At 50.1% G+C, this 131,342-nt stretch overlaps 8 protein-coding genes across 15 annotated transcripts; 4 read left to right on the forward strand and 4 right to left on the reverse strand.

The window, feature by feature from the left end:
* The first annotated feature begins 10,898 nt into the window (after positions 1–10,898).
* MYMX (myomixer, myoblast fusion factor) lies at positions 10,899–11,245 on the forward strand. Its single transcript, XM_023547066.2, has one exon. It carries the CDS (start codon positions 10,899–10,901, stop codon positions 11,151–11,153), a length of 255 nt encoding a protein of 84 aa, XP_023402834.1. The 3' UTR covers positions 11,154–11,245.
* Positions 11,246–17,878: 6,633 nt separating this feature from the next.
* SLC29A1 (solute carrier family 29 member 1 (Augustine blood group)) lies at positions 17,879–31,433 on the forward strand. Of its 4 annotated transcripts, none has more exons than XM_064286789.1 (14): positions 17,879–18,067; positions 20,751–20,851; positions 22,013–22,091; positions 24,170–24,251; positions 24,367–24,569; positions 24,685–24,824; positions 25,415–25,549; positions 25,647–25,744; positions 25,889–25,967; positions 26,371–26,495; positions 26,703–26,811; positions 27,035–27,120; positions 27,537–27,736; positions 28,098–31,433. In XM_064286789.1, exons 3-14 carry the CDS (start codon positions 22,063–22,065, stop codon positions 28,207–28,209), a joined length of 1,398 nt encoding a protein of 465 aa, XP_064142859.1. In that variant the 5' UTR covers positions 17,879–18,067; positions 20,751–20,851; positions 22,013–22,062; the 3' UTR covers positions 28,210–31,433. The 4 variants fall into 4 exon arrangements, with proteins under 4 accessions (XP_064142859.1, XP_064142853.1, XP_064142861.1 ...); XM_064286783.1 differs by having other exon boundaries at positions 22,009–22,091; positions 28,098–31,432; XM_064286791.1 differs by lacking the exon at positions 17,879–18,067 and adding an exon at positions 18,501–18,564 and having other exon boundaries at positions 22,009–22,091; positions 28,098–31,432.
* Positions 31,434–48,462: 17,029 nt separating this feature from the next.
* On the forward strand, positions 48,463–54,792 carry HSP90AB1 (heat shock protein 90 alpha family class B member 1). 2 transcript variants are annotated; one of them, XM_003403892.4, is made up of 12 exons: positions 48,463–48,595; positions 50,021–50,167; positions 50,791–50,997; positions 51,106–51,265; positions 51,424–51,557; positions 51,744–52,049; positions 52,477–52,642; positions 52,861–53,051; positions 53,170–53,317; positions 53,451–53,719; positions 53,975–54,308; positions 54,426–54,792. In XM_003403892.4, exons 2-12 carry the CDS (start codon positions 50,021–50,023, stop codon positions 54,533–54,535), a joined length of 2,172 nt encoding a protein of 723 aa, XP_003403940.1. In that variant the 5' UTR covers positions 48,463–48,595; the 3' UTR covers positions 54,536–54,792. The 2 variants fall into 2 exon arrangements, with proteins under 2 accessions (XP_003403940.1, XP_064142835.1); XM_064286765.1 differs by having other exon boundaries at positions 48,472–49,646.
* Positions 54,793–55,124: 332 nt separating this feature from the next.
* SLC35B2 (solute carrier family 35 member B2) lies at positions 55,125–59,775 on the reverse strand. 3 transcript variants are annotated; one of them, XM_003403891.4, is made up of 4 exons: positions 58,581–59,775; positions 57,840–58,033; positions 57,504–57,658; positions 55,125–56,634 (listed from the first exon to the last, which is right to left on the reverse strand). In XM_003403891.4, exons 1-4 carry the CDS (start codon positions 58,931–58,933, stop codon positions 55,696–55,698), a joined length of 1,641 nt encoding a protein of 546 aa, XP_003403939.2. In that variant the 5' UTR covers positions 58,934–59,775; the 3' UTR covers positions 55,125–55,695. The 3 variants fall into 3 exon arrangements, with proteins under 3 accessions (XP_003403939.2, XP_064142842.1, XP_010585701.1); XM_064286772.1 differs by lacking the exons at positions 57,504–57,658; positions 57,840–58,033 and having other exon boundaries at positions 58,581–58,651; XM_010587399.2 differs by lacking the exons at positions 57,504–57,658; positions 58,581–59,775 and having other exon boundaries at positions 57,840–58,305.
* A 115-nt stretch (positions 59,776–59,890) lies between these two features.
* On the reverse strand, positions 59,891–66,880 carry NFKBIE (NFKB inhibitor epsilon). Its single transcript, XM_064286801.1, has 6 exons — positions 66,309–66,880; positions 63,873–63,975; positions 62,951–63,173; positions 61,674–61,762; positions 61,243–61,482; positions 59,891–60,492 (listed from the first exon to the last, which is right to left on the reverse strand). The coding sequence occupies exons 1-6, from the start codon at positions 66,668–66,670 to the stop codon at positions 60,427–60,429; spliced, it is 1,083 nt and encodes a 360-aa protein (XP_064142871.1). The 5' UTR covers positions 66,671–66,880; the 3' UTR covers positions 59,891–60,426.
* A 5,857-nt stretch (positions 66,881–72,737) lies between these two features.
* TMEM151B (transmembrane protein 151B) lies at positions 72,738–80,137 on the forward strand. Its single transcript, XM_064286725.1, has 3 exons — positions 72,738–72,860; positions 74,943–75,383; positions 76,562–80,137. Exons 1-3 carry the CDS (start codon positions 72,738–72,740, stop codon positions 77,687–77,689), a joined length of 1,692 nt encoding a protein of 563 aa, XP_064142795.1. The 3' UTR covers positions 77,690–80,137.
* Positions 80,138–80,549: 412 nt separating this feature from the next.
* TCTE1 (t-complex-associated-testis-expressed 1) lies at positions 80,550–88,226 on the reverse strand. The gene is made up of 4 exons (XM_010588989.3): positions 87,956–88,226; positions 86,127–86,695; positions 83,043–83,492; positions 80,550–81,307 (listed from the first exon to the last, which is right to left on the reverse strand). Exons 1-4 carry the CDS (start codon positions 88,224–88,226, stop codon positions 81,101–81,103), a joined length of 1,497 nt encoding a protein of 498 aa, XP_010587291.2. The 3' UTR covers positions 80,550–81,100.
* A 20,884-nt stretch (positions 88,227–109,110) lies between these two features.
* On the reverse strand, positions 109,111–120,054 carry AARS2 (alanyl-tRNA synthetase 2, mitochondrial). Of its 2 annotated transcripts, XM_003403890.4 has the most exons (22): positions 119,797–120,054; positions 118,798–118,989; positions 118,127–118,272; positions 117,740–117,907; positions 117,048–117,192; positions 116,187–116,332; positions 115,863–115,971; positions 115,425–115,463; positions 115,209–115,320; positions 114,443–114,576; positions 113,836–113,980; positions 113,453–113,625; positions 113,221–113,334; positions 112,979–113,119; positions 112,141–112,278; positions 111,951–112,060; positions 111,689–111,797; positions 111,278–111,400; positions 110,944–111,054; positions 110,221–110,304; positions 109,987–110,097; positions 109,111–109,546 (listed from the first exon to the last, which is right to left on the reverse strand). In XM_003403890.4, exons 1-22 carry the CDS (start codon positions 120,037–120,039, stop codon positions 109,382–109,384), a joined length of 2,958 nt encoding a protein of 985 aa, XP_003403938.1. In that variant the 5' UTR covers positions 120,040–120,054; the 3' UTR covers positions 109,111–109,381. The 2 variants fall into 2 exon arrangements, with proteins under 2 accessions (XP_003403938.1, XP_023401109.1); XM_023545341.2 differs by lacking the exon at positions 116,187–116,332 and having other exon boundaries at positions 115,209–115,316.
* Positions 120,055–131,342: the final 11,288 nt, after the last annotated feature.

Consider the following 131,342-nt stretch of genomic DNA (forward strand, 5'->3'; position numbering starts at 1 on the left):
GGGGTTGACTGCTCTTTTAAACCTTAGCAGGATGGTAAAACTGACCAGTCCCCTTGTAAGGGTTTCATATACCATATTTGCATGGGCCCACCCCCACGAGGGCACCATGCACTTTATTTACATTATTAACAAGCTATCCAAGCCCCTTGGTGGACCACAAGCACCTCATTTGCAAAGTCCCACCCAGTCATTTGGTGGGAGTTACAAAGACTGTGGCTAGAAGGGCCATATTAAATAATTCACTCTACCACAGCAACCACCATCACTATCCATTTCCAAATTTTTCTATAATCCTTAACAGAAACTCAGTGGCCCCTGAGCAATGGCCCCTTATTCCACCTCCCGTCCCTGGTGAAGTTCAAGAATGAACTTTAGTCTCTATACCTTTTTCTACTCTAGGTTTTTCATATAAGTGGGATCATATAATATTTGGACTTTTGTGACTAACTTATTTCATTCAGCACAATGTTTTCAAGGTTTGTCCATGTCGTAACATGTATCAGGACTTTCTCTTTTTTGCTGAGTAACATTCCATTGTATGAATGTACCACATTTTTATTCATTCATCTCTTGATGAACATTTAGGTCATTTCCACCTTTTGGCTATTATAAATAGTGCTGCAATGAACACTGGTGTACAAGTGTCTGTCTGAGTTCCTGCTTTCATGTCTTTTGGTTATATACCTAGGAGTTGAATTGCGGCATCATATGGTAATTCTAGGAGCCCTGGTGGCACAGTGGTTAAGAGCTCAGGCTGCTACCCAAAAGGTGAACAGTTCGAATCCACCAGCAGCTCTTCGGAAACTCTAGGGGGCAGTTCTACTCTGTCCTATAGGGTCGCTATGAATCAGAATCGACTTGGCAGCAATGGGTTTGCTTTTTTTGGTTTATGGTAATTCTATGTTTAAATTTTTGAGAAACTGCCAAACTGGTTCTCATAGTAGCTACATTTCTACCAGCAAAAGATGAGGATTCCAATTTCTTCACATCCTTGCCAACAACTGTTGTTTTCCATTTTTCCTTTGGTTGTTTTATCATAGTGTTACCTGATTAGGGTCCCCGTGCCCTGGAGCAGTTGAGCCAATGAAACATACTCCAAGTTAGAAAGAGTGAGAAAGTTTATTAAGGAGATGCATATGTCACCGGGGACCCCAGCAGCAACACAGGCCCAAAGAGTCCCAAAGAGCAGTTTTACATTCGTGCTTATATAGAATCTTACAAGGGTTACAAGTGTCTTTGTAGTTCCCTGCCAGACATTAGGCTAAAGATATACATATCAGCTACCTGGGCTCTGGTTTTCCTGTGGGGGTTGTAGGCCACAAGTAGTCTGGACAGAACAAAAGGTTATTTGCATCAGTTTAAAACAAAGAACAAAGTCGTTAACATTTGGTCAAAACAAAGTCATTAACAGAGGTATGTGAAGGAGGCAGGCAGAGGAAGAGCAACTTATAGATTTATCATGGCCTAAGAAGAAATTTTTTTTTTTTTTTAAGAAGAAAATAGAAAAAAATTAGTTATGTTAGGCTCTCAGTTGGCCATTTTGAAAAAGGAGAAAACATGCTGTGGGGTATTGGGGTCACAATAGCCATCCTAGTGGGGTGAAGAGGTGTCTCATTGTGGTTTTGATTTGCATTTCCCTAATGACTTTGGGCATCTTTTCTGTTCCTTAAATCCACCCACATGGGATATATGTGTTATAGCAGCACTAACTAAGACATATATTCATACGGGGTATTTGTCTACAGCTTTGTTTTCTTATGATGTCTTTGGCCGGCTTTGGGATCAGGGTAATACCAGCCTCATTGACTGAGTTTGGAAGCATTCCCTCCTCTTCTACTTTATGGAAAAGTTTAAGGATTGGAATTCCTTCTTCTATAAATGTTTTGTAAAATTCCCCAGTGAAGCCATCTGGTCTAGGACTTTTCTTTGTTGGGAGGTCAGCGTCATGGTTTTTTTTTGTTGTTGTTGTTTTATTTTAATTGTGCTTTAGGTGAAAGTTTACAGAGCAAATTAGTTTCTCATTAAACAATTAATACACAAATTATTTTGTGACATTGGTAGCCAATCCCGCAATGTATCAACACTCTCCCCTTCTCGACCTAGGGTTCCTCATTTCCATTTCTTGTTTCCTGTCCCTTCTTACCCTCTTGTCTTTATTTGGGGGCTAGTATGCCCATCTAGTCTCTTATACATAGTTGAACTATGTGTGTTATTTTCGGTTTTATAGGCCTGTCTAATCTTTAGCTGAAGTGTAAACCTCAGGAGTGACTTAGGTACTGAGTTAAAAGGGTGTCCGGGGGCCACACTCTCAGGGTTTCTCCAGTCTCTGTTAGACCAGTAAGTCTGGTCTTTTTTTTGTGAATTTGTTCTACATTTTTCTCCAGCTCTGACTGAGACCCTCTATTGTGATACCTGTCAGAGCAGTCGGTGGTGGTAGCAGGACACCATCTAGTTGTGCTAGACTCAGTCTGGTGGAGGCTGTGGTAGTTGTGGTCCATTAATCCTTTGGACTAATATTTCCTTTATGTCTTTGGTTTTTTTCATTCTCCCTTGCTGCAGCCAGTATGGGACCAGTAGACATATCTTAGACGGCTGCTCACAAGCTTTTAAGACTCTGGACATTACTCACCAATGTAACACATAAAAAAAATATATAGAACATTTTATTTATAAACTGTGTTATGCCAATTGAGCTAGATGTCCCCTGAGACCATGGCCCCAACCCTCAGCCCAGTAAACAGGTCCCTCAGTAGACCATTCATGTTTTTGACATTTGTCCCTGTTGATACATGAGAGTTGGTGCATTCAATTTATATAGCATCCCATTTCATAAACAAACTAAGTTTCATTTTCAATTTGTCAATGGACATTTAGGTTGTTTCCAGTTTTTCTGTTATCACATAAAACATAAATGGACAACATGCACATGTCTCCTTGTGCACACCTGTGAGTTTGTCTACAGTCACACTTTGAAGTAGAATTGCTGGGCTCCAGGGAAATATTGCCAAATTACCCTCCAAAATGATCATGCCAATTAACTGTCCTTCCAGTAATAAGGAACCCTGGTGGTGCAAACTGTTAATAACTTGGCTGCTAACCAAGAGATTGGCTGTTCAAACCCACCCAGTGGGCTCAGCAGGAGAAAGACCTGGAGATCTGTTTCCATAAAGATTACAGACTAGAAAACCATATGGGACTATGAGTCAAAAATGACTCAATGGCATCTAACAACAACAACAACCAATACCCCCCACTCGTCAGAGGTGTGAAATGGTAGATTTTTGCATTTCCCCCATTTACTGGTATGGTTGAGTACCTTTTCACATTTGTGGGCCACTCATGTTTCCTCTTCTGAAGTGACCTCCTCATATCCCTTTTCACATTTCCTCTCCCAGTCTGTAGGGGGTTGTTTTATCACTTTGTTTATGGTATCTTTTGTTAACCAAAGGTTTTCAAACTGTTATTAAAGCTAGGTGATGGGCACATAGGAGTTCACTATACTATTACATTTTTGTGTAATTTTTAAATTATCATAACAAAAAGTTTGTAAAAAAAATCAAGTAATTTTCTACTATTCCAAATTCCTGAAGATCAGTTCCTTTATTTTACAATTTTACTTCTCACATATCTCCAGTGCCCCTGAAATTTATTTTATAGTTGGTGTGTGGGGGATCAAATGTTTCCTTTTCCCTTGTGGGTGGATGGATGACTGTCCCAGCCCCATATCTCATCCTGTATGTCCCTTCTCCACAAGCAATGTCCCCCTCTGTCTCATATATTCTTGGGTCTGTTTCTAAGCTCTCTATTCTGTTCTCCGGTCACTGTGTTTATTCTTGCATCTTGCCACACTGTTTTAATTCCCGTATTACCGGATTAGTATCTATAGGGGCAGCCCTTTCTTCTTTTTCTACTTCAGTATTGACTTGGTAATTCTCGGTCATTTTTTCTTCCATAGAAATTTTATGGTCAGCTCGTCACATTCCAGAAAACAAAACAAAACGCTGTCGAGTTCTTAGTTGTAATTGCATTAAAATTCTAGATTAATTTGGACAGAATGAACATTTATGACATGGTAATAACCACAAAAATGGACTCAAGCATATCAAAAAGCTTTCTTTTTGTTATGCATAAGGTCTCCATGAGCCAGAGCCAACTCAGTGGCGACTACCAACAACACCTACAACATGGTACTTTTCTGACCATTACTTTGGCACATCTGTCCATATATTAAAGGTCTTCTTTTTTGTAAAAAATGTGTTTGCTCCATTGGGATCTTCCCCAGTCTTTGTTACATTTATTCCTTAGGCGTGATGGGTTTTGCTGCTTTTCCTGCCTACGTGGAATATGCTCAGCATATCCTTCCTTCTCCCCTACTCCAGGGCCTTCCTTAGCTTACCACCACCACCACCAAACCCCCCACCCCCCACCACTGTCCTGGGAAGCAGCTGTCCTTCCCCGACAGCTGACTGCTGTGCTGAGGCATTGCCAGAGTGGGTAGGGTTCCTACCTTCCCCCAGGGTCCTGTCAGCGGAGTCTGGGGAGAGTGACAGCTGTTTTAGTGGGGACAATGGGCTGCATTTTATACAGGCCAGACTGCCCCTCTCCTGGCCCTCCTCCTCCCTAGCCAGAGCAACTGTTCCTGGGTAGGGTGGGGTCCCACCTGTCAGATCCAGGTACTCTTTCAGTCAACATTTGACACCCTGACTGATTCTATTCATGTGTTACAAGCAAGTCCAGTGTGGGTCCTGTTGTCCAACTGCCTGTTCACAGGACTATCATTCATTGGAACTGGTGGGCAGAAGAATAGTGGGCATGGGTAAGGGTAGCATTCCTCCAAAGTGCATGATCCATTACCCTGGAGGGGCTATAGATCATATAGTGTTTTCTCAGTTGTCACCATATTCAGGTCTCAAGGCCTCGCAACAGCCCCCCTTAGGTAGACAGTTCCAGGGCTGTGGCTCTATACCTGACCTACTCATGCTCTTGACACAGCCTCCCCACTTGCTCCTGGGCTACCGTGCCCCTAGGTGCTCCCTGCCCCTGATGGGGTCTCCCTCTCAGAACTCCTTGTTTGGAGGTCAGCCTGGTTCTCAACCTTCCACAACTGGGAAAGGCTTCAGGCCACCGCTAATGTCCAGGGGAACAGCAGTAGAGTGACACATAACAGAGCCAGGGCCAGGGCCTCTCCAGCACCCAGATCTCCACCAATTCAACAAGCACTGACTGAGCCCCCGTGTCCCTCTAAGTGACTGCTCATGGTCTACAGGTGCCTCACATCAGGCCTTCCAGGAGCCACCTCACACATAGGGCATTGTTGTTAACTGCCATCAAGTCAGTTCTGACTCACAGCGAGCCCAGTGTTTCATAGGGTTTTCATTGACTGATTTCCGGAAGTATATTGCCAGACCTTTCTTAGCCCATCTTACTCTAGAAGCTCCACTGACTCGTATTCAGCATCATAGCAACACGCAAGCCTCCACTGACAGATGGATGGTGGTTGTACACGAGTGGTGTACATGGGTGGTGGTTCCCATTCCGTTGGCTGGGAATTGAACCTGAGTGTCCTGAATGGAAGGTGAGAATTCCACCAGTGAACCACCAATGCCCTCTACATACAGCATTATTGTTGTCGTGTGCCGGTGAGTCGATTTCCACTCAGAGCAACCCTGTAGGACAGAGTAGAACTGCCCCACAGGGTTTCCTAGGCTGTAATCTTCACAGGAACAGATTGCCAGGTCTTTTCTCCTGGAGGGCCGCTGGAGAATTCAAACTGCTGAGCTTTTTATTTCCCTGGTGGTGCAAGCGTTAAGGAAATAAAACCCAAAAAAAGATGAAAGGAAGGAAACTAATGCTTATTGTTCTAAGAGCCAAGCTCTGGGCCTGGTCTTCTCCCTCATCTCTTAATCCTGCCAGAAGTAGGTATTCCTGTAATTCACATTTTAGAGAGGAAGGCCAACACACAGCACAAATCCAGAAAATGCCACGCAAATTGTGCTCTGCGTGGATATCACCGTCAGCTGTGCAGTGTACAGCCGGCTTGGCCTTCCAGCATGGCCCTGAGAGAGGGTCATAGAGCCAGCATGTGAGTCCACTTCTGAGTGACTCATGCGGAAGTCCTTGGAACCACCTATACAGGTAGCAGCAGAGGCAGAGGTCACCTTGTAGAGTGCCTTGGGGCGCTTGGGAGGAGACAGGCTTCCCTGTCTGGCAAGAACCCAGTAGCGCCTTTACAGCTCTTAACCACCGCACCCTTGGTTTACCTCTCTGCATGTTTGTCACCCCTGCTCTACAAAAGCAGGCCATGAGTCCACTCTTGGTGTGTCTGTTCATCACTGTGTCTGCAACGCCTTGAACAGGCCTGGCATATGGAAGGTATTCAATGTTTATTATTAACGTTTCTGGCCTAAGTAACTGATGCCTGTGTATGGGGGTGGTGGGAGTCCTCAGAATGCATATGGATGGGCCTGAGGGCCTGGGGAGTGGGCAGGGAGGAGGGCACCAAGGGCCACTTTCTGTCCAATCCACAGTCCTTAACTTCACAAGTTGAAACCCAGATGGCTTTTTTTTTTTTTAAATAGACACTGAGGAAACTGGAGGTTTGTCCAGTTTCCTCAAAATGGCCTGGCCCCTCCCTTGGCCAGTCAGGAGGTGGAAGGCAGAGGTCTGCATGGTGCAAGAAAAACCCATTACCCAAGGCTAAACCAGAATCTAGAAGGAACTGCTCAGTGGCAGCTCTGGTAATCTTTCCTGGAAAAGCCCAGGACATCACTAGCAAAGCCCTAGGTTTTCCTCAGAGAAGAATGTCTGGGGCAGGCCGAGGGGTGGGGCAGGCCGAGGGGTGGGGCAGGTTACTCTGAGGTGGGGGTGGAGAGGAGAGTTAATCTCAGGAGACGGTAGGGGAGGAAGAGAGGAGGCTGAGACTGGACAGGTTCCTCAGACCCAGCTTCTGCCCCTCCCCCACGTCCCTGCTCCAGGGTCCCCATTGTTACCAGAGCCAACATCCTGTTTCCTTTACTTCCATAGCTGTGGAACTGAGGTTCTAAGGAGCGGGGTGTGACTTACCCAAGGTCTCAGCAACAGCAAGCACAGATTGGACCAGAGCTTGTTTGGGGCCCTCTGCGGTTCCCTCTGGACCTGACCCTTCTCCATTTTGGCTGGGTTTCTTTGCCAGTGCAGTGTGGTCAGTTCTCCCCTCCAAGCTTCTTTCTCAGGGCTGTCTGCGGCCCGAGCAGCAGGGTTCTCACACACTTCCTGAGTTTTTTTGGATCAATGGCAATCTGGGGCTCAGTGAGCAGCAGAGTCCAGCACAGGCTCTGGGGACAAACAGGCCCAGGTTTGGATCGCGCCACAGACGCTCCATTTATGCCTTCTTACAGCAAATGTTTATTGCCAAGCAAGCACTGGGGACACTAAAAACCAAACCAGTGGCAGTTGAGTTGATTCTGACTCGTAGTGACCCTACAGGACAAGGTAGAGCTGTCCCAGGGGGGTTCCGAGGCTGTAATCTTTACAGAAGCAGATTGCCACATCTTTGTCCCGTGGAGCAGTTGATGGCTTCAAACCACGCAGCTTTCGGTTAGCAGCTGAAAGCTTAACTGCTGCACCACCAGAGCTCCTTTATTGGAGACACAGCGGCAGACAAACAGACTCAAGTCCCCACTCTGATGTAGCTTACATTCTAGTGGGGGAGGCAGGTAGTAAACAAGGAGGTAAAACAAATAACATATCAGATGATGATTTGCAGTGGAGACAACTAAAACAGAGAAGGGGGATGGAGAGTGGGCAAAAGGAGAGGGTGAAGGGGATATACTTTTAAATAGGATGATTGGGTAACATTTGTTCAAAGACGACTTGAGTAGGTGAGAAATGGAGCCTTATGGGTACCTCAGGGAGGGAGGAGTGTTGCAGGCAGAACCCATAGCAGGTGCGAAGGCCCTGAGGCAGAAATTTGTCTGGTACAATCAAGGAATAGCAAACAGGCCAGTGTGGCCGAAGCAGAGTGAAAGAGGAAAGGACTAGAGGTTGAGTCAGAAAATCAAGGGGCCAGGTTACCCAGGGCCCTGTACATTACAGCAAGGTCTTTGGCTTTAACTCTGAATGAAACAAGAACCTTTAGACGGTTTGAGCAGAAAATAGACAGAATCTGATCCATGTTTTGCAAGGATCACTCTGGCTACTGTGTGGAAAAGAGAAAAAGGGATGCTATAACACTTCAGGGGCCCTGGTGGCAGAGTAGTTAAGAGCTATGACTGCTAACCAAAAGGTCGGCAGTTCAAATTCACCACCTGCTCCTTGGGAACCCTACACAGCAGTTCTACTCTGTCCAATAGAGTTGCTGTGAGTCAGAATCGACTGAATGGCAATTTTTTTTCTTTTTTAAATAATACTTCAGGCAAGAGATGATGAATGCTCATGTGAGGGTAGTAACGGTAGCGTTGGTGTGAAGTGGTGAGATTCTGAATGTTTTTAAAAGCTGAGTCATCAGGATTTACTTATGTAGGCGGTAGACTGTGGCAGAAGAGGGAACTGAGGATAACTCCCAAAATTTTGGCTTGAGTAACTAGACAGAAAAGGTGTGCTTCAGGGTTCTATCCTTTCACCATATTTATCCAATCTGTAATGCTGAGCAAATACTCGGAGAAACCGGACTATATGAAGAAGAACACAGTGTCAGGATTGAAGGAAGACTCATTAATAACCTGCAATATGCAAATGACACAACCTTGCTTGCTGAAAGTGAAGAGGACTTGAAGCACTTACTAATGAAGATCAAAGACTACAGCCTTCAGTATGGATTACACCTCAATATAAAGAAAACAAAAATCTCTTCTTCTTGGTGGTAGTGAGGTTTCCCCCACCCCCTGCTCTGGGATTGGTTCTCTTTTAAGCCTAGCAGATTGCAAAACTAACCAATCCCCTCGCTTGGGTTCCAGACACCTTATTTGCGTGGTCCCCTCCCCAATATGGGTTCCACGCATCTTATTTGCATTAGCAGCAAGCTGTCCAATCTCGTTGGTGGGCCACAAGCACCTTATTTGCATAGTCCCACCCAATCATTGTATGGGAGTCACAAAGGCTATGGCTAAAAAAAAAAAAAGGTGCAGTGAATTACTTAATATGGCTAGAAGAGCCATATTAAGTAATTCACTGCACCACACGTCTCCTAAGGAAGCAACTAGAAAGAGGAAAAATGTGCCTATAAATCTACTTTCCAGCTCCTCTACTTTGTTTCCCCCAAGTAGAACTGGGACAGGCCTGCCTTTTTGGCCTTGTAAGTTTTCTTTCTTCAAGATCTTTGATGGTAATGGAGACGATGATGATGCTTTTGGTGGCTGGTACGGGGATGTTGATAAATTATCATATTTCCAAGGCTTTGGAGTTTACAAAACACTTTCATGACCATTATCTCATCTGAGCCCAGCAAGGCAAGAATTATACCCATTTTATGAAAAAGAGAATGAGGTCTTTTGATTAAAAAACTCAGACTGACTTTATACCTCATTTAATCTGGAAAAAAAAAAAAATGGGTGGAGATGAGAGTCCCGAAGTGGGCATTCCTCGTACTGTCCCTGAGTGGGAGTGCTGCCCAGCTATGCCTACCTGTGCCCAGCTATAACAGGGGCTGTGCTTCCACTCTCTTAACCCCAGGAGAGGACCCACATGTGGCTGCCCGGGTCCTCTGGGCATTCTCCACTCTGGACATGCCTAATGTTGAGATGTGTATATGGGTTGCAGGCTTACTGTTTCTGAGGTTCCTGTGTGTCTCGTACATTGTCTCATTCCACTTACTCTACCTCAGACGAGGTCTTGAAGTAATAGAGGAGGGGGTCAGGGCCCAAGGTTACACAATTAGGAACTACTGTCAGTTCCTACCCTGCAATAGAAATTCCTGCGTATATTCCCTCCTCTCCCCTCCTCGCTATGAGTAGGAATTGACTCCGTGGCACTGGGTTTGGTTTTTTGGTTTGCTCCCCTCCTCCCAGAATAGAAGAGGGGCCCAGGGCAGCTGCCCTCTCCCCTCAAGATACCAGGTGCCAGAACACAGCTGCCTCTTCTCCATGGCTCCTCCAACCCAGGCAAGCTGTCATGGGTGGGGCTGAGCCGGGAAGAGCAGCCCTGTGTTGCATGTAGTGAGGCTGTCCCCTCTGCAGGCAAATCCAGCCAGAGATTGATTTTGAGCTGCAGTTCTGACCGGTGAGAGCTCCCCTGATCAGAGGGTAGGGAAGGGGAGGGAGGCTGTCAGGTTTGGGTGGATCAAACCAAAAACAAACCCGTAGCCTTGGAGTCGGATTCCAACTCATAGGGTGGATCAAACCCAAAACCCACTGCTGCGGAGTCGATTCTGACTCATAGCGACCCTACAGGACAGAGTAGAACTGCTTCATAGAGTTTCTAAGAAGCGCCTGGCAGATTTGAACTGTCAACCTTTTGGTTAGCAGCCATAGCACTGGGTGGATCAAGGGCCCTCAAAAAAATTAGAATTGGCTGGGGAAGGAAGAGCTCCTACTGGATTGTGGGGAAAAGGTTAGGGAACCCCAGGGGGACAAAGAGTGTGCTTGAGGGAATGACTAGAGGAGGGGAGAGTTTAGGGAATGGTAGGGGCCCCTGAAGGCTGGGAATGGCAAACTGCAGGTCCTAGCTCCAGCGTAACTGTTCCCTTGGTTTGGTCTCCCCATCTGGGCAATGTTGAGAACCCTCCTGACAGCTACCTTGCCAAGAGAAAGGGCTTCCAGAAAGTAAAAGTGACTCGCTCATGAACTGTGGTCTGGGGATCCTGCCTACCTCCTGTCTATGGGAGAAAGTAGATCCTGCCTACCTCCTGTCTTTGCCAGGTGAGGAGGGAGAAGAAAAGGTGCAAGCTTACAGCCTGGGTTGCCTTCGCAGCCGCTGACCTGGCCATGCCCGTCCCGCTGCTCTCGCTGCTGCTGCGCGCGCTGCTGTCCCGCCTGCTGCTGCCTGCTGCCCGCCTGGCCCGCCAGCACCTCCTGCCCCTCCTGCGCCGACTTGCTCGCCGCCTGGGCTCCCAGGACATGCGACAGGCTCTCTTGGGATGTCTGCTCTTTGTCCTCAGCCAGCAACACCCGCCGGACGCTGGTGAGGCCTCCAGAGAGGCCCTCTCAGAGAGGAGAGGGAGGCTAGCCCCCCAAAAGTGAGGCCACAAGTCCTGGAGGCAGATGTATCCATCGAAATGCTTTGTTTTGGAGTAGGACAGTCCTGGCACTGTCACTGACCCTCAAGAGACACAATGGGATGCTGAGCATGAGAGGGCCCCCCCCACCAGGATGCTGGCCCCTCCCCCTTCTCCCTACTGCCCCAGCAGAAATGCTTCTAGAAGGATGCCTCTTGTCTAGCAGAAAACTGATCATTGGCTTCAGCTCTGCAGTTCCTCCAAAGAATCTTCTGACCACCTCTGGCCTCAGCAGGGAGAGGAACTGACTTTCCCCCCGCAGATGGGGACATTAAAGTCCAGTGTGGGACAATGCTTACTCCAGGGACAACTGGCAATTTAGCTGAGAGGCAAGATTAGACTCCAGCCTGTCTGCCTTCCAAACTCAAGCCTACTTTAAGATATTAAGACCTTGGGTCCCTTAGGGAGGCAGGCCTGCCCAAAAGCCTTGCATGCAACAAGCGCTCAATAAATATTTGTTGATTTGAATTCTTGGTATGGCTTCGAAGTCTTATCACCCATACTTCTGCACTGCAAGACAGCCTACCCGAGCCAGGCAGCCGGGGGTGCGGAGGAGATGCAAGGCTTCCCTTTGCTATCTACCCCACTGTCTTCTCAGTCCTCACTGCTTGGAAGTTTTTTGTGTCTAACTTCAGTCAGAATGTCACCTTGGGACCCAGTCATGGCTTAGGTCTCTCTTAGAGGAAGGTTGGGTGGCCAGTTCAGGGTAGGGAGGAAGGCGTCCCTGAGAGAGCCTGGGGATTCTTCTCAGGGGGCGTTGGTGATGGGAAGAGGAAGATTTATTTGCCAAGGAATCCTGTGGCCAGCCACGGGGGGGGGGGGGGGGGCATTCGGAAATGCACGCCCCTGAGGGGCATTCTGGCACAGAGATCTGAGGGAAGTTATGTTACCTGACAAATTCACCGCATCATTTCTGCCTCCACAACCGGAGGCCCCTGGGGGTTAAATAAGAGTTGTCAGACATTTGCATCCCAGCCTCCGGATAATTTGCTTATTGTTCCCAGGTAAAAATCCTGCCTCCCAGAGAGTCTTGGACTCTAGATTCCAGGGGGATAGTAAGGAAAGCTGGCCCCCTTGGGGATTCTCATGCCGTCCCTACACCCGTCAAAAGTGAAGTCGGGGGAAGAAATGAGACCAGAGCCCTGCGAGGATTTCGGCCAGGCCCCTGCGGTCGCCCCTTCCAGGGTTCCCCAGGAGCCAGTGCACGTGCTCCCTTCTCTCCAGAGGGCGGCCTTGGGGGCGGGAGCAGGGGAAAAGGAGGTCCGAACTTCTGAGTCCCTAAACTCTGTGTCCTTCGGGTCACCGGCCCTCAAAGTTGCCTCCCCCGGCGCCGCGTGGCCCGGCCCGACGGGCCCCTCCCACTGTTACCCGCCTCCCTTCCTGCCGGCTCCAGAAGCGCCTGCGGCTCCCGGTCGGCGCGGGGCCCCGCATAGCCGGCAGCAGGGCGCGGGCCGGGCTCCAGGACCGCCCGTTGCAGCCCGCTCTCCCACCCACCGGAGCTCGGGCCAGCCCCGCCGGCGGCGGCGACCAGTCAGGCCCGCCGCGGGCAGCGTCCTCCCGCCACGGCTACGACCCCAAGCCGGAGGTGAGAGGCCAGGAGGGGGCCAGGGGCCCGCCAGCCCGGGAATTTCCGCCCCCCAACTCCGGACGCCCACGGCGGGGTCTCAGCAGGTGCGCGGAGGGCTGGGGTGGGCGGGGTGGGGGAGGGGCGGGTGGGGCGGGGTCTGCGCGGTTCTCACGCGGCCCGGGCCCGGCGGGACCCCGGAGAGAGGTGCGGGTGGGGAAACAGGCTGGGGTAGGGGTATCCTCAGTTGAGTTGGAACCTGCAGTTTCTGGAGGAGATCCATTTCTGGGACTTTGAAGGCTGTAGTTAAATGACGGCTTTTCCTCCGTCCAACTACACACAGACGCCCACAAGGTTAGAGACCTTACCAATGCACAGGTTGGGGGCAGAGGTTTGAGAAATGAGCCTATCAGACCTAGTGAACAAAGGGTTAAGTCTTCCTGAACCTTGACCTTGTACCCACCCTCCTGTACACACCCACGGGAAGGGCCAGGACCGTGCTGTTAGTTGCCAGGGAGAGTATATCCCACCTCATGGCGATCCGTTCTGTGCAGAGTACAGCTGCTTCGTAGGGTTTTCAAGGCCTTGACCTTTCTGGAGCAGATTATCAGTCCTGTCTTCTGAGGCACCTCTGGGTGGGTTCAAACTGTCATGTTTGTGCCACCCAGGGACTCCAGGCTAGGATTGTTGTGTGCTGCTGAGTCAGTTTTGACTGGTAGTGACCCCGTAGGACAGAGTAGAGCTGACCAATAGGGTTTCCTAGGCTGTAAATCTTTTTTTTTTTTTTTTGGTGTGTTTTAAGCAAAAGTTTACAATCAATCAGTCTCTCATACAAAAATTTATATACACCTTGCTATATACTCTTAGTTGCTCTCCCCCTAATGAGACAGCACACTCCTTTCCACCTGTATTCCCGTATCCATATCCATTCAGCCAGCTTCTGTCCCCCTCTGCCTTCTCATCTCCCCTCCAGACAGGAGCTGCCCACATAGTCTCATGTGTCTACTTGATCCAAGAAGCTCACTCCTCACCAGTATCATTTTCCGTCTTATAGCCCAATCCAATCCCTGTCTGAAGAGTTGGTTTTGGGAATGGTTCCAGTCTTCGGCTAACAGAAGGTCTGGGGACCATGACCTCCAGGGTCCTTCTAGTCTCAGTTAGACCGTTAAGTCTGGTCTTTTTATGAGAATTTGAGGTCTGCATCCCACTGCTTTCCTGCTCCATCTGGAATTCCCCATCATGTTCCTTGTCAGGCCAGCCATCAGCTGTAGCCGGGTACCATCTTGTTCTGGTCTCAGGCTGATGTAGTCTCTGATTTACGTGGCCCTTTCTGTCTCTTGGGCTCATAATTACCTTGTGTCTTTGGTGTTCTTCATTTTCTTTTGCTCCAGGTGGGTTGAGACCAATTGCTGCATCTTAGACAGCCACTTGCTAGTGTTTAAGACCCCAGGCGCCACTCTCCAAAGTGGGATGCAGAATGTTTTCTCAATAGACTTTATTATGCCAATTGACCTAGATGTCCCCAAAACCATGGTCCCCAAACCCCTGGCCCTGCTACACTAGCCTTTGAAGCCTTCGGTTTGTTCAGGAAACTCTTTGTTTTTGGTTTAGTACTGTTGTGCTGACCACTCCTGTATTGTGTGTTGTCTTTCCTTTCACCTAAAATAGTTCTTGTCTACTGTCTAATTAGTGAGTACCCCCTCCTTCCCACCCTCCCCACTCTCCACTCTTGTAACCGTCAAAGAATATTTTCTTCTCTGTTTAAACTATTTCTTAAGTTTTTATAATAATGGTCTTATACAATTTTTGTCCTTTTGCAGCTGACTAATTTCACTCACCATAATGCCTTCCAGATTCCGCCATGTTATGAAATGTTTCACAGAGGATTTATCATTGTTCTTTATCTATGCGTAGTATTCCATTGTGTGAATATACCATAATTTATTTATCCATTCATTTGTTGATGGGCACCTTGGTTGCTTCCATCTTTTTGCTATTGTCAGCAGTGCTGCAATGAACATGGGTGTGCATATATCTGTTCATGTAAAGGCTCTTATTTCTCTAGGATACATTCCAAGGAGTGGGATTGCTGGATCCTATGGTAGTGCTATTTCTAGCTTTTTAAGGAAGCGCCAAATTGATTTCCAAAGTGGCTGTACTATTTTACATTCCCACCAGCAGTATAAAATTGTCCCAGTCTCTCCGCAACCTCTGCAAAATTTATTATTTTGTGTTTTTTGGATTAATGCCATAGGCTGTAAATCTTAATGGGAGCAGATTGCCGGGTCTTTTCTCCAGTGAATCAACTGATGGGTTACAATTGCACCACGAGGGCCCCCAGGCCAGGACTAGGGTGAGGGAAATGAGGTAAGTCTGACGCAGAGAGGATTGACACCTGTCTTTATTTAAAACATAAATATTTTGTTCATCATGGATTTTTTGCAGTAACTTTTTTTTTAATTGTGCTTTAAGTGAAAGTTTCCAATTCCAGTCAGCTTCTCATACAAAAACTTATACACATATTGTTATATGACCCTACTTGCTGTCCCTACAATGTGACAGCATACTCCTCTCCACCCTGTATTTCCCATGTCTTTTCAACCAGCTCCTGTCCCCCTCTGCCTTCTCATCTCTCCTCCAGACAGAAACTGCCCACATAGTCTCATGTGTCTACTTGAGCTAAGAAGCTCACTCCCCACCAGTATCATTTTATGTCTTATATTCCAGTCTAATCTTTGTCTGAAGTGTGGGCTTCAAGAATGGTTTTAGTTTTGGGCTAACAGAGAGTCCAGGGGCCATGACCCCTGGGGTCCCTCCAGTTACAGTCAGACTATTAAGTCTGGTCTTTTTACTAGAATTTGAGGTCTGCATCCCACTTTTCTCCTGCTCCTAGGGATTCTCTGTTGTGTTCCCTGTCAGGGCAGTCATTGGTGGTAGCCGGATACCTTCTAGTTCTTTCGGTCTCAGGCTGATGGAGTCTCTGGTTTATGTGGCCCTTTCTTTCTCTTGGGCTCATATTTTCCTTGTGTCTTTGGTTGCAGTAACTTTTTAAAAAATACATTGCATTAAAATATTATTTATCTTGATTACTGAGATTTTTGGCACCTCAAATTTTGCACTCAGACAATTCCTAGTCCCAGCTCTGCCACAAAGCCATGGAGATATAGTGACAAACATAACTGAGAATCAAGGTCGTGAAGCCCAGGTGAAATTGTGCACTACGGATTAGTAAGCACAATTAAGCCCGTGCATACTTTGCTTACTGTAAACCCGTGCATACCCTGCTTACTGGTTAATCCCACAATAGACAGTCGTGAGACATTTGCTGGCGACAGACATCGGGCTGAGCAAACACACTTCCAGCAAACACAGATGGTTAGTTAGTGACAGTTGAGAGGACACAGGCCTGGGGAGGAATGGAACTGTGTATAAGGTGGTGAGGCATGCTTGGGGCCTGAAGGGAGGGGAGGAGAATCTGGGGCAAACCACAGTCCCAAACAGGGTGGGTGCATGGGGTGGGGGAGTGCAGCTGGGCCAGCCCTTCCCACCCTACCCCACTCCTGTGCCAGGGACCTGAGGGAGCCCAGGAAGAGCAAGAGCCGCAGACTGGGCAGAAGATGAAGTGGTTGGGCCTGGCTAGAAAAATTCCTGCCGAGCCTGTCCAGCAGAGGGCTCTGGCACCAGGCAACCAACTCTGCCTTGGGGGCGGCTCCGGAGGGGTGTGGGTGCTGGCTGGGGCCTAGGCAGGGTAGGTGCCAGATGGGCTTCTCTCCAGCAATAACAGCCCTGGCTGCTGCCATTCACTAAGCGTGCCAGGCCCCAGCGGGGGTGGGGAGAGGAACCAGCCTTCCGCAGTCTGGCCCAAGACCCTTGCCACTTCCGTCCAGTTACCTTCCCCTTCCAGCCTCCTTTGCACACAACTGCAGCCACTGGCCATAGGTCTGGCCATGCCTGGTGGATCTGTCTGACCACTAGGCCTGTCACCCCCACAGGCCCAGAGACAGGAAAGGAAGGTGGGAAGAAAGGCAAGGGGGCAAGGAAGACAGGAGAGGAGGACGAGGAGAGGAAGAGAGAGAGACTGGACAAACAAGAGGGCGGGAATGAGGGGAGGGAGGTTGTGGACACAGACATGGAGCCTCCCACAAGCTATGAGGCAGTGCCTAAGAAAATACTACCCATACCCGTCTTCCTGCCTTCGGTTTGGTTAAGGCCGAGGGATCCTGGTATGTCATGTCTCTGCGGGTTTAAGAAACGCCATGGAGCTGGAAGGCTGGGTAAATGTCCCTTCTGGAGTACCCTGGGGAGAGGCTACTGATCCTAAGTAGAAAAGCTACTCTTCTCCCAGGGATCAGTCTGTTTCTGTCTGGGGATAGGGTGTGACTCTGCTTGTCCCTATAATGTTAGTACCGCTAATTGTTAATTAGTGTCTGAGGCCTCTCCAGAGGACACAGTCCTTGGGCAGCTTTGGGGAGGGGGGAATGCATTCAATTTTCACTCTTGAGGACTTCTCCAGCCTTTGGATCCTCCTTTAGCACCAAGGGCTGCTGTGGTGCCAGCAAGTGCCCCACCTGCACTCCAATTTAATGCACAAGAAAAAAGGAAAGGAATCCTTTTTCCTCCCCTGGAGGTACTTGATGGACTGAAAACTCAGCCCTGGGCATGCCCACCCCTTTCCACCTCAGCCAGTGGAGGATGTGGGACTCAGCAAGGCTCCCGCCTTCTCAAGAACAAGAGGATTCACTTCAGGATGTAGGGCTGTTCCTGGCTTTTTCTCTTCGCATGCCCAGCTGTGCCTCGCTTTTCCCAAGTTCTGGATTTAGAAAGGGTGAACAGGGACAGATCACCCAATAATCAAGGTATGCAAGGGCTTTCTTGTGCTTACTTACTAACCTTTAGCGCACAATTTCACCACAATAGAAATGTGGTGAAACCCATGTGAAATTGTGCACTACAGATTAGTAAGTAAACACAAGTAAGCTCATGCCTACCTTGCTTCTTGTAAGCTTCAGTGTACCTTGCTTACTGGTTAATCTGCCCCTGAGAGTGAATCATGAGGGGGCTCAGAGCTGCTTCTCTATCTCCTTCCATACACATATAGCACCATACATACCCCTCCAAGTCAAAGTTGTGGGTGACGAGCATTGTGGTGTTTGTGTCTCTCTGTGTGTTAGAGGCGAAACAACCTACCAGGAAGGTCACTGAAATTGGAAGAGTCCTACCGGGGAGAAGGGGGCAGAAGCAAGCCTGTAGGAAGAGGAAGAGGAGTCTGAAAGGAAGAAGGTGGCACTGAAAAGGGGAGCCTGGAAAGAGAAAAGGTGCAGTGTGGAGGAAAAGTGGCATGGGCAGGGTTTGGAGTGGATAACGGAACATCTGGGATAGAATGGGGCGTCCGGGCTTGTCTGAGCAGAGGGTTTGTCACAGAAGACTACCGCGACTGGTTCTGTAAGAGTTTGCATAGACCCGGCGGAGGAGACTGGGGTACCCAGCGTGGGGCTGTACCCTCCAGAGGCCTCCCCTTGATGGAGGAGGGTTGGCGTGGCAGGGCCCCAAAAGGTCATACTGAGGGTGATAACGTGAGGTGTGGACCGGACAGCCCTGGGGGCGCAGGGTCTCGGGGGTGGGCGCTCCCCGAGCTTTAGGAGCCGCTGTGGGGGAGGCAGGGGCGGTTTCGCGCGGCTCGGGCGGGCGGGCTGGCGCAGGCCGGGGCGGGCTGGGGGCGGGCCCAGCCGAGGGCGGGTGAATGCTCCGGCGGGCGCGGGAAGTGGCCAAATAGCGCGCGGACCTCAGCGCGGGAGGAGCCCACCTCGAGCAGGTGCTGCCAGGGTCGGGGGGTGCCGGGGACGGCCGGGCCGGAGGGCGCCGCTTCCCTCTTGCCATGAGGCAGGGAGCCGGGCCTGACAGCTACGCGGCTGGGACACCCCGGGTGGGGGCGCCACTCCCCGGCGCTGAGCGTGCGGAGCTGCGCAGCACGTGGCGCGGACGGGCCGGGCCTCGGCGGGGGGAACCTTGAGGATGGGGACCTGAGCGGCGCGTGGATGGCTTGGCCCACGAGCGTAAACGCGGCTGTCGCCACGTCGACCTCCACCAGGGTCAGGCGAGTGGATGCTTAATTGCGCTCGATTTGTTGTGGTATAGGGGAGGGGCCGCGCCGCTGGCTGCGCTGGGAAGAGAGGAAGGAGAACGGGGAATGGAGGTCAGGGAGCTGTCTCTTTAGCCCTCTCCTTTTTCTGGCTTAACTCATGTCCCTGAGCCTCCTCTTCCTGGGCGCGTCCTCATTTACTCCCCGAGAGAGGACCCTCCCATTCACTCAGAGGACAAGGACACACATCCCGGGTTTTCGTTCCGGGGGAGAGCAGTGGTGCCCCAGGCTGGTCCCATCCCTGCCTCTCAGACCTCTCGGAGCCTCTCCCCAACCCCATGGTAGCCCCTTTGCCCACTCCTCTTGGTAACCTCCAGATCCTCCTGTTTGTTCTCTCCATCGTCCTGCCTGCCCCGGCCCTGAGACAGAGGGAGAGTGAGTGTGTGTGTGTGTGTGTGTGTGTGTGTAATGAGGGGGGGTGCCTTAGAACTGACACGTCAGTCTGGTGATGACCCACCTTATTTTTCTCTCTTAGTTGGAGCAGAGTTCCACCACCTCCCGTCTACAGGGATAGTCAGGAAGCAGGCTTTATACCTCCCTCCCCACTCTAGAAGCAGCCTAGAATAAGCTGCACTCATTAGCTGTGTGCCCTTAGGCAACTGACTCAAACTTTCTGAACCTCAGCAGCCTCTGTTCAATGGAGACAATCTAGCACTAGCTTATGCGGGGTTGTGAGGGAAAAGAGGGAGGATTTTGCTGTTAGTGACTGGCCTCATAAATGATAAACCCCTATGGGATCCTGGTGAGTGGAGAGTTTGATGCTATATTGCAAGGGTGTTCCTAGAAGCAGAGGTGCATGAGGGCTGTTGAGGAAGTGGGGAGGTGTTCCATTTAGTGGCTGCTTTCAGAGCCACATTTCAGCAGGCCAAGGCATGGCTGGAGGAAACACCAGATACTCTGAGCTGGTATCATATCCCTGGTTGCTGCTGGGCGAAGGGAGACAAGAACAAAACACCAGGGCTGGCCTGCTGAATGTCAGGGGTGGGGGCAGGGGCTGTCCGTGGAGTTGAATTGTGCCCAGGACTAGACCGGGAGTGCTGAGAGCAGCAATAGCAGGGAAAGAGGTCAGAAGTAAATACTTCTCTGAGCCTAAGCTGGATTTTACTGAGGGGAAGGGGAGATACTCTCTTCTCCGCACCCTAGTCTCCCATCTGGTTTGAAACTACACCTGCTCTTAATTCAGGAACCCTGCGGGCAGGGGGGCGGGGCAGTTTTGGAGACCAAACCTGGTATGCCAAGGAGAGAAGCTGGGGGTTCCCCACCTTGTTACCTAATAGCAAATCTGACACCTGAGCCCTTTCTGCCCATCCCCCGCCACAGCAGAGCCCTCTTGCCCCTACCTCTCTGGAACATGTAAATACTTCTGTTCACCACTCTGTCCTCAGTGCCTGGCTGACATGCAGAGGTCCTCAGTAATAGTTGTTTTGTTGAAAGGATGAATGAAAGAAGCCCCCTGCCTCCCTCCAGAGGAGTGTGGGTCTGCTGCCCACTCCTTGCCCCTGCAACCCTGGCGTCGGTTGGGGGGCTGAGGAAAGCCTTTGGAGAGTCTGGAGTTTGCCCACGGAGGGGCTAAGGGAGATTATCAGGAGGGGTGGGAAAGCCTCTTGATGGTCTGAGGGACTCCAGCAGAGTCTTGTCTCAGGTTGGGGCCTGGAGCGCTGGCTGCACCTGAGAGTTCAGTCAACCCTTCAGCTCCCCTGCTGAGCGTCCTTAACTCTTATCTGCCAAGCCACAGGGTGGTTTTATCACTGGCTGTGTGAGTCTTCTCAGAATGGCCCTGCTCCCTTCCTCAGGGGGGCCTGAGGAGTTCTCTCCTAAAGTGCCTTATGCTACCTTCTTAATTCCGGACCCTCACCCAGGAGCCCAAGGACAAGACCTGCAGCCTGAGCTTGAGCTCAAACCATCTCCTGGGGCCTGCTTGGAGCCCCTCTGCTCGGAACCCTCTGGTGACAAGCAGCAGGTGAATGCTTGGCTGGGCTGAGGAGGGTGGGAATGACTGTCCTCATGCCCCAAACAGCATGATTTGGCCCCAGAGCTAGGCCAGCTTGTGGGGAATGCGCCAGCACAGTCTGGCCTCCATGCCATCCAACAGGAAAGCTGTTTAATCTGCTGATGCCAGGGCTCCTCCCTCCACAAGCAGAGACAGGAGAGATACCGAAGGGGGACGCTGGGAGCTTTGGGACTCTGCAGTTAGGCAGGCCTGTGCCTTCCACCCCTCTAGTCTTCCCTTTAAGGCCCCTTTCAGAACCCTCTCAGAAAGGGGAAGAGGACAGGGACCTGGGATTGAGTCAGAGAGGAACTGAGGGGGGATGGGGTGACCCTGGGGGCAGGGCTGGGGAGTCCAATGAGCCAGGCTACGTTGTGGGAAGGGCTGGGTCCCCACATCCATTGAGAAATATTTTCCGGGAAAACCATCTGGAACTAGGCAGCCCTTGAGCAGTAGCTGGAAAGGAAGGTTCAGGTGCCACCAGCACAGAGGCCTGAAACTGGGGCTCCTCTAGGAGGGGACAGGCTCTTCAAAGCCCACCGTAGTTATGGACCCAGGGCTCCCCAGGGAGGGACTGTGCAGGGGGCTGGGGAGACGTCTCTAGCAGGGCCTCATCTTTGACCCCTTGCTGCCGATGCCAGTCTGTAGCTCTATTTGCTTGGTTCCCTCCCTCCTCTCCTCCCCCTTGTCCTCTTTGCTTTATCTGCTTCACTCCATTTACCTCCCCCTGTCCCTCTTTCCATTGTTGTCACCGTCCCTGACCCTTCTCATCCTCTTCCCTGCCTTCTCTGACTGTGTTTCCCTCCCTCTCAATCATTCTTCCTCTTCGCCCTCCACCCTCTTGTTTCCCAGCTTACAAACTGCTTCAGCTGCTGGATAAAAATAGCAGTGGCAGCCGCCAGGCCGGGAGCCAGGTAGAGCCTGAGCAGGCAGGGGTCCTACCAGGACTGGCCTGCTGGGGGTCAGTGAGCAGAGTGCCCACACACCCAGGAGGAGCAGCCTGCGGGGCAGGGCCGGAGGAGTCCTACTGCACTCTGCTTCTTGCCTGCCCTGCCTCCCCCAACCAGGGTCAGAACAGACCTATGGGAAGGCAGGGCCAAGACAAGGCCTCTCACTGCTTCTGTCCCCAGCAAGCCTCAGAAGAAGGGAGCTCTCAGCCAGAGGACACCACGAACACTGTCACCATGACAACCAGTCACCAGCCTCAGGACAGGTACTTGGGGGCAGGGGTAGGGGAGTGGAAATGGGTCTTCAGGACACTGATTACAGTGTCCTTTGGAATTTGGAGTTGCTACTGCTGGCTGCCCTTCTGGTCAGGTCTGGGTCAGGGGTGGAGACCGTGTGTGCCTCGGCTGGGTGGGTGGGTGGCAGTCCCTCCCTGCTTGTCAATATTTCCACTGTTGCTCTGTAGCCAGCCAGCAGCGTCTGGCTCCTCTCACCACCGTGAGGAGACATTTGGCAGTGCCTTTCATTCCCAAGCACATCTGGCAGAACTGCCCTCTCCCTCAGGGTTGCCCAGCACCTCCACCTCAGATGACCCCGCCCCACCCCAGCCCTTGATCTGACCTTCCTCTCACTTCCCCACCTCCTGAGCCTCTGAGACCCACAATTGTGTTCTATGCAAATGTTTTTTGGGGGAGAGGCTGGAGCTTGATTTCTGTTCTCCAAGGGGCCAAGGAAGTTGAGAAGTGATGCCTGGAATCGGAAACGCTTTCCAGGTGCAAGGCTCTGTCCCTCCCTCCACTGCAGACTCCAGATCCCATCACAGGTCCCCTGCCCACCCTGTTTCCTCCTGTGCCAGAGGCCACAGAACTAGGTCACTTCTGGCTGTGGGACCATGGGCACTTAGCTTCATCTCTCTGGGACTCTTTCCCCACCTGCAAAAGAGAAGTGAGAATAGCTACTTCACAGTGGCTTATTTGGAGGGGAGAGGATTTAAGGGGACACAGTAAGTATACAGCCCTTGTTAGGTTCCTCCTCTCCATTCCTGGGCTATCTGCCTGCCCGCACCCCAGCCTCAACGTTCCTACAGCGAACAATCTCCTGAACCCCAATTTTCTTTCTTCCCATCTCCATCCACCTTGTTGCACTTCTTTCCCAGCACCATTCTGGACGTCTGTCCTATTTGACCTTTGTTGGGAGTTCCTCCCTCTATTCCAGGCCTATGAACCAACCCCTGAGCTCTCTTACTCAAAGTAGGGACTATCTGAGGGAATTCAGGAGAGCTGTGGTTGCAATGGCTTAGACCTGCCCACTTGAGGGCTCACCCAGGGCCTGCATCTGTGTCCGCGGGCTCAGGGACAGAAGCCCCAACACTCCTCTCCACAAGTCCCGCCGAGCCCGACACCTCCTGCTCTAGCCAGACCTGTCCCTTCACAGCCCTGGGTTGAGTCCCTGTCCTCTCTGTGGATAAAGCAGGGGTAGGCTGTGTGGGGGGGCGGGGTAGGCAGGCATGTCTGAGGCTCACAGTGGGAGGGGCCCAAGCTTACAAACAAGGCCTGTCCCAGACATGGCCCTGACGTGTAGGGTTTGGGGCAGTGCCCTGACCAAAAGCTGCGACAGCCCTTATTTACACTGTGGGGCCCAGATGACATCTAGCTGCCTGGCACCTCCTGGCCTGCCACAGGTGGTGTGACCTATAGAGCCACTTTTGTCTTGGCCAGGAAAAAACCGCTCGCTCATTTCCCAGCAGCCCTGAGGCACCCCGCCTGCCTGCCCCACTAGGTCCAGAATGGGCTGGGAGCTTCTTGACCTCAGAATCCTCTTTGGAAAGCCACAGAGTCCCAGCCCAGATACCATAATCACTTCCAGCCTCCCTAGTGGAGGTGGAAGAGACACTTACTGTTTGCTTTCTCACTCATCCACCCACCCCTAGTCCTTCAGCAGAATTTCCAAAACCAATCCCGGATGTGAGGATCACACTGGTTCCCAGCCTGCAGCGTCCCCTGAGTCTTTCAGGGCTGAGAACCAAGGTCCTGTTGGTCATGCCATTCAGCCATGTGTCCCTGGCCTCCCTCCCACCCTGGACGCTCTGGATTCGTCTTATGCCATTTTCCCTTTCCCAGGGCGCCCTCTCCCCCCACGCCACCCCTCCTCATTCCGAGCAAACACACCTGTAGGAGAACCTGTGCACAGGTACACAAACACAGCTCTCTAGCCCCAGCCTCTTACCCTGCTCAGAGGGACAGCTGGAGAGACTGAAGGTCAGAGAGGCAGGGGCTTCCCCAGGTTTGCTCTGGGGAAGGGTGGGATGGGGAGTCACTCTGGGCCCTTTTCTTCTCCCGTGCCCAGGTACAAAGCTGTCTGGCTTATTTTCTTCATGCTGGGTCTGGGGACGCTTCTTCCCTGGAACTTTTTCATGACGGCCACCATGGTGAGGCTGGGGGCACTGGGCCTGAAGAGGGCATGGGTCATTGGGTGTGCAGGGCCTGCATCTGTGCCTGTGGCCCCACTGACAGAGGCTCCAACATTCCTCTCAACTTTCACAGTATTTCACAAACCGCCTGGACAAGTCCTATAATATGTCTTTGGTCACTGCTGAAATGAACAAGGACGTCGAGGCCTCAGCTGCCCCTGCAGCACCCTCTCCTGAGCGGAGTTTTCTCAGTGCCATCTTCAACAATGTCATGACACTGTGTGCCATGCTGCCCCTGCTGCTGTTCACGTGCCTCAACTCCTTCCTGCATCAGAGGTGAGGGCCCCTCCTTTGCAGCTGCCCACTTGACCCCTCCCTGTCTCCTCCATTTCCCAGACTAAGAACCTGGTTTGACTACCCCTTCCCTGTCCCCCTCGGCCCCTCCCGGCAGGATCCCCCAGTCCCTACGAATCCTGGGCAGCCTGGTGGCCATCCTGCTGGTGTTCATGATCACTGCCATCCTGGTGAAGGTACAAATGGATGCTCTGCCCTTCTTCATCATCACCATGATCAAGATCATGTTCATTAATTGTAAGTTGGGGCTGGGAGGGGGCCTGCAGGGCAGTCTTCCCCACATACCACCACCATTCTTTTAGACCCAGGGTCAGCCTGAGAGGAGCCACATTCCTCTCCCAGGAGGGAACCGGTGCTGTGGGCAGTTGGGATTCAGAGGCCTGAACAGGCATGGAGCAGGGTTGGGAATGGGAGCAGAGAGAAGGGCACCTCAGTGTCAGTACTCACTGGGAGTAAAGCAGGAATTACAGGGACCTGTTTTCCTGTAACCAGCCAGTTGTTGTCAAGTCGACTCTGACTCATGGCAACCCCATATGTGTCCTTGGGTGGTACAAATGGTTAATGTGCTTGGCTGCTGAGAGGTTTGAGTCCAACCAGAGGTGCCTTGGAAGAAAGGTCTGGCCATCTACTTCCAAAAAATCAGAACTGGAAAACTCTACAGAGCAGAGTTCTACTCTTACATGGGTCACCATGAATTGGAGTTGACTTGATGGCAACTGGTTTAGTTTTCCCACAGACCCCCAACCTCAGCCCTGGTGGAAGTGAGTCCCGCCCTGCTCCCTCCCCTCCACTCCCCCCCGCCACTGATGCCCACCCTGTTCCCCCAGCATTTGGTGCCATCCTGCAGGGCAGCCTGTTCGGTCTGGCTGGCCTCTTGCCCATCAGCTACACGGCCCCCATCATGAGCGGCCAGGGCCTGGCGGGCTTCTTCTCCTCAGTGGCCATGATCTGTGCCATTGCCAGTAAGTCCTGCAGCCTACTTGCCTATTGCCCTGGTTTTTGTGGGGAGAAGGGGGTGGGACTTGTCTCTGATCACTGACAACACTATCTCTACCTCAGGTGGCTCGGAGCTGTCAGAAAGTGCCTTTGGCTACTTTATCACAGCCTGTGGGGTCATCATTCTGACCATCATCTGCTACCTTGGCCTGCCCCAGCTGGTGAGCAATGCAGAAGGCTGGGGTTTGGGGCCCGTGGAGTCCAGGGCTCCAAACCAAGGGTATTCTGAGGTCAAAACCTGGAGGAAGCAAGAATTCAGGAGATCCCACCCCTGAATCTACCTCCCTGTCTCTCCTACTTGATAGGAATTCTACCGCTACTACCAGCAGCACAAGCTCGAAGGGCCTGGGGAGCAGGAGACCAAGTTGGACCTCATTAGTAAAGGTCTGAATCGCCTGGGGAGCTGGGGCGGAGGATGGCATGCCAGGCAGGGGACAGCATAAGCAAAATGATAAGAATGAGTACACTGTATTTGCCGGCAGCAATGAGCCAGCAGAGGACAGAGGAACTGACATGGGGGAGGGGAGCGATGGTAAATAAGGCCTGGAAAAGGCAAAATGAGGAGATATTTGGACTGAAGGTAGTCAAAGCATTTTTAGGTTCTTAGGAAAGTAACCTGACCTGAGGCTCCAGGGAGAGGTCAGAACCCAGGCAACTCAGGCTATAGGAGCTACAGGGAAGTTCTGGGCTGGACGTGAGGGTGGGACTGTTGACTTGTTAAGGGGCTGTGTGCTCCCAACCAACCTTAGCCCTTTTGTCTCATCTCTTCTCTCCCCATGACTTGAAGATCCCTCTACAGCCTCTCACCCCCCAGGAGAGGAGCCAGGAACAGGCAAAGAGGAGCCCAGAATCTCAGCCCCCAACTCTCAGCCCACCTCCAATAGCCCCTCTATCAGAGCAATCCTCAAAAATGTACGTGGGCGTCCTGCGCTCTTCTTCTTCTTTGCCCCCACGCTCTGCCCCAACTCAACTCTTCCCTTTCTGACCTGAGATTTGGATTCACGTGCGTGTGTGTGCGTGTGTGTGTCTTGTGTCTGTGTATGTTGTGGGTAGGGGTTCTTTTCTGCATGGCCACCTTGAAAACTGAGGCCTGGGTGAATTTCCCGCCCTTTTCTCCAGATCTCAGTCCTGGCTTTCTCCGTCTGCTTCGTCTTCACTGTCACCATTGGATTATTTCCTGCCGTGACCGCTGAGGTCAAGTCCAGCATCGCCGGCATCAGTGCCTGGAGTGAGGACACCATGGGTTCCCAGGATGGGGGCAGGGGCTACAGCGGGACTGGGATTGGAGGAGAGAGGGAGCCTGGGCTGCCTTCTCCCCAGCCAGACCCTCCTCTTTGTCCTTCCCTGGGCTGGAAGCATCTTCCCCATTTTATTGCTGGGGAAGCTTAGGTCCAGTGAGGGTCAGGGATTGCTAACTACCTTCTAATCTAAATCTACTCTGACTTTTCCAGGACACTACTTCATTCCTGTGTCCTGTTTCTTGACTTTCAATATCTTTGACTGGCTGGGCCGGAGCCTCACAGCCATATTCATGTGGGTAAGTGGAGGAAACGGGTACAAGGCCCTTGTGGGAGGCAGGAGTCCAGCCTTGAGACCCAGAAATGGAACCCAAAAAGGCATAGTAAAGGAACTATGCTTTTTTTTGGTTTTTTTTTTTTTTTTTCATTGAGGTGTAGTTTACATATAATAAAGTACACAAATTGTAAGTATACAGCTATACATACGACACACACACACTCCTCTATAATCACCACCCAGATCAAGATCTAGAACATTGCCCACACCCTCAGAAGGCTCCACTGTGCCCCCTTTCAATCAGTACACCTAAGGATAACCAAGCTTTGAGGTTTCCATTTAGATCCTGAGGGTCCCCAGACAGAGCCCTGAGGGCCTAGGTGTCTGGGTGTGTCCTTGGGGCAGACCCAGGTTAAGGCATTGCCCTGCTTCCCACAGCCTGGGAAGGACAGTCACTGGCTGCCAAGCCTGGTGGTGGCCCGGCTTGTGTTTGTGCCCCTGCTGATGCTGTGCAATGTGCATCCACGCAAATACCTGCCTGTGGTCTTTGAGCACGATGCCTGGTTCATCTTCTTCGTGGCTGCCTTCGCCTTCTCCAACGGCTACCTCGCCAGCCTCTGCATGTGCTTTGGACCCAAGTGAGTGGGGCTGGGTGGGCACCTTGGTGGCATCAGGTAGGGTCCAGAGCTCCAGTGGGGGACACTCAACAGAGTTAAAGAGGCCAAGAGGAGGATCTCTGATCCTGGAACTTAGGGTTCCCAGGCTGAGATGGGAGACCCCTTGGGAGAGGCCTGGAGACTAAGGGAGAGGTGGTAGGGATAGGGTGCCCAGCCTTAGCTGGAGGTGTGGGAGGGGGCTGTCAGGATGAGTTGGAAGATAGCCTCAGTACACATCCTCCCCAAGGGTAAAAAGCTAGGTCAGAGTTAGGATATAGGATGGGTTAGTTAGCTGAGTTAGGTACTCAGGTAAGTCCTATACCCCTTGCCCTCTTTCCCTCAGGAAAGTGAAACCGGCTGAGGCGGAGACTGCAGGAGCCATCATGGCCTTCTTTCTGTGTCTGGGTCTGGCACTGGGGGCTGTCTTCTCCTTCCTGTTCCGGGCCATTGTGTGACCATGGATAGACAGAACTGCACTGCCCGCCTGCGTCTGGCCACCTTCCTTCTCCTTTCAGGGATGGGCAGGTGTGGTCTGGAGGCTTTCTCTTCCAGCTGACCTCTGATATCTCACTGCCTGTGCTGGGCACAGGTGGCCAGGCCTAGGGGAGGGAGCCTCTGTAGGTGGACAGTGGTTCCCACGGCGGGCCTGAGGGTCAAAGTCAAGGGAGGGGGTGCAGTCTCTGCATCTGCCTAAGCCTGCCCATGCACTTGGCTCTGACTGGTTTCTGCTTGAGCAGGACCACAGAGGCTCCTGGTCTCAGAGCTGAGTGAGTGAGTGCACTGTATCTATATGTATGTTTGTTGGCCTGCCCTGGTACCGGTGGCTAGGAACCAGGACTGACCGTTATATGGTCTGATCGGATTATTTCCCCTCCTTCTCTTCTCCCCATGTACTTCCCCCTCCCCGTACCCCCTCCCCTGCTCTCCACACTTAGTTTCTACCCATCAAGCACCCTGTACAGATTGCCATTATACTGCCTTTTTTTATACCCAACAGAAACCAGGTGCCCTCAGAGGCTCTGTGATTAAATAAACTTTTGTTTTTATTATTTTTTTTTCCCCCTTCGTGGCTCCGTGTTTCCTCCAGCCATGGCTTCATGCCCTAAAGAAGGTAGAGGGCTGGCGGCCTGAGTCTGGGGGGAATGAGCAATGACCCAGCTGGGCCTCTGCCAGGGCTGGGCCCAGGTCCCAGGTCCAAGGGGAGGTAGCCCTCTTGGCTTCATAGGGAGTGTAGTGCCCCCTTCTGGGGCCATAGGGAAGGACAGGCCGGGAGCCAGGATACTGACCATTGGCCCAAAGGCCAAGTTTTTCTTTTGCCACTTCATTCCTTCTTCCATAGGACTGGGGATGGAGATGGCTCTCTGTCTTTCCTTTATCTTCACTACTACCCCCTGTGCTCTGTCCTCAGCCCCAGGCATGAGCTCTCCAGCACTGGATAGCATGGCCCCCTCCCCACTTCAGCTCCTGGTGGCACTCCTGCACCATCGGGCAGTAAAAGGCTGAGGCCTGAGGGTTCTCCCTTACCTGGCACTCTTCCATGACACCAAAGCTCAGCCTGCCAGTCTGCCTGGGGAACAAGGGGCCTATGTGTCCTGCATTGAAGCTAGGTCCTCCCCTTCTCATCCCAAACTCTGGCCGAGGGAGGGGTGGGTTGGCATGGGGGCCCATAAGAGTGCCTTGGAGATGGAGGCCGCACCGCTGGGGTGCCCCTTCTCAAAAATGATTTCTTGAATGGTAGTGCAGCTCTGGCCACAGAGGCCCCCGCCTCACTAACCTGGGCCTCGGGTGCAGCCTCATATTCCCCCAGAAGGGCAAGAGGTATTTCCTCAGAGCTCAGCCAGCCAGCAGATTGCTACAGAGTTGGCACCTCTGACAGGGCTTCATGTCTCACATGAATTTAATTTAATTGAAGGCTTCAGACCTCATTAAGGGTTGTTAGCCCATTTTTAAGGCTCTTTGATGAGCTCTGAAACCCTAATGGGGTAGTTAAGTATACCATTATATTGGGAATTAAAGTCTATGTACTAATTTGTCAGACTAGGGTACATAGCTGAGGTTGGTGGAAAATAAGATATTCCTTTCCTCTCAAGTTCAAAAAGTCTGTGGAAGGCCCTTTGGCAATAAGAGTCAAGCTGTAAGAGACAAACCTGAACCCTTTCTCTTCCCTTGCCCTCAATCTCCTTGATTTCCCCCATTTTACCCTATACCTGGGATCCCTGTTGAGTTTCTTCCTTTCAGGGCCAACAGGAATCCAGTGTTTCTTCCCTGGGTGCATTCTTGGGTCGGGCCACGTCCTGCCTGGCCTCTTATGACTTCTTCCCTCCCTGGTCTCCAGTGCATCCCACCCGTGGCCACAGGAATAATTGGAAACCAAAATGAGGTTTAGGCCAGACCTCTCCCTGGGGTATGTTCCTACCTTCCAGAGCATTTCCTGATCATTTACCACCACCACCAGCAGCAACAACTAGTTCATGCCGTTTCTTTCCCCTCTGTACCTCAGAGTTTTTGTAACTTTGTGATTCTTCTTCTATCACATTCTTTTCTTACTCCAGCTACCAGACTGTCATGTTTTTGAGGGTAGGGTTTACATTTAACTCATAGTTTTGAATCTTCAAGTTACAAGCACTGTACCTGGCTACCAGAGGTACTCAAATGTTTGCTTCATTGCGCAAGCTTGTTCCAAGATGGGGCTTTTTTTTTTTTTTCCATCCAGAAGCAATCTTCACATGCCTGACTCCAGTTGTGTGGCAGCATTTATTGGTATAGAGAGATACGGGATGTTAACTAGGTTCCCTGCAATCCAGCGATGATTTGGAGGGAAAAATGTATTTAAAATACAGTCACTTTTCTTTCTGTACTTTACTATTGACTCTAAAGAAAATTTTTCCCCAAAATGTTTTCTAATGCAAATATAGAAACTGTCTCCTCACTTCCTTTCCATTCTCATGATCTCAGTGTCCTAGGCACTAGGGATTAACAGAAAAGCAGCTACCAGGTCTCCTGCCTGGCTAGCTGCAATGATGGCTCCTGACCACAAGTGGGTGCTCTTCAGGCAAACCACCTTTTCGGGGGCAGGACTGGATAGGGGCTTCCTCCAGGAGTCTGCACCACTTTCCTCCTAGCATTTTGTTTCCTGTAAAGTGAAGAGGGCTGAGCATGAGAATCTAGTAGGTATCCTTGACCCTGCTGTGACATTGCCTTCTGTATAATGTTCCTGCTCAAAGAATCAGTCTACATTCAGCAGCCATCCTCACTAGAGTGGCTGTCTTTGCAACATAGAAATTTTCCTCTTATTTTATGGTAAATTGTTGGGGTTTCAAACACTTTCGAAAGCTAAGTGCCCCAGTCAAATCAACAGCCCTTATTGAAAATAGAAGTGAAGCCTCAGATATGACTAAATGACTAACTGGAATTTATCTGCGTATCTCTTCTTTGAGGTCAATGTGGGGAAAGCATGGTGAAGGCAGTGTAAGGGGGATGACAGAAGAACCCCAATTCTTGGAAACGCTACTTCTCAGAGTTTGACAGTCACTCAAAATGGACATGAGCAGAGAAACGCAGAGTCACTTTAAAGAGAGAGCTCTCCTCTCAGGGCTGAAAGTTCGCTGAGTCTTATACACAGCTAGAGTGGCAGCCCCAGGGAGGTCAGCTAGCCAGCAGAGCTGACACAGAGGCCAGGCTGGCAGTGTCCACCCAGGCCCTTGCAGCCTATCTGGTTCCTGGGGCAAGTTGGCACTGGGTATAGAGATGGGCATCCCCTGGACTCCTCTAGGCTGTCTCAGCATGATCCGTCTTCCTGTGTGGGTGCTTGCTCAGAGCCCTCTGCAGCCTTGGCAATCTTGGTGCTCCTTGTAAATGAGCAATTTGATATCCTGGCTCTAGGCTGCAGGGTCTCAACTATGAGCTGGATCCCACGAAGTTGCCTTTCTCGGCTGCACTGTGGGGCCTCTACCCTGAGACAGCTTCCCTCTTCGGCCTCTCCTTTGGAGGCCAGAGGGGATTGGTGTTGGGGGAGTGGATTAAGAGCTTCTGTCCTGGGCCTGCCCTGTACCAGCTGTGTGACCTTGGATAAGTCACTCATTCTCTGGCCCTAGCTGTTCGTCCTTAAAATAGGTGATTATGTATGAACCTGCTGAGGAAATTAAGAGTCAGTGCCCTAGAGCTAAATGCAGGAGGTGAGGACCCCGCAGAGCCACATAGTTCCATGGGTCCTTAGGATGAGGCTCAGCACGGCAGGCCCCCCCACCCGATCTAGGTGCCTAGCTGCTCCCCCGCACGTCCAGCCTCCGGAAGCTTCAAGAGCCAAGCATCACTCCCCCTACGCTCGCCATCTCAAGCGCGAACCACCTGGGTCCCGTCCCCCTCGCCGCAGATGGCTGGGAACCGCGGGGGCAACCAGGGCCCGCTGCTCTGTTCGGCCCCGCGGCGAGGGGAGGGCGGCACGTGACGTCACTCGGCTCGGCGTCTCCTGGCCGGAGCTCGGCCCCAGTTCTGGCGCTTCTCAGCCCTGGCGGGTGAGGGACCAGACTGACTCTAGTGCTCCCTTGAACCAGGAACTTTCCGTGCCGGAGCCGCTCATCTAAAGCAGGGATAGTAACACGTTCCCTGCCTGCCTCACCGCGTTGTGGAACTCCACTGAGATCATAAATTTCACGAGCCGCTCATCGCTGCGCTTGCCTTGTCTCTCACAAGGCCCCAAAGCCGCAATGAAGTGCTGACTCTTGCTATCCCTGTTTACTCTAGAAAACAGGGTGAAAAGAAAAAAAGGATGGGAAAACATTTTGTATACTACAAAGCACCAGGTGAATCAGAACGTCATCGCTTTTCACATCCCCAGGGATCCCAAGCCTTCTAGGATACTGAACTCCTTTATCACCCTGCCCAGGTGAAACCAGAAAATTCTTAATGTTTAACGTCGGCGCCTCTTGTGATTTCCTCACCATCCAGTAGCGCTATCAGCCCTACTAATCCCTTGTCTGGATGGAAGTGGACCAGGCAGGCACTGGGCCCAGTGAATAGCCCAGAAACTCAGTCAGTTGAGACTAGCACACTGAGAGGGAGTGACTAGCACACTGAGAGGGAGTGACTAGCACACTGAGAGGGAGTGACTGGAGTGTGGAGCAGGACAGGTGGCAGGAAAAGCAGTTAAGTAGGTCAGGATTGTTTGTGGTGCCACCTGCCCCCTGCACCTTCCCCTGACTATAATCTGCTCTAGACTAAAAAATTTGAGACGGCACTGGGTTGGGTTTTTGGATTTTTACCTCCTTAGTCAAGAGGGGGACACTCGACAATGCCAAAAGAAAAAGGGATGCCTGGTGGGTGTGATGGCAGGACAGAGATTTTTGGGTGGGAAGACAATGGCAAGCAGGATCAGTCACACCTCTTAGGTCATTGACACCACACCCTTAGAAAAAGGAGACATAGTCACATGTTTATTAATAGAGCTGGTTACCAAAGATGCCCAGTTTACAATTCAGGAATGGCTTAGATTGCAATTTCTGGCCCTCTTCTCACCACAGTCTCCTGAGTGATTTTGTCCCTGCCCATGAGTTAAGCCATCAGCTTGATGATGTCTACATTGACAGCTCCAGCCCAGGCCTCTCCCACATACCCAGCTGCCTCCCAGACAAGTCTCCTTAGTTCCCCACCACATACCTAAAGTACACTTTGTCACTCCTACCCAGAGCAGTCATCCCCCACCCCTCAACCAGCCCCTACATTCTATCATTTTACTTTAGAAAAGACTGATGCTGCGTCTCTTCCCCACTACTGACCGGTCTCCCTGCCTTCAACTTCTCCCTTCTCTTAAGCCATGTCCAGTAGAGCCTCCAAGAGTTTTTGTTTTGTTTTGAACAACACAACTAATAGGTTTGATTTAATAGATTTAACATATTCTTACCTTTACCCAACAACTACCTGTTGCCAACAAGTTGATTTCAACTCATGAGGAAGCCATATGTTACAGAGTAGAACTGTCCACAGGGTTTTCTTGGCTGTAATCTTTATATGAAAGCAAATCATCAGGCCTTTTTTTCAAGGCACTTCTGGGTGGGTTCAAAACTGCCAAACTTTAGGTTAGTAGTACAGGGCAAACAGTTTGTACCACCTAGGCACCTTACCCAACAACTAGATAATATATATTTTCTTAGTACATATGGAGTATTTATAAACATAAACCACAATCTAGGTTACAAAACAAGTCTTAAATGGAAAAGAACCAGTATCATACCACATTGTATGTCAATGGCACAATTAAAGGATACTAAATAATTGAAAATTTAAAGCCAGGGTTTTGAACCAGGTCTGCTCAGTTCAGTAATGGCCAACGAAGTGAAACCAGAAGAGACCTGAATTTTTAAAATGTGGGTGAACTGGAGCGTGAAAAATTACTGGTTGAAGCCTTGCTAGAAACTTAATCTCCCCCTTGGAAAACAAGGGCAGCACGCATGTTGCACAGCAACCAAATCTCAGCAGTACCCCTGCTCAAAGATGAGAGCAGACCACCCACATTTGAATGTGTGTAGCTCTCCACAGTTCTGGCAATAATTCAATCTCCCGCATTAGGCTCCTGAAAGGGCTCGCTATGCCTCTTCTAAGTCTCCCATTCCAGGGCTTCCGCCTGTAATTTTTCCCATTCCAGGTATTAAAGAAAAATTGGGGTCAGTTTTAATTTTGCTTTGTCAGCCATGACTGAACCAGTTTGAACAGGATCAAAGCCCTCTTTAAAACTCTTCTAAATTGATCGAAGAAGCTACCATAAAGGGAAACGGAAAAGCTTTAAAACTGTATTATAATAAAAACACTATATATCAAAATTTGTTGAATGCAGTACTTGAGGGGAATCTTGTAGCCTTAAGTCTTTATGTTGGAAAAAGGAGAAAGGCTGAAATTTAGTGAGTTAAGCATTAAAGTTAAGAATATAGAAAAAGAATAACAGAACTGATCCAAAGAAAATAGAAGTAATGAGATAATAAAAATGAAGCAGAAAGTAATGAAAAATTAAAGAGGCAGAAAACAAATATATAGGGATCAATATAAATAGAAAAATCTCTGGTGAAACTGATCAAGAAAAAAAGGGTATAACGAACAATTTTAGGAATGAAAAAGGAGACATACTTTAGATAGTACAGAGATTTAAAAGATAGTAAAAGAATAATATGGATGACTCTATGCTCATAATATTTAAAACTTCCAAGAATCCTCTAGAGAAATTATTAACAAAATTGATTAAAGGATGGTGCAAATAATTTAACATGCTAAGCTGCTAAACTCTCGGTTGGAGGTTTGAGTCCACCCACAGGCACTTCAGAAGAAAGGCCTGGTGACCTACCTCTGAAATATCCACCATTGAAAACCCTGTGGAGCCATAAACCAAAACCAAACCCATTGCCATCGAGTCGGTTCTGATTCGTAGCGACCCTATAGGACAGAGTAGAACTGCCCCATAGGGTTTCCAAGGAGCAGCTGGTAGATTGGAAATGCCGACCTTTTGGTTAGCAGCCGAGCTCTTAACCACTGCACAACCAGAGTCCCTATGGGGACTAATTTCTATATTCTAAACAAATTTGATCTCACAAGAAAATTGATTAAAGGGGAAGAAAATTTGAATGGTCCTGTAACATTAAAAATATTGAATCCTACATCTAGCTATTGGTCCTATCTGATCCAGAGCAAAGGAGAATGAAGAAAACCAAAGACACAAGGAAAATATTAGCCCAAAGGGCTAAAGAACCACATGAACTAGAGACTCCACCAGCCTGAGCCCAGAAGAACTAGATGGTGCCTGTCTATCACCACTAACTGCCCTAACAGGGATCACAACAGAGAGCCCTGGACAGAACGGTAGAAAAATATAAAACAGAATTCAGATTCAAGCAAAGAGGACAGACTTACTGGTCTGACAGAGACTGGAGCAACCCCTGAAACTATGGCCCCAGGACACTCGGCTAACTCAGAACTGAAACCATTTGCGAAGCCCACTTTTCTGACCCTATAAGACAGCAGAACTGCCCCATAGGGTTTCCAAGGAGCAGCTGGTGGATTTGAACAGCCAACCTTTTGGTTAGCAACCGAATGCTTAACCACTGGCCCCGCCAGGGCTCCTGACAAAGATGTGACAGGCCAACGAAACAAACAATAACACATGTGAGGAATGTGCTTCTTAGTTTAATCAAATATACGAGACCAAATGGGCAGCTCCTGTCCTAAAGCAGGACAAGAAGGCAGAAAGGGACAGGAACTGGACGAATGGACACAGGGAAGCCGGGGTAGAAAGGGGGAGTGTTCTGTCACATCGTGGGGATTGCAACCAAAGTCATGAGACAATATGTGTATAAATTTTTCGATAAGAAATTAACTTCAGCTCTAAACTTTCTCCTAAAGCACAACTGAAGAAAAAAAAAAAAGGAAAAAAAAATTGAACCCTTAATGAAAATCCTTCCACACAGAAAACAGCAGACCCAGATGGCTTCAAGGTGAGTTCTGAAAAACTTCAAAGGAACAGATGATTTCAGTCTTATATACAGTCTTCTAGAACAGAAAAAGGTAACGCTCCACAACTCATTTTATACTAAAATAACATTTACCAAAGTTAAACAAGGGCAGCAAAAGAGTAAATTACAAGTCAATCTACTTGTGAACACAAGTACAAAAAAAAAAAAATCCTAAGCAAAATATTTTTTGTTTGTTTTTTGTTTGTTTTTTTTTTTTTTGCCAGTCCACCACCATTTTATTAGAAACAGATTTTTTTTTTTTTTTAAATTTTTATTAAGCTTCAAGTGAACATTTACCATTCCAATCAGTCTGTCACATGTAGGTTTACATACATCTTACTCCCTTCTCCCACTTGCTCTCCCCCTATTGAGTCAGCCCTTACAGTCTCTCGTTTCGTGCCAATTTTACCTTCTTCCCTCTCTCTCTATCTTCCCATCCCCCCTCCAGTCAAGAGTTGCCAACACACTCTCCCGTGTCCACCTGATTTAATTAGCTCACTCTTCATCAGTATTTCTCTCCCCCCCACTGACCAGTCCTTTTCATGCCTGATGATTTGTCTTCGGGGATGGTTCCTGTCCTGTGCCATCAGAAGTTCTGGGGAGCATTGTCTCTGGGATTCCTCTAGTCGCAATCATACCGTTAGGTGTGGTCTTTTAATGAGAATTTGGGGTCTGCATCCCATTGGTCTCCCGCTCCCTCAGGAGTTGTCTGTTGTGTTCCCTGACAGGGCAGACATCGATTGTGGCCGGGCACCAACTTGTTCTTCTGGTCTCAGGATATTGTAGGTCTCTGGTTCAAGTGGCCCTTTCTGTCTCTTGGGTTCTTAGTTGTCGTGTGACCTTGGTGTTCTTCCTTTGCCTTTGCTCCCGGTGGGTTGAGACCAATTAATGTATTTTAGATGGCTGCTTGTTGGCATTTAGGACCCCAGGTGCCACAATTCAAAGTGGGATGCAGAGTGTTTTCATAATAGAATTGTTTTGCCCATTGATTTAGAAGTCCTCTCAAACCAAGTTCCCCAGACCCCAGCCCCTGCTTCGCTATCCTTTGAAGCTTTCATTTTATCTCGGAAACCTCTTTACTTTTAATCCTGTCCAATTAGGCTGACCTTCCTTGTTTTGAGTGTTGTCTTTCCCTTCACCCAAAGCAGTTCCCATCTACAGATTGATCAATAAAAAGCCCTCTCCCTCTTTGTTTGTTTTTAAGCAAAATATTAGCTAACTGAATCCAGACAACATACATAAAAATGTAATAAATCATGTCCACATTGTTATATTCCAGGAGTTCCAAGTTGATTTAATATTAGCCTATTAATGAATTATAGGTCTCTGGGTGGCACAAACAGCTTTTGCTCAACTACTAACTCAAAAGGCTGGCACTTTGAATGCACCAGGGATGTCACAGAAGAAAAGCCTGGCCATCTGCTTCTGTAAAGATTACAGCCAAGAAAACTCCATGGAGTTCAGTTCTACTTTGCAACACATGAGGTTGCCATGAGTTAGGATTGACAGCAACAGATTTGGTTTTTTGGTTGTTAATAAATGAACCACATATACAGACAAAGGAAGTTAAAAGAAAAATAATACAGGTAATATTCTCAATAGATATAGAAAAATAAATTGATACTCATTCAGATTAAAATTTATAGCAAGTTTTTTTTTTTTTTTTTTTTTTAAGGAAACAAAGAACCCAGAGCAGAAATGGGGAGAGTGCTGATACATTGTGGGGAAGGAAACCAAAACCATGAAATTATGTACAAGCTATCCAATGGGAATCTAATTTGCTCTGTAAACTTTCACTTAGATAAAGCACAATTGAAAAAAAATAAGAAAGAAAATCTTATGAAGCACAGTTCTACTCTGATACTTATGGGGTCTTCATGAGTTAGCCTCAACTTGATGGCAACTGGTTAACCCAATAAGACCTCATCTTAACAAGATTACATCTGCAAAGTTTCTATCTAACAGGTATTTAATACAAATATTTGTACATAGAAAGCCTGTGAAATAAATATTACCAAGTAAAAAAAAAATAGCAAGTTAGGAATAGATGAGAAAATATTGTACTCAATGGTGAAGTATTAGAAGCATTCCTATTTTGATCAGAAATGACACAGAAATATTTCTGCTCATCGATATCCTGCAGGTCCTAGCTGGTGCAGTAAAACAAGAAATAAGAGATACAAAGATTAGAAACAAAACTGTCATTATTCTCAGACTACAGGGTTGTACCTAGAAAACATCAAAAAGTCAACAGAGAAACTTAAGAATTAATAAGGTAATTTACAAGTTGCTGGATATGTGATCAGGAAGCAAAAATCAATTGCTTTTCTACTCTGCAAAGAAAAATCAAAACCAAACCCTTTGCTGCCCACTCCGACTCATGGCGACTCCATATGTGCAGAGTAGAACTGCTCCATGAGTTTTTCAAGGCTGCGATTTTTGGAAAGCAGGTTGTCAGTCCTTTCTTCTGAGACACCTCTGGGTGGGTTCAAACTGCATTGCCCAGGGACTCCTTCTACTCTCCAGAACACAGAAAACAAACAAAAATTTCCATTTGACATAGCACCAAACTAACAATAAAGTGAGCAAAAATTGTACAAGAGACTTTGCCTGTCTCAGTGGAATGTAGAAACAGAGGCAAAAGACAGCCTCAGACCTGGGTTGGCCATGCAGATCTGCCCAATTGTCCAGTGATTGTGAACATCAAGTCCATTGGCAGGTGTTCTCTGTGGAGTTCAGGAATCAAAGCTTCATGGGGTTGGAGGGGCCCGTATTGTGTCTGACAGTGACAGGACAGGGCTGGCCCGAGCTGAGCTTGGGAGGCTGCTTGCTGAGATTAAGAGTCCAGAACTACTCCCCAAACTCATACAAACCCTGATGTCCTGATGCCCCTGATTGTTTTATGTATCCATCTGTGGAAGCTCCCTTTCGGTGGCCTCCCTGAGCCCCTCAAAAGAGCAGAAACACTACCTAACTTCAAAATTCCCAGTTGGCACCACCACAGTAGTCAAAACAGCTTGATACTGGTACAAAAACAGATACATAGGCCAACGGAACAGAATTGAGAATCCAGACATAAATCCATCCACATATGAGCAGCTGATATCTGACAAAGGCCCCCAAACAGTTAAATGGGGAAAAGACAGTATTTTTAACAAACGGTGCTGGCATAACTGGATATCCATCTGCAAAAAAATAAAACAAGACCCATATCTCACTCCACGTACAAAAACTAACTCAAAATGGATCAAAGACGTAAATATAAAATCTAAAAGATATAGATCATGGAAGAAGAAATAGGGACAACGTTAGGAGCCCTAATACATGGCATAAACAGTATACAAAACATTATAAAGAACGTAGAAGAAAAACTAGATAACTGGGAGCTCCTAAAAATCAAACACCTATGCTCATCCAAAGACTTCACCAAAAGAGTAAAAAGATTACCTACAGACTGGGAAAAAGTTTTTAGCTGTGACATTTCCAACTGGGGCCTGATCTCTAAAATCTACATGATACTGCAAAAACTCAACTACAAAAAGACAAAGAACCCAATTAAAAAGTGGGCAAAAGATATAAACAGACACTTCACTAAAGAAGATATTCAGGTAGCTAACAGATGCACGAGGAAATGTTCACGATCATTAGCCATTAGAGAAATGCAAATCAAAACTACAGTGAGATTTCATCTCACTCCAACAAGACTGGCATTAATCCAAAAAACACAAAACAAGAAATGTTGGAGAGGCTGTGGAGAGATTGGAACACTTATACACTGCTGGTAGGAATATAAAATGGTACAACCACTTTGGAAATCGATTTGGCGGCACTGGTTTTTTTTAAAAAGCTAGAAATAGAACTACGATAGGATCCAGCAATCCCACTCCTTGGAATATATCCTAGAGAAATAAGAGCCTTTACACGAACAGATATACGCACACCCATGTTCACTGCAGCACTGTTTACAATAGCAAAAAGATTTTAGAAACCAAGGTGCCCATCAATGGATGAATGGATAAATTATGGTATATTGACACAATGAAATACTATGCATCGATAAAGAACAGTGAGGAATCTGTGAAACATTTCATAACATGGAGGAATCTGGAAGGCATTATGCTAAGTGAAATTAGTTCCAAAAGGACAAATACTGTATAAGACCACTATTATAAGAACTCAAGAAATGGTTTAAACAGAGAAGAAAATATTCTTTGATGGTAACGAGAGGGAGGAAGGGTGGAAGGGTGGAAGAGAGGTATTCACTGATTACATAGTAGACAAGAACTACTTTAGGTGACAGGAAAGACAACACACAATACAGCTGAGGTCCGCACAACTGGACTAAACCACAAGTGAAGAAGTTTCCTGAAGAAGCTGAATGCTTCGAAGGCCAGTGTAGCAGGGGTGGGGTTTTGGGAACCATGGTTTCAGGAAACATCTAAGTCAATTGGCATAATAAAATCTATTAAAGACCCCAAATTCTTATAAAAAGACCAGACTTAATGGTCTGACTGAGACTAGAAGAACCCCCGTGGTCATGGCCCCCAGACCTTCCGTTGGCCCAGGACAGGAACCATTCCCAAAGCGAACTCTTCAGACAGGGATTGGACTGGACAATGGGATGGAGAGGGATGCTGGTGAGGAGTGAGTGTCTTGGATCAGGTGGACACTTGAGACTATGTTGGCATCTCCTCCCTGGAGGGGAGATGAGAGGGTAGAGGGGGGTTAGAAGCTGGTGAAATGGACATGAAAAGAGACAGCAGCGGGAGGGAGCGGGTTGTCTCATTAGGGCAAGAGCAACTGGGAGTATATAGCAAAGTGTATATAAGTTTTTGTGTGAGAAACTGACTTGATTTGTAAACTTTCACTTAAAGCACAATAAAAATTAAAAAAAAGAAATTCCCAGTTGGCTCAGCTGTAGGAGTCCTCGATCCAGGAAGAGCCTCTCTGTACCTTGTGGAACTTCACTTGGCTTCATCTAGACCAAGGGTTTGCATACTTTTTCTGAAAAAGTAAGACAGTAAGTAATTTAGGTTTTGCAGGCCATTTGGTCTCTCATGACTATCAATTCTGCCATTACAGCACAAAAGCAGCCATAGACAATATGTCAACAGATGAACGTGACAGAATGTCTTAGTTTCCTAGTGCTGCTATAACACAAATACCACAAGTGGGTAGCTTTAAAAAAAACAGAGATGTATATTCTCACAGTTTAGGATGATAGAAGTCCAAATTCAGGGCACCAGCTATAGGAGAAGGCTCTCTGTCCGTCAATTCTAGTGGAAGATCCTCGTCTCTTTTGGTTTCTTCTCCTCAGTTCCTTCACAATCTTCATGTGTCATTTGTTTTCCTCCTTTGTGCTTGCTTGTTTCTATGCCTAATCTGCTTTTTTTATATCTCAAAAATTATTGGGTTTAGGTCACACCCTACACTGATATGACTCACCAGCATAACAAAGAAAATCCTGTTTCCAAATAGAATTATACCCACAGGTATAGGGGTTAGGAGTCCAAGACATTTTTGGAGGACACAACTCAATCCATACATTGTATTTCAATAAAATTTTATTTATGGACACTGAAGTTTAAATTTCATATAATTTCCACATATCAAAAATATCCTTTTTCGAGCAGACTTAACAGTCTGAGACTAGAAGGACCCTAGAGGTCATGGTCCCCAGACCTTCTGGTAGCCCAAGACTGGAACCATTCCAAAGCCAACTCTTCAGACAGGGATTGGATTGGACTATAAGATAGAAAATGATACTGGTGAGGAGTGAGATTCTTGGTCAAGTAGACACATGAGACTATGTGGGCAGCTCCTGTCTGGAGGGGAGATGAGAAGGCAGAGGGGGACAGAAGCTGGCTGAATGGATATGGATATGGATATGGGAACACGGGGGGAGAGGAGTGTGCTGTCTCCTTAGGCGGAGAGCAACCAGGAGTACACAGCAAGGTGTATATAAATTTTCGTATGAGAGTCTGACTTGATTTGTAAACTTTTGCTTAAAGCACTATAAAAAATAAAATAAAATAATTTAAAAAAATTAAATACTATTGTGTATTAATGGACCACAACTACCACAGCTTCCATCAGACTGAATCCAGCAAAACTAAATGATGCCTGGCTACCACCACCTACTGCTCTGAGAGGGATCACAATAGAAGGTCCCAGATAGAACAGGAGAAAAACGTAGAACAAAATTCTAACTCACAATAAAAGACCAGACTTACTGGTCTGACAGAGAATGGAGAAACCCCAAGAGTATGGCCACTGGACACCCTTTGAACTCTGTACTGAAGTCACTCCTGAAGATAAGATAGGCCCATAAAACAAACAATAATACAAGTAGCTCAACCCTGTATAGAAGACTAAATAGGCACACCAGCCCAGGGGCAAGGATGAGAGGGCAGGAGGGGACAGGAAAGTTGTACAAATGGAAATGGAGGACCCAAGGTCAAGAAGGGGACATGTCACACGGTTGGCAACCAATGTCACAAAACAGTATGTGTATTTTTAATTGTTTAACAAGAAACTAATTCGCTCTGTAAACCTTCATCTAAAGCACAATAAGATAAATAAATACAGCAAAAAAAAAATACCTTTTTTGAGAATGAAGAACATCTAAGACATAAGGTAAATATGAGCGCAAGAGGCAGAAAGGGCCACATAAGCCAGAGACTGCATCAGCCTGAGACCAGAAGAACTTGATGGTGCCGGCTACAACCGATGACTGCCCAACACAGAACACAACAGAGAATCCCTGATGGAGCAGGAGAACAGTGGGATGCATATCTCAAATTCTGGTAAAAAGACCAGACCTAATGGTCTGACTAAGACTAGACAGATCCCGGAGGTCATGGTCCCCGAACCCTCTGTTAGCCCAAGACTGAAGCCACTCCCAAAACCAACACTTCAGACATGGATTGGAGTGGACTATAAAACAGAAAATGATACTGGTGAGAAGTGAGCTTCTTGGCTCAAGAAGACACACGAGACTATGTGGGCAGCTCTTGCCTGGAGGCAAGATGAGAAGGCAGAGGGGGACATGAGCTGGTTGAATGGACATGGGGAATACAGGGTGGAGAGGAGTGTGTTGACTCATTAGGGGGAGAGCAGTGAGGAGTACATAGCAAGATGTGTAAGATGTGTATAAGTTTTTGTATAAGAGGCTGACTTGATTTGTAAACTTTCACTTAAAGCACAATAAAATTATATATATATATATATCCTTTGTCTTTTGATTTTGTCAATTATTTAAAAATGTAAAAACCATTTTAGCTCAAATGGTGTACAAAAACAGGTGGTGGGCCCGCCAGCTACAGGCCTTAGTTTGCCAACTCCTGTTTTAGCTGGCCACCCTCCAATAGTGGAAGGCTGGGCTGGGCCTTTGCTATTTTAGGAACATTGAGGGTTGCACATAGTGCTGGGATTAAGGATTCAGGAGACTCCAGGTAGTCTGAAGCCCATCTTTACAGCCTCGCATAACTTCCCTCACTCTTTAACATCAGAACTCCTTAGCATGGCATTTGCAGCCCTCTGTGACCTAACCCCTGTCGTCTGGGGTCCTCCTGCCTCCTTCATGGGTTTCTGTTGGCTTTGTATAAATGCCCTTTATTATGTTGAAGAATCTCTCTTCTATTACTATTTATTTTTATTTATTTATTTTTTTAATAACTTTTATTAAGCTTCAAGTGAACGTTTACAAATCCAATCAGTCTGTCACATATAAGTTTACATACATCTCACTCCCTACTCCCACTTGCTCTCCCCCTCTTGAGTCAGCCCTTTCAGTCTCTCCTTTCTTGACAATTTTGCCGGCTTCCCTCTCTCTCTCTATCCTCCCATCCCCCCTCCAGACAAGAGTTGCCAACACAATCTCAAGTGTCCACCTGATATAATTAGCTCACTCTTCATCAGCGTCTCTCTCCCACCCGCTGATCAGTCCCTTTCATGTCTGATGAGTTGTCTTCGGGGATGGTTCCTGTCCTGTGCCAACAGAAGGTCTGGGGAGCATGGCCGCCGGGATTCCTCTAGTCTCAGTCAGACCATTAAGTTTGGTCTTTTTATGAGAATTTGGGGTCTGTATCCCACTGATCTCCTGCTCCCTCAGGGGTCCTCTGCTGTGGTCCGTCAGGGCAGTCATCGATTGTGGCCGGGCACCAACTAGTTCTTCTGGTCTCAGGATGATGTAGGTCTCTGGTTCATGTGGCCCTTTCTGTCTCTTGGGCTCTTAGTTGTCGTGTGGTTCTATTACTATTTAGCTGAGAGTTTTTATCATGAACGGGTGTTGGTCTTTCTCAAATACCTTTTCTGCACCAATTAATAAGATCATGTGGATTACATTGATTGTTTTTCTAATGTTGAACCATCCCTACACACCTAGTATGGATCCCACTTGGTCATGGTCAATTATTTTTTTGATATGTTGTTGGATTCTATTGGCTATAATTTTGTTTAGGATTTTTGTGTCTAAGTTCATGAGGGATGTTGGTCTGTAATTTTCTTTTTCTGTGGTGTCTTTACCTGGTTTTGATATCAGGATTATGCTGGTTTCATAGGATGAGCTTGGGAGTATTCTATCCTTTTCTATGCTCTGAAATACCTTTAGTAGTAGTGGTGTTAACTCTTCTCTGGAAGTTTGGTAGAATTCTCCAGTGAAGCTGTCAGGGCCAGGGCTTTTTTTTGATGGGAGTTTTTTAAATTACCTTTTCACTCTCTTCTTTTGTTATAGGTTTACTTAGTTGTTCTACCTATGTTTTTGTTAGTTTAGGTAAGTGGTGTGTTTCTAGGAATTTATCCATTTCCTCTAGGTTTTCAAATTTGTTAGAGTATAATTTTTCATAGTATTCTGTTATGATTCTTTTAATTTCAGTTCGGTCTGTTGTGACACCACCCATCTCATTTCTTATTTGGGTTATTTGCTTCATCTCCTGTTTTTCTTTTGTGAGTTTGGCCGACGGTTTATCGATTTTGTGGATCTTTTCGAAGAACTAGCTTTTGGTCTCGTTAACTCTTTCAACTGTTTTTCTGTTCTCTATTTAATTCTGCTCTAATTTTTATTATTTGCTTTCTTCTGGTGCCTGAGGTCTTCTTCTGCTGCTATTTGTTTGAGTTGTAGGGATAATTCTTTGATTTTGGCCCTTTCTTCCTTTTGTATGTCTGCATTTATTACTATAAATTGACTTCTGAGCACCGCTTTTGCTGTGTCCCAAAAGTTCTGATAGGAAGTGTTTTAATTCTCATTTGATTCTATGAGTTTCTATATTTCGTCCTTAATTTCTTCTATAACCCAGTTGTTTTTGAGCAAGGTGTTGTTCAGTTTCCATTTATGATTTTTTTTCTTGCTTGTTCTGTTTTTTCTACTTTTATTGCTTTATCATCAGAAAAGATGCTTTGTAATATTTCGATGTTTTAGGTTCTATTAAGGCTTGCTCTGTGGCCTAATATATGGTCTACGGTAGAGAATGTTCCATGTGTGTTGGGAACGAAATATATTTGGCTGCCACTGGTTGGAGCGTTCTGTATATACCTGTGAGATCATAACCATTGGTTTTGGCATTCAGATCTTCTGTCTTTATTGAGCATCTTTCTGGATGTTCTGTCCTTCTCCGAAAGTGGTGTGTTGAACTCTCCTACTGTTATTTTGGAGCTATCTTTTTTCAAAGCCATTAAAGTTTATGTACTTTGGAGCCCTGTCCTTGGATGCATAAATATTTACAATGGTTATATCCTCCTGGTATATTGACCTCATGGGTTTTTGAGTTTTGGTCCCTCTCTTGGATCTCTGTGCCTTTCCATACTTCTCCCTCTCCTGGGAGTAGACCTGTGCCATACCCCTAAGCATGCCCCCTTCCCCAGCCTAAGTTGGGGCCTCTGCTGCTCCTCCCATACCCCTCTGTCTCACACTTGGCCTGCTACAGCTCCACTCAATTGGGGGCTCCTTGTTCTGTGTGGACATCTCTGCATCCCCAGGGTAGAGCTCTTGGACACAGGTAGAGGTCATCCTTACAGACTTCCTGGACAAAAAGGTGGAATTTTTGCACTGAAAAAGGTGGAATTTCTGCACTGGCTCAAGGTTTGAGATTTTCTCATTTGGGGAAGTGCTGGAAGAGGGCCCTATTGTGACAGAGCAGGAGTCCAGTTCAGGGGAAGCCCATCCACAGGAGTAATTCCTGGTCCATTTTGGACTTGGGTCTCAGAGGGGAGACAGCACCCCCCAACCCATTTCTGGAGCAGGGACAGAGCTGGAGGAACAAGGGCTCTCAGCTGAGTGATTCTGGTGTCACTGAAACCTGCTTTTCCCTGTCCATGGAAGGCGGAGTTGCTTTTACCTCCCTCAAGGCTGTGAGATGTTGTGAATATGTTCTTTGTGACTAGGGAGCAGATTTCTGAGAAAGGGTATGCTGAGATATGAGGTTCTGGTTAGAGATCTGATCAGAAACAGAGTATGCTGGAGAATTCCTGACAGCATGGCCTATGAGACCCCCACACTCATCGGACTTCTCGTGGCCCTAGGCTTCTCATAGATCCTATAAAGGCACGTAGAACGGCAAGGTAAGATAAAAAGTGTGTGGTGGCAGCAGAGGTTATGGGATGGAAGAGTGCCGCGGCAAGAAGAGAAAAGCAGGAGTCTTTCGTTCTTTGGAATTCAACAAAGAACAAAGAATTTGAAGGAAGACCGGGTGCCAGGGCTGGTGAGGGAGCACCGAAAAGTGGTGGTGGGGGAACCCCTCCCCAATATTCCAGGTGCAGAGAAGACAGGGAAAGGAGATGATGAACATGTATACAACAGGGAGTCACCATTCTCCCCTGGAGGAGCTGTGAGTCCTGCAGGCTTCCCGCAGGAAGCCTTGAAAAGGCAGAACAGCTTGCCAGCCGGAGAGGAAAGCAAGAGCGGCAGAGAGGCAGGAGAAGCTTGGCGTCAGCAGCTCGCTAGGCAGGCGCACGGCCTGGTGCTCCGGTGCTGCAGCCCAAGGGGAACAAATTTGGTTCGGGTCGTCTGGAGCGTGCTGTCCTTCGGCCAGCATATTCATGCCGCCTCTGAGACCTCCGTCACCCTCCACAGGTCCCTGGAGATTCCACCACCGCCCGCAGGCCCAAGGGAAAAAAAAAAATAAAAAACCAGCTTTCGAAAAAACGTCCACGTGCTGGTGTAGGGAGGATGCAAGTCCCTGCGCCCCCTGCACGTGGGCGGCAGCAGGTCCCGGGAAGGTCCTTGGTACCGATTTTGTCCCCAGCCGCTCGGTGAAGTCGGCGCCCGGGGAGCCGCCCCGGGAGCCGCCCCAACAGCCCATGTGTTGTGTGACTGATAGAGTAGGGGAAAAAGTGTCAGTAAATCTCCCCGTTTACGCTCCACTCCACTCCACTCCTCCGCCCCCATACAAGGCTGGTCTCGCTGGTCCGATGGGCAGGTTTGAGGCTCCGGCCGCCTACACTAATTCGGATGAAAACCGAAGCGCCGCACAGAATCGGCGCAGAGACGCGGCCCCGGCCGCAGTGGGAGGGGCGAAACCGGTAGGACGAGCGGGGGCGGGGCCATCGAGAGCAGCCTAGAAACTGCTGGAAGGTTCGCAGTACCTCCACCGCTCCTTCCGCCGAGCGCCGGCAAAGAGTTCCCTTGCCAGCTAGCGCCCCTCCCCCCAGCCGTCGCCCAGCCCCCTAGCCAAACCCCGGCCCATCTTCCTGTTCCCAGGTGGGCCGGGGTTGAGGGGTCTGTCCGGAAATTGAGCCTCGCGTTCCACACAGGCCCGGAAGGAAGCCCCACCGTCTTGTTGAGATGTGTGGAGCGTTCCAGGAGGACGGCTGGGCCTGGGAGCTGAGGTGGCGTGGTTAGCTGCCCACACCTAAAACTGTGGTCTTTTCCAGATATTCCCCCCAAATCTAGAGAGAGCCAGCGGCTACTCATTTTTTTTTTAAGGTCACCATTTATGCTATATAAACACTCCCAATCCCCCAATCCTGGTGGGGTCATGCCCTTTATCTGCAGAGAACGGACTGTGAACACGATAAAAGACGTGTGTGAACACAGTAGATGTCACTGATGCAGTGATCCAGCGTCTGTGGAGCCAGTCGGCTTCTTCTGTTCCTCTCCGCATCTCCCCCCGACACTCCATGTTGGACCATGACGTCAGGTGGGCGGGCGGCTGCAGGTGCGGTGCTGACGGGCATCCTCCTTTAAGGCGGAGGGATCCCGGGACGGGGTGCCGGGTTGTGCTTCGCTTTATATAGAGCGAGTGGGGGCGCAAGGCAGGTCTCTTGAGTCTCCGGCCGCGCGGTTTTATATCGTGCGAGCTGTGCACGGGCTTTAGCTAGGACTCGTGGGTATTTGTCACCCTTCCCATTCAAGGTAAGGCTGGGATCCTCTCCCCGGCTTTTCTCCCGCGAGCGTTTCTTTGAGTTGTTCTTTTCGCGTTTCCAAGCTCCAGGTATTGTGCGGGAACGGCCTTGGGACAAGTCTCCCTTTCTCTCAGGAGTGGGAAGGGTTCTCGAATTTGTCTTCGTTTCATTCCGTTTCTATGTGTTTGGGTGATGGCGGAGTTTGCCCTAGTTGGCGACTAGCTCTGGGCGAGGTGGGACGCAGAGTGGGTCTAGAGTGGTGGTCAGCCGCACGTGGTGGCCGCGCGGGTCCGGTACGCTGCCATGTTGGCCCCTACACTTCCGGACGTGGCTACGGGGCGCACAAGGGTCCTTAAGGGTGTGGGTCTGCGCGTTTGAGGTGACTCAGCACAGCCTTGTGAAGCCAGCCTCACTCGCTGACTTGCTCGGTGTTTTTCAAGTCCAGCAGATCCGTTTTTTGGAGGGTCCGTGGCGGGGGTGGGATGGGACACGGACGCTTTCGGCGTTATTCGGCCCGCCGTGTTTCATCCCTGTTTCATCCTTGTTCCCAGATCTTTCTGGCATTCCGGGGGGGAGGGGCTTTGAAGGATTCATGGGTTCTGTATCACTCCCGCCCCTGACGAGAACTGGGATTGTTCTGGAAGCTTCTGGAGCCAGGCGCCCCGCCCCGGTGCCCGGATGCTGGCGCGGAGGCGGGCTGTGCGGCGGCGCCCCCTCGCGTGGCCGCAGCCGGCGCATGTCCGGCAGTGACGAGGGTCGGTCCGGCGGGCTGCGGCCACCATCTTAGTTGTTTGCTCTGGATTTAGGTTTTAGTTTGCAGCTGTGGGGTCGTGTTGGAGCTCTTGTTTTCTCGTTCTTTGTCCTATTTAATTGCATTTCATGGACAGGTTCTCCATCGATCCTCATGTTGCCTTCCCCTTCCGCGTGGGCCAGCATTCTTGGTGCCTGGACGGTTCCGTATTCTTCGGAATTAGACTTTTTTAATGGAGGACTAATTTTAATTAGTGCTGTTTCAGTTTTAATTTAGTATTCAGGTTGTTTTAGTCTTTACGTCGAAAACGGTAATGCTTTGTATATGTGAACCTGTATTAGTAGGGTTTTCTCTGGGCGTTCAAAATGCCTGGGGTAGGGCCGGTGTTCTGTGTTTTTTAGCAAGGTGCTAGAAAACGAGGTTCCTGGGCCAATGAGTAGCAGTACTTTACTTACCTTCCCCCCAAAAATTGTTTTGTTGAAATGTTTTAGGTTTTTCTGAAAATCATAATAGAACAGGGCCTCCAGTTTCTTGGCAGTGAGTAGTGCTCAGCCCAAAGTCCCTTGAACTAAACCACTTTTTAGTCTTGATACATGGGCCGGGGTGGAATTTAGGGGTTTGGGACTGAAAGGGCAAACACTGGGTATTCTGTTTCTTTGAAATATCTGATTGTTCTTACTGCAGATGCCTGAGGAGGTGCACCATGGAGACGAGGAGGTGGAGACCTTTGCTTTCCAGGCAGAGATTGCCCAGCTCATGTCTCTCATCATCAATACTTTTTATTCCAACAAGGAAATTTTCCTTCGGGAGTTGATTTCTAATGCTTCTGATGTAAGTTTCTGGTATAGTCCGAGCATTCCAGAAGAGGGAGATGGGTAGTTTGACATTTGGTTGGGGCATCTATTGAAGGAAGGAACCCCTGGTAGCACTTTGGGCTGCTGGCAGTTCCAGTTTACTGGTGAAGGAGAAGAAACCTGGAGAGTTCCCATAAAAATAACAGCCTAGGAAACTGGGGCAGTTCTGCTCTGTCGTGTGTGGTCACTGTGAGTTAGCACACAAGAACTGTTGGAGTGAACCTTACCCTGTTGAAGGGAATGAACCTTGTTGTCTGTGGGTCCATGTTGAGCTTCAAAGGGAGGAGAAGGGGGTCTTCTTGGAGACCACTTACCTAAGTGACTGGTTTTTTAGCCTTGTTTTAAGGGGTAATCAGAAATTGGGGCTGTTTGGGAGTAGAAAGGAGCCTTGGTGGTTGCTAACCAAAAGGCTGGCAGTTTGAATCCACCAGCTGCTCCTTGGAAACCTATATGGGGCGGTTCTACTCTATGGTTGTATGAGTCCGAATTGACTTGATGGCAGTGGGTGGTTTGGGAGTAGAAAACCTAAGGGTTTTCTTTGGATGAAGAGATGGAGCTTAAGGAAGCAGATTCTAAAGCTGTTACTTGTATTATTTTCAGGCCTTGGACAAGATTCGTTATGAGAGTCTGACTGACCCTTCTAAGTTAGACAGTGGTAAAGAGTTGAAAATCGACATCATCCCCAACCCCCAAGAACGCACTCTGACGCTGGTGGACACAGGCATTGGCATGACCAAGGCTGATCTCATAAATAATTTGGGAACCATTGCCAAGTCTGGGACCAAAGCATTTATGGAGGCTCTGCAGGTATGTAGCATTTTAGTTAGGCACACACCATTTACATTCATCCACGTTCTTCAGCTTGCAGTTCTTTCAAAACTGGCCTTTTTTTTTTTTCTTTTAACTCTTTGGTAGGCTGGTGCAGACATCTCCATGATTGGGCAGTTTGGTGTTGGATTTTATTCTGCCTATTTGGTGGCAGAGAAAGTGGTTGTGATTACGAAACACAATGATGATGAGCAGTATGCTTGGGAGTCTTCTGCTGGGGGTTCTTTCACTGTTCGCGCTGACCACGGTAAGTACTGTGGATTTTGTGTTAAAGATTAAAAGTCTTAGAATTGTTTGCGGGTGTTCTGTAGTAGAAATTTTGTTACATCGTGAAGCAGTTTGTCTTACAGTACAGTTACATGGTCTTATCTGTTACGTTCAGTTCCACATGACTTTTTTTTCTAGGTGAGCCCATTGGTCGGGGTACGAAAGTGATTCTGCACCTTAAAGAAGACCAGACAGAGTACTTAGAAGAGAGGCGAGTCAAAGAAGTAGTGAAGAAACACTCCCAGTTCATAGGCTACCCCATCACCCTTTATGTGAGTTTGGGCTGGGAACCCTTTCCTCTCTTTCAGGTGCAGGTGTCTGTTCTTGGAGATCTTTATGGTTCTCAGGTTCTGCTTTGCCTAGTGTTGTGTATTCCGAAACTAATTGTTCTGTGGTATTTTCAGTTGGTATGAGTAGGAATTGATGGCAGCGGGCTTGGGTTTTTTTGTTATGTTTAGTTGGAGAAGGAAAGAGAGAAGGAAATCAGTGACGACGAGGCAGAGGAAGAGAAAGGTGAGAAAGAAGAAGAAAAGGACGATGAAGAGAAGCCAAAGATTGAAGACGTGGGCTCAGATGAGGAGGATGATAGCAGTAAGGACAAGAAAAAGAAAACCAAGAAGATCAAGGAGAAGTACATTGATCGGGAAGAACTGAACAAGACCAAGCCCATTTGGACCAGAAATCCTGATGACATCACCCAGGAGGAATACGGAGAATTCTACAAGAGCCTTACTAATGATTGGGAAGACCACTTGGCAGTCAAGGTAAGAAGCCTTGCATTGTGGCTCAGTAGGAGAAAGGAGGTAAAAGGGTATTAGGCAAATGGAACTTGCCCAACTGGTTGGTAGCTGGGACCTGTGAAAGTCATGGAGCCATATAAGGAGTCCACTTACTAATGACTCTTGCAGGGTAGACGGGATAGTGGCCTGTACATAATGCAAGGTTTTGATTTGAGAGTGTGTTCTTTCTTTACCCACGGATTGTATGTAACTAGTACCAGTACCATCCTAGATTCTTTTAGAGGCATTAAGCCTTAATTTTCTCAAAAAGCGCTCTATAGTGTGTCTGTTCTATCTCTGGTGGTTAAGGATCTTTGTTCCAAACAGTCTCAGATCTTTTGGTGTTGGAACTAAAAGCCATTTTTATCCTGAAACACACTTACGGGTTTGTTTCTGGCCTTCTTCGTTGCAGCATTTCTCTGTAGAAGGTCAACTGGAATTCAGGGCATTGCTGTTTATCCCCCGCCGGGCTCCCTTTGATCTCTTTGAGAACAAGAAGAAAAAGAACAACATTAAGCTTTATGTGCGTCGTGTGTTCATCATGGACAGCTGTGATGAGTTGATACCAGAGTATCTCAGTGAGTATCCCCATGACCTAATGTATTTTGTCAGATGAAGTATTACGAGGCAGTTCAGCATTAATGGGATTAAAATCTTCATTCATTTCTGATAACGTATGGGCTTCTGCAGCATGACAAGTGAAGGTTCAGTGAACAAGTGTGGAGCCTTTTGTTTGAATCTGGATAACCATGTCTTTTTTTTTTTTTTTTGCTGTTCTTGCCCTGGTTTGTTGCAGACTTCATCCGTGGTGTGGTTGACTCTGAGGACCTGCCTCTCAACATCTCCCGAGAAATGCTCCAGCAGAGCAAAATCTTGAAGGTCATCCGCAAAAACATTGTCAAGAAGTGCCTTGAGCTCTTCTCTGAGTTGGCAGAAGACAAGGAGAACTATAAGAAATTCTATGAGGCATTTTCTAAAAACCTGAAGGTAAGGATGCAAATGCTTAGTCACCTGGCCCACTTTCTTAATGAGAATGGGGTTTTCTATTCACATAGAGGAAGCAATACTTCTGTATGTTGAATTTTTTTTCCCTTCATCCTTAAAGCTTGGAATCCATGAGGACTCTACTAACCGGCGACGCCTTTCTGAGCTGCTGCGCTATCACACCTCCCAATCTGGAGATGAGATGACTTCTCTCTCAGAATATGTTTCTCGCATGAAGGAGACCCAGAAGTCCATCTATTACATCACTGGTGGGTTGCAGTCTGTGTCGGATCTCAGCCTCTGGAGGCTTGGGGAGGAGGGAAGGCAGGGGTGCAGGGATTACAGGGAGCTGATGGGAGCTTACAGTATGAGGCGGTCTGTTCATATGCAATAACCTTACAGGTGAGAGCAAAGAGCAGGTGGCCAACTCTGCTTTTGTGGAGCGAGTAAGGAAGCGGGGCTTTGAAGTTGTGTATATGACTGAGCCTATTGACGAGTACTGTGTGCAGCAGCTCAAGGAGTTTGATGGGAAGAGCTTGGTCTCAGTTACCAAGGAGGGCCTAGAGCTACCAGAGGATGAAGAGGAGAAGAAGAAAATGGAGGAGAGCAAGGCCAAGTTTGAGAATCTCTGCAAGCTCATGAAAGAGATTTTGGATAAGAAGGTTGAGAAGGTAAGCAATTAACGGGACTTGAGTATATCTGTCTAGAGGCTCTTCCAGAACTTCGGTTATTAGTCAGTTACTTGATAGCGTATTTTTTAGGGCACGCTTGTGTTCCTACCCAGTCAGGTTTTAATAGTTTTTGTAAAATTTCACAAGTCTATAAAGATTGGGCACTGATTTAATTTCATCTGAGAGTTGAAACTTTACTTTGCCTTAAGTAGTTGTTGGGTTGATTTAAGTCTGTTTTTGTGATCATGTCCACAGGTGACCATCTCCAATAGACTTGTGTCTTCACCCTGCTGCATTGTGACTAGCACATACGGCTGGACGGCTAACATGGAGCGGATCATGAAAGCCCAGGCACTTCGGGACAACTCTACAATGGGCTACATGATGGCCAAAAAGCACCTGGAGATCAACCCTGACCACCCCATCGTGGAGACGCTGCGGCAGAAGGCTGAGGCAGACAAGAACGACAAGGCTGTCAAGGACCTGGTGGTGCTGCTGTTTGAAACTGCTCTGCTCTCTTCCGGCTTCTCTCTTGAGGATCCCCAGACCCACTCCAACCGCATCTACCGCATGATCAAGCTGGGCTTAGGTAAGTAGCCTTTTGATACCCCTGGTGGGAAAAGGAATTTGTAGAGCTAGGTTTTTGGATAGAACATTTTTTAATGCCAGTGGGTTTAAATCTTGTTCGGTCTTCTCTAATTGGCAGGCATTGATGAAGATGAAGTGACAGCTGAGGAACCCAGTGCTGCTGTTCCTGACGAGATCCCCCCTCTTGAGGGCGATGAGGATGCATCGCGTATGGAAGAAGTAGATTAGTATTCTACCTGTACACAGTGTTCTCTGTATAGTGTCCCTGTGGCTCCCACAGCAGCCTTGAGTGGCCCTGTCCCACCTGACTGCATCTGTTGATATCTAGTGGTGTTTTCCCCTTCTGTCCTTAGAGTTTAAGGCAAGGATGTAAGGGCCTGAGGCCCCATCCCCCTTCCCTTATTTGAGAATGGGGTTGGATGTTGTGTATTGTGAGGGGTTTTTTTTGTTTTATTTTGTTCGGAAATTAAAGTATGTGAAATAAAGATGCTGTTTTTTATACACTTGTGCTCACACTTGTGAATGATACTGCATTTCATATTTGTATAAGTTTCTCCCACATCCGACCTGTGGTTGCTGGCATCCTATGCATAGCAAGTTAAGCTGAGTTTTTATACCTTTGTGACAGGGGCTATATGGTACATAATTAAAAGCTAGGGTGAGGGAGTAGTGGGTAAGGTTCAGTGGTAAACAGCTGCTTAGAATACATGCAACACTGATGATAAAGGTAGTTTGGAATAATTACCATGTTAATAAGTGTCCTCCCAGTTTCCTTCCCAAAGCCTATATACTTAAACCAAAACACAAGACAAGCAAGCCCCTGGTAGGAATTTAATAAAGTAAGAGCAAAAAGTTAACATTTTCAGAGTACCAAAATCTGCAGTGGCTCCTGGAGCAGAGCCTAGGTGGTGGTACTCGGTGGGGTTTGCCACCCCTTCCCTCAGCAGCACCATCTTTCCCCCTCCCCTACCTGGGAAAGCAGCACTGGCACCTACACTTGTGCTTTTCTCACCAAAGAGAAATGCAGGTCTCTGGTAGGGAGTCGAACATGATACTCAAGGTAAGGAACAAGCACAGCTAAGGTGCTGTCGGCTGCAGAGCCAACAGCTAGAGTGAGACTTGAGGGAGCCTGAAGGGGGGGAGTGGGCCTTGGACTGTGCCTTCCCCACTGGGTGGATGGTCATTTGGCCATCTTTACCCCGGGGGCTAAAAGCTACCTACTGGAGGGGAGAGGACTTAAGGCAAAGGGGAAGCCTGCCTGCTGGACTTTCCACCCCCAGCTGCAAAGCTGGTTTGTGACACAAAAAATACCTGCATTTTGCCCTTGATTCAGCCACCTATGAGAAATTACAGTAGGAGCGGAAAGCGGTTCTATTTCATTTCACCCCTCAAACCTTCTGCACGGAGGACTCGATGGGCACAGGCTTCTTTCCCCGTTGCTTTAGGCGACCCCGAGCATAAACTCGAAGGAAGAGGGCAGCAAACACCACAGCCACACCCAGCCCACCCACCACAGTGACAGTGTGGCCGTAGAGGAGGCAGGAGAGAAGGATGGCGAAGGCCTGGCGGAGGGTCATGATGATGGTGAAGATGGCAGCCCCAAACTGGCCAATGGTATAGAAGATGAAGAGCTGACCAAAGGCTGAGCAGACTGAGAGCAGCAGGGCATGGGCCGCAAACTCGCTGTGTCGTCCCATGAAGCGGGTCCCCTCCAGGAGGGCCCCCTGCTCCAGCAAGGAGCCTACTGTGAAAAGGCAGGAGAAAAAGTTGACCCCAAACATCATCTGCACCGATGACATTTTGTAGGCAAACAGAGCATCCTGCCAGTTTGAGGTGAAGCTGTCAAAAGCAATGTAGCCTGCCAGCAGGATGAGGCCTGAGAGAGTGGTGGCTGGGGAGTTGCGGGGCTCTGGTCCACTGGACAGTAGAAACATGGTGACCCCGACGGAGATGAGGCCAGCTGTCAGGTATTCCCAGTGCTCGTAGCTGCGCCGAGACACCAGCTTGCCCATCAGCATGACAGGGATCACCTTGGAGGCCTTGGCCAGCACCTGGGTGGGGAAGCTGACAAACTTGAGTGCTTCATACTGGCACCAGCTGCTAAGCACATTAGACAGGCTGGCAAAGGAGTACTGGTACATGGGTGCCCCATGTCGGGGCTGCTTGCAGAGCAGACAGTAGAGGCCAGCCACCATCAGCGCCAGCACACGGTTCATCAGCACCAGGAACTGTGAGTCCGTGAAGCGTTCACCTGGTGTTGTGGCTGTGGCCCCATAGTTGCGGGTCATCACTCTTTCCTGCAGCACACCCCAAGTCAGATAGGACACCTAGTAGGGACAGGAGAGAAACAAAATGAGTCAATAAGCAAGAGAAGGAAAAGGTGGGCAAAAATGGATCTCAACTTCCCTCTTCCTCGAGATGATGTCTAAATGACTTAAAGGACAGCACACATTGCTTTGGTTCCCCTGTAGTAACTCAGCTGCTAACCAGAAGGTCCGCAGTTTGAATCCACCAGCTGCTCTGCAGGAGAAAGATGTGGCAGTCTGCTTCCATAAAGATTTACAGCCTTGGAAACCCTATAGGGCAGGTCTACCTTGTCTCATAGAGTCACTATGAGTCGGAATCGACTTGACGGCAGTGGGTTTGGTTTTTGGTTTTGTAGTAACTAGAAATTTCCTCCCTGCTCCCAAGTTTGTGGATACCAGGATTCGGCTTGTAGCGAATCAAATGTGACAAATGCTTGAAGACTGCCCAGATTGTCTCTGTCCCCACAGTATGAGTATGCTGGAGCTGATGCCATCGAAAGCATCTTCCTATCCTTAACCAGTTCAGGGAGGCAAGGCTTCTCAGAGAAGGTTGGACAGCTTTTAGTTCATTATCATATGCAAGGCCGGACTACTCCCCACTCCGAAGTGTCATGCAGCCAGCATCCTAGCACTCCTCTCACATGCAGTATTGGAAAAGAGCTGAGCGGTCCCCCCGACGTTTTCAATACCAGTGCTGGAGAGGTGAAAAAGGAGGAGGAAAGAAAAGGCAGTGTTTCGTCCCAACTACTTCCAAGAAGGTGGTGATGCAGTGTGCCCCAGAGAGGAGGAAAGAGACACATAACACACCAACCAGCAAACCTGTTACAGTAGGACTGGTATGGTGAAGACTTTGGTTCCAGCCCAGGAAGAGAAACAGCCTGCCTACCTACCTGGAGGCCTGTGGCACAGAAGAGCAGCTTCAGAGCCTGCCAAGTGGGGGTGGTCTCTGCTGACTCTGTCCGGGGAGCCAGGGGGGACTCATCAGAGGCCTTGGGCTCATTGCCAAACACACAGGCTTTCACCAGGGGGAAGCAGAGACCCCTACCTGGAGAAGGCACACACAGTCAGCCCCAAATCTTTCCCATAGCATCTAATCCTCCAGAGCAGCGGCCCAGCCCTGCTGGCCCCCCTGGCCCATCCCTCCCTAAGCCACATCCGTCTGGACCGTCCGCCAGCGTGGAATTCAGGACATAGGTAGCACGCTTCCCCGCCCTTTCCCCACACACCTGTCTCCAGGTAGTTCTTCCGTCTGAAGTATTGCACCAGTAGGTAGCCAGGCACCATAAAGCTGGCATAGCCAGCAGCATTCACCAGAAAGCGGAAGAACCATAGCTGGGTCCATGACTCCGGAGGAGCTTCGGGAGCGTCCCCGCCTGCCCCTAGGGAGGGGAGCGTGGCCAGCACCACCACTGTCCACCACCTGCAGAGGCAGCAGACACAAGATTTGGGGTGCAGTTCCTCATCCTCTTGGCCCTCCAGAGGAGGCCACACTGGAGAACGGCCCGGCGTCTCCTCCCCACCGCCCTCCGCTGCAGCCCAGCCGGACAAAGAGCCTCTCTCTCTCCGGGAGCGCGGAGGGGGACCGGCGCGGGCCAAGCAGGGCCCCCTCCCTTCCCAGGGTCGGTCCCACCCCTCTGGCCACACAGGTCCCCTCTGTTCCCTCTAGCGCTCCCCGGCTGCTCAGGCCGCTGCTCAGGCCGCTGCTCTGGCCGGCGACGGCGTCCTCTCCTTTCACCCCACCCTCCACGTTCCCGGAACGCCAGGGTTCCCCAACCCCTCAACCCCTTCCGAAGCCCCCTCAAGGGGTACAAGACCATGCCTGCCCTCCAACCCAGCTGGCTCCGGGAAGCGTTATGTGGGCCTCCTGTCCAGCAGCGGAGACAGCACCCTGCCCCGCGTTCGGAGGGGCTCGGTCACGTGGCCCAGGGGCTCGGTCACGTGGGCGCCATCGCTCCCCTAGCCCTCACCTGGCGTCCATGGTCCCGGCCGCTTGGGGCGGAGGGGGACCGGGGAATGCAGTCCCCGGCCGCACGCTCCCTCCGCCGCCTCCCGGAGCAGCCAGTGAGCTAGCGGCTAGCGGAAGTGCCGCGCTCTTCCCGCCTCCATCCCAGCGGCCGCCCCTCCGCCCCCTGTAGCGACCATTGCAGCGCCCCAGGCCGCCGCCGCCCATAGCGCCCCCGCGCGGCCCGGAGGAAGACGCGGTTCTTCTCCGGAGACCTAGGCTCTTCCTGGGAGGGGGAAGAGGGGAGCCCCAGCCTTTGAAAGGAGCAGCCCGGTGTCTCCCCTCTGCATTGTGAACGCCCTTAGCCCTCACAGTCATCCCAGGAGATGGTGGTGACCATTGCCATATTATGGACGAGGGCGTTGAGATTTTACGTTCCCGGGCTTCCCCTTGTATTAGTTTTCCCGCTTTCTGACAGGATGGGGATGCCCCCCTCCCTTTTTGTTGCGTTCAGCACTTCTGTCCCCCACTCCCCATGACCTTCAAGGCTCTGCCTGACTTGGCCCCGTCCTTCTCGCCCACTCACCTATCCCGTGCAGAGCCCCACTGGCCAGCTCTCAGTTCCTCTATTTCACCAGAGACCATCTCCTGAATGCTGTCCTCCCTCATCTCTTACCCTTACGTCGGACTTGAAGAGAAGAGTTCCCTGACCACCCAAAGCATGGCCCTCCATCCACTCCATATTTTCACACTATTCTTTTCCTTCACAGCACTTATCGAAACGTGTAATTACACACATATTTACATGAAGTTTGATTTTAATGACTGTCTCACTCACTAGACTATAAGCTAGAAGTGACAGACACCTTGGTGGTTTATTCCCCTATGTTCTTCACCTGAGCGTAAGCCTCACCTCACAGGGTCCTCAAACAGGTGTGGAAAGAGGGGGGAAAAACAAAGTCACATTTCCCTTGTTGCCCACCCTCCCTAAACTAGATTTTCCAGATGACAGCAGCCAGGACAGGGATGAGGCCTCCAGGGCCTGTGTCTTCCCATCCCTCCTTCTTTCCACCTGCAGCGTCTGAGATGGAAAAAAGAAAGGCCTGACCACTATAGGTAATACTCTACCCCACCCCCACCCACTGAGGCCCTACCCTGCCCAGGGGACAATTTTTCTCCCTCTGCCTCTACCACAAGGTCACAGGGCAGGCCTGTCTAAAAATCCCCAGCACAGCGCGCGAGTGCGCGCGCGTGCACACACGCACGCACACACACACACACTACACACACACACACACACAGATATGCATGCACGCAAAACTCTAGAGGGGAAAATGTTTTAAAAAAGTCTGCCATTTTAGTGTCATGTTACTGAAACTACCCCCCCTCCCAAAGTTTCATTTCAGTCAGGGCCTTCTGCATGAAGTCTTTAAACAACAGTCTTTTTAGAGTCCTCAACAGCAGTAAGATGGGACCCCCTCAGGGTCCTGCTTACTCATATGTCAGCCTCTCTCACACTCAGGAAAGTCCATGTTTTTGCACTGGTTGGCAGTTTCAGGCTGACCCAACGTGGGTAGAAACAGGAGCCTCTGCCATCTTCCAGAGGGGCAAACAGGCTTCGCCCAGGATACCTTGGGCTCTGGGGGTCTTCTGAGAATCTCCATTCACTGAGGAAACTTTCTTCCAGACTGGCTCTCTCTACCTTTTGATCCCTCCTCTCAGCTAAGGCCTGTGCTGGCCCCAGGCTGTGGCCCCAGCAGTCCCCAGAGTACCAGAATGGTACATTGCCTGGGCCCAAACTGCAGCAGCTGTGGTACCAGCTTTCAGATGGGAAGAGGAGGCGCCCCAGGGCCCCAGACCCTGCCTGGGCTTCAGTCGGCACACAGAAGCGGCTTCCCTGAGATCTTCAGGTCATCGAAGGGCAAAAGAGCAAAGGGCTGAGAGAAAGAATGGAGAGAAGCAGGGTCAGGGGTCATAAAAATGAAGGTAACGGCCAGAGAGGGAAGCTGGGGAAAGCTGTTGGGCCACTCCCTTTCCACCAAATAACAGCTAAAGGACATCAAGGAATAAGACTTCCCATTTCCAGAAGACAATGGCCCCTCTGGGCTAGACCTAAGGCCAGCCCTTATTCTCTAAGATAATGCCAGAATATCAGAGCTAGGAGGGACCTTTGAGGTGGTCTTGCCCACAGGTCTGGTATTTTGGGGGTGGGAGAGGGTGCCCATAAAACATTTTGAATACTGAACACTTAAAAATGGAAAGACTGCACAGAAAATCTGGGTTTCACCTCTCTTAAAAAACTGGAGGATACGGTAACATGGGGCACATTCCTACTCTGCAACCATCTCCTAAGGGAGAGTACAGGAGCCCTGGGGCATGGATTCTTGGTTTCCCACAGGCTCCACCACCCTCTGTTGTCTTAGGCCTGCTTCACTGATTCACTTTAGCTGCAGGGCCCCTGCCGGAGTCCCACTTTGGGTGCTCTGGTCTTGTCCAACTAAGGGAACAGGCTCAGAGAGGGGTAGAGGCTTGCCCAAGATTTCACAGTTGGTCAATGGCAAAGTTCTGGATTAGACCCTGGGCTCCTAACTTCCAGTCTGGTCCTTTCAGCTCATTCCAGTCCCTGTCCCTCCCTGCTCTGGAAGTGGGAGGTCCTGGAGAACAGAGCAGAGTGTGTACGCTCTTACATCCTCAGCCAGGTCCTGGGGTGTCTCATCCTCCACATTTCGAAGCAGGGAGTCAGCTCCTGCCTCGCACAGGGTAGACGAGATGCTGCTGAGGCCCCGGCCAGCTGCAAGGTGCAGGGGGGTGCACCCATTGAGCATGCGGGCATCCACCCGGGCACCGGCCTGGAGAAGGAACTGTACCAGGCTCCGCTCCTGGGTTTCCACAGCCAGGTGCAACGCAGTCTTCCCACTGGTGCCTTCCTGGAAGGGAATATGGATGTCAGCCAAGGTTCTCAAGAGGCAGTGTGGTGGGTCTGAGCCATGGATGAGGAGTTGAGCACCACCACTTCTGATGGATGGGCAGGGAACCTGCGAGTGGACTGGGAGGGGAGAGACGGGGCGGTGGCGGCGGGGGGGGCGCAGCCTGACAGCACCCTGATTGGCAGCCTCACCTGTGCGTCAATGTCAGCTCCGTTCTGAAGCAGCAGTTCCATCAGAGGCCGGTTCCTCTGCAGGGTAGCGATGTGGAGGCAGGCCAGACCTGGAATGCGGTGAAGGCAGTGAAGGCGGGAGCTGCTGATCTGCATTCGCCAACTCCCTCCCTCCCTTCTCTTCAGGGACCTCCGTACCCCTTAGCCCCAAGGGACTACTGCCCACTCAGTGCTTCTGATCACAGGACTGTTAAAATGTAAACGCAAAAACCCCCTCAAAAGTCTGAGGGGAAAGGAACTCAAAGTTTCCACCTTTTCAGAGTCATGTTATTGAAACTTTCACGGTTCAAGGGTCAGGTTGCTGAGAGACCCTTCCCTCCCCACACACATACCCGTACACACACTGCCTTCAAACCCAGTCCCAAAGCTGCCTTCTCTGAGAAGCTCTCTGGGATCCTCACACCCCCAGGCCCTCCCCAGCTGCCACTTCCTCGTGTGTTCCCCCTGGTTGGGATCCCACTCTGCTTAGTAGTAGAAAATTAGGTTCACATTCATGTCCCTCATCTCCTGCAGTCTTTGTTCAAACACCCCTGCTCCATGAGGCCCTCCCTGACCACCCTATTCAAAAATTACATCAAGCCTTCCACCTCCAGCCCCCTCTACCCCATTCCCCTTACTCTGCTCTACTTTTTCCACAACTCTTACTGTCTTCTAACATACTACATAATTTACTTTTTATATCTGTTGTCTGTCTCAGTCTTTCTGTTTTTTTCACAGATGTATGTCTAGCTCTTAAATCATGTCTGGCACATAGAAGGCCCTCAGTATATTTTTGTTGAATGAATGAATGAGTTCATCTAATCTCTATTAAATGGGCTATCTTGAGGGCAGGTTTAGCTCTCTACTTAGCACAAGGTATGAAAAAAAAACTAAACCCGTTGCCGTCGAGCGGATTCTGACTCACAGTGATCCTATAGGAGCCCCAGTAGTGCAGTGGTTAAGAAATCGGCTGCTAACCAAAAAGTCGGCTGTTCAAATCCACCAGCCGCTCCTTGGAAATCCTGTGGGGCAGTTCCACTCTGTCCTATAGGGTCACTAAGAGCATACAGTAGGTGCTCAGTAAATTCTAAATCAAATTCCTTCATTCATCATTCATTCACCAAAGATGTACTCAGTACCTATGTGCTTAGAGCTGGAGGTGAGTCAATGAACATGCTGTGGCTCTGCCTTCCCTGAGAGTGGGTTCCCTGTCTGCTCTCCCCTCCCTGCCCCACAGGGCCCCTAGGCTGTCCGTGTACCTTGCCAGTTTTGCAGCTGGAGGTCCAGGGAGTGAGGCAGTCCTCTGCCTGGCTCCGGCCGCCCCTCCAGCAGCCAGCGGGCACAGGCCAGGTGCTGGCGCTGGCAGGCCACATGCAGGGCTGTGTCACCGTGCCGGTCCTGTAGCACCCGACTGGCCCCCTTTAGCACCAGAGCCTGAACGGCACCTGGCTGATCCAGATGTACAGCCAGGTGGAGCGCTGTCTGTGGGCACAAATAGAGAGCGACAGAGCCACTGAGGCACACTTCCACCTCTGGGGACACGCTAAGGTGGGCGCAGGAATACCCACCTGCCAGCAACTTTGAGCAGCCTATAAAGGCCAGGGCCCTGGTCTCCCAAGGAAACACTGCCAAGCCCTTCCTTCTGTCACTCCACAAACTCTTGGGACTCCTGTTCTGGCAGCAAGGTGAGGGAAGTGGCCCCCTGCCCTTTGCAGGCCCTCTTAGCCCCTGAAGAAAGGTCAGATGGGGGCGGGGTCTAACCCCTCACCCTCTGGAGAGACCTCTATTATCCCCCAGGGCCAGGCTGCCAGGAAGGGCTTGCAGAAAGGAAAGATGGCAAACTCCTTCTTCAAGGCCCCATTCAGATGTGATCTCCTGGACAAAGCCTTTCTTGGCTGTGTCACACAGACATCGGATCCCACAGCAGCCGGTATGTCTCTACCACAACTCACCTTGCCGTATATTTAGGTGTTGACATGAGTCCCCTACCCAGGCTGTGAGCAACTTTTGGGCAGGGGTTGTGTCTTTCTTATTCATACTCATCTCTGAATCCTTATCATCTAGCCCAGTGTCTGGTATATGGCTTCCTGGGTGAGCAGCCTAAGGAATATTGTATGATTGCTGGGGATGGCTGGCAGGGCAGGTATGGCTATCTGAGCACAGTTCACCCTCTCTACCTACCTGGTAAAGGTTGTTCTGAATGTCCAGGACCTCCTGGGGCAGCAAAGCCAGGCAACAGAGCAGCACGGCTGGGGCCTCGTGAATTACCGCCAGGTGGACCAGCCTGGGGAGAGGTCAGGGGCAAGGCTTGGGGTCAGGGCCCAGGCTAGAGAGAGCTGGCTAGGGTCCTGGGGTTAGAAGGAACACATCAACCACTAAACAGCCACCCACTGGGTAGGTGCAGGAAGTGAGAGTTTGGCCCAGGAAGTGAGGGCTGATGTGAGAAGCCAGGATCTTGGGGGTGGGAGCTCCAAGTTCCCATCTCTGGCCTTCAGGAGGGCCTTGGCTGGGTGGGAATGTGGGCAGGGTGCTGATGAGACAAGGGCCTTCCTGTCCATAGCCTGCCCACACCCCACACCCTTCTGCCCCCAGGGCCTCACCAGGCCAGCTGCAGCTCAAAGCCAAACTGAAAGCTGGCAGAGGAGCCCAGAGGGGGTTTCCAGGGCTGTGCTCCCCACCTCCCACCCCAATAGGGAGAACAGAGGGGTGGGGTATGGGGTCGCCCCTCCAGCAATTCAATGTTGGACATTCCACAGGAGAGAAGACAGCTCTTGGAAGAGGAGCAAGGAGACAGTGCAGCATCCTGTCCTATTGCCCTCCACAGGGAGTCAAAAGGGGCCCCTTCTGACAGCACAGAATAGGTGGGCCTGACCAGGGGCACTTCTGTGTGCACCTGAGGGGAGGTCTGTGCAATGCAGAAAATGTGTGCCTGTTGGGGGCCAAAGGCTTTACACTAAGGGGGGGGGGCAGCTGGGAGGGGAAGTTCCTGGGTCCCGGGGTTTCCCTACATCAGGTGGGAAAATGAAAGCCACAGCAGCAGGGTCTGGGCCAGGAGAGCTGCCTTGGGGCATGAGTGAGAGGACTGTGCCTGGGCTGGGGAAGGGGCTGCTCAGGCAAGAGGGGGACTGGCTTTGGAGGCAGGCAGGCAGCAGGAGAGGCCCGGGAGAGTGACGGGAGGGAGGAACCGTTCTGGAAATCCCCTCGGCCAGGGCCTGCTCTCTGGGTCACATTCCTGCAGCCACCTCCCTCTCCCTCTCTCTCCTCCTCCCACTTCCTCTTCCCACTTCCATACCTCCCACAGCCCAGATACCCTGGAGGGAGGAAAGTGCCCCCTTCTCTCTGGCGAACCCCTGGGGAATCCTGACATTGTTTCCCCCACACACAATCTGGACCAGTACACCTGTCTCTTATTGAGATGGTAAAGGCAGGGCTAGAAGACTAAGAAAGGAGGCCAGGGTCAGAAGTTCCTACTTCCTGAATCAAAGGTCAGCTGTAGGTATCCTACATAAAAAAAAATGGAGTCCCTGAAATCTTGGGGCTCTGGGCCTGAGGGCTAGTGATCCAGGCACGCAGCGCAGAAAGGCCTGGGTCACTTCTCTTCCACTGACAATCTTTGCCCAAAGCCATGCAGAATTAGGATCCTTGTACCTCCAAAAATGTCAGGGCTAGCACCTCCCCTTGCCTCCTCCATCCCCATTCATTCATCCTAGTTGTACTGATATAGGAGCCCAACCTCTTTACTCTGCTTCTCATCCAAAATCCCAGCCACCCCCTCCCCTGTCAGTTTTCTTCTTTCTGAGGGACCAGGCCTCAGCTGGCCAGCTCCTCCCACACATCTGCTTCTCATCTCAGCTGCCCCTTAGCCCAGTCCCCATTAAGCTCCACCTGGGGCTGGGGGGCAGTAAGAGTAAAGTGAGGGGGTCAGGCAGGACAGTGAGGCTTAGGGGGCTCAGAAGCGGGAGGGTGTGGGGGAGGCTGATTCCAGCCATCACTTCCCCTTTCTCTGCAGAGGAGGAAGTAAGCTGGGGCAGCCAGCCGCCTGTCTGTCTGCTGGGGCAAGGGTGCTCCAGCCTGGCTCACCGACTCCTCCTCAGGGCCAGCCCCAGCTCTGCACCGTGCCCCCCCTTCCTCCCAGCCCCCACTGGCAACCTGCAACTGGCAACTCTGGTTCCTTGAGACAGGGCGTTCTGAGGTCAGGAGTTGGGAATCCCAGATACTGAGTAAACAAGGATGCCTCCTCCTCCTCAAGGGAAAAAAAGAGCAAAACTGGACTGGTCAGGGGAATTTTGTCTTCCTAGGGGTGGGTTACTGGTAGCTTTCCAAGATGCTGGCTGGGGCTCCAGGCGTCTGGGGAGGGCTCTGCCAGCTCTGCCCACTTCCAAAAGGGAGGGCAGAGATATGATGCTAAGTCCTATGGCCTGGTTAGAACTCAAAAGTCGTCTGAGTTTGGGGTTTGGAAGAGAGTGGGGACTGCCCCTTTCCGCTGCCTTGAAGCATCCTCGTGTGTGGGGGCGGGGGCAGGGGGAAACCTGGCCTGTTGCGGCTCCGGGGGAGGTAGGCCTCCCCAGTTAGAATTGGGAGGAAGGGGTCCTGCCTCAGCCTCGCCCCCGAACTCACGTGTCTCCTTCTTCAGAAATGTATGTGAGTGCTTCCAGCTGCTGAGGGCTCAGCGACCCCGCGGAGAGGAGCGGCGAACCTGGGGCAGGGTCTTCGGCCTCGGGGTCCCCCAGCAAGGGCAGGGGCTCGAGGAGTGAGGAGGAGCCATAGGTGGAGTCAGCTCGCTCCCCATCCGCGTCTTCCTTCTCCTGTGGCTCCTTGGCGTTTCTCTCGGGCTGGGTCCAGGGCTGGGGGCCGCCGCTGTCGGAGGGCCCGGAGGCCGGGGTGGATTCGGGCAGGGATCGCAAAGAGCGCAGAGACTCGATACCCGAATCATACCGGCTCTCATCCGCCTCGTCCGGCCCTTTCCGCACCTCCGACATGCCCGCGGAGCCGGCCCGCGGGGGCCGGGTGAGAGCAGGATCCGGCTCCGGGCTCTGCTGCGCTGCCTTTCCGGGTTGCGGGGCCGCCTCGCAGAGCCGACACCCCGCCCCGAGCGGCCTCCTGCCTGGGCTGCGGGGTCCGAAGAGTCGACCAGAGAGCGGACAAGGGTCGGCGCCGGTCGGGGTCCACCGCAGCGGCCGCTCAGCGTAGCAGGCAGCCCTGTCTGGTCCTCTCTCTCGCCCCGCCCCTCAGCCCACAGGGTGGCCGCGCGCCGGGCGGCCCCGCCCCAGGCCCCGCCCCCGACAGCGCTTCCGGGCAGAGGCCCCGCCCCCCCGGAATCCCCCTCATCCCTCCCTCTGCGTTGGCTCCGAGTCATGGCTTACCCACATCTGACTCACTTGTTAGTCCGGTCATCCGTCCGTCCGTCCGTCCGTCCACCATCCATCCATCCGTCCATCCATCCATTCACTCCTTCCCCCTTCCTTCTTAATTTCATTCATTAATTCCAAGTTGGTTTTTAAAGAAATATTTATTAATTGTCCACATGAGCTGGGCATCCTGTGGGGAGAACAGGTGAGTAGTGAAATGAAGAATCACTGCTTCCTAACCTCTCCCCGTTTCTCTTGCTTTCTCATCGTTTCCTATCAGTGCCCACGAATTTGGGTGGAGAAATTCCATCTTTAAAGTAGGCCCTGGATAGAAGGTCTGCTATGTCAACTCCCAGATCACATAGAATTGGGCATGAGGATTTATTTTTGGAAAGTAGGTTTCTTAGGCAGACTGGTGTTTTAAAAGCCTAGTGGCCAATGGAGTTTCTTCTTCCTCACAGGGGTGAAACACTGACCTCCGGTGGCTGCTGCATCTGGTTACCCTTAGCGGTCAGGGAAGTTTAGTTCCTCATGGTGGGGCTGGGATGGGGAGGCCCCAGACATGCTGAGCCACACTCTGCTGAGATCCCTGACAAGGACCCAGCCCCAGCCCATCTTTCTTCCTTCCACATCCCTGTTTTCCCTGGGCTCTGCGAGGCCTTAGGAGAACTCCCACCCACATGGTGAGCCCCAAACAAGTGGCCCATAATCACCCCCTTCCTTGTTTCTCCTTCTCCTCCAAGTGCCAGTGGCCTAGGGTCCAGCAATGCCCTTAGGGGGTCACTCTCAAGGGAACATCTACCTTTTCCACCTCTGACATTGGGGGAGGGGACTGGGGTGAGTTTAGACAGCTACTAACCAGCTTTCCCACTGCCCTCCCCCGTGTAACCTTGGTTTATTCATCCATCCATTTATCCATTTGACAATCATGTATAGAGCTTCTCCTATATGTCTGACATTGTTCTTGCTGCTGGAGGCAAAAGTGAGTATCACAGTAACAGTAATAACCAACAACCACCACACCATCACCAACAACAAAAGATCCCCTGGTCCCAACCTTCAAAAAGCCCCCTGGCTTGGTGTATGTTTTGCGTGTATATTATCAACAAGGAGAACAAAAAAAAAACTCCCTGACAATTACAACACAGAGTGGTTGTGCTAAGACAGATGAGAACAGGGTGCTCTCTTGGCACACACTGGAGCCACCTACCCAGTGGGGTAAGGGGCAGAGAAGGCTCCATTCCACCTGGGAATGAGAAGGGAGGTGGGCTGGGAGAAGGACCTGGTCTCTGGAGGGTGACTGGAGAGAGAAGAGGGCTGCAGGAAGAAGGTTCTCTCCACTGTTTTCCATCCCCTTGGAGGTACAGAACACGTGTTGAGCATGAAGCACTGAGAAGCCAAGAGGGAGGACTTCACATCATTGTGTGTGGGGATGGGGAAGCCCAAGGAAACAAGAACTTCCCCTTCCTTTGGGGTAAGTATAATTTCAGATGTTCTCAACCTCCTCTCCTGACATATTCTTCTCCCATCCTCAAAGGCTGGAGCAAAATACAGTAATCAACTCTGGACCTAGACTTTCTGGGTTCAGAATCTGGCATTATCATTCTCTTTTTGCAGTTGCGAAGCTGAGGCCCAGAAAGGTGAGTTAACTTGTCCAAAATCAAACAGTCAGGAAGGGCAGAGCAGAGTTCACTTGCCTCTAATCCAAAGCTGTAAAAAAAAAATTTTTTTTTCAGTGAAACCTTCGTTTTATCAAGACCAAACTGCACAAGATAGGGGCAACTGAGCCTCTATTAAGAAAAAAAAAAAAAAACCCGTTGCCATCTAGTCGATGCCGACTCATAGAGACCCTATAGAGGACACAAAAAATCTGGAGTGTACAGTGGCCGCCCCTTTCATTTGCCCAGAGACTGCATTTGATGGAAAAATCAACCCTAACTCAGTCAGATGTCTGGCCCTGAGCCATAGATATTAAGTACCTGATATCTGAGCAAGGAGCCTAGGTTGAGCAGTGGTTAAGCATTCAGCGTCTAACAAAAAGGTCAGCAGTTCAAATCCACCAGCCTCTTTGTGGGAGAAAGATGTGGCAATCTGCTCCCATAAAGAATTTGTTGTTGCTAGGTGCCGTCAGGTTGGTTCCAACTCATAGTGATGCCATGCACAAGAAAACGAAACACTGCCAGTCTGGTGCCCTCCTCACAATCATTGATATGTTTGAGCCCATTCTTGCAGCCACTGTGTCAATCCATCTCCTTGTGAGTCTTTCTCTTTTCTGCTGACCCTCTACTTTACCAATCATGATGTCCTTCTCTAGGGACTGGTCCCTCCTGATAACGTGTCCAAAGTAAGCAAGATGAAGTCTCACTATCCTTGCTTCTAAGGAGCATTCTGGCTGTATTTCTTCCAAAACAGATTTGTTCGTTCTTCTGGCAGTCCATGGTATATTCGATATTCTCTGACAACACCATAATTCAAAGGCATCAATTCTTCCATCTTCCTTATTCATTGTCCAGCTTTCTCATGCATATGAGGCCACTGAGAATACCCATGGCTTGGTCCACAATCAACGCCCATGGAAACAGCAGTCAAGAAATCAAACGACATATTGCATTAGGCAAATGTGCTGCAAAGGACCTCTTTAAAGTGTTAAAAAGCAAAGATGTCACCTTGAGGACTAAGGTGTGCCTAACCCAGGCCATAGGAAACCCTGGTGGCATAGTGGTTGAGAGCTATGGCTGCTAACCAAAAGGTCAGCAGTTCAAATCCACCAGGTGTTCCTGGGAAACCCAGTTCTACTCTGTCCTACAGGGTCACTATGAGTCAGAATCAACTCCAGGGCCGACAGGTTTCAGGTTTTTTGGCTGAGCCAGGTGTGTGGCAGCCCCTTTTCTGACCACATGAGGTCAGCAGTGAGTCACCCACTGCCCCCAGCAACAGAGCCAGAACTCTGACAGGAAGCCCTCCTGGGGACACTCCAGGAATGGGGAGAGATACTATGGTAGTGTTACCTGGAGGGATGGTCCTGGTGTGGTCAGGGCCTACTTGGCCCTAAGTATTCTCTGAGGCCAGGCCCCTCCAGTCTTCCTGTTTTTCTGCTAGTGTTTTCTGAATCCCTTTGTGGTGCCCTCTCTCCCCACTTCCGCCTACCCCAGCCAGGCTCATCTTTGGGAAATAGGCCTGGTTTCCATGGTGACCAGCTGGTCAGCTGGCTGCTTCCACAGCCCCCTCCCTTTACCCCTCTTCTTCTTGAGCTTCCAGAGAAGAGTAGTGTGTATGAATGGAGAAGGAGGCAGTGGTGGTCTTTTGTCTCTCAGGAGCTCTGAGGTTATCCAGAAGGAGTTCTGCTGTCTCTCTTCCAGAGTCCCCTGAAGTGGAGATGGGATGGGAAGGCAGTAGAGGGGTGGATTATAATAACTAAATGGGGAGTATAAGGATCTTACCTGGGTTAGGAGAGGCCAATAGGACCTCTGTTCGTTCTCTGTGTACAGTGAGGACTGATCTAGGTGGAATGTGCTGACACCACAACAGGAGGGATTGGAGTTAGCTCTGAGGCAAAAAAAAGAAAAAAAAAAATTTTTTTTTTTTTTTGAGGCAGGACTTCCCTAAAAGGCTGGGTGATATTAGAAGGAGCCACCAAGTGGGAGTACTCCTCTGTCATGGAAGTGAATGCAAACCCCTGCCTCTTGAGGACCACAGCCCTTCTCTGTTTGGGCTGGGAGGATGGACTCACTGACCTTGACAGGGTCATGCAGGTTGGATAGTTCTGAAGCAACAGGCAGAGAGAAAGCTGCCTTCATCTTGCCTGGAAAGGGAGGAGTTGCAGGAGGAGGCAAGAGCTCTTCTGCTACAAGTAAGTGGCAGGAACATTTCAGACAGATGGCTATACCCTATCCCCAGAGATCATATGTATAGGCATTGCCTCAAGCTAACTTCATACCCACAAGTATCCCCATGGACTTTTGAATGGGAAAGATCTGGATTCTAGGTCTAGCTCTGTTATGTGCTAGCAGGTGACCTTCAGTAAGTCCCTCCCTCTGCTTTGATTCCTTGTGGGTAAAAAGCGAAAACAGTTAATATATGTCACAGTAGGATCCCACAGTGACTCATATAAACAGATTAATCATACCCACTGCCATTGAGTCAATTCCGACTCATAGCGACCCTATAGGACAGAGTAAAACTGCCCCAAATCATACATGGGCTTTATCACATTCTATCATAATGATGGAGTCCCTGGGTGGTGCAAACAGTTAATGCACTCCTGTTAACCGAAAGGTTGGAGGTTTGAATCTATCCAGAGGTGCCTCAGAAGAAAGGCCTGGCAATCTACTTTCAAACAATCAGCCATTAAAAACCCTATGGAGCACAGTTCTACTCTGACACACATGGGGTTGCTATGAGTTGGAATCAATTCAACAGCAACTGGTTTTTATCATAACAACTGGTTTCCATGCCAACACCCCCATTAGACTTTGTACTCCTTGAGGGTAGGCAATTATGTGTTTCATTTCTGAACAGAAAGGCACCGAATACGTCTATTGAATGGATGCATCTAGGAATGAATGAAGGGAAGTCAGTTTCCTTCTTGCTTTTTCTAGAATATGCAGAGAAAAGCAGTGTGGGTTGGGTGGCATGAAGGGGTAGGTTGCCTGCAGTTTCTCAGTCTGGCCTGTGGCCTGGGATTTCTACACCCACAGAAGGTCAGAGCCTTAGAGATTGTCCAGTCAACTTCCTCACTGCACAGCTGAGGAAACTAAGGTACAGAGAAGGGAAGGCACTTGCCCAAGGTCACACAACACATTAATGGCAGAGCCGGGATTGAGAACCAGGCCTTGGGCTTCCTGACCTCCAGCCTAGAGCATTGTACACACTTCATTGCTTCTCTGAGGAAGAAGGATGGTTCAGTGAAGGCCAATTCCAGTGTCCTCCCCTCTGCCCTCTGTTAGTCCTTTCTCACCTCTAGCTTGGATTCCTTCCTTTTCACCCAATTCCATCCCTGTTCAGCTGGGTCTGGCCACTGAGGTCTGGCTTCTGCCTTAACCCTTTACCACCCAATTGAGAAGACGAGATCTTCCCTTGGGCCTCAAGACTCAGTTGCCTTTCCCCAAACCTCATCCTCAGGAACTCGCAGGAGCCAGGGATGCGGAGGGATGTTGATTGAACCTCTGGCGCCCCCTCCACGGAGGATAGACGAAGAGTTGCGGCACAGATCTTCCTAGCATGGGAAAGGGGTGCAGTTAGCAGAGCTGGGAGCTGGAAGGGCGTGCGGGAGGGCCCCTGTTGCTTCTCCCCTTTTGGGGGTGGTTGTTAGGTAGGCTTGGAGAAGGCGGAGTTTGGGGGGCCGGGGGCGGGGCTCGGCTGCGCTGGGAGGAAGAGGGGGGGCGCGCTGGCTCCAGCTCTGCTCAGACAAAAGGCGGCGGCGGGAGCGGGCGGGAGGCGGAGCGGCGCCGCGAGGGCCTCAAGGTGACACCCGCCCCCGGCCCCGGCCCCCCCGACCCGGCCCCTCTAGTCCGCCCCCCAACCCCAGCCCCTCGCCCCTAACCCCAGGTGCCCTTCCCAGGCCCCCTCCCCCCGCCGGGGGGTGGGGAGCAGCGAGGGCCCCGCCCCCTCCCACCCCCTCCCCAGGGCCCGCGCAGGATGCCCCCGGCCCCCGGCAGACCCCCGGGAGGCCCTGAGCTTGACGCGCCCACTCTACGCCATGTCCCCCCCTGGCTCGGCCGCGGGAGAGAGCGCCGGCGGCGGCGGCGGCGGTGGCGGCCCCGGGGTCCAGGAGGAGCCCACGGCGGGAGCGACGGCGGACGACGGCCCCGCCCGAGAGGAGGTGAGAGCCGACGGCGCCCCTTCCCCAGGCGCGGCCCCCGCCCGGCCCCCCCATCCCCTGCTGCGCGGCCCCCGCCGGTTCCGCCGCAGCGAGGCCGGCGCCCCGCACCCCGAGCCGACCGCCGCAGCCGCAGTCCCGCACCGCCGCCCCCACCTGGCGGCCGGAGCTGTCCGCGGTGAGGGGGAAGGGGCCGCGTCGGGGGCGGGGCTCAGGGGGTCTTGGGCAGGGGGAGGGGCCTGGGGGCGGAGCCTTGCGGCCCCGCGGTGGGTCGGGGAGGGGGCTAGTTTATCCTGGTGGGGATGGTGGCCGGGAACCTGTCTCACAGAGGGGAGTGTTACCTTGAGGGCTGGGAAGGGCGACTTGCGGGAACAACAAAGTCAGGAGGGTGCCATGGGGAAGTGATGGTATTACCTGACTGGGGCCCTAAGAAGGTCAAATGTGTGCAGAAGTGGCTCCTCTACCCCAGTAGCTGATAGTGTGTGTATGTGGTGGGGCGGGGGTATGGGGAGGTAGGAGGGTGGGGTGGGCGCACTCGTGTCTCTCCACCCCTGCTGCTCCCCGTTGGGGGCCCTAAGCCCAGGAATCCTTCTGAGTCTTGGCACTAAGCATACCTCTAGATGGAGGCCCTACTCTTCAGTCCCTCTGAACCTGGAGACAAAGGGGCTGAGGAAAGTACTAGGAGACCACTCCCCACCCCCTCTCCCATGCATACTCGTGTACCATGCATGCACACTCGTGTACCACGCATGCACACTTGTGTGCACACATGCACCCAGCAGGGACATACTTGCAGGTACAGTCCCTTCACATGTGCTCACATAGGGACAAGTACACTCCCAGGTGGTCAGGCAAAGTTGCACATATGTACACCCTCCCCCCAAGGACAGGGCTTTTCAAAAGCCACATGCACTCTAATCTCCTTGTCTGTGTATGCCGTGTGCTATTTCCTAGCCCACCTACCTATCTGCACTTTCAGATCTTTCTTCCGATTCACACCAGGCCCAGGGCCCACTGCCTGTTACTGTGCCCTTCCTTTCCATCCTTCCCTCCCTGCCCTGGCTGGCCTCCAGGTGAGGCTTGGGAAATTGAGGGAATAAGTCAGGATCCTGGCAGGAGGGGTGGGAAAGCACAGGTCACCATCAGAAATCCAACTCAAAACACATTTATAAGTGGCTACTGGCTGCCAGCACCATGGTAGGCACCTAGGGTACAAAGAGCATAAAGCCTGGGCCTTACTCCCATCCTCTTCCCAGCCACCTGCCTCGGCCCCTCTGGATACTTACTTGGGGATTGCCTTCTGCTCAGGGACTCCAGCCCCTCCCTCCCATCTTAGTACAGAGGGGAAGGGGGCTAGTGTGCAGGAAGTGACTCACAGGGGGCTGGGGTTTAGAATGTGGGGAATGAAACAGGGACTGGGGTTCCCTTGTGGCTCCCCTCCGAAGGAGGTGTTAGGCTAATTGTGAGGGTTAGGGAGGTGGATGGGTCGAAGAGGCATGGCTCCTCTGGAACCTAAGACTGAAAGAGTCTGGAAAAACCGAGTGCCCCACCAGTTAAATGGGAGGTGATGTCCGTGGGTCTCTCCCCCCTTTCCTAGAATACCTGGAAGGGTCTGGGCTGGGGACTTGCCTCCGCTGATGCCTGTTTGTCTGTCCTCCCCTGTCTTCCCCATTCACACCTTCTCTTGTTTCATTGACGTCTTTGTGTCTGTCTTTGGACTCTCTGGGTGCCATCCCATCCATCTGTCTTTGCTGCCTGGGCCTCCTCTCACCATCTCTGGCTCTGATCTGTACCTGTCTCTTGTGCTGTCTCTCTGCATTTCTCTGTATTGACACCCCATGGCTCACTCTGGGTCACTCACATGGCTCACTCTGGGTCACTCACATGGCTCACTCTGGGTCACTTCTGTGTTTACCATTGGTCCTCGGCTCCCATCATGGTCTTACCTTCTCTCTCCACATCCCTCTCTGTTTTTGCTTGTCATCTCTGGTGCTGACATCTGCCCCTCCATCCATCTCTGTGCTTGTCCTGCCCATTCTCTCATTCTCTGCCCATCCCTGCCCCGCTCCCTGCCCTTCTGAGCAGCAGCGTCCCATCCAGCCCTCTTTCACCAAATCCCTCTGCCGTGAGTCTCACTGGAAGTGCCTGCTGCTCTCGCTGCTCATGTACGGCTGCCTGGGGGCCGTGGCCTGGTGCCACGTCACCACGGTGACCCGCCTCACCTTCAGCAGCGCCTACCAGGGCAACAGCCTCATGTACCACGACAGCCCCTGCTCCAATGGCTATGTCTACATCCCCCTGGCCTTTCTGCTCATGTTGTACGCCGTCTACCTGGTGGAGTGTTGGCATTGCCAAGCCCGCCATGAGCTGCAGCACCGCGTTGATGTGAGCAGTGTGCGGGAGCGTGTGGGCCGCATGCAGCAGGCCACACCCTGTATCTGGTGGAAGGCCATCAGCTACCACTATGTCCGCCGCACCCGCCAGGTCACCCGCTACCGCAATGGCGACGCCTACACCACCACCCAGGTGAGAGGCTACTGGGGGGGTGGGTAGGGCAGGCCACTCCAGATAGAGAGGGATGCTTGGACCATGCCTGACTGCCCCTGAAGCAGCTTGGGCAGCAGTGATCTCCTGTGGGCACTACACCAGGAGGACAATAACAATCTTAGTAGTAACAGCAAACACTAGGCCTTTACAAATATTAAACAGTTCATTTAATCCTCATAACAACCCTATGAGACAGGTAACTATGATTCCCATTTTTCAGATGAGGAAACTGAAGCCTGGAGAGGTTAAATAATCTGCCCAAGGTCAAACAGCTAGTATGTGGTGGAGGTGGGATTTGAACTCAGTCTGGCTCAGGTCTATACTGTTTAGTGCTTAATATTTGGAGATGCCTTAACATGCACAGTCTCACAACATGCTCTCAGCTGTCCAGTGTGGTAGCTGCTACTGATACCTCTTTCATAGGTGAAAAGACCTAAGCTCAGTGACTTGCCCAAGGCCTGCAATTCTTCAGTGGTAGTGCTAAGTCCAAGGCTCACAAAGGAGGTGGGCGTCAGATGGCAAAATGGTGGAGGTGGGCAGTGGGTCAATCAGCACTCCCTGGACTGGCCAGCATTAGAAATTTTGGGGTCCTGCAGGAGGAGATGTTCCCAGATGAGAGTGACCTCTGTCTCAGTATGAATGGGTAGACAGAAGCCTAGAGCTGCTGAGAAATAGGAAGGAGTCCATGTGATAGTTGCAGGGGAATTAAGGAGACCAGAGACGGAGGGTTCATCAGGCAGCTTCTCTAGAAAGCCCACTTGGAAACAGGCTTCTAAAAGGGAAGGGGAGGATGCTGTTTGTGGTGAACGGTGTGTGTTGGGGGGGAATGGGACAAGTGAGGCAGTGGCAAAAGGGTCAGGCAAGCCAAGGTCTGATCCCCAGAGGAAGCAAAGCTTAATTAAAGTTAGCACGCTCGCAGGAGTTTCTCCTAGTCCGGACCTCATCTCTAATTCATTAAGATGAGGGCCTCAGCTTCTCTCTAAATCAGATCATAGGATCTTACACGGCTTGAGCGTTCTGTTCCCAGGGGCAGGTTTAGGATTTGACCGGGGCATAGGATCAGTGATGGGAGCGGCGAGGGTGAGCAGAGAGAAGCGGGAAGCGGGAACCGAGATGCGAGCTCCCTGCGACTCCCACCACCTTCGCCCTTGCTGCAGGTCTACCACGAGCGCGTCAACACGCACGTGGCGGAGGCCGAGTTCGACTACGCGCGCTGCGGCGTCCGTGACGTGTCCAAGGCCCTGGTGGGGCTGGAGGGCGCGCCAGCCACGCGGCTGCGCTTCACCAAGTGCTTCAGCTTCGCCAGTGTGGAGGCCGAGAACGCGTACCTATGCCAGCGCGCGCGCTTCTTTGCAGAGAACGAGGGCCTGGACGACTACATGGAGGCGCGCGAGGGCATGCACTTGAAAAACGTGGACTTCCGTGAGTTCATGGTGGCCTTCCCGGATCCGGCCAGGCCGCCTTGGTACGCCTGCTCGTCGGCCTTCTGGGCTGCAGCGCTGCTCACGCTGTCGTGGCCCCTGCGTGTGCTGGCCGAGTACCGCACGGCCTACGCGCACTACCACGTGGAGAAGCTCTTTGGCCTGGAGGGCCCGGGCTCCGCGAGCAGCATAGGCGGCGGCTTGAGCCCCAGCGACGAGCTGCTGCCCCCGCTCACCCACCGCCTGCCGCGGGTCAACACCGTGGACAGCACGGAGCTCGAGTGGCACATCCGCTCCAACCAGCAGCTGGTGCCGAGCTACTCAGAGGCGGTGCTCATGGACCTGGCGGGGTTAGGGGCGCGCTGCTCCGGGGGCGCGGCCGGCGGCTACGCGCCCACGTGCCGCTATGGCGGGGTGGGCGGCCCCGGCGCGGTGGGCGTAGCCCCTTACCGGCGCAGCTGTGAGCACTGCCAGCGCGCGATCAGCAGCTCTTCTATCTTCTCACGCAGCGCCCTGAGCATCTGCGCCAGCCCGCGGGCCGGCCCGGGGCCCGGCGGGGGCGCCGGCTGCGGGGGCAGCCGTTTTTCGCTCGGCCGCCTCTATGGCTCCCGGCGCAGCTGCCTGTGGCGCAGCCGGAGCGGGAGCGTGAACGAGGCGAGCTGCCCCACGGAGCAGACGCGGTTGTCGAGCCAGGCCAGCATGGGGGACGACGAGGACGATGACGAAGAGGAGGCCGGGCCGCCACCACCCTACCACGACGCCCTTTACTTCCCGGTCCTCATTGTCCACCGGCAGGAGGGGTGTCTGGGCCACAGCCACCGGCCGCTACACCGCCATGGCTCCTGCGTAGAGACCTCACTGTGACCTCTGGCCCCGGAGAGGCCTCCCTCCTGCCCCTCGCTCCACTGTGCTTCCTGCTTGTAGCAGGGGGAGTCACGATGGCTGACCGAGGCTGTGCTGGGCGCGGAGGGAGGAAGATGAGGCTCACTGGACAGTCCCAGATGAGACCGGGATCGATACCCCCACCTTTCCTGTACATAGAGACAGATTGGGGGTGTGGGGAGAGGTTGCCAGCTCCCTAGAATCCCACCCTAGCAAAGAGTCGCCTTTTCCAGCTCCACTCCTGAGTTCCTAAGAGGACACCTTCACTTCCTACGCACATTCGAGATTTCCTGTCCAGTCTTTCAAGGGATCCTTCAACTGTTACGTGGTGACTGTGCTGTGGCACCGCGGTGGGCCTCATCTCAAGTGGGAGGCCCTCCGCGTGCAGCTGGGGAGGTGTAGAGGCTTGTGGGGAAGGGGCACTGGGGCTTTCCTTCCTCTGTTGCCTCGGCCCACTTGGGCCTCTTTCAGTTGAAGGGGGGTGGTGGTGGTCTAGTGAACAGCAGGGCTGGCTTCCAGCCAGCTAAGAATTCAGAGGGTCTGAGGTCTGGGACCAGGTGTCAGCCCAAACACTCCATTCCAACTCCATGGAAATGATGTTTTCCTTCTCGGCGCTGGCCCAAGTGACCAGGGTTTCCTCTCTGCCACTCCCTCCACTGTTGTTTATCTCACTGGGCCCCAGGAGTCCCAGGGAGACTGTACTCACCACTCAGCACTTACCTCCTGCTCCCTGGCTCAGAAGAGCTGTTGCCTGGGTGAAGGGGGAGGGAGGAGGTGAAATGTGTAGCGCTGTGTACCATGGTCCTATCTCTAAACTTGGCAGCCTCCCTGAAGCAGCATCCTCACCTGGGTTCTGGGTGGGTACTCCTTCAGAGGAACTGAGATGCCACCCAAGTCACATTCCTTAGAGCTAGCCAGGGGGGATGATGAGGGGACAGAGCATGAGACAGACCTGGGTGACAACGGGGAACTCTGTAAACAGGCTGGAGTAAAAGAGGAGAACCAAGGGGAGAGGTGAGTAGAGGGTGAAGTAAAAGGACCTTTAAAGATGGAGTGGTCTGTGGGGGGCGGCCCTCTCCTCCCCCAATGTGGGGAGGAGTGGAGAGTGGTTGTCCCTCACACAGGCCTCTGTAAGGCTGACGGCGTTGCTACAAGCCCCAGCTGGAGAAATACTCAACTCCAGTGGCATGGTCATAGGCAGGAATTCCTAAATCTTGCCCGACCTCTCCTTCCTCCTCTCCTTGTCCTACCTAATAAGTTGAAGCTCTGCTGGGTATCCTAGGGTCTTCAAAGGGGCACTCTGCCACCACCCCAGGGCACTGGCCCTAGGTCCTGTTTCCCTATAGCTCTGAAGCTGCCTTCTCTCCTGTGTACCATCCTCCCAACAATGTGCTCCAGTGTGCATGTCTGTGTGCCGCCTTTCTGCCCCCCTGTGCCCCTGGCTAAGGTTTTCCCAGCAGATTTAGCGCCCAGGGATTGTGCTCACATTTCAAGCTGACAGGGTAACCCTTGGGCCACCTGGGCATTCCTCACCGCCATGCTTCTCATTGTTTGAGCCATCAACCCGCCCCCCCCCCTTCTTCAGCCTTTCCCGTCTTTCTCCAGCCCAGCCAGCTCTGCTCCTGCCCTCCGGTGTGGCTTCTGCCTATGCAACATCTCATTTGGTCCCGGGGACGGGGAACGGGGTAGGGGAGGTTCAAATTGTGGGGACACTGTGGCCTGTGGCCTATCAGGGTGTTGAGTTAGGAAGAAGGGGAAGCCAGAGGAGGGGATACTTGGGCAGCAGGGACGGCTGCCCACCAGATTTCACTGACAGCAGTGGCCACCCGCCGACCAGTACTGGCCTGCCTGGACCTGAGTCTGTGCTCCTCAGGCACCTGGCAGTTGGAGTGACCCTCTGAATGGGCATCTGTGAGGTACAGGTGGTGAGCCGCAGCCTCGGGCCCCAGCTCTAGGCCAGCTGGCACCTAGATATCATGTTTTCCTGTGGGGGCAGCCTGGCCGCCTAGCAGCTCCAAGGAGGGAGGAACTCAGCTCTTCTTCCCTCAGGCCTGTTCCTGAGACAGAGGCCAGGCTGGGAGGAGGGGAAGGGAGACCCCTATTACTATTTTTGCCTGAATTGACCATTTCTGCCTAGGTCTTCACACACAGACAGCCTCACCTCCCACACACACACACACAGACTTAGAGAGAAACCAATTCTTTGGTCTATTTTCTTGGTAGCTTTATTGATTGCCAGGGAAAACTAAAACCAGAAAATTAATTAATCTCTAAAATTAAACTTTACACTGAATGTTCTTGTTTCTCTAATTAGGACCTCTGCTAGCAGCTGTGGCTACACACACACACACACTCACACGTTTGTACTCTGGAACTGTCAGATGGAGTCAGGCACAGACAGTCAGACTCTAGGTCGCCCAGACAGGCATACATATGCAGTCATGCCCAAGCCTCCTCTGGTGCTTTGCTTGATGCCTGCTTGTTGGAAGGAGTCCCGGATGGCAGGCACCCCTGGGCTATGGTTGCAGCCCATGACCCACCCTTCAGGAACACAGATCTGGAGGCTCTGGGCCCCTCAGCCCAAGAAGGATGGGGGTTGGGGCTCAGCCTGAATCTGTCTGGTCTTCATGTGGTCCCTGGGAGTTGATGGGATTCCTGTGGTGTGGCCCAGAGTGGGCAGTTGTGCTGGCAGCCACAGGGAGACAGGGACTCGAGGACACCTGGAAGGCTCCATGTGTCCTGGGGACAAGGGCTTGTGGGGTGGGCTGGGCCTGGCTGGGGAGCAGGCAGGTTTCTGTCATTTGGGTGCATCACACTGTGGCCTTTCTGTCGTGGATTTCCAAGCGCAAAGATTGTACAAATCAAACTGGTGGATAATAAACTTGTGGATGACTCACTGACTCCCTGTGTGGTACTGACTCCCCCCTCTCCTCACTGTCTCTGGGGTGGAAGGCTCTGGTGTAGCCTGAGGTATGGGTGTGTGTCTATGTTTGAAGGTGAAGAGGTCAAGGATCTGTTCAGTAGACAGGAAAATGTTGGGGAGGAGGATCAGGGAGAACAGGCAGTCCCCATCAGAGAGTCTAGTCATGCCCAGTCCCTCAGAGCCCTCCCTCTTTCCCTTGTTCCTGAAAGAAGTTGGTCATTTCTGGGGGTCCAGTTCTACCCTCCCTGGGCACAGGAAATGGGTCACTACTTCACAGCCCCTCCTCCCCTCACCCTAGGCCTTCTCCTTCTCCTCGCATTTTTACCCACACAACTCTTGATCACTCACCCCAAGGATATTCATGGTCTCCTCCCTCCCCCCTCCCTTTGGGCTAGTGTGAAGTTCTGCAGCAGGTATGGCTGGGGGATAAAACGAGAGCTGGGGCAGTGACCTCCAGCCCTGTCCCCATCTCATCCTGCAGGGTTCTCAGGGCCATTGGTGGTAGGTGACATGAAGTGGCTGGGATTCAAGGCCCGCTGGCGGGCTGCTTCACGATTGGCTTGGAGGGCCTGGCCAATGAGGTACTCACTCTCCTGGGCCACATCCGATAGACGTAGGTCAAACTCCAGGAGGGTCTTGTTGTCTGACATCCCTTCCAGAAGCTGCTTCCCACCGTCCTGGCAGAGGGGGAGGGGTGGAAGGGAAGGGATCATTTTACATCACTACCTGGGTCACACACACGTGTATGTGTATACCCACTCACACACATTTATATATAGACGTGACTGAGGCAAAAGCTTCACAAAACAATAGTTGACCTATTTGTGCAGTATACTGACGCTATCCCATCCCACCCCATCTCATTTGAAAAATGGTGGCCTAGACCCACTCAACTGATTTATCAACCCCTCAAAGGATTGGAAAACATGTACCTATGGCAACAATGGTAATTTCCTTCTTCTTGACTGGTTTAGCCTTAGGCACGTGAAACAAATCTGGTTAATGAGATGTGAGAGGAAAAGTTTGGAGAGGGTGGCTTCTGGGAAAGTTATCCTCACTTTGAACAAGGGAACAAACTCCAAGTGAGATGCTAGTAGTGCAGGAGCTGTCTTGGGAGCATGGGAAGGGCACCAAAGAGGCCACGGCCATGTGGCTGAGGTGGCAGAGCAGAGGGATGGCATGAGCCACAGAATTTACCAATCTCAGGACCCGCTACCCTAAGCTTCTGGTTATGGGAGGTAATGAGTATTCCTCTTGTTCGAGCCATTTCCTAGTTGAGCTTTCTGTCACTTGTAGCCAAGAGCAACCCCTCTAGAGACAGCATATGTGTGTAAGACTGTTCTCATGGGGGAGGTGCAGTAGAGGGTACAGGGGCCTAATTAGAGGTACAGAGAGGGCCCTCATCGCTAGTCCCCACAGCTCCAGTCCCTTCTGGGTTGGGTGGGCTAGTTAGAATGTGAAAAAATTTCATGGTAGAAGGCAGGATGCTGGTGTTTTATGGTTATGACCCAATAGTGGGTCGTGAAATCAGTTTAATGGGTCACAGCAGCATTTAAAAAATGAAAACAGTAGAATATAAAGGATATGAGTATAAAACATCAGCATATATCACAAGCAGTAAAGGTAAGTTTCAATGATATTTTATTTATGTATATGTTCACTAGGTTGTCATGTAAATTATATTTCTCACTCTAGGAGTTGGTCAGGAAAGTTTGAAACACACTGTCTATTGGAAGGGAGCTGAGCTTCCAATCAGCCCTAAGTTTGAGTCACAGCTCTGCCGCTTTCTATTGACAGGATGCTCTTGGACAACTCATTAACTTCTCTGAGGCTCAGCTTTCCATCTATGAAGTGGAGTTAATAATATGCATCTTACTAGATAACTATGAGGAGTAACAGAAAAATAATGGATATTAGGTACCTAACATAGTACATCACCTGAGTTATAATAACAGCTAGTAATTACTGAAGAGTCACCCTGTGCCCTGCAATGGATGCCATAAAAGTATGACTCATTTAATCCTGCCAATAATGACATTTAAAAGGAGGCAGTACTATTACTCTCCCCATTTGCTGTTGTTAGTTGGGTTCGACTCATTGGCGACCTTACATAGAACAGAACACAACATTGCCCGATTCTGTGCCATCCTCACAATTGTTGGTACATTTGAGTCCATTGTTCAAGCTGTTATTCCCATTTTACAGATGAGGAAATGGAGGCCTAGAGAGGTTAAGTAATTTATCCCAGAGCTAAGTGACAGAACTGGAATTATGGCAAAGATTATGGCAAGTCCAAAATCTTAACAATTATCCTGCAAGTACCCCCATGGCAGTTGGATTGCACTGACCATCCCCCTCCAAAGGTCTCAGGGCAGTTCCTTGGCCCTGTCTGCCCCAGAAGTGGTGGCTCACCAGGCCGATGTGGTTGCAGGACAGGTTGATGCTGGTGAGCACAGTGTTGACAGAGAGCACCTGGGACAGGAGGGTGGCAGTGGGCTCGGACAGCTCATTGCCACCGAGGTGCAGTGTGGTGAGGCACTTGTTGGTCTGCAGGGCATGGGCCAGTGCCTGGCCACCTTCATCCTCGATGCAGTTGAGGCGTAGGTTGAGGGTAACGAGGTTGGTGTTGTGTGCCAGGGCGTGAGCCAGGGACTGGGCACCTGGCGCACGCACCTGGTTGTTGGCCAGGTTGAGTACGCGGAGGCGGCTGTGGCTCAGCAGCTTGGCGGCAGCGCGCACGCCACGGTCTCCAATGAGGTTGTGTGACAGGTCTAGCTCCTCAAGGGCTGGGTGGTCCAGAAGGCTGCGAATCAGGATGCGTGCCTTGTCATCATCCACCCTGCTTCGGGTCAGCCTGAAGACCTGTAGGTAGGTAGAGGATCTGCAGAGCCCATTGGCCAGACAGAATCTGTCTGCCCATCTGCAGGAGGCAGGTGAAGGAGGGAGCCCCACGGAGGCTTGAGACTCTGCTCGCCTGGTATTGGCCACCTTGGCTGGCTCCTGGGCTGGGTAGGCCTAGCCAGCATGGTTGAGTGTGTTACCATTTCTTGAGTAATTACTATGTGCTGAGCATACTGCTGGAACGTTTCCTAACTATTATTTCTAATCTGCAGTATCCCAGTGAGGTAGGGCAAGTTCTCCCCATTTTACAGGTAGAAAATGGAGGCCTAGGGAGATTACATCATTTGCTCAGGGTTACACAGTGATTAAGGGGCAGAGGCAGGTTTTGATGCCCCAGCCCCTCAATGTGCCCTTGTCATCTGGCTAACATCCACCATAGCAGGGGGAGGAACCCTTTGAAGGAGGTTGCCAGGGTGAGAACCAGGGAGAAAGTGGGGAGTGAGAGAGGCAGGAAAAAGATGGGATGAAGGAATAAAAGAAGGGATGGGACCAATGTTATGAATATTGTAGATGAGAGAAGCAAAGTTCCTACCCTTCTTCTTCCCACTGACTTGTTCCACTTCTCCCTCTACCTTGGGACCTCTGGGAGGCTATCCTCTCTACTCTCCCTCTATTCTTCAGTCCTATCCTTATTGCATCCCTTTTAGCCAGATTAGAATCTTCTGTCCCTCTTGTCTTTCCATTGCATCTGTCTGGCAAAGTCTCAACCCTGGATGAATGCACTTTCTATTTTTTGTATGTCTGTGCCCAAGCCAAAAAAAAAAAAAAAAAAGTCACATGACAGGGCTGGTTAGCATCACTGGAAATTTATTACCTCCAACTACCAATAGGCCCTCAATGTCATATGCCAACCCAACTATATCTCTCTGGTCAGCTTACTCTCTCATAATATACAACAACTATTTCAGCTTTTCCCAAACTTCTCAAACTGCAGATGCCCCCCTACACCCCTTTTCAGCAGGTGAACTCCCCTCCCCATTTACAGGGGAATGAGCAGCCACTGGATGGGAACTCCTCATGTTCCTGACACCAAACTCAAACCTACCGATACTGCTGCCCTCCCCTAGGTCTCTTCTCATCTCACTTTTGGCTCTCCCTTATGAGGGCTTCAACCGCCACCTTCATAAAGATGGCTTACCTTTCCACCTTTAATTCAGACCTCTCTGTCCCACTAACAAATTGGCTGCTTCTCTGGGGTGCCTCAAAGCTACCTCAAGTGTGCAACTGAACTCATGGCCTTCTTCCTCAAACCTAGTCCTCTTCTCACATTCCCTGTCTCTGCAAATGGCCCCTTCATCCATCTAGTCTCATAAGCCAGAGGCCTTGGTGTTAAGCTCACCTTCTCTTCCAGATCCTCCTTATGCCAGCAAGGCCAGTTGATTTGACTGCCTAAACATCTCCTTAACCCCTCGTTTTTCTCAGTCTCTATAGACACCACCCTCATTCCAACTACCCTCATCTTCGGTTGGATTTGGCCATGATCTCCTAGGTGACCTACCATGTTCACTGCAACCCTGCCCCAGCCATTCTTCATCACAAGCAGAGAGATCTTTTCACATGAAAAATGGAATAGTGTGACCTCCTTTTGACCTAAAATCCTTGGATGGTGTTCCAAAACTCTTAAGGACAAAGACAGACTCCTTAACAAGGCCTCCTTCACCCAGCAAGTCTGGCCACTATTGCTTTTGCGTTTTCATCCTATATCGCCATTTTCAACTTACCCCATTGGCTCCAGCCACACTAGCCTTCTCTCAGCCCCTTGAATTTGCCATGTTCACTCTGCCCTTAGAGCCCCTGTACATGCTGCTCCCTCTGCCTGGAATTTTCTTCCCTTTCTCATCTCATACTCTTCCTTCTCATCTCTGCTTAAGCAAGACTTGCTCAGGGAAGCTTTCCCTGGCAAGGTCAAGTTCCTCTTTTATGATCTCTCATAAGGGTTTCTCTTTTTTTTATAGGGTTTATCCCAGTTTAGGACTGCCAGATAAAATACAGAACGCCCAATTAAATTTGAATTTCAGGTAAACAAGTATGCCCCATGCAATATCTGGGACATGTTGTTGTAAACTGTGGGGGGGTCGGCCCCCAACTCATGGCCACCCCATGCACAACAGAACAAAATGCTGCCCAGTCCTATGCCATGCCCATGCTTGGTTGCAGACTAGACTGTTGTGATTCTTAAGGTTTTCATTGGCTGATTCTCATACTAAACAGTTATTCAGTGTGTATCCGAAATTCACATTTTTATTTGCTAAATCTAGCAACCCTATCCTAGTTGCAATTTTGCATTTTGATGACTATTTGATTAGTATCTTTCATCCCACCAGACTGTTGGACACTACAGGGCAACCAATGGTATAAATTTCTTCTCTGTGTCTTCAGCACCTAGGACAGGGCCTTGTTTACTGGTGAATGGGAGGGTGGAACCTTTTTCATCTCTGTATCCCCAGAATCTAGCTTGGTGCAGTGCATAAAAACCAGTCTGTCAATGAAGGAGAAGGAAATGGGAGGAGGAAGAAGGGTGTAGGAGGAAAGAGAGGGGAGTGGGGATGCACAGACACTGAGAGGGGAGGTGAGGGGAGGCTCCGGAGGTGGTACCTTAAGAGTGTGACATGCCTTGATGGTGGCCGCCAGGGAGTGGCAGTCGTGGTAGGTGAAGAGGAAGAGGTTCCATTCGAAGTTCATGCCACAGTCCTTGACACCGTACACCAGATCTAGTTCCTCCAGGTGTTTCAGGCCAGCCACCAGGTCACGCAGCTGATAGTGGTCGGTGGAGTACTCCTCCATCTCTCCCTCGCTGCCAGAGTCTGACTGGTCTCCGTCCCGGGGCGGGGGCGGAAACCGAACGGGTGGAAGAAACTGATCCACTTGGATCCTGCGCACATAGTTCTTGCAGAGCGGCAACAAGTCAAGGATGACGGTGGGATCTGTGGTGCCTGGAATGAACTGCTTTAGCAGGTTCTCTAGGTGCCGCTCGAAGAACATGCGCTTCCAGCTGCCACCATGCCTGGCCACGTGGCACACGGGCCAGCGCTGAGCGCAGCAGCGGCGCCAGTAGTTCTCATCCTCGATCAGGTTGGCGGTCACGGTCAACGGTAGGTCTGGAGACAGGTGGTCCAGGACCTTCTGCTGGTGCTCGGGGAGCAGCTGCTTCAGAACAGGGTTGTCTTTGGGAACAGAGGGAGGAAAGCAGGGGCCACAGTGTTGGGGACACCACAACATGTTGCCCTGGGCTGGGCCACTGAAGAAAAAGAAGACCCTCCCCTGCTCTTAGGGAAGCTCCAGTCTGAGAAGGGAGACAGCCAATGCTTTCAGGGAGACTCAGCCTGAGGAGGGAGACACAGCCCCTGGCTTTGGTGTGCTCCCTGACTGAAGGGGGACACTTCAGCATCTGGTCTCTGAGACCTCCCAGTCTAAGGAGGAGTCTCAGGTCCAACCCACAGTTATCATCTAGTCTGATGGAAGAGACAATCCCTGACTTCAGATGCTCCCAATCTGATTTGATTAATTCATTTCACAACAAATATTTTTTGAGCACCTTGTTCTAGGTGCTGGGGATACAACAATGAACAACACAGAGAAGTCCCTTTCTCCTGGAGTTTACATTCTAGTGAGGGGAGACAGATGATCGACAAGTAGGGAAACGAATATATCTGAAGTTAGGTGGTGATAGACAAAATGATGGCCTGGTCCTCAGAGATCTCCCCATCTGGTAGGCAAGGCTAGCAGCTCATCTTTTGGAAAGGATTAGCAGTTACATTTGCATAACATTAACATCCCATACATGACATGGAAGAGGGCTTTCTGGAGGAGAAGGACTTGGTGGTTTGGCCTGAGTGGAAGGGAAGTGTCAAGTGAGGATGAGGACAGGGGCTGCCACAGGGCCAGTGGCATCACTAGGGTTGGTGCTTACTCCGTGCAGTAACTCATGGTATCACTCTCCCATGGACCTCCTCCCATACTTGACCATACAGAATCCTTCGTGCTGGCAGCAACGAAAATAACGAGACATGCTCGTAGCACGTGCAGATGAAACCATGTGATTCAAAGCGTCATTGTAATTGGGTAATAATGACACCTCTGACCTGAGCTCATTAAAATGTTCAAAAAGTAAATTAGCATAGAGTTTTAGCCTTGTAGGTATATTGATACATGTAAGCTGAAAAATTTTTTTGTTGTTATGACTAACTACAGGGATATTTTTATAAAAAATAATAAATTTCTGCTGAAACACTGCACTAAAATTTTATAGACAGTTATTCGGTGTTACCCCTCTCTGACAGTGCTACCTGGTGCAGTTCACCCCCCTGCACCCACCTAGTAGCGCCACTGCACAGCACCCAGCCTCTGAGACTCAGCTCCAGGTAGTCCTAAACCATGCTGCCCACTCCTGGCCTCCCTCCCTCCCAGGACAGGGGCAGACTCACTCTGGAAGTTCTTGACAATGTGCTGAATGCAGAGCTCTGAGAGTAGAGGCACAATGGCCAGCGACCACTCGGCGTCCTCGGCGATGATTCGGCGCATCCGACGTACATTGGATGCATTCAGGCCCTTGGACTTGATGGGAGGTATCAAAACTGTGGGATTCACAGGCTGTGGGGCTGTGCTTGTGGCTTTGCCTGTAGTGGACTGGTCCTGGGCTGTGTCTGAGGGCCGGCTAAAGGCTGGCATTAGCTGTGGTGTTAGGTTGTCCTGCATGGTGGGGGCTGGAAATGCAGGGGCAGGTGGCCCCCTGGTGACCTTGTATCAGAAAGCTGGCAGGTTTCTGATGCTGGTGGGGACCTGGATCAAGAGAAAAGGGGTAGAGGTGTTACTTTGGAGGATCTCAGTGGGCATGTACCAGGAGAAGCAGCACAGGGTGGTGCTTAAGGGTCAGTCTCCAGAGTCGCATGGACCCAGGTGCAAATCCCACTAACTAGCTGTGTGACCTTGGGCAAGTTACGGAACCTCTTTGAATCTCAGATGCCTCCTCTATGAAATGGGGATAACAGCTCCCCATATGATTATTGGGAGGAGTAAATAAAAGACTGCATTCAGAGGGCACAAGAAACTGTCTGGCACAAGAAACTACAGCAAGGAGCAGCCCCCAAATTTTAGATAAAAATAGTTATTCAGCAATATCAGCAATTCCTGTAAACTCAACACTCTTTTTTCATTCTTTATGCATACTAACTCATTCCTCACAAGAGCCTCTCCTATCATTCCCACTTTTCAGAAGGGAAACAGAAGCCACAGGGGTTAGTTGACTTGCTCATTGTCACACAGCTTATAACTGACAAGCTTGGACTTGAGCCCTCTCTGTCAAGCACATACTCTTAATCCTACACTATACTGCCCCTCTGAGGGTAAAAGGTGCTAGGTGTGTATTGCTAAAAAACCAAGGTATAATTATACCAGTTGCCATTGAGTTGATTCTGACTCACAGTGATCCATGTATGTCAGAGCAGAGCTGTGCTCCATAGGGTTTTCAATGGCTGTTTTTTGGGAAGTAGATCACCAGGCCCTTTTTCCAAGGTACTTCCAGGTGGACTCAAACCTCCAAACTTTCAGTTAGCGGCCAAGCGCATTAACAGTTTGCAGCACTCAAGGATTCCTAAGGTATAATAAAACTCAAACCCGTTCCATTCAAGTCGATTCCAACTCATAGTGACCCTACACGACAGAGTAGAACTGCCCCACAGGATTTCCAAGGAGCGGCTGGTGGATTTGAACTGCCCACCTTTTGGTTAGCAGGCAAGCTCTAAACCACTGCGCCACCAGGGCTCCTAAGGTCATTTATTATAAGGTATAATAATAAAAAAAAAAACCTACTTAATTCGGCACAGCTGCCTGCACCTAGTATTTTACATGACAGCAACTGCCTGCCCCAGAGAATGGGGTTGAGGACAGCATTGGCTGATGGAAATATCATGAAAGCCACATGTTATTTAAAATTTTCTGGTCCAAAACCAAACCAAACTCATTGCCGCCGAGTTGATTCTGACTCATAGCAACCCTATAGGACAGAGTAGAACTGTCCCATAGGGCTTCCAAGGCTGTAATGTTGATGGAAACAGACTGCCACATCTTTCTCCCACATATCAGCTGGTGGGTTCGAACTGTTGAACTTTCAGTTAGCAGCCGAGCACTTAAGCACTCCAGCTCCTTAAATTTTTCTAGTCGCCACCTTAAAAAATGTAAAAGGAAACAGGGGAAATCAATTTTATATTTAACCCAGCAAATCCAAAATGTTATTATTTAAATATGTAATCAGTATAAAATTGTTAACGAGGTATTTTGGACAGTGCAGGTTGAGAGAGAAAGGAGAGGAGGAACTGGACCCATGCCCTGTCCAGGGGGTCAGCACCTTCTTCTTCTCCTCCCCTTTGAGGACTCGAGTTCCAGGCCCCTCCCTACAATCTCCCACCCCGAGTCTTCCTTCTGGTTCTCCTAGCATCCCAGACAGCAATGTGCAGATGCGCATGTGGGAGGCGAGAAAGGAGCTAAATCCGGGGCTGGAGACAGAAGACAGAGGATGTGTCTTGGGCTGGGGAACCCCCATTTGCCCATCCCTGCACCCTCAATGTAGGTGCCCCTGCCCTGAGACCTGCCGGCAGAAGTGCGGCTGCCCTGTCTTCGGCTGCTCCTCTGGGCAGTTTCCCCCGAGATCTGCACCCTGTCTTGGTGCACTGTGTAGTGGCCGGTGGAAAGGAACAGTCTGAAACAGCAGGGCGTCCTTGGTGGAGGGAGGGGACCATATGGTCCTCCCCACCCGCCAGACATCTCAAGGAGGATGAGCCTGGTTGAGAGAAAGTGAGAGAGAAGAGAGACCTGCCTGTGGGCAAGGGTGGGGGCAGTGTAGGGAAGATATTGATGAATTTTGACACCCCTATGCAAATCAAATGCAAATGTACAGATTGTGTCCAGAATTGTGGGATAACCAGCTCATGCTTTTTGACTAATGGCCCCCCAGAGGGTGGGGCTGGGAGGACTGTCAGCATTTCTGGCTTTGCCAGTTACATGCTGTGTGACCTTGGCCAAGTTACTTAACCTATCTGAGCTTCAGTTTCCTTATCTGTAAAAATGGGACAACTCCCTATGAGGGCTGTTGTGGAGGGTCCTCTGAGATAGGGTTCTCTGAGGGGCATGCAAAGGATGAAGGCACTAGGAAGGACAGGAGTCTTGGGCTGGAGGCCTGTATCCTGAGTGCTGACTCGAGATGGTAACTTTGAGTGGGTGTAAGGTTTCTGAGGCCCTGGTCTGTCTCCAGGGTAGGTATGAAGGACATGGTGGCAGTGGTGGATTGGGGGCTGGGTAGACAGCAGGACAGCGGGGACCTACAGTCTGAGCAATGGATGGAGGTGCGCCAGCCCCAGCAACCTGGGCCCACTTATGTTACCAGTGGGGCAGATCCTTGCTCTCTCCAAGATTCTGGCCTAATGCATTCTGGGGTTTCCTCTTGGTCCTAGATGCTACCCAGAGCCAGGATACCCCACAGGCCACACCCAGGGAGCAGGACTGGGCTTGGCAGGGGGAGTCCCAGGTTACAGGAGGGTGTTGCCTGGAGCTGCATCCGTAGGCATTACTCATACCACCACCCAGCCTCATCATCATAGCAGGGGTTCCCTTCTCCACACCTTGGGAAAACCCAACTGGGGCCAGGTGGGGCGCCCTCTGGAGCAGGGTGACTTGAGTCGCACTGCCCAGGGGCGCACTCTCCTGGGACCCGGCAGTTCTTCCTAAGGTCTGCTCCTAATTGCTCTCCTGCTGTTTGGTGTCCGCAGCCTGCCTCTGGGCATGACCCTGCAGGACCTGTCCTGGGATGTGTTCCAGAAGGAAGGGGCAGAACCTGGTTCCTCATGCCTGCCATGCCTGGCTGGTATAAAAAGAGCCTTTAGCACCCTTCAGCTTCCACAGAGATATCAGTGCCACAAGGTCTGATGTCCTGTTTCAGGCAAAGGCTGAAAACATTAACTTCCTAATAAGGTCAGAGTGGAGAATTTTCATTTAATCATTTCTTGTTTTTTTCTTTTTAATATATATTACAAAAATATTTTTGACAAGTAAATTACCAGACACAGCACAGAGGGCCAGCATATCCTAAGAAGGATTTTAGTTCCAAATGCTTTAAAAAAAAAAAAAAAAACCAAAATACAAAAGTATTATTTAAAAGAACAATGAGCAAAACTAATGCCTCACCTGTTATTAACTTTATGATATAAAATGTGAGCTCCTCCCAGACAGGGCGTGTGCCCCATGCTCACCCCCCAGCAAGCCACTGTCTCGGCTCTCCTCTGCTCCCACGTCTCTGACCATTGTTTTTCAGTCTCTGTGGCAGGCTCTTCTCATTCTGCCCACTCTTCATATGTTGAAGTCCCTTGGGGCTCTTCCATGATCCCCCTGCCTCTCTCCTGTTGAGGGGATCCCAGGGATCCACTGCAGGTCCACTGGGATGCCTCCCAGGTCCCTCAAACTCAATCTGCCCCAAGAGAACTCAGTGCCTCTCCAAAGCAGCTCCTCTTCTTGTGCTTCTTACCTTGGCCAAAGGGCATGGGGCCCCACCCAGGTGCCTGAACCAGAGGCCAGGAGCCATCGCTCTCCTTCAGGCCCCCCACATTCAGTTACAGTTGAATCCCTTTAGTTCTGCTTCCCACCCCAGCTGTCCCTCCTCTCCCTCCCTGCTGCTGCCTTAGCCCAGGGCCTCATTGTCTGCAGGGATCGTGGCTCCAGCTGCCCAGCACCTGGTCTCTGGCACCCAGTCTGGCCCTCTCTCATCTATCCTTCAGACTGCAGACATGGCAGGCCTCTGTGCAAACCCTTCATTGCTCACTGGTACAGCTCAGCTCCCTCAACTGGACACTCTTTGAAATAAATGCCTCCCCACACCCGGAACACTGCAGGGTATTTCACGTGCCCAGACTTTGCTCAGGAGCCTGGGTGGTACAAGCGGTTTGAACTTGGCTGCTAACCTGAAGGTTGGTACCTTGAACTCACAGAATGGGCTCATGGAAGAAAGGCCTGGTGAACTGCTTCCCTAAAGAACACAGCCAGGAAAACCCTATGGAACATAGCTCTGCTCTGTAACACATGGGGTTGTCTGAGTCATGGGCAGCTAACAACAACAACAATAACAGCAACAACAAGAAGCCTTTGCTCAAGCCGCTCTCTATGCCTGGAATGCCTTTGTCTCAGCCTGGGAAAGGGACAATCACTGGTCTTTCAAGTCTAAGCTCAGGCACCACTTCCTCTCTGAAGACTTTCGGCCTTTTTTGCCCTCTCACCAACAACCATTCCTTTTGTCAGACCACACCCCACCCCAGCACCTGTGTCACTTCGGTGGCCTGACTGACCATCCCTCCCTACACCCATGCTAGAGCCCAGGGACTGTCTCTTATTCATTTTCATCTCTAGTCCCTAGCCCAGTGCCAGGCCTGCTTCAGATGAGGGATCTGGTGTTTGGGGCTATTCCACCCCTTCAGAGAACAGAGTCTGGCCAATAGGACTATCCTACTGGTCAGGGGGATTGACTCAGCAGTGGCCACATGATACAAGCCAACCAGGGTCGTTGGGATTTTTACAAGTGGAGGAAGGACATGTGTCAATGAAGGCTATGGATCCCCACTGCTGGAAGCTCTGTTTCCCTTCATGCCACTAGGCCTGTCTTCAGCAGGAGGGAATGAAGCCTGGTAGAGATCAGCAGAAAGGAGTCATTCTCGAGGCCCCCAAACTGCCCAGCTCATCAGCAATTCCTTCAGGTCTGAGAGCTAACTGGGCGGCCTTCTGATAAATCTTTTTTTGCTGAAGCTAAGAGTTGGATTCCTGCTGCTTTGCGACCACAGGATCCTGAGCCCTGGTGGTACAAGGGGTAAGTGCTCGGATGCTAAATGAAAGGTCGGCAGTTCAAATCCACCAGCTGCTCTGCAGGAGAAAAGACCTGGCGATCTGCTCCTGTAAAGATTTCAGCCTAGGAAACCCCATGGGGCAGTTCTACTCTGTCCTACAGGGTCCCTATGAGCTGGAATTGACTCGACAACACACAATAACAACAGTTGGATGAATTAAAATATGGGGAAAAATAGTAGATGAAATAGTTCAGTAGCTAAAACAGTTCAACGGAATGGCTGAGGAGGGCCGAAGCTCCCGAGGCTATTACACCCAGGCCCTGACATCCAACCCCAGTGGCCTCTTCCGCTCTTGACCTCTCCAGCCTCCAGACTCACCCTCTGTCTCTTCAGCCATAGGATAGTATCAGCAACTTAGATTTGCTAAGCAATTAACAGTTACAAGGCCCTTTAAGAACTATTCATTCATTTGAGTCTTACACCCACTATATAAAATCCCCATTTTACAGATGAAGAGACTGAGGTCTTGAGCATATCTAGGAAGGCTGGGGTCAGGGCCTGATGCCTCTAACCACAATGCACTACTCCGTCCACACTCACTTGGTGTGCCCTCTTTCCCACACTTTTCCTGAGCCTCCACCCTCCGCTAGGAAAGAAGACAGTATGTTTTCACTCCCTGGAAAGAGGGGGTCCTGTCTTTATGCAGAAAGGATCTGTCAGGGAGGGTCTCCCCAGACTGGAGAGATCCCAGGCTCCCCACTATGGGAATTTCAGGTTCCTAACACAGGATTTTCATCCCTGCTACATTAAAATGCATATTTCTCCTAAATAAAACTAAATCTTAATATTACATACACATTGTATTTATATCACTGTTGTTAGTTGCCGTCAAGTCTATTCCAACTCATGGAGACCCCATGTGTGCATAGTAGAACTGTGCTCCATAGGGTTTTTTTTTTCTTCAATAACTTTTATTCTCCTTTAAGTGAAAGTTTACAAATCAAGTCAGTCTCTCACACAAAAACCCATATACACCTTGCTACACACTCCCAATTACTCTCCCCCTAATGAGACAGCCTGCTCTCTCCCTCCACTCTCTCTTTTCGTGTCCGTTTCACCAGCTTCTAACCCCCTCCACCCTCTCATCTCCCCTCCAGGCAGGAGATGCCAACATAGTCTCAAGTGTCCACCTGATCCAAGAAGCTCACTCCTCAGCAGCATCCCTCTCCAACCCATTGCCCAGTCCAATCCATGTCTGAAGAGTTGGCTTCGGGAATGGTTCCTGTCCTGGGCCAACAGAAGGTCTGGAGGCCATGACCACCGGGGTCCTTCTAGTCTCAGTCAGACCATTAAGTCTGGTCTTATGAGAATTTGGGGTCTGCATCCCAGTGCTCTCCTGCTTCCTCAGGGGCTCTCTGTCGTGTTCCCCGTCAGGGCAGTCATCGGTTGTAGCTGGGCACCATCTAGTTCTTCTGGTCTCAGGATGATGTAGTCTCTGGTTCATGTGGCCCATTCTGTCACTTGGGCTCGTAATCGCCTTGAGTCTTTGGTGTTCTTCATTCTCCTTTGATCCAGGTGGGTTGATACCAATCGATGCATCTTAGATGGCTGCTTGCTGGCGTTTAAGACCCCAGACACCACTCTTCCAAGTGGGATGCAGAATGTTTTCTTAACAGTTTTTATTATGCCAATTGACTTAGATGTCCCCTGAAACCATGGTCCCTATACCCCTGCCCTGCTACGCTGGCTTTCAAAGCATTCAGTTTATTCAGGAAACTTCTTTGCTCTTGGTTTAGTCCAATTGTGCTGACCTCCCCTGTATTGTGTGCTGTCTTTTCCTTCACCTAAAGTAGTTCTTATCTACTATCTAATTGGTGAATGCCCCTCTCCCACCCTCCCTTCCTCCCGCCCTCCCCCCTCTCGTAACCACAAAAGAATGTTTTCTTCTCAGTTTTAACTATTTCTCAAGTTCTTATAATAGTGGTCTTACACAATATTTGTCCTTTTGCAACTGACTAATTTCACTCAGCATAATGCCTTCCAGGTTCCTCCATGTTATGAAATGTTTCACAGATTCCTCACTGTTCTTTATCGATGCGTAGTATTCCATGTGTGAATATACCACAATTTATTTATCCATTTTTTTCATCCTTTGATGGGCACCTTGGTTGCTTCCATGTTTTTGCTATTGTAAACAGTGCTGCAATAAACATGCATGTGCATATATCTGTTTGTGTAAAGGCTCTTATTTCTCTAGGATACATTCCAAGGAGTGGGATTGCTGGATCCTATGGTAGTTCTATTTCTAGCTTTTTAAGGAAGCGCCAAATCGATTTCCAAAGTGGTTGTACCATTTGACATTCCCACCAGCAGTGTAGAAGTGTTCCAATTTCTCCACAGCCTCTCCAACATTTATTACTTTGTGTTTTTTGGATTAATGCCAGCCTTGTTGGAGTGAGATGAAATCTGATTGTAGTTTTGATCTGCATTTCTCTAATGGCTAATGATCAGGAACATTTCCTCACATACCTGTTAGCTACCTGAATGTCTTCTTTAGTGAAGTGTCTATTCATATCTTTTGCCCATTTTTTAATTGGGTTATTTGTCTTTTTGTAGTTGAGTTTTTGCAGTATCATGTAGATTTTAGAGATCAGGCCCCAGTCGGAAATGTCACAGCTAAAAACTTTTTCCCAGTCTGTAGGTAGTCTTTTTACTCTTTTGGTGAAGTCTTTGGATGAGCATAGGTGTTTGATTTTTAGGAGCTCCCAGTTATCTAGTTTTTCTTCTACATTCTTTATAATGTTTTGTATACTGTTTATGCCATGTATTAGGGCTCCTAACGTTGTCCCTATTTTTTCTTCCATGATCTTTATCGTTTTAGATTTTATATTTAGGTCTTTGATCCATTTTGAGTTAGTTTTTGTGCATGGATTGAGGTATGGGTCTTGTTTCATTTTTTTGCAGATGGATATCCAGTTACGCCAGCACCATTTGTTAAAAAGACTGTCTTTTTCCCATGTAACTGTTTTGGGGCCTTTGTCAAATATCAACTGCTCATACGTGGATGGGTTTAGGTCTGGATTCTCAATTCTGTTCCATTGGTCCATGTATCTGTTGTTGTACCAGTACCAGGCTGTTTTGACTACTGTGGCGGTATAATAGGTTCTAAAATCAGGTAGAGTGAGGCCTCCCACTTTGTTCTTCTTTTTCAGGAATGCCTTATTTATCGGGGCCTCTTTCCCTTCCACATGAAATTGATGATTTGTTTCTCCATCTCATTAAAGAATGTCATTGGGATTTGGATCAGAATTGCATTAAATGTATAGATCGCTTTTGGTAGAATAGACATTTTTATAATGTTAAGTCTTCCTATCCACGAGCAAGGTACGTTCTTCCACTTATGTAAGCCTCTTTTGGTTTCTTGCAGAAGTATACTGTAGTTTTCTTTGTATAAGTCTTTTACATCTCTGGTAAGATTTATTCCTAAGTATTTTAACTTCTTGGGGGCTACTATAAATGGCATTGATTTGGTGATTTCCTCTTCGATGTTCTTTTTGTTGGTCTAGAGGAATCCAACTGATTTTTGTATGTTTACCTTGTATCCCAATAGTCTGCTGAACTCTTCTATTAGTTTCAGTAGTTTTCTTGAGGATTCCTTAGGGTTTTCTGTGTATAAGATCATGTCATCTGCAAATAGAGATACTTTGACTTCTTCCTTGCCAATCTGGATGCCTTTATTTCTTTATCTAGCCTAATTGCTCTGGCTAGGATTTCCAGCACAATGTTGAATAAGAGTGGTGATAAAGGGCATCCTTGTCTGGTTCCCAATCTCAGTGGGAATGTTTTCAGACTCTCTCCATTTAGGGTGATGTTGGCTGTTGGCTTTGTATAAATGCCCTTATTATGTTGAGAAATTTTCCTTCTATTCTTATTTTGCTGAGAGTTTTTATCATGAATGAGTATTGAACTTTGTCAAATGCCTTTTCTGCATCAATTGATAAAATCATGTGATTCTTGTCTTTTGTTTTATTTATGTGGTGGATTACATTAATTGTTTTTCTAATGGTGAACCATCCCTGCATACTTGGTATGAATCCCACTTGGTCATGGTGGATTATTTTTTTGACATGTTGATTTCTATTGGCTAGAATTTTGTTGAGGATTTTTGCATCTACATTCATGAGGGATATAGGTCTATAATTTTCTTTTCTTGTTGTGTCTTTACCTGGTTTTGGTATCAGGGATATGGTGGCTTCATAGAATGAGTTTGGTAGTATTCTGTACTTTTCTATGCTCTGAAGTACCTTCAGTAGTAGTGGTGTTAACTCTTCTCTGAAAGTTTGGTAGAACTCTGCAGTGAAGCCGTCCGGACCAGGGCTTTTTTTTGTTCGGAGTTATTTGATTACTTTTTCAATCTCTTCTTTCGTTATGGGTCTATTTAGTTGTTCTACCTCTGTTTGCGTTAGTTTAGGCAGGTAGTGTGTTTCTAGGAATTCATCCATTTCTTCTAGGTTTTCAAATTTGTTAGAGTACAATTTTTCATAGTAATCTGATATGATTCTTTTAATTTCAGTTGGGTCTGTTGTAATATCGCCCATCTCATTTCTTATTTGGGTTATTTGCTTCTTCTCCTGTTTTTCTTTTCTCAGTTTGGCCAGTGGTTTATCAATTTTGTTGATTTTTTCAGAGAACCAGCTTTTGGTCTTGTTAATTCTTTCAATTGTTTTTCTGTTTTCTATTTCATTTAGTTCAGCTCTAATTTTTATTATTTGTTTTCTTCTGGTGCCTATGGGTTTCTTTTGTTGCTCTCTTTCTATTTATTCAAGTTGTAGGGATAATTCTTTGATTTTGGCCTTTTCTTCTTTTTGGATGTGTGCATTTATTGATATAAATTGGCCTCTGAGCACCGCTTTTGCTCTGTCCCAAAGGTTCTGATAGGAAGTGCTTTCATTCTCATTGGATTCTATGAATTTCTTTATTCCATCCTTAATGTCTTCTATAATTCAGTCTTTTTTGGGCAGGGTATTGTTCAGTTTCCAAGTGTTTGATTTCTTTTCCCTGTTTTTTCTGTTATTGATTTCCACTTTTATGGCCTTACGGTCAGGGAAGATGCTTCGTAATATTTCAATGTTTTGGATTCTGCTATAAAGGGTTGCTTTATGACCTAATATGTGGTCTATTCTAGAGAATGTTCCATGTGCATTAGAGAAGAAAATATACTTGGTTGCTGTTGGGTGGAGTGTTCTGTATATGTCTATGAGGTCAAGTTGGTTGATTGTGGTATTTAGGTCTTCCGTGTCTTTATTAAGCTTCTTTCTGGATGTCTTGTCCTTCACCAAAAGTGGTATGTTGAAGTCTCCTACTATTATTGTGGAGCTCTCTATCTCACTTTTCAATGCTTATAGAGTTGGTTTATGTATCTTGCAGCCCTGTCATTGGGGGCATAAATATTTAATATGGCTATATCTTCTTGGTGTATTGCCCCTTTAATCATTATATAGTGTCCTTCCTTATCCTTTATGATGGATTTAACTTTAAAGTCTATTTTGTCAGAAATTAATATTGCCGCTACTGCTCTTTTTTGATTGTTATTTGCTTGATATATTTTTTCCATCCTTTGAGTTTTAGTTTGTGTCTCTAAGTCTAAGGTGTGTCTCTTGTAGGCAGCATATAGATGGATCTTGTTTTTTAATCCATTCTGCCACTGTCTATCTCTTTATTGATGCGTTTAGTCCATTTACATTCAGGATAATTATGGATAGGTATGAATTTAGTGCTATCATTTTGATGTCTTTTTTTGCGTGTTGATAGTTTCTTTTTCCCACTTGATTTTATGTGCTGGGTAGATTTTCTTTATATATTGTCCTTTCCTCATATTTGTTGCCATTGATTTTGTTTCTGCCGAGTCTGTATTTTTCCCTTGTATTTTATTTTGATGAGTAGGATAGTTTGTCTCCTTTGTGGTTACCTTATTATTTACCCCTATTTTTCTAAATTTAAAACTAACTTTTATTTCTTTGTATTGCCGTATCTTCCTCTCCATATGGAAGGTGTATGATTACATTTCTTAGTCCCTCTTTAGTATTTTAATGTTGTCTTCTTTTATATAATAACATTGCTGTTACCCTGTGTTGGGCTTTTTTTTTTTTTTTTTTAATCTTGCTTTGTTTTTTTGGATTTCCCTGTCTGGGTTGACTTCTGGTTGCTCTGCCCAGTGTTCTAGTCTTGGATTGACACCTGATATTACTGATTTTCTAACCAAAGAACTCCCTTTAGTATTTCTTGTAGTTTTGGTTTGGTTTTTATGAATTCCCTCAACTTGTGTTTATCTGGAAATGTCTTAATTTCACCTTCATATTTAAGAGACAGTTTTGCTGGATATATGATTCTTGGGAGGCAATTTTTTTCCTTCAATTTTTTAAATATGTCATGCCATTGCCTTCTTGCCTGCATGGTTTCCAATGAGTAAAAAAAAAAAAAGAAGAGTAGTCTGAGTTTATTCTTATTGGCTCTCCTTTGTAGGTGACTTTTCGTTCATCCCTCACTGCTCTTATAATTCTCTCTTTATCTTTGGTTTTAGCAAGCTTGATTATAATATGTCTTGGTGACTTTCTTTTAAGATCTACCTTATGTGGAGTTCGGTGAGCATCTTGGATAGATATTTTCTCATCTTTCATAATATCAGGGAAGTTTTCTGCCAACAAATCTTCAACAATTTTCTCTGTATTTTCTGTTATCCCTCCCTGTTCTGGTACTCCAATCACTTGTAGGTTATTTCTCTTGATAGAGTCCCACATGATTCTTAAGGTTTCTTCATTTTTTTTTAATTCTTTTATCTGATTTTTCTTCAAATATATTAGTGCCAAGTGATTTATCTTCGAGTTCAGAAATTCTAGCTCTTCTACTTGCTCAATTCTGCTCCTCTGGCTTTCTATTGAGTTATCTAATTCTGTAAATTTATTGTTAATCTTCTGAATTTCTGATTGCTGTCTGTCTATGGATTTTTCCAGCTTATTAAACTTTTCATTATGTTCCTGAATAATCTTTCTAATTTCTTCAGTTGCTTTATCTGTGTGTTCCTTGGCTTGTTCTGCATATTGCCTCGTTTCCTTCCTGATGTCTTGAAGGGTTCTGTATATTAAACTTTTGTATTCTGCATCTGGTAATTCCAGGAATGCACTTTCATCTAGAACATCCCTGTATTCTTTGTTTTGAGAGCTTGTTGAGGTGATCATGGTCTATTTCTTTATGTGACTTGATATTGACTGTTGTCTCCAAACCATCTAGAAGTTATTGTATTAGTTTATGCTTGCTTACTATGTCGTAGGTGCTTGCTTTGTTTTGTTTTGGTATATCCCTATGGGTTGCTTGAGTGAGCTAGGTTGATTATTTTCGCCTTTGGAGCTCTGGTGTCCTGTCCCCAGCTGGCTAGAGCTGTTGTCAGGTATATCGGCCTAGGAGTCCATTCAGTTTTCTTATATGAATTCAGCTCAGGTTTCCAGGTAGCTGATCATCAAGTGTGTGGTACAGGCTCTGTCCTACAGTCTTAGGGGGCAGGGGTGATTGGCATATATACCAGTGTCTGATTGCAGCAGGGGGTCATGCTCTGAACAAGGCAGGGGGCTGAGAACCGACCCCCAAATGTCTCTGAGGAAAATGCGTCTCTGTTCCCTAGAGCGTGGGACCATGGGCACCCAAAGTTTTTGGTTGTAAGGACTGGGAGGTACCAGCTATCTTCTGCAGTGGGACCATGGGCACCCAAAGTTTTTGGTTGTAAGGACTGGGAGGTACCAGCTATCTTTGGACCCCTGTCGTGGGTGGCTGGGTGACCTGAGTGGAGCTACCAGTCCTTAGGTCCCTGGTGTGGGTAGGTGAGGACCTTGTTTCATAGGCAAAGCAATGTCAAACATCAAACACCCGCCTCTCCACCGCACCGCTGAAATGGTTGGAGTTTGCCAACAAGTGCCTATTTTCCCAAAATAGGCCCACACAGGTCCATGCAGAAGGGAAAGGTGCCCAAGGTCCACGGACGGTTTATGCCTGGACAGGAGCTGCTTCTGTCCTGAGCTCCCCCAGTTAGTGGAGCTGGCAAATTATCTTTTCCCCCCATTTGGAAATTTTTTCCTTCCCCAAGGCTGGGAGGACGGCTCCAGGTGCCCATCAGGGTCTATCTCACGCCTCGGGATTCAGCCGCTGAAGCTGGGTTGGGGGTGGTGGTGGGGTGCGGTAAAATATACGCAAGTAGTTAGCTTTTGCCGAGAGTGCCCTTCTGCTCTGGTTCCAGAGGTGTGAGTGGGCTGTGTGGCCGGCTGCTTCTCGCTCAGGAAACTGCAACCGAACGCTAGTACCAGCCTGCTGCCGCCAGTGCCGCTCCGGGAATGGTGCCAGAGGGCTCCCCGCCATTCAGGTCCGGTAACTCCTCTTCCTCCCCCTGCCCCTCAGTTCCTTGTCTAAGCTTGCCTTTGATGCTCAGGGCTCCCAGCTTGTCACAAATATACTCGTTTCACTTGTTTTTTTGGGGTCTTTGTTGTAGAGAGGGCTTGCCGGAAGCGTCTGTCTATTCCGCCATCTTGGCTCCGCCTCCTCCATAGGGTTTTCAAGGCTGTGACCTTTTGGAAGCAGATCACCAGGCCTGTCTTCTGAGGTGCCTCTGGGTGAGTTCAAACTGCTAACCTTTTAGCTAGTAGTTGAGTGCTTAACTGTTTGCATATGTACATATCCATATATTAACCATGAGCTGCTTTTTAAAAATGCATTTTAGGACAAACAAAAGTACAGTATATTATCAAATATTATACTGACACTAATGTAGCAAACTTTTTAGAAATGTAGAAGTCATGTAATGTATGGTTACCTCTAAGAGTTCAAAGGCACAGAAATTATATATACACGTATGTAGATCCTCTTATCAGTTCTGCACACCTCAGTGTAAATGAGTTTCAGATCCAGAAAGTGAAGTTAGAAAGGAGGCAAGGAGAATGTACCACTGAAAAGGGAGCAGTTGGGGAGGGTCCACTGGAGAATGAAAAGGCAGGAGGCCTGAGAACTCCACCTACTTCCCAGGGTGGCCTCAGTTTGGCCTGGGCACCTTGCTGACATCACCAGTTTGGAGCTGGTAGTAGGTGGCACCTACTTTCCTGGGAGCCTGCAGGGATACCCATCAGCTGGGGATCCAGGGGGCACACAGACAGCCTCCAAGGGCCCATAGAGGGTAGCCCCAGAAGTTCTAGAGGGGTCACCTTCCCCTGTGGAGCCTTCCCTGCCTGGGGAGGCTATACGGCAATCAGAGAATCCGAGTTTGAAGACTGGAAATATGTTCAAGACTCCAGTCCTTCTCCAGGCCAGTAATCCTCTCTGACATTCGAGAGAGAAGGTTGGGGCCACCAGGAGTGAGTGCCTCTCATGCCACCATCTGGGGTCCCCTTTAAGGGCATGCCCTGACCTTGGGTAAACTAGGAAAGTGGGGACATGCCCTGTGGCCTTTCATCTCCCTGGGGCTGCCTCACCAGCCTGCCTAACATGGACTTCACATGGACATGTTTACAGCGTCAACCGAACCCAAGCCAGAGCCATGATCCCTGGAGAAAGGCCAATCCTTCTCCTCCCAGTCACCCAGTCTGTGTCCTCAGGATCAGGGTCCAGGGCCCTGAAATCACATTCAGGGTACACCATATCAGGCTATAACTTAGAGGGCTTTGTGTTAAGGTCTGGTCTGTACATGCCCAACGATAGGTAATATAAAGTGACAAGATGCCCCAGTTTGGCCAGGGTCATCCTCATATTTGATAGCTTGTGCCTAGTGGCCAGCTGCGAACCATATCTTTGTCCATAGACAGGTTACAATTTATGAGTTCTAGGCCCTTAATAGCGTGTGCACAGCAGGAGGTGGTATAAACCAAAACTATTGCTCTTGAGTCCATTCCGACTATTGGCAACCCCACGTATTAACCAAAAAACCAAACCCAGTGCCGTCGAGTCGATTCCGACTCATATCGACCCTGTAGGACAGAGTAGAACTGCCCCATAGAGTTTCCAAGGAGTGCCTGGCGGATTCAAACTGCCGACCCTTTGGTTAGTAGCCGTAGCACTTAAACACTATGCCACCAGGGTTTCCACCCCATGTATTAAGAGTAGAATTGAGCTCCATAGGGTTTTTTTGGCTATATTCTTTGTGGAAGCAGATCGCCAGGTCTTTCTTCTGTGGAATCATTGGCTGGGTTTGTACTGCCAACTTTTCGGTTAGCAGCTGAGTGCAAACTGTTCGTGCCATTCAGGGACCTACGAGGCAATATAAAACCGATCCAAACCAATCCATTGTCATCGATTCCGACTCATATCAACCCTATATAGCAGCTGGTTAATTTCAATTTCAGGACTCAGGAGTTGGACTGCCTCAAGCTAAATCTCTACTCTACCTCCTAGCATCTTTAAGACCTTGGGTAAGTCATTTCACCCTACTAAGCCTCAGTTTATCTGTAAAATGGGGGTGGTAATTAATAGTACTTATTTCATAGGATAAGTATACTTTGCACATGTTATCAGGAGGGACCAGATCCCGGAGAAGGACTTCGTGCTCTGTAAAGTAGAAGGTCATTGACAAAGAGGAAGACCCTCAGGGAGATGAACTGATACACTGGCTACAACAATGGGCTCAAACATAACAATGATTGTGAGGATGGCGAAGGACTGGCAGTGTTTCATTCTGTTACACACAGGGTGGCTATAAGTCGAACCGACTTGACGGCACCTAAAAGAACAACAAATCTCATAGGGTTATTGGGCAAATTCAAGAAATAAAGGAGCTAATGTGTGTAGACATTTCATATAGTGTGGGCCCAGAGTCAGCATATGTTAGATATTATTGTGATAAAGATGTTACATGCTTTACCTACATAACTCTATTAAATTCTCAGGTTTACTATATTATTATCCCCATTTCACAAATGAGGAAATTGAGGCTTAGAAAGTTTAAGTAACTAGTAACTTGCTAAGCATCACGTAGCTAGTAAGTAGAGAAGCTGAGGTTTGAGTTTCTGTCTAACACTCACTTTCAGGCACAAAAATATGGACAAATAACGAGGTGATGGAGTTAACTTCATGAAGCTACTAACTTGGTCATTCACAGTGTGTTTCCAGTGGGCCTCCCACTTTCTACAGCTCATGAGTTCTCTCTCCTTGTCACCAGTCTGGAGCCTGGGGTTGCCTCCATTCATGCTAACCTAACAGCCCAGGCTCCCTCACCCCCTAACTCACTCCTGGGCACCAGAACCTTCCACAAAGCTGGGTCATTGCCTTTCTCCTTTGGCTTCAGGCTCCATGGGGACCCAAGAGAATACTCAGGGCTCTGCTGTCCTGATCCAGGGCTCACACAGGGCCCTCGATGCTCCTCACAGACCCAGGAGTCACTGCTTGCATCTCTAGCACATTCCACCTCACAAAGGAGATCTCCGACCTTTTCCATCCTTCCTCAAGTCTCCAGTTAAATCTACCCACTCTGGACAGGGGCTCCTCCCACCTGCCTGAATGGGAAAGGTAAATAAGTTGTAGGGGAGCCCTCTCACCTTCCTGTCCTTTACATCCGTGGTCCTTAATGTCCTTACTTCCCTTTCTCTTACCTGAGACGAGGTGACACCTGGCCCCTTTTAAGGTCTGAGTACCTCTGTGCCTGGTGATATGCCCCCTATGGGCTGTCTCTGCCTCAATAAATCGTGTCCCAGCACTTTCATCTCTTAACCTTTCTGAAAAGGGTTTGTTGTTGTTACTTGCAGTAGAGTTGATTCTGATGTGTGCACACACCCCATGTGTGCAGAGTACAACTGCGCTTCATAGGGTTTTCAAGGCAGTGACCTTTCAGAAGCAGAACGCCAGAGCTGTCTTCTGAGGCACCTCTGGGTGCATTTGAACCACCAATCTTTCAGCTAGTAGATGAGCACTTAACTGTTTGCTCCACCCAGGGGCTCCTCCATCTCTCACCTGAGCAAGTGGGTTCCCCTCCATCGGGGGAGAGCCTTTGCCTGATTTTCCTGCCGGTTCCACAGCCTCACTTCTTCCTAGGAAGCTGACCTTCCCTGACTCGCTGCCCTCCCTTTCTGACCACTGGCTCTGGTCTCAGTCACCTGGAATCTAGCTTCCAAGCCTAGTACTCTCCTGGGGAAGCCTCCCTTGAGGGTGAGTGCTCTCCTGTGCCAATCTCCAGGGGTGCTCTGCAGTTTTCGGCATGGACTGCCCTCCTACCTGCCTGCCTACCAGTGCCTCTCTGGTTCTCCACCCACCTCGCTGACATGCTATCTCTGCCTCCTTGGCCAGCTTCTTTCCCTTCCCAGGACCCACTGAGGAGTGCTCTCCCCAGGCATCTGTCTACGCCTGCCTGAAGGTGAGCTCTTTCATGCCTATGATGTCATGAGATGGGGCAAATAACTCCTCAGTTCCCAGTTGGGATTTCCCAGCTTGTGGACTCACAAGAAGACAGGCAAAAAAGTGTCTCAGACAGAGCCCAGGCACAGCATGCTTGGTCTTAGCCCGGTGAACCAGCAAACACACTTATCGCAGCCCCTAGGCCTGGGCTCCCTCCCAACTCCTGCTCACTCTGGTCTGTTGTCTCAAAAGGGATTCCAGAGGCTTCGCTCCCCACTCATAATCCCTCCCTTCAGCTCAGACCCCAGCTGAGAAGCTCCAGTTCCAAAGGTCAGTGGGTCCCTCCTCCATTCCACCTGCTGCCAATAGGTCCTGGTGTTCTCCTGGTAACCAAGGGAAACCAGCCCAGCGGCAGGAGGGAGGGAGGTGTGGAAGCTTCTGGACCTGCAGGAGGGACTGCGGCCCGAAGGAGCTGGTGATCTGCAGCATCAGCCTCTCCGGGAAGACTGGAGCCCCTGAGTTTATGATGGCTCTCTTCCACGACCCACCCAAAGCCCCACCTTCCCCTTTTCCTTACCACAGTTCTTCCTACCCTTCACTCCGGCCGGACGCTCCGGGCTCCACAGTGTGTAGACAGTGGCTGAGGCCGGAGAGGAGGTACTGAATGGAAGGGGGCCTCCTGTAGGTGCAGACCGGCCCTTCCCCACCACAGGAATGTTGGGAGCTCAGGCGATGGCCGCCTGCAGGTTTCAGACTTGTTGGGCTGAGGGCGCGCGCCTTCTCTCTGGGGTCGCAGGAGTGGCTTCTGGGCCATGCAGGCGTGAGTGGGGTCAGGGAGAGGTCAGCCCTGTAGCGGGTTGAGTGTTCCTATCCGAGAGATCGCCTCACCTGCTCCCTCGGAGCCCGGGCCCTCGCCTTCTCTCTAGTCTCCGCGCGGCCTACAGTCGTTAGGGACGCCCTGCGTCGCCAGGGGGCGGGACGGGGACGTCCCGGCACCATTTGCACGAGCTGGCCGGAGGCCCCGTGTGCGCGTACGCTTGCTTATGCACCACGTTTGGGTGGTGGTCGATATAAGCGCAGAGGGCTGGTCCTTTGTTATGGTACTTGGCTCGGCGGCCCGCAAGGTGGCCCAGGCCCTGCCTCAGGACACATAGGTCTGTGTGGGGCTGCTTTGTGGGTAGTGAAAACTATGTGGCCTTGGGGATGGGGATGGCTATGCTTGGTGTTCTCTGGAGGTGAGGAGTGGGCCAGGGCAAGGGTCCTGGACTGGAGTACTTTTTCCTTATTGGTACCTTTTCAGGAGAAATGGTGCAGTAGGGTGGGGGCACTGGAGAGGTCCAGGGTACCTGCAGGAGTTACTGAAGCTCCCCCTGAGGCCGCCTGTTGACTTCAAACCCTGCAGGAGAGCTGTGGGCTGCACTGCATCCCTGAACAGTAAGTAACACCTTCCACCTTTCTTCAGAATGTAAATGAGGCTGGTGTCCGGCACCTGAGACAGGAAGGTTCCGGGTCTCCGCAGTGCTCTTTGGCAGAGCTCTAAACCTGGAGTCAATGCTCTCCATGCTCCTGCCAGCCCTGTAGTGACAGGATGTGGTGGCCCTGATCTCCTGGAGGGTGAGGGTGACAGACTTCAGGGGGCTTGCTAGTAAGAAAAAGAAATTGTCCTCAGGAGGGGAGAGGCAGCCAGTGAGGTGGGAGGAGTTTCACGTGGAGGCAGAACTTAGCTTTAAGCTGGTTACCTTGGGTAAGGGAACCCTGGTGGCGTAGTGATTAAGAGCCACGGCCGCTAACCAAAAGGTCAGCAGTTTGAATCCACCAGGTGCCCCTTTGAAGTTCTAGGGACTGTTCTGTCCTGTCCTATAGGTTTACTATGAGTGGGAATCCACTTGAGGGCAATGGGTTTTTTTTTTTTTTTTTTTTTTAAACCTAGGATAAAAGACGCCCTAGTGGCAGAACTGGTTAAGTGCTTGGCTGCTAACCAAAAGGTTGGTGGTTCAAACCCATCCAATGGCTCCTTGGGAGAAAGGCCTAGGGATCTGCTTCTGTGAAAATTACAGCCAAGAAAACCCTATGGGGCAGTTCTGTTCTGTTACATGGGGTTGCTATGATTTGGAATTGATGGTACCCATTAACAACCTTGGGTTGGCATTTCAGAAGCTCGGTTTCCTCATCAATAAAGTGTGGGTACCACAACCCTCACCTTGGTTCCCACAGTTTGTTAAGAAAAAGCTGGGCCTGTGGTGAGCACCACCAAATATGGCTACGGCTCCAATTACCAAGATTCTGAAATGAAGCTTTGCAACTCCAGAGGGCTGGAGCAAGCAGTCGAGGACCAGGCACCAAGGGTTCCAGTCCCTTCAAGCCCTCGTCAGTGATTTACCAACAAATCATCAGTCCCTTAATTAGAATGAGGAATTGTTCAAAAAATAAAGTCATGCCAGGAAGGTCCATCTTGCTCTGTATTTCATTTTTACTACACAATCCCAGAGCTTGGCAGTTGGGGCGGCCCTGACTTGAATATGGGTCCCTTGCCCCTGAGGTCCTTTCTTTCATCTAGCAACAGGGACTTTGGAGCAGAGACGGAGCTCCAGCATCTGGCTCAGTCTTGGCAGAGAAGGCAGGCTTCCCTGCATCCCTCAGCGTCCTGCTCTCAGTTGCCAACATTAGACTGTTTTCAGCTTCAGCTTAGGCTGGGAGCAGGTGGTGTGTACCTCGTTTCAAAAAGTAGGACTGCTCTGGCCTGTGCAGTCTCTCCAACCCCATCACCTGGCACTCTGCCAGCTCACTGTGCTTAACGGCACTAGCCTCCTCAGTTCCTACCTCAGGCCTTTGCACTGGCTGTTCCCTGAGCTGGGAACGCTCTTCCCTCAGATACCCACATGGCTCGCACCCTCGCCTCCCGGCTCCCCATTCAGATGCCACCTCACACACTCCTGATCCCCTTTCCACTTTTTTGACACAGATCTCATCACCATCTGACACCTCCTTTTTCTTGTGCATTGCCTGTTTCCCCCACTACAAGTAAGCTCCTCAAGGGCAGGAATTTTTCTCAGTTTGCTTCTTGTCAGTTCTCAGCAACTGGGCAGTACCTGTTGCTCAATTCATCAACAAATCAACAGGGCCTTAATTAAAACAAGAAGTCATTATTAATGAAACGAAGTAACTCGGTGAAGGTCTGCTCTGCTGTAATGATTTTTACATGAAAGCTCTGGATCTTGGCAGGCTGTTGGCAAATCAGGAGGCTTTGTTGGAGCCCAGGACGGCTCTGCATACAGAAGCCGTCTGAGCACTCTTGGCCGTGATTTGGATCCTTTCAGCCCAGTGTGAGGGGTGACTGGGGATGGGGCATGCATAACAGGTTCTTGGGAGGGAAAGGCTGCTTTTTTAAAATAAAAGAATCTTCTAGCTTCCAATCCTCTGTGAAATATTTTTAATGAGCATTCACAGTCACGACAGCCACCAAGTGGGAGTGTGTCTCTGGGCCCACTTCTGCCTTCTCCAGTCATCTCCAGCTCCCTGTGTCCACACGGGGCTTGGCTCAGGGTGGCCCTTTCTGGCTCAGCTTCTCAGCCTTCAGTCCTCCGCTTTACCCTCTGAGGTTCAACTAGCTCCTCAGAGCTCCTGGCACTTGCACGTCCACTGTCTCTTTGTTCACATCAGCCCCCGGGTGGGCCTGGGTCAGAGCTGGGTGAGGGCATAGGCTCGGGCTGTGCTGAGGGCCGTTTCCAGGTCAGCAGTGCTTCCGGTGCCCTGGGCCACGACTTGAGTGCCCCACGCCTTGCCTCCCATGTGGCTGCACACAGCCAGTGCCCAGGCCTCTGCTGTGAAGGCAGGTGTGGCACCCTGGGGGCAGAAACAGAAGGGGAAGCCATACGGAGCAGCCCTCCCTGTCCCATGCACTCAAGGTACCCTCGAGAATGGAGTGGCAGGGAATCAGCATCCCTTCCCCAGCTGGGTACACGGTGGAGGAAGCTGGGTGAGGAGACAGGAGAAGGGCTGGACTGGAAGTGTATATGGAGATTGATGAATGTCTGCTACTTGTTAGCAAGGGATATGAGGCCTGGAGAGGAGGGTGGGGTGGAAATTAGAGGATCTCATGCTGCTTTTACCCTGGGGGAGAGGTTCCTGACTGGGAGACTGACCTATCCCTGTCCTGGGGTGTCCTCATAGATCACCTCCACCTAGCCCCTTAGCTCCCTTTTCAGGGAAAAGTAAAAGGTGTGAAGTCAGAGATCTGGACCAGGAGCTGGGTGGGGATGGGGCTGCTCTCCTGTTACCCTCACCTGGGCCACCTGACAGGCACACAGCACATTCCCCAGGGGCTGGGGGCTGAGCAGTAGGACGGATGTGCTGGGGGCCTGCTCACACAGCTGCCGCACCACCTTCACCAGAACCTGGACAGGGAGGACAGATGGGGAACCCCACGGCTTCTCAGTCTCCGAACTACCCCCCGAGACATGACTTCCCCTCCCCAGCCCTGGGGGCAGCTCTTCCACCTCCCCTGCCCCAAGACTCACTGAGAGGGACTCAGCAGGGACTGTGTCCACAATCAGAGGCCCCTCCGTGTGCCGCTCCAGCAGCTCCTGGGTTTTCTTTGCTGCCTGTAGGGCAGGAAAGAAGGCAGAGGGGTGAGGGTGGGAGGCAAGTTTTCAATCAACTCCAACTCTGAACAGGGCCCTAACCCAGCAATGCCTTTCCCTCCTCTTCCCCCTCCCTCAGCCAAGGTCAACAGCTCTGAGAAGAGGTGGCAGGGGCTCTGCCTGGAATGGCCTCCTTTTCTCGGGTCCCATCTGGGTCCTTCCTCCCCTCCCTTGCCTCTTCTCTCTCATCACAGCCCCAGGGCCCTACAAATAGGCCACTGAAGGTGAAAGGATGGTGCTGGAGCACAGATGGCTGGGAGTGGGGGGGAGGCAGGGGGAGCCACAGTTAAACAGCCATTAGGGTTGAATGGTGTTAATCACATCAGTGAAGGCTTCCTGGAGGGAGAGTCTGAGCCAGATTTGGAAGATGGGGGAGAGACACGGTTTGGCAGAGAGAGAGAGGTGTGGGGAAAGGCCTGCTGTGGGCTGGCAAAAAGAGGAGGAAGGCTACCATTGTTCCCGCCCACCTCCCAGCACAGCCTGACTCGTCCCACGTACCCCAGTTCTTGAGACTCCACAGGGAGCGGGTTGGAGGTCTCTGGCCCTTGCTTGGTGTACTGGGAATCTGTCCCCGATGAGTTCAGCCAAACCTCCTCTTACCTGCCCTGTCTCCAGCTTGCGGATGGCAGTGTTGGCACGCCGCTGCAGCACCTTCAGTGTTGCCTGAAGCTCCCGCCGCTGCCACTGGGGCATCACAGCGGTGTCCACGGCCTACAGCCAGAAGCAGTACATCACCCTTGCCCTTCCCTGAGCCACAGCCTCTGAGGCAGGGTCCAGCCAGGGTCAGAGAAGACACCACACCACCCCATCCCACACAACAAATGTCTGGGCTAGCTGGAGTCCAACCTAACTGGAGTGAGAGGGTCCAGGGAGGCCTGGGGAAGGGTACAGGGCCAGGAAAGGTGGGAGCGGCTCCATGGGGGGTGGCCCTCACATCAGTGAGTCGTCCCATGTGCTTGGATAGGCGCCGCGCCTCCACTACATCCTGGCTGCCCCGACTCAGCCTCTCTGCGGCTGCTTTCACCTCTTGGGCCAGGCTCTGGCCCACCTCTCGGGCCTGTGGAGAGGGAACAGGATGGTCAGGGCTGCCTGGCTTATATTCACTTCCCTAGGACAGGCACTCTCAACAGGGGCCAAATTAGAAAGATTTAACAATCAGGACCAATCAAAGCACCAGCACCAATTAAAACGAAGCACCAACAAACAGCTGGAATGGCCACATCAGTGCACATGTACCAACCCTGGTTCTGCTGCTGGGTAGTCCTGAGCCTGGGCGTGTCGGCTGTTAGTGTCCCTTGCCCGCCACCCACACCCATCAGCCTCCTGGGCCCCCTGACTTGCTGACCTGCTGGGCCTGCTCTCCAGTGATGGCCAGCAAGCGGGTAGTACCCTTGGCTAGCTGGCGCTCCCCGATGATAACCAGATCCCCCACAGCCCCTGTTCGTAGCAGATGACTGTGGGCAGACAGAGGGAGGAGAAAGTCAGGGGTGATGATGGGAGAGAAAGGAGCAGCCTGAGCCCCAGTCTAGGGGCTGGTGGCTCCAAAGACCAAGGAAGGGTGAGGACCAAGGGCCTCACGCCAGGGCGAGCAGAAAGGAGTGACTCACGTTCCACAGCACAGCTCCACGGAGGTCTGCAGTGCGGCCTGGGAGGCTGGGTCCAGTGCCTGGGCTACAGGCACTCCCACAGACACCACCCGAACAGGGTCTGGGTATACCTGAGGGTGAGGGGGAACAGGCCTGGTAACTGGCCTGAGCAGGACAAGCAATCTCCACCTGTAGGGCTCCTCTGACTCACCTCATCCAGGGAGCGCAGGCCAGGGACTTGTGCAGTGAGTGCCAGGGCCACCTCGTCTGTGTACACAGGCTCATCCTGGCCCACGGCCTCCTGCACAGCGCCCTCCACTGCTTGGAGCTGCTGTGGTGTCAGTGGGGCCTGGCAGGGGAGAGGGGGGAAGAGGACAGACCCACACACCATCAGCCCCATGCCTAAAAATGATGATTAAGAAGCAGTCAATGTTCACTGATCTCTCCCTGGGTTCTAGAACAGTGGCTGGCACCATAAGTATTTATTTTCCTTAGAAAACCACCTGGGAGCTGGGCCCACTGGAAGCTGCAGGCCTTTCACTAGGCATCAAAAGATGATGAAGAAACAAAAAATGAGGCTCTGTTCTCAGGGAGCATACAAGAGGGGCAGCCCAATGGGAGAGAGGTACAGGATGGGGGATGCAGGAGCAAGGAGCAGTCAGGTGGGATGGGGGTTAGTCAGTGAGTGCTTCCTGGAGGAAGAATTTGAGACAGTTATGCAAGGAGGGGAGGGAGACAGGGTGGCAGAGAAGGGAGACGGTAGCCCTGTTTGAGGAAGAATGGCCTGGGTGACAGGAGGAACAAGGAAGCTGAGTGGCTGGCAGTGAAGGAGGACCCTGCTAGAGGGCCCTCAGGTTTCTACACCATTGGAGCTGAGGTGGGGGAGGGCTAGACACAGGCTAGCCTGACCCCTCACTGGTGCAGGAGAACCTGAGGGAAAGGGACGCGTCAGGGTTCCACTATGACTGAGCAGCAGCACCAGGCCCACAATGGCAGACTGCCTCTCTTTAACCTTGTCACCTCACATGAAGCCCCCCTGCCCTGCTCACCTGGGTGGCAACGTCCAAGCGTAGCCGCTCGGGATTGAGATGGGAGCCTCGCTGTTCTGTGCCAGGGCCCAAGGCCTGTCGCAGCGCCCAGTTCAGCAGGTGGGTGGCGGTGTGCTTCTCCATGCACCCCAGGCGCCAGGCCTGCAACGCTTTTGTCACCTAGGGTCCTGCGTGGGGGAGGGGTGGTGGGGACAGCAAAGGGGTCTATAGAATATCAGGAACGGCTGAAATGGGATACTTACCTTATCCACATGCAGCTGTACCTGGTCCCCCACCTGCAGGCACTCAGGAGCCACAGCCTCGTGCAGAATGAAGCCCCCACAGACCTGGGCCCTGGCCACCGGGAACAGTACATCCTGGGGAAGGGCAGGGGCCAAGGTTTCAGAATAACTGCTTGTAGTCTTTCCCTCCCATTGGTTCCCGTCCAGGCTCAGGTCTGCCTCCCACAGGAATTAGAGTGTGTGAGTGTCTCACCTGCTGCTCTGCCCGAACCAGGTAGCCACGGTCTGAAGCCTGACCCCCCTGTTCAGCATAGAAGTTGGTCCTGTCCAAGAGGAGGCCACAACGCTGGCCTCCCCCAATAGAAGTCACAGCAGTCCCATCTTCTGTGTACAGCTGCAGCACCTGGGCCTCACAGGCTCTGAACTCTGCCAGGGCACAGAATGGTTATCAGTGCCAGGCAGGGGACTGGGGCGTGGGGTGAGGGTCTGTGCGGCATTTGAGGCCATAGGCGTGAGGCTGAGGGGCTGCAGCGACCCCTGGTGGTTACTCTGGGGAATGCATTGGGGCTGGGCACAACCATCCACTCTGATGTCACTCCCAAGCCTGAGGCCACCTGCCTCTGTCCCAGCTCTCACCATAGCCCCCAGTGGGTCGCAGGAAGTAGTTGTACTTGGGGCTGTCATCAGTCAGGGGGACCCCTTGGCGCCGCAGCTCCCCCAGCGCGTGGACATCAAGCCGCATTCCCTGCTTCCGAGCTGGCTCAGCCTGCTGTGCCCGGTGCTGCAGGATGGGTGTGTGAATATGGAAGGCAGCACGAGGGTGTAATGAGGCCTGAACCTCTGCAGAGCCCTGTCTCTGTCACACAGCTGTGTGCGCCCTGTAGCCCCTCTGGGGTAAGATCCCTGGGCTGCCTGGTGAACCATCATCAATCTTGTAGGCTCCTCAGGATGAGGCCTCCCTCACCCACTGCTGCCCTTGGAGGCCCCTCTAGGATGCTGTGTTGGCCTCTTCCCTTCTGCTCCTCTGTTCTACCATTGCTGGCTTCTGTTCCTCTCTACAGGCTCTGGGTAGGGCCTGAGGGCTTGGGCAGCCTGTCTGTCACCCCCAAGGGTATGGGTTCAGACCCTATCTCAGCCTCTTATTTCCCCTCGATAGCTGTAGCTTCTCTCCCCGGAGCTTGGGGCTGGGGAGAAGGGTGACATGAACCAACAGAGCCCTGGGTAGGGATCCACCAGCTTGTACCTGGGCCTCCTCCCGGGCTAGCCGCTCCAGCCCAGCCGAGTCCAGCTGCACACCTTTCTCCTCCAGCATTAGCTCTACCAGGTCCAGGGGGAGTCCCAGGTGCCCAGAGAGTGACAAGGACCAGGCCACTTCAGCTTTCAGGAAGGAAGACAAGGGACATTGAGGAGGGGAGGTGTGGGGCAGAGGAAGGGTTTAAGAGAGTAGGGGGGAAGTCAGGACCGGGGCTTGGCTTTTCTAACCACAGAAGCCACCAGGTTCCAAGCACAAGTGCTCCCTCCCCACTTAAACCCAACGCAGTACTGTTGAGTCGATTCCGACTCATAGCGACCCTATAGGACAGAGTAGAACTGCCCCATGGAGTTTCCAAGTAGCGCCTGGCAGATTCGAACTGCCGACCCTTTGGTTAGTAGCTGTAGCACTTTGGGGGGTCATTTTCAGGCTGCAAGGCCAGAGCTGTGGCTAGCTCAGGTACTCCCCGGGCACAAGCCACTTCACAGGAGGAGGGAGCTCAGTGCAGGCACGGGGCAGGCCTTGGAAAGCAGGGCCTGGAGGCAGGGCTAGCTGGGCAGTGACCTGCCACGCAGACGTTGGCATGTTGGAAGAGCAGAGGGAGAGGGGACACTGGGGCGGAGGTAGGGGTGGGCGTGAGGCCCAGGCTGGTCCGGAGTTCCTTGCTCACCCCGAGCTCCTTGCTCACGGAAGCAGCCTCTGCCCACCTCAGTGTGCCTAAGTGAGCCCCTCATGCTTGGCCAGGCACCCCACTCACCAGGGAACATGTCGGAAGGTCCCAGGCGCCTCAGGGTCCTATCAATGATCTGCCGACCCCGCTGCAGGGAGGCCAGGAAGGCTGCCTCATCGTCTGACACCAAGCTGGCTATCTGAATCAAGGGCAGCACAGGAGTGGAGCTGGGCCCTCCTTGGAAGGGGGCTTCTTTCCCAGCTCTCTCATCAGCCCCCTTCCTCTGCCGTCAGAGTCCAGTACCTGGGCTGAGTTCTTCTGCAGTTCCGGGTAAATGTCTCCCTGGGGGAGGTGGAGATGGCTGAGGAGGTGGGAAAGGCAACCAGCCCAATGTCCACCTTCCTACCCTGGGCCTCCCTGAGGACACCTGCCCTGGAGAGTCAGATGGGCTGAGGGACTGGGGGAGGGACCTAAATGAGGACTCTGTTTCCCTGAAGAGTAGGGATATAAGCAGAAGGGGGACCTAAGGCCAGAGGCTCAACAGTCTGGGCAGAGAGGCTTCCTGAAGGCTTTCTGCTTCTTGTAAGCACCTCTAGCTTTCTCAGCCTGCTGACAGTACGTTGGGCTGGATATCTATGGTGGGGAGCCCTGGGTGTCCAAGCTGGGGGTGCTGTCTGGGTTAAACAGAAGCTCCCCGAGTGTCCAGGGAAGTCCATAGGAGGAAGGAAGCTCTGCCCTTACCAGTGTCTCCACCACCACAGGTACCAGACTGCCTAGGAAGCCAGGTGGTGCCCTCAAGATTTCCGTGGCGAACCGCACGGCTCGACGAAGGATTCGACGAAGAACCAGCCTAGAGGGGTTCAGAGTGCAGGTGTGAACCCCAGCAGCCTCAGTCAGCAGTATGTGGGGTAGGGAGGACACAAGGTCCAGAGTGTGCTCTGCCCCAAAGCCTTCTTCCCCCCATTGTTCCTGCCATCTCAACCTGAACCCCTGTTCCACCTCCTTCCCTCCTCTCCCCTGCATCCCCAGCAGCTCCTGCTCCTCACTGTAGCTCCCCAGACTCACGGGGCACCTGACATCCCAGGGGAGACACCATCGGCGATGCAGACACTAAGCATGCGGATGTGGTCGGCCACCACGCGGTATGCCGTGTCTACGCGCCCCTCGTCTGCTGCCCCTACCCGGCCCAGGTAAGGGGGGGCCCCACAGCCCTGGAAGGCAGGAGAGAAGAAGACATAGCTACTGGCTCTGCCTGACCTGCCCAGGTGGTTGCTCTTCATCACACCTGGAGCATCTGCCCTCGCCCCAAAGCCAACCACATCCAGAATGGCTTTGCAGAGCAGCCCTGGGCTGGAGACACCTCAAAGATGAGTGGGAGCCAGACTCTGCCTTCACGGGGCTCAGGCTCAGCACTACAGTGACCATAGCTGTGACCATCTGCTGAGTTTCTGCTATGAGAACTGGGTGGGTACTTGGCTGATATAACCTTTAGTCCTCAAAGCAGCCCATTCAGGGAAGCATTATTATCCTTGCTTTAGAGAAGAGCAAACAGGCTCAGAGGAGCTAAGTGACCTGAGGCCACACAATTCATCAGGAGCAGAGCTGGAATTTGAACCAGGCCTGTCCGACTCCAGGTGCTTTCTGCTATCTGCTCCCACCTCTACGGCCTTGATGGGGTAGAACCAAACCCAGTCCCACTGCTGTTGAGTTGATTGCAACTTATAGAGATCCCAAAGAGTTTCTGAGGCTGTAAATCTCTACAGAAGCAGGCTGCCACATGTTTCTTCTGCAGAGCCACTGGTGGTTTCGAACCACCGACCTTTTGGTTGGCAATCGATTGCTTTAACCACTGCACTACCAGGGTTCCTTGATGGGGAAGAGGAGGGAGGGAATAAGCTGCTTCTGGAAGGGAAGAGGGAGGCTCACCTGGTGTATAGCGTTGAGCAGTGGGGAAAAGAGGTCAGTGTCGTAGGTGGAGCGTCTGCCTTGCAGCACAGCCACCAGCCTTTCCAGGCCCATCCCTGTGTCCACGTGCCGCTGGGGCAGGGGCTGCAGGCTTCCATCTGTCTCTCTGGCCAGGGAAGGTGTGAAAAGTGAGGCCCCACCCAAGAGTACAGGTGGGAGGCAGATGCGCAAGTGGAGTAAGGGAATGAGGAGGAACCCAGGGGGCATAAACGACAGTGGAAGGAAAAGATGGGCAGTATCATCCCCTCACCACCAAGGGCACATGACAATGGCCTTGGGTCCTGTCCTTTTTCATAATGGGCTATTCTCACCCTCACTCGTGTTCAGTCCCTTCCCTGGACCCAGATATTCCCTCCTGAGGCAGAATTCTCTGCCCTTAGAAAGAAACATGTTAAAGTCTGCAAGAAAATCTTGAATGGGTCATTTTGTTCAACTCCATCATATCATTACTCTGATACAAGATCAGAGGCCAGAGAGCAGCAGTGACTAGTTTGTCACCGGCAAAGACTAAGATCAAAATGTTTAGAAATTTACCTGGTACATAGTAAGCACTATAGAAGTATTTGTTTTTCTAAGCAATGGATCAGTCTCCTGACTGCTGCCTTTTTCACTTCCTAGCCAGGGACTTCCCTCCTGCCTCAGCACCCCATTACCTGTTATGCTGCATGAAGACCAGATTCCAAAGCTCCACCAGCTGAGGGGCTCCCGTCCCACCAGCCAAGTCATAGTGGATCTCGGTACAGGGCCCACATGGGCCAGTATCCCCCATCTCCCAGAAGTTCTCTTGTGGCCCAAGGGAAAGCACACGGCTGGCAGGCACTCTGGGGAGAAAGTCAGGCGAGTGGTGGGGAGATGGACAGACCCAGAAGCCCAGGACCCTCTCTGCCATGACAGCCCCTCCTTCAAGTTCAACAACAGGAGGAACAGGGCTGACCCCATAGTATTCTGGGGTATGCTGAGACTCTGAGGACATATGGTGGCAGTCTCTATTTCCCAACCCTCCTGCCCCCCAGGAGTGGATAACGAGAGGGTGGGCTTACCCTAAGCTGAGCCAGATGTCCCTGGTCTCCAAGTCTGGGTCCAGTCTTGCTTTGGGGTCACCACCAAAGTAGGAGACCCAGAGCCTGTCTTCAGGGATACCGTAGACTTGGGTCAGCAGTTCCCAGGCCATGCTGCAAGCCTCCTTCTGCAGCAGAAAGAGGCATGGGGTGGTGAGAGGAAGGCCCTACCGAATCGCCAATCAAGCTACACGAGCTCAGTCCTCAGTTTAAACCAAACCCATTTCAACTGCTTACCTTGTTCCCAGAACAAGCCATGACCATTTCTGCCTCTGAGGTTCTTCCTGTCCAGAAAGTGCCCCTCTCTTCTAAATGCTATCTTCTTTCAAGTCCCACCTTCTCTGTGAAACCCTTTATCCACTCTAGCCTGGGATGATTGCTAACTCCTACATTTTAGCATTACCATTTTAGCATTACCATCTAAACATTTATTTATACAGTTATTGATCAGCTATTAGGCAGGAGGCACAGGCCCTGGCCTCAAAGAGTGACAGATATTTCCATTACATATGCTTATCTGGCTCTTTGCCTCTGTGTCTGGTATGAGGCCCTGCCTAAGAAGATTCTGGAAGAATTAAGGAAGGACTAACCTTTATCTCCTTGTTGACTGACCACTGACCCTTTCCGAACTCCAGGACTCCCTGGAGACTTACCTTAAAATATTCACCCCCAAAGGCCCAACTGCCAAGCATCTCAAAGAAGGTATGATGGGAAAGGTCTCGGCCCACATCCTCCAGGTCATTGTGGCGTCCTCCTGCCCTCACACATTTCTGACTGTTGGCCACACGTCGGAAGCCTGCCATCTCGCTTCGTGGGTCCACAGTGCCCAGGAAGATCGGCTTGAACTGGAAGCACATGAAAGGGGGTGTGTGTTCCAGTTACTCAGAAGGGAAAGGTGAGGAGTGGGGACAGCTGTTCAGACTGAAGCTGGCTGTTCCCCTGAGAGCACAGTGTGGTCTTGGCCTGGGGGAGGGGCAACTTGGGAGGCTGGGGCACCCATCTCTGGTGTGTGTGGTACAGAAGGGGGTAAATAAATTATAATACAGAGACCCTCTGCTAGTCAAATAAAAAAAAAAGGCAACATAAAAGAAGTAATATGCTCGTGCCTGGCAAAAGGGCACTGCATAGCTACATCCTACATCTCAGTTTCTTCAATAACCACATCCAATAACTTGAAGGTACAAAATTGAGACCACAGTGTACTGGGCACTCCCTAGAATGTCAGCATTTAACAGAGATCTTGGGCAGCCTCTAAGGTTAACCTATTCTCCATTTTACTGATGAGAACAATGAGATCTAGAGAGGGTAAGTGCTTGTTCAAAGTCAATAGCTTAAAGAACTGCTTAGCATATAGTAAGCGCTCCATAAACACTTGTTAATGAATGAGTTTATAAATAATGAGTAAATGAAGCCAGGGTTCCCCACCAGTCTGTCCCCACAGGGCTGCACACCTGCCATTCCTAGACCTAAAACTCAACCCCAGTCCCCAGGTTCCCATGTCAAGCCCTCGGCAAACCCCGCTCCCAATCATCGTACCCAACCAGCCAAAAGCCATGAGCTCCGCCCCCGGCTTCTTTTGCCCAATCCTGCAGCGCTTTTCTTTGCGGAAAGCTCACAAACTCCGCCCCCAGCTAGCATGGCTCAGCCCCTACCTGGTTCATCCCGGCATTGACGAAAAGCAAGCTGGGGTCGCCGCGGGGCCGGACGGAAGCGGAGGGCACTAGCCGGTGACCATGGCGGTCCCGGAAGAAGCTCAGGAAGGCGTCCCGCACGGCCGTGGCCGGGGCTGGAGGGGGCTCCGATGAGAGCAGCCGGCGGCTGGAGCCCCGCCAGGAGGGCGACCTCCCAAGGGCCCGCCGCAGCCGCCCGGCTGCAGCAGCCACCGACGCCACCATCTTAGCTCCGGGCAGCGATTCCGGGGTCAAAGGGCATCGGAAGGGGTAGAAGGTGACGATCCCGTGTTTCAAGGAAGCCGGGCGTTTCCTACAGCGGCCCCTGTCGATAGGAGGACTTAGGATAACCTATGCAGCCCAGGCGAAAGTGATTGGGAATGGGGACTCCGGCCACAGTCGGTCCAGCATAGCTCCTGGCTCATGTTGCTGTTAGGTGCCGCGGAATCGATTCCGACTTATAGCGACCCTATGTATATATGTACAAGAATGAAACACTGCCTGGTCTTGCGCCATCCTCACATTCCTTGCTATGTTTGAGCCCATTGTTGCAGCCACTGTGGCACGTTAAAAAACAAAACAAACAAAAAACCCCGTTGCTGTCCAGAGAGCCTACTATGTGCTAGCCATTGTTTTAGGCACTTGGGCCACGTTAATAACAGAATTAACAAAAATCCCTGCCTTCTGGAAATCTATATCCTAGCAGTAATTGTTGTTATGCTTACTAATTTCGCAGGGTTACAAATGGGGTTGCAGTGAACAGGTGTGGGTTCAGCTGTGTGTGTGTGTGTGCGTCGCCAGGCTGAGGTGGAAACAGCAGAGAGTATCAAGGGACAGAACATCAATATTCATTCAAGAGTCGTTCAGCAAATATTTATTGAGTACCTGCTATGTGCCAGGCACTGTTCTAGGCACTTGCCGCTTACCTCTGCCCTTGGCATTGGAGAAGTCCATTTTGTCGTTAGGGACTGAAGCAGGCCCTTTGGAGCAGGAATCTAGCAGAGACATAGAAGCTGAACAACATCTGCTCCATTATTAATTGCTTAATAACATTTGGTCTTTTAATTTGCCTGGGGATCAGAGAGAATCCAGGTCGTTAGGGCAGGACCAAGCTGCCGGCTTATTGCTGCAGAGATTTCTCTCTAAGCCTCCGAATGCCCCAGGGTTTTGTGTGTTTTGCTTTAGGGTAAGAGAGATACCTACTCCGCCTTCTCCTTCTGTCATTCTCTGTGGTAATGCAGTGCTCCTGAAGCCAACACAGGCTCTTGTGTGTGCAGCCAGGCTTCTCACGGGGCTTCTCATGATGCCCTCTCAGAGAATTTGTCAAGGTTAAAGCCCAGTACGGACAGGAGAGCTGAGGTTAGTGTCATTGTCACCAAGAAGGCCTTGCTCTCCACCTGGCTCTTTTGGTCATCATCCTTTGTGAATTATATCATTTGGGAACTTTGAAACAGTCTCTTCAAGAAATGTGCAGTCTTTTTGGACTTGAGTTTCTATAAACCAAACTAAACCCATTGCTGTCGAGTCAATTCCAACTCACAGCAACCCTACAGGACCCAGTTAGAACGGCCCCACAGGGTTTTTAAGGATCGGCTGGTGGATTCCAATGGCTGACCTTTTGGTTAGCAGCTGGGCTATTAACTACTGCGCCACCAGGGCTCTTGAGTTTCCATAAACCAAACCCATTGCTGTCGAGTCGATTCTGATTCAGAGTGACCCTAAAGGACAGAGTAGAACTGCCCCATAGGGTTTCCAAGGAGCACCTGGTGGATTTGAACTGCTGACCTTTCAGTTAAGTGGCTGTAACACTTAACCACTACGCCACCAGGGTTTTCTGAGTTTCTACGGTGATAGTAAATAGTGATAGTGAATTCTCAACTTTTTATTCAGACAGAGTCCACAGAGCTTATCCCGTGATCCTCTGTTTCTCCTCTTGTCCATGTAGATTAAAGGTGTTGTTTTGAAAGTGTACTTTGCCTGTTTTGGTTTTTCCGGTGTTTTTGGAACAGGAATCTAAAGCCAGAAGGGGGATTTCTGTGAGATTAATGATCTTAAGACAAGCCTGTGAAATTCTTTCCCAAACTGAGATGGGAGTGTTTTGCTAAAGAAATCTAGCTGGGTCCACTACCTAGTACAGACATTAACTTTTTTTTTTTTTTTGTCCAGATTTTGCCCAGAAAGTTTTTTCATTATGGTAGGAATGTTATGTTTTTAGACTGACATGAATTTATAGAGTGTGGAGCCATGGATTGTTTTCCTTTTCTCTCTCTCTTTTTCAATTGTGGTGAAAACATACATACCAGAAGCCATGGATTTTTTAAATGTGTTCTTTGAGTTGTTTTCTGTTTGAAGTAGTTTTTTCCCCTGTCTTAGTAGTTTGTCCTTACCACTGATGAGTCACTCTGTTCTTTTTAATATTTCCCAGTGAAGCAAAGTGGTCCTCCTAGGATTGGGATGTATATATTCTGATTTGCTACTGTCCTCTGAGCAGGAAGTTAAACTTGAGGTCTACAGCTTCCCATGATAGATGGTGTCTTAGGCAGGGTTCTCTAGAGAAGCGAAACTAGTAAAGCGTATGAATATATATAGAGAGAAATTTATATCAAGGAAATGGCTCACGCGATTGTAGAGGCTGGGACATCCCAAATTCGTGAGTCAGGCTGGAGGCTTCTCTTTGTTCACGTAGCCGCAGGGGCTGGTGAGCCCAAGATCAGCAAGTCAGACAGCAGGGCTCTGGCTCACAGGCTGCAAAGATCAATGAATCCCAAGATTGGCAGGCAAGACAGTAGGTAAGCTGCTAGCTCAAGACCCAAGAATTGGAGGTCAGACAAACAGGAGCCAGCAGCAGGCTCCAGAGCAAGCAAAAACCCATGAGCCTTGCCAGAAAGCCCACCTATATAGGATGCAGGCCACACTTCCAAGGAAACGCCCTTTCAACTGATTGGCTACTCACAGCAGATTCCATCATGGAAGTGATCATATTATATCGAATCTTATCATGGAGGTGATTATATTATTATATGACTGCCTAAACTACATCATAACTGCCAAACCACTGAGAATCATGGCCCAGCCAAGTTGACACACAACCTTAAGGATCACAGATGGAGACAGAGAGAACTCCTCAGACTGGGCGGTTACTGACCTGGGGACTTCTTACAGGGGTACTGATTTACTGTCTTAGTATTTGTAGGAGTTTCATCTTGGGGTTTAAAATGCAAATGGGGTCTGTTTTCTCTGAGCTGTTCAGAGAACATCATTTTGGGTGCTGCCTCCATTATTGGTAAAGAAAGTGGTGCTTTGTCTTCTCTGGGGTTGGGATCTCCCTTATATTGCCATTTGACCTGGAGGTCTGTGAGTGGTGCAGGGAGCTTGTGCTCGACTGATAGCCTGAGGTTGGTGGTTCAAACCTACCATGTGGCACTGCAGAAGAAAGGCCTGGTGGTTTGCTTCTGTAAAGATTGTTGATGGTGACCCAATGTGACAGAGTAGAACTGCCCCATAGGGTTTTCTAGGCTGTAATCTTTGTGGGAACAGATTGTCAGATCTTCCATGGAGCCACCGGATGGGTTTGAATGGCCAACCTTTCAGTTAGCAGCCGAGTGCCAAGAAAATCCTACGGAGCAGTTTACTCTGCCACGCATGGGGTTGCCATGAGTTGGAATCAACTCCCCAGCAATGGGATCTGGTTTTGGTTTGGCATTAAATCTACTTATCTTGGCAGTTCCAAGGTACCGCATTCTTTGAGTCCCTGTTTTTCATCTTGCTCAAAGGAAACAGCACTGTAGAAGAACTAGATGGTGCCCAGCTACAACGGATGACTGCCCTGACAGGGAACACAACAGAGAACCCCTGAGGAAGTAGGGGTAAAAAGACCAGATTTAATGGTCTGACTGAGACTAGAAGGACGCCAGAGGTCATGGTCTCCAGACCTTCTGTTAGCCCAGGACAGGAACATTCCCAAAGCCAACTCTTCAGACAGGGACTGGACTGCACAATGGGATAGAAAATGATACTGGTGAAGAGCGAGCTTCTTTAATCAAGTAGACAAGTGAGACTGTGGGCAGCTCCTGTCTGGAGGGGAGATAAGAGGGCAGAGGGGATCAGAAGCTGGACAAATGGACACAAAAATAGAGTGGAGGGAAGGAGTGTGCTGTCTCATTAGGGGGAGAGCAACTAGGAGTATATACCAAGGTGTATATAAATTTTTGCATGAGAGACTGACTTGATTTGTAAACTTTCACTTAAAGCAAAATTAAAAAAAAAAAAAGGCAGCACCCTTACTCTGGGAGTACAAATTGTCCTGATTTCCGCAGTGGCTTTGAGAGCAGAAACCCGAAGTTAGTGATGCATTCTGCCTGGACTCAGGGTCAGAGGAGACACAAGGGAGTTTTCACCCTTACTGAGCATAAAAATTTTTGTTTCTTTGAGCATAGGGAACTCAGCTTTGGGGATTTCCTCTTATAAATCACTAAGGCTTTTTTTTTTCAAGCGTCTAGGTTAAAAGTTCACCCTACAAGAAATGTAGCTAGTTTGGTGCATTTACTTATAGCATTGTGTCACCTGGAATGGGAGAGAGCATCGCTTCTCACACTTTAACAGGCATGGGGATCTCTTGGGGTCTTGTTAAAATGCAGACATGGATTCATAGGGCTGGGATCAGGTCAAAAGTCTGCATTTCTAGCAGGCTCCCAGGTCGTGCTGTTGCTACTGCTAGTCTATCAGACCGTACCTTGAGTGACAAGGCTGTAGTAGAGGACTTGTGAGAGCCTGAACTCAGGCTTTAGGAAGTGTGCCATTGGGTGGGAAACCTTGGTGGCATAATGGTTAAGTGTTACGGCTGCTAACCAAAAGGTCGGCAGTTCAAATCTGCCAGACGCTCCTCGGAAACTCTATGGGGCAGTTCTACTCTGTCCTATAGGGTTGCTATGAGTTGGAATAGACTCAATGGCACTGGGTTGGTTGGTGCCATTGGGTGGTCCCAGGGCCCTAGGGTTGAGGGCCTTTCGTTTCTTCCCTTTCTGCCAGCAGCTGGTGGGTAGAGCTGAGAGCTCGTCGTGTGCGTGCATAGCCAAGCTCTAACCACTGCACCACCAGGGCTCCGGACATGTCATTAGAAGGGATCAGTTGATGGAGGAGGACAATATGTTTGGTAAAGTAGTGGGCCAGCAAGTGCAAGTGAGACCCGTGGAGAGATGGACTGGCATAATAGCCGAAACAATGGACTGGAGCATGTCTGAGATCAGGAGGATGGTGCCAGACTGGGCAGTGTTTCAGAGTCACTACCTACTATTTATTGAGCTTTAGTTATGTGCGAGACTGAGCGGCTTTTTTGTTAACTCATTTAATCATCACAGAAATCCTATCATGTAACTGCTATTACTCTCCTATCTTCATAGTTAAGGTTCCCCAGGGTTCAAATAAATTAATGCCACACAGCCAGTTATTGTCTAGAGTCAGGATTTGAACCCAGGCCTATCTGTCAGACTCTCAAACTGAACATGTCCTGGATATCAAGGATGCCACCTTCCAGGATGATGGACACTTATGGAGATGATCATAAGACACAGGTCAATGTGGGAGAGAGGCCCAAGGGCACCCAGGAGAGGCCAGAACCTAGTTGAGGGGAGATCTTCCTCAGCACTCTCTATATCCTTCCCACATTCCTTTGTAAATCTGAGCTCTCCCATTTTGTGACTTGATTCTCACTTGGGATTAATGAAATTTTTGTTTGTATTACCCTTAGGGAGCCCTGGTGGTGCCGTGGTTATGCGCTCAGCTGCTAACAAAAAGGTCAGCAGTTTGAACCCATCAGCTGCTCCGTGGGAGAAAGATGCAGTAATCTGCCTCAGAAAAGATTTACAGCCTTGGAAACCCTGAGGGGCAGTTCTACCCTGCCCTACAGGACCGCTATGAATCGGAATCTACTTGACAGCAATGGGTTTGGTTTGGGTTTGTTATCATTGGTTGAGCTCTGGTTTCGTTCCCTACTAGAATGTGAGCTCCTAGGGGGCAAGAACATATAGGATTTGTTTCTAACCTCAAGTCCCCTGTGCAGTTTCAGGTGCACAGTCCCAACTGCCATCAAGTTGATTCTGACTCATGGCAACCCCATGTGTGTCAGAGTAGAACTGTGCTCCACAGCGTTTTCAATGGCTGATTTTTCAGAAGTAGATTGCTAGGCCTTTCTTTTGTGGTGCCTCTTGATGGGCTTGAACTTTCGACCTTTAGGTTAGTAGCTGAGTGCTTCAACTGATGGCACCACCCAGGTGCATAGTAAGATTCTGTAAATGTTTTTGAATTGAATTCTACTTTGTGCTCAAAATATGCAACTAACTGTGGCTTGTGCAATGAAGGCATTACACATTTCCTGTAAGAAGTCTGAAAGTAGGTGATTCTAGGGTTAGTGCAGTGTCTCAAGGACCTTCACTCCTTCGTGGAAAAAAGACCACAGACAGAATTTAAAAGTAAGAACTACATTGCAAGAAGGAAGGAAGGCTTCCTCCATAGCTAGAGACTACGGACTCTGACTCCCAGTTTCTCTAATCTTCAAAATTATAGGCTTGCTCTTTCACATGAGTACCACCCAGGGGTCCTTCTAAGAATTGCCTTGAGGTCAGCACGGGAGGAGAGGCCTCGTGACAGCATCATAAGTTACTAAACGTAAGAAATGCTGTTTGAAAGTGATATGGTTACATATTTAAGATCCACCAAGGTGTCAGTTATTGTCCAAGGGAGTAACCCATTCAGGATCTCTTTGTTAGTTGAGATTTTAACTTTAGGAATAATTACATGAAGCTCTGTTGGCTTTAGAAACTGTTTTCTTCATCTTTCTTCTGTCTGGTCTGACATCCTTAGTGTGGGGCATCTAATTTTTAGGAGAATAACGTGAAGCTCTCTTGAGTTGCTTTTCTCTTCCCCTTTCATCTTCTTCACCCTTCTTAGGTGATGCCTTTTGGCCTCATGTAGCTGTAGACATCACATCCATGTTGAAGGCAAGGGGAAAGGAGAAAGGGCAGCTCCAAGCAACCTGCCTGACTCTCATCAGAAAACAGAAGTTTCCCAGAAGCCCCTAACAGATTTCTGAGTCTGTCTCATTGGCCAGACTCTGGATCATATGACTAACCTTGGCTGCAAAGGAAACCTGGAAAATGAGTTTCTATTCTTTTCAGCTCTATAATGGGATTTGAAGGACCCCTTGTGGTGCAACAGTTGAGCGTTCGACTACTAAACAAAAGATTGGCAATTTGAATCCACCCAGCTGCTCTGTAGGAGAAAGACCTGGCAACCTGCTCCCATAAAGATTACAGCGCTGGAATCCCTACGGGGCAGTTCTGTTCTGTCAAATGGGGTTGCTATGATTGGAATCGACTCTACAGCGCCCAACAACAACAAAAATAATGCAATTTGGGCAAGGCAGAGAGGGTCGGCCATTGGGTACAAGTGTATCTTGTTATCCAGTTGGAATGGGGGCCTCTTAGGGCATGGTGGAGAAGTGGAAAAACCAGGGTCTTTGAATTCAAGCAGATCTGGGAATTCCAACCTTGTCACTTATTAATGCCTGACTTTAAACACATTTTTAGCTCCTTTTTTTTTTTTTAGCCTTGGTTTCTGCACTAGTAAAGTGGAGTAGGTTGTATGAATAAAGATAAAGATGAAAAAGGGCTTTGTATAGCAAGGAGTCTGGTGGTGCGATGGTTAAGCACTCGGCTGCTAACCAAAAGGTTGGTTGTTGGAACCCACCCAGTGGTTCCATGGAAGAAAGACTTGGTGACCTGCTCCTTTAAGAATTACAGCCTAAAAAACCCTATGCGGCAGTTCTGTTCTGTCATATGGGCTTGACGGCACCTAACAGCAACGAAGTACTTGTCGCGTAGGAAATGTTCAGCTAGTGGTATTTTCTTTCCTTTTTTTTTTTTTTTAAATAATTTTTATTGTGCTTTAAGTGAAAGTTTACAAATCAAGCCAGTCTCTCACACAAAAACCCATATACACCTTGCTACACACTCCCAATTACTCTCCCCCTAATGAGACAGCCTGCTCTCTCCCTCCACTCTCTCTTTTCGTGTCCATTTCACCAGCTTCTAACCCCCTCCACCCTCTCATCTCCCCTCCAGGCAGGAGATGCCAACATAGTCTCAAGCGCCCACCTGATCCAAGAAGCTCACTCCTCAGCAGCATCCCTCTCCAACCCATCGTCCAGTCCAATCCATGTCTGAAGAGTTGGCTTCGGGAATGGTTCCTGTCCTGGGCCAACAGAAGGCCTGGGGGCCATGACCACCGGGGTCCTTCTAGTCTCAGTCAGACGATTAAGCCTGGTCTCATGAGAATTTGGGGTCTGCATCCCACTGCTCTCCTGCTCCCTCAGGGTTTCTCTGTTGTGTTCCCCGTCAGGGCAGTCATCGGTTGTAGCTGGGCACCATCTAGTTCTTCTGGTCTCAGGATGATGTAGTCTCTGGTTCATGTGGCCCTTTCTGTCTCTTGGGCTCGTAATCACCTTGAGTCCTTGGTGTTCTTCATTCTCCTTTGATCCAGGTGGGTTGAGACTAGTTGATGCATCTTAGATGGCTGCTTGCTGGCATTTAAGACCCCAGACGCCACTCTTCCAAGTGGGATGCAGAATGTTTTCTTAATAGATTTTATTTTGCCAATTGACTTAGATGTTCCCTGAAACCATGGTCCCCAGACCCCTGCCCCTGCTACGCTGGCTTTCAAAGCACTCAGTTTATTCAGGAAACTTCTTTGCTCTTGGTTTAGTCCAATTGTGCTGAACTCCCCTGTATTGTGTGCTGTCTTTCCCTTCACTTAAAGTAGTTCTTATCTGCTATCTAATTAGTGAATGCCCCTTTCCCACCCTCCCTCCCTCCCCCCTCTTGTAACCACAAAAAAATGCTTTCTTCTCAGTTTAAACTATTTCTCAAGTTCTTGTAATAGTGGTTTATACAATATTTGTCCTTTTGCAACTGACTAATTTCACTCAGCATAATGCCTTCCAGGTTCCTCCATGTTATGAAATGTTTCACAGATTCCTCACTGTTCTTTATCGATGTATAGTATTCCATTGTGTGAATAGACCATAATTTATTTATCCATTCATCCGTTGATGGGCACCTTGGTTGCTTCCATCTTTTTGCTATTGTAAACAGTGCTCAATAAACATGGGTGTGCATGTATCTGTTCGTGTAAAGGCTCTTATTTCTCTAGGATATATTCCAAGGAGTGGGATTGCTGGATCCTATGGTAGTTCTATTTCTAACTTTTTAAGGAAGCACCAAATTGATTTCCAAAGTGGTTGTACCATTTGACATTCCCACCAGCAGTGTAGAAGTGTTCTAATCTCTCCACAACCTCTTCAACATTTATTATTTTGTGTTTTTTGGATTAATGCCAGCCTTGTTGGAGTGAGAGGAAATCTGATTGTAGTTTTGATCTGCATTTCTCTAATGGCTAATGATCAGGAACATTTCCTCACATATCTGTTAGCTACCTGAATGTCTTCTTTAGTGAAGTGTCTATTCATATCTTTTGCCCATTTTTTAATTGGGTTATTTGTCTTTTTGTAGTTGAGTTTTTGCAGTATCATGTAGATTTTAGAGATCAGGCCCCAGTCGGAAATGTCACAGCTAAAAACTTTTTCCCAGTCTGTAGGTAGTCTTTTTACTCTTTTGGTGAAGTCTTTGGATGAGCATAGGTGTTTGATTTTTAGGAGCTCCCAGTTATCTAGTTTTTCTTCTACATTCTTTATAATGTTTTGTATACTGTTTATGCCATGTATTAGGGCTCCTAACGTTGTCCCTATTTTTTCTTCCATGATCTTTATCGTTTTAGATTTTATATTTAGGTCTTTGATCCATTTTGAGTTAGTTTTTGTGCATGGATTGAGGTATGGGTCTTGTTTCATTTTTTTGCAGATGGATATCCAGTTACGCCAGCACCATTTGTTAAAAAGACTGTCTTTTTCCCATGTAACTGTTTTGGGGCCTTTGTCAAATATCAACTGCTCATACGTGGATGGGTTTAGGTCTGGATTCTCAATTCTGTTCCATTGGTCCATGTATCTGTTTTTGTACCAGTACCATGCTGTTTTGACTACTGTGGTGGTATAATAGGTTCAAAAATCAGGTAAAGTAAGGCCTCCCACTTTGTTCTTCTTTTTCAGTAATGCCTTATTTATCAGGACCTCTTTCCCTTCCATATGAAATTGATGATTTGTTTCTCCATCTCATTAAAGAATGTCCTTAGGATTTGGATCGGAGTTGCATTAAATGTATAGATCGCTTTTGGTAGAATAGACATTTTTATAATGTTAAGTCTTTCTATCCACGAGCAAGATATGTTCTTCCACTTATGTAAGTCTCTTTTGGTTTCTTGCAGAAGTGTACTGTAGTTTTCTTTTACATCTCTGGTAAGATTTATTCCTAAGTATTTTATCTTCTTGGGGGCTACTGTAAATGGTGATTTCTTTTTGACCTTCTTTTTTTGGTGTATTTTCTCTCCTTTTTAATTTCTCCTTCAGTATCTAGGCTTCAGTGAACTTTGGGATGTCATTGAAACAGCATGAGAAAGGGCTGACGTGGCCTGGAATTGAGTTCCAACTCTGCCTCTTACAAATTCCCTATGTGATCATGTGCAAAACACTTAATCTTCCTCTCTTGTGAAATTAGGATAATTATATATATTTTGCTTAACTCAAGGGTTGTAATAAGATAATGATGTAAAGCAGTTTGAAAAATAGATAGTAAGGCACACTACAAATGTAGGGGTAGAGCTGGGCTTGGGCATAGACAAAATATGAATAAAAAATGGCGACACCCTCTTCAGCCTACTCTTCTACTGGGCTCCTCATTCATGCTGCCTCCTGCTATCGCCTCAGCACCATGTATCTTAGTGTATGTCCAAATTCTCCTTGATGGGGAAACTTCTCAGTCTTGTGACCCGTTCTCATAAGGCCTTGTTCTCAAATTCTGATGGTGGGTGGCAATGAGTTAATCAGAGAAACTGTTGTTGGGTGCCTTTGAGTCAATTCTGAGTCATAATGACCCCCGTGTAACAGAGTAGAACTGCCCCTTAGGGTTTTCTTGGCTGTCATCTTTATGGGAGCAGATTGCCAAGTCTTTCTCCCACCTCGGTGCATTGAAACTGCCAAACTTTCAGTTAGCAGCTGAATGCTTAACCATCTGCACAACCAAAACCCATAGCCATCGAGTTGATTGTGACCCATAGCCACCCTATAGGACAGAGTAGAACTGCCCCTTAGGGTTTTCTTGGCTGTCGTCTTTATGGGAGCAGATTGCCAAGTCTTTCTCCCACCTGGATGCATTTGAACCACCAAGCTTTCAGTTAGCAACCGAGTGCTTAACCAGCTGCACCACCAAAACCCATTGCCATCGAGTTGATTGTGACCCATAGCCACCCTATAGGACAGGATATAACTGGCCTATATTGTTTCTAAGGCTGTAATCTTTACGGAAGCAGGCTGCCACATCTTTCTCCCTTGGAGCAGCTGGTGGGTTCCAACTGCCCACCTT

Source organism: Loxodonta africana, chromosome 1, assembly GCF_030014295.1.
Source record: "Loxodonta africana isolate mLoxAfr1 chromosome 1, mLoxAfr1.hap2, whole genome shotgun sequence".
Taxonomy (NCBI): Eukaryota; Metazoa; Chordata; class Mammalia; order Proboscidea; family Elephantidae; genus Loxodonta; species Loxodonta africana.

Coding starts and splice junctions, on each gene's coding strand:
- NFKBIE (XM_064286801.1), bottom strand. CDS start 66,670: ATGTCGGAGGTGCGGAAAGGGCCGGACGAGGCGGATGAGAGCCGGTAT. Junction 63,976..66,308: donor ATTTCTGAAGAAGGAGACAC/GTGAGTTCGGGG, acceptor ACCTCTCCCCAG/GCTGGTCCACCTGGCGGTAA. Junction 61,483..61,673: donor GAGCTGACATTGACGCACAG/GTGAGGCTGCCA, acceptor ATTCCCTTCCAG/GAAGGCACCAGTGGGAAGAC.
- SLC29A1 (XM_064286778.1), top strand. CDS start 20,663: ATGGCCCTGCTCCCTTCCTCAGGGGGGCCTGAGGAGTTCTCTCCTAAA. Junction 26,496..26,702: donor TCAGAGCAATCCTCAAAAAT/GTACGTGGGCGT, acceptor CCTTTTCTCCAG/ATCTCAGTCCTGGCTTTCTC. Junction 26,812..27,034: donor CGCCGGCATCAGTGCCTGGA/GTGAGGACACCA, acceptor TGACTTTTCCAG/GACACTACTTCATTCCTGTG.
- TMEM151B (XM_064286725.1), top strand. CDS start 72,738: ATGTCCCCCCCTGGCTCGGCCGCGGGAGAGAGCGCCGGCGGCGGCGGC. Junction 72,861..74,942: donor ACGGCCCCGCCCGAGAGGAG/GTGAGAGCCGAC, acceptor CCTTCTGAGCAG/CAGCGTCCCATCCAGCCCTC. Junction 75,384..76,561: donor ACGCCTACACCACCACCCAG/GTGAGAGGCTAC, acceptor CCCTTGCTGCAG/GTCTACCACGAGCGCGTCAA.
- MYMX (XM_023547066.2), top strand. CDS start 10,899: ATGCCCGTCCCGCTGCTCTCGCTGCTGCTGCGCGCGCTGCTGTCCCGC.
- SLC35B2 (XM_003403891.4), bottom strand. CDS start 58,933: ATGACTGTGAGGGCTAAGGGCGTTCACAATGCAGAGGGGAGACACCGG. Junction 57,659..57,839: donor GAAGAACTACCTGGAGACAG/GTGTGTGGGGAA, acceptor TGCCTTCTCCAG/GTAGGGGTCTCTGCTTCCCC. Junction 56,635..57,503: donor TCTGTGCCACAGGCCTCCAG/GTAGGTAGGCAG, acceptor TGTCCCTACTAG/GTGTCCTATCTGACTTGGGG.
- AARS2 (XM_003403890.4), bottom strand. CDS start 120,039: ATGGTGGCGTCGGTGGCTGCTGCAGCCGGGCGGCTGCGGCGGGCCCTT. Junction 118,990..119,796: donor TCAATGCCGGGATGAACCAG/GTAGGGGCTGAG, acceptor ATGTGCTTCCAG/TTCAAGCCGATCTTCCTGGG. Junction 109,547..109,986: donor GTGCCTGTCAGGTGGCCCAG/GTGAGGGTAACA, acceptor TTCTGCCCCCAG/GGTGCCACACCTGCCTTCAC.
- HSP90AB1 (XM_003403892.4), top strand. CDS start 50,021: ATGCCTGAGGAGGTGCACCATGGAGACGAGGAGGTGGAGACCTTTGCT. Junction 50,168..50,790: donor TGATTTCTAATGCTTCTGAT/GTAAGTTTCTGG, acceptor TATTATTTTCAG/GCCTTGGACAAGATTCGTTA. Junction 53,720..53,974: donor TGGATAAGAAGGTTGAGAAG/GTAAGCAATTAA, acceptor TCATGTCCACAG/GTGACCATCTCCAATAGACT.
- TCTE1 (XM_010588989.3), bottom strand. CDS start 88,226: ATGCAGGACAACCTAACACCACAGCTAATGCCAGCCTTTAGCCGGCCC. Junction 83,493..86,126: donor AGGCATGTCACACTCTTAAG/GTACCACCTCCG, acceptor ACCTACCTACAG/GTCTTCAGGCTGACCCGAAG. Junction 81,308..83,042: donor CCTGCAACCACATCGGCCTG/GTGAGCCACCAC, acceptor CCCCTCTGCCAG/GACGGTGGGAAGCAGCTTCT.